The sequence below is a fragment of the Haliotis cracherodii genome, unplaced genomic scaffold (genome assembly GCF_022045235.1).
Source record: "Haliotis cracherodii isolate W230 unplaced genomic scaffold, xgHalCrac1.p SCAF_1, whole genome shotgun sequence".
Taxonomy (NCBI): Eukaryota; Metazoa; Mollusca; class Gastropoda; order Lepetellida; family Haliotidae; genus Haliotis; species Haliotis cracherodii.
In genome coordinates this window covers 30,570,022-30,714,200 of record NW_027266264.1, presented here as the reverse complement: position 1 = coordinate 30,714,200, position 144,179 = coordinate 30,570,022, and the positions used below count along the sequence as shown (strand labels likewise).

The 144,179-nt window shown below is 41.1% G+C and overlaps 7 protein-coding genes and 1 long non-coding RNA gene across 8 annotated transcripts in view; 1 reads left to right on the top strand and 7 right to left on the bottom strand.

Annotated features, from left to right (window-relative positions):
• Positions 1-28,651: 28,651 nt before the first annotated feature.
• Positions 28,652-32,231, bottom strand: LOC139463355 (uncharacterized). Its single transcript, XR_011653042.1, has 2 exons — positions 31,837-32,231; positions 28,652-29,493 (listed from the first exon to the last, which is right to left on the bottom strand). It is a non-coding gene; the product is annotated as an uncharacterized lncRNA (long non-coding RNA).
• Positions 32,232-41,763: 9,532 nt separating this feature from the next.
• Positions 41,764-62,870, top strand: LOC139463348 (cubilin-like). Its single transcript, XM_071244600.1, has 20 exons — positions 41,764-41,845; positions 45,436-45,517; positions 45,964-46,076; positions 46,533-46,679; positions 47,748-47,835; positions 48,193-48,311; positions 49,495-49,644; positions 50,476-50,566; positions 51,276-51,397; positions 53,793-53,939; positions 54,480-54,561; positions 54,908-55,026; positions 55,311-55,469; positions 55,989-56,070; positions 57,647-57,747; positions 58,576-58,725; positions 58,998-59,091; positions 59,699-59,823; positions 60,758-60,922; positions 62,521-62,870. Exons 1-20 carry the CDS (start codon positions 41,803-41,805, stop codon positions 62,865-62,867), a joined length of 2,526 nt encoding a protein of 841 aa, XP_071100701.1. The 5' UTR covers positions 41,764-41,802; the 3' UTR covers positions 62,868-62,870.
• Positions 62,871-69,508: 6,638 nt separating this feature from the next.
• LOC139463339 (cubilin-like) lies at positions 69,509-90,465 on the bottom strand. Its single transcript, XM_071244590.1, has 20 exons — positions 90,165-90,465; positions 88,190-88,265; positions 87,370-87,482; positions 86,787-86,933; positions 85,258-85,345; positions 84,572-84,690; positions 82,935-83,087; positions 81,899-81,989; positions 80,984-81,105; positions 80,113-80,268; positions 79,722-79,803; positions 78,951-79,069; positions 78,500-78,655; positions 78,139-78,220; positions 76,194-76,294; positions 75,064-75,213; positions 74,709-74,805; positions 74,156-74,274; positions 73,307-73,462; positions 69,509-70,466 (listed from the first exon to the last, which is right to left on the bottom strand). The coding sequence occupies exons 1-20, from the start codon at positions 90,205-90,207 to the stop codon at positions 70,054-70,056; spliced, it is 2,583 nt and encodes an 860-aa protein (XP_071100691.1). The 5' UTR covers positions 90,208-90,465; the 3' UTR covers positions 69,509-70,053.
• A 5,131-nt stretch (positions 90,466-95,596) lies between these two features.
• LOC139475754 (uncharacterized) lies at positions 95,597-114,044 on the bottom strand. The gene is made up of 8 exons (XM_071258961.1): positions 113,689-114,044; positions 104,208-104,290; positions 103,010-103,084; positions 101,270-102,411; positions 100,587-100,790; positions 99,825-100,030; positions 98,597-98,786; positions 95,597-97,588 (listed from the first exon to the last, which is right to left on the bottom strand). The coding sequence occupies exons 1-8, from the start codon at positions 113,751-113,753 to the stop codon at positions 97,064-97,066; spliced, it is 2,490 nt and encodes an 829-aa protein (XP_071115062.1). The 5' UTR covers positions 113,754-114,044; the 3' UTR covers positions 95,597-97,063.
• Positions 114,045-118,041: 3,997 nt separating this feature from the next.
• Positions 118,042-120,592, bottom strand: LOC139463328 (uncharacterized). Its single transcript, XM_071244581.1, has 4 exons — positions 120,341-120,592; positions 119,789-119,890; positions 118,991-119,027; positions 118,042-118,329 (listed from the first exon to the last, which is right to left on the bottom strand). Exons 1-4 carry the CDS (start codon positions 120,557-120,559, stop codon positions 118,136-118,138), a joined length of 552 nt encoding a protein of 183 aa, XP_071100682.1. The 5' UTR covers positions 120,560-120,592; the 3' UTR covers positions 118,042-118,135.
• Positions 120,593-123,522: 2,930 nt separating this feature from the next.
• On the bottom strand, positions 123,523-130,402 carry LOC139463315 (protein D2-like). The gene is made up of 5 exons (XM_071244574.1): positions 130,383-130,402; positions 126,698-126,945; positions 125,821-125,922; positions 125,379-125,415; positions 123,523-123,716 (listed from the first exon to the last, which is right to left on the bottom strand). Exons 2-5 carry the CDS (start codon positions 126,905-126,907, stop codon positions 123,523-123,525), a joined length of 543 nt encoding a protein of 180 aa, XP_071100675.1. The 5' UTR covers positions 126,908-126,945; positions 130,383-130,402.
• Positions 130,403-133,190: 2,788 nt separating this feature from the next.
• On the bottom strand, positions 133,191-138,732 carry LOC139463299 (protein D2-like). Its single transcript, XM_071244573.1, has 4 exons — positions 138,544-138,732; positions 136,316-136,430; positions 135,499-135,588; positions 133,191-133,472 (listed from the first exon to the last, which is right to left on the bottom strand). The coding sequence occupies exons 1-4, from the start codon at positions 138,645-138,647 to the stop codon at positions 133,257-133,259; spliced, it is 525 nt and encodes a 174-aa protein (XP_071100674.1). The 5' UTR covers positions 138,648-138,732; the 3' UTR covers positions 133,191-133,256.
• Positions 138,733-141,997: 3,265 nt separating this feature from the next.
• The window catches only part of LOC139455206 (uncharacterized), a 7,044-nt gene continuing 4,862 nt past the window's right edge, over positions 141,998-144,179 (bottom strand). Inside the window, exons 4-5 of the mRNA XM_071236755.1 lie at positions 143,253-143,393; positions 141,998-142,362 (exon numbers count right to left, since the gene is read on the bottom strand). Coding sequence (XP_071092856.1) covers positions 141,998-142,362; positions 143,253-143,393 — 506 coding nt within the window. The remainder of the gene's footprint in view (positions 142,363-143,252; positions 143,394-144,179) is intronic.

The following is a 144,179-nucleotide window of genomic DNA, read 5'->3' as shown; positions in this document are numbered from 1 at the left end:
CTATAATACTAATTCTGATATATTCACCTTGAGTCATATTTCTCTGCGGAAGTGAACTGTTTTCGTAGAGTGTTCGATAAGGCGTCGTATTCATGAGCGCTGGTGCAACCAAAGATGCCATTTCAGTTGACACTGGCGGTTCCACATCAACAGTGAAAGATCGTCTTAAAGAGGGGATCTTCATTTTCCTCACAAACTTGCGAGTTCTTGGAGAACTTTGTTTGGAGACAAACCTCTGTCATGTATAAAATATACGTATGTATGTACATAAGGTAAGGTAATATGGGATATCACATCCCTTTCAAGATTATTGCACTTATACCGCGACGCGTGTGTGTCCCTTAATGTCAAGCGTCAGAAAGGGTAACAAGTGCCATCTTTTAACGTCTATTGGTGTGACGAGGGCGGGGTCGAACCACCGACCTTCCACTTTCGGGGAGACACTCTATCCGCTAGAGCACGGAGTGGTCCTATGTTCACAAGCACGCAATGGAGCAGCAGCTTTAATGAAGGTGTTCTTGGCCCTACATATCTGACACGAAGACACACCAAGTGCATACACAGAGAAGTGAATGTTATATTAATGAAAGCTATAGCCATGAATTAAAAGTAAGGAGAGTGACGCCGTTAATCGATTGTATAACGAGGTCTGTATGATGCGAGTAGACAGTGTCTTTTCAATGTTTTCACTTTATAGTTTTCACAATTATATTTCAACTCTTCTGTTCATTTCTCTGTGCCACTCCAAAACTGGACCCGTGAAGATTCCGGGGTAGAATAGGTCTTCAGCAACCCATGCTTGCCGTAAAAGGTGACTATGCTTGTCGTAAAAGGCGACTAACGGGATCGGGTTGTCAGGCTCGCTGACTTAGTTGATACATGTCATCGATCCCAATTGCGTGGATCGATGCTCATGATGCCAATCACTGGATTGTCTGGTCCAGACTCGATTATTTACAGACCGCCGTCATATAGCTGGAATATTGCCGAAGGCGGCTTTAAACAACAAACAAACAAAAACAAAACTCCAAAACTGTGACGCTTATTAAGAAATAAATCAACAAATGAAGAATCCGTTCCATTTTTAAACAACGGTTACTTCCTTCTTGGCACGAACAAAACCAAGCCACATGTCTCCATAAAGGTTCAGCTTTCTGTGCATTGTGCTTTCAGAGTCTAGTGAAATAGCATGTACAAAGTACCATAAAACAAAGATTTGTCACCATGAAATAAGCCAATGACATCCTTTTATACTGATATATGTTACCGTCTTGACAACAGACGTTTGGATTTGCTATTAAATTAATGCACTAATACAAGCAATGCAGACAAAAAATAGTAATGAGTATATCTTCCTACCTCTGGCCACATGACCTTCTTGACATGAAAGACTGCAGACTGTTTGGTGCCTGAAACAGACTTATCCTCAACACTGTACATGGTGCACAATAACGTGGTAAACTGGACAGCATCACAACGCCGGGTTGAAATGCACAGATGAACACAATGCATTGCACTGAGAACGATGACAGGTTTGTGTACTGGTGCCAGGAGGCCATCATCGCGGTGCATGTTCCTCATCCTCCAATGACAGTTCTTGACGGCACTGGACAGTGGCATCAGGAACATAGTTAGTAATAGAAACGCATGCATTTTAAGATTGATGCTTCCTAATCTGTTTAAATATATCGGGGGGGTGTTTGAACACCACTTTTTCAATTTGTGAAGGGAATAACCACTTATTTGTACCAAACTCAAGAGGTATCTTGGTAGCTTTGGTTACACTGACGTCAATACATTACACATCTACTTGAGCACTATGCTATTTATAAATATAAGAGTCAAGGTTGCTGATTTCCAATTCATAAAGACCCATTGATATATCATTTGTGATTATAGTTTATTCTACATTGCGTTTTGGAATTTAAGAGCATTATATTTGTTAGTTCATTATTTATGGAAACTTCAAAACAAATTAACCACAATATGAAGTACAATATGAGCGTTCTCTCTATATACCAACTATGATTGACGTCATGGGAAACTATGTATCTGACGTGTGTGATCACCTTATTCCAATCCAACTTATCTTGCATTTGAATGTGTTTTTCACCCTTCTTGTGGGGATTTGTATGAAAACAAAACAGCGCTTATTCCTAGCGCTTATAGTGATTATAAGCCTGCTGTTACATATTACATCAGAGATCTAATGCCAAAGAAGTAGGACACCCAAGTTGGTATCAATAAGTTACATGAAATTAAACTCGTACCTGCGCTGTTAGTCCAGATTTGAAGAGGTCATTCTAAGACGATGTCGTATTGGCCATTCCTGATACACCCACGAGTATTTATTGAAAGGTGAGGATCCTCCGTTTTGTATCCCTTGTGATGAAAGAATCACGGTCAAGCATGTCCTGCTTGACAGTACTGATTTTGCCATCACAAGGGATCAATATTTCAACGTTTCATCACTCAAGGATCTTTGTAATATAAACTCTCATTTAATTCTTGGATTTTTAAAAGAAATTGAATCGATTGATACATTTTGATGTAGAAAGTTATATAGTGGAATGGGGTTTAATGTCGCGGTAAGGTGATGTAAAATGGGGTTTAATGTCGCGGTAAGGTGATGTGAAATGAGGTTTAAGGTCCCGGTAAGGCGATGTGAAACGGGGTTTAATATCGCGGTAAGGGGATGTGAAACGGGGTTTAAGGTCGCGGTAAGGTGATGAGAAATGGGGTTTAATGTCTCGGTAAGGTGATGTGAAATGGGGTTTAAGGTCGTGGTAAGGTGATGTAAAATGGGATGTTATGTCGCGGTAAGGTATTGTAAGATAAGCTTTAAGGTCGCGGTAAGGTGATGTGAAATGGGGTTTCATGTCGCGGTAAGGTGATGTGAAATCGGGTTTAAGGTCGCGGTAAGGTGATGTAAAATGAGGTTTAAGGTCGTGGAAAGGTGATGTGAAATGGGGTTTAATGTCGCGGTAAGGTGATGTGAAATGGGGTTTAATGTCGTGGTAAGGTGATGTGAAATGGGAGTTGAGGTCGTGGTTAGGTGATGTGAAATGGGGTTTAAGGTCGCGGTAAGGTGTTGTAAAATGAGGTTTACGGTCGCGGTAAGGGGATGTGAAATGGAGTTTAAGGTCGCAGTAAAGTGATGTGAAATGGGGTTTAATGTCGCCGTAAGGTGATGTGAAATGGGGTTTAAGGTCGCGGTAAGGTGATGTGAAATGGGGTTTAGGGTCGCGGTAAAGACTATAGCACTTACATGGTAACGTGCAAGTACGTATGTGTGTGTGTCCGCGCGCGCGTGTACGTGTGTGTTTGTTTGGCTGATGGTAAAATCCCCGATATATTGTCAGACCAAGCATCGATAAAGTAATTTACTCGAAGATGAATTTAATGCAATTATGTAATTATGATAACCAAGTCGTCGCTGTGCAAACATGCATCCCTCATGCGCTAGAGACAAAGGGACATGGATACTATTCGGCCTGACTGTTTCTTGGCTTATCAGCACCATACCCGTTAGCTGGTTTCACCAAAGTTGCAAACGTTTTAACAGCTTTCCCAATTTGAATATGGCTGTGGCGCGTCATAATGGCATTTCATTTGCATAATCTATGCATCAGCAAAGCGAGCACCGAAAGCTGTTAGGTATGCTGTATTTGTAACTGATAAATCACCGTGAGATTCCGGCTAAGTAAGCTTTCGCCACAACTCCTGTCAATCAAGCCGCATCACTGATCACTAAGTCCCAATTGATACAGGATATAAGAAGATGACTAATTTGTCCATATTTTGGGGGGATTTCGCTCCGGCGATAGGTTAGTTGGTCCTCAGCTTACAATTATACATTTGGTAAAACGTATAAATGACATAAAACTATATGGTGATATGGGGGAGGGGGTGGGGTGGGATGGGAGCTGGTTGAAACGTCTGTTAGGGGGGCTGGTTGAAACGTCTGTTAGACAGAACATTTTTTCGTCACGGCTTAAAAACACTAATTTTGTCCCTGTGAAAAGAGGAGCCACACAATGTAATTTAGGGAACAGTTTATTTTTTCCCAGTTCCTTCGGGAACACATTAATTTTTAGTTTAAAACATCCCTCCTTGCAAGTGTTGATCAACAAATGCATTGTACTGTAATTCCTCTTTACGCGCACAATTTTCTAATACAACAGTTTCAACACTAATTTCAACCACATCTACAGCCCGACAGATCTGAATAAGAAACAGAAAAAGAGAATTGAATGTTAAAACAAAACGTCCGATCGATATCTCAGTGAAAACATTCCGAAATACAACTATTAACAGTGCAAAGGCAGTGTGTGTTCTAAGACGTAAAAGTAGTATGTTTTAACCCCCAAGTTGCAATATGTCAGCCTTATGTTAGTTGGGTGGACACCAAAATAGGTATATATTAATATATTGTGCCCAAGTTTGTAAGTGAACCTGGTTCTTGGGTGTGACGAGCCAGCACTTTAACCAGCAGGCTACACCACCGTAAATGATTTTACTCATGGTGAAGTAACAAATTTCACATATATATTTGATAAGTTATATTGATCTTTGATCTTTGTTTTATTATCGAGAACAGGTTTAGATTAACACCGCTTTAAAGTGTATTTTATCTACATGTCTGTCACCACCTGTCGGCTTGATTCGAACAAGCGATCATAGGTTTCTAGCACTCACAGCGGCTTGCGCCTTTGACAACTGGACCAACCCTACCCTGTCTTAATGTGAGGTAAACCATACCTTCTTGAGGGTTCCTTTGAAGAAGTAGAGGTCCATCAGGGACCCCCCACCCCCACCCCCCCCACCCCCCCCCACACACACAGATGCCGCCACACAGGAGATCTATCTTTGCACCATCCGCCGATCTCACAACTAAAGGTGTTGTAGGCTCATACCCTGTCGTGTTCCACGTTTGCTGAATGATTCAATGTTTAATTCAGTTTATTCTAGAGCAAACGAACAGAATTTACAGGAGGACGGAGACAATGTTGACCCAGTTGTCTAATGCTCCGCAATTCGCTGTGCAGAGTTGCGCCCCTTATGCATGAAAGAAACCTATGGGTTCAAATCGAGGTTCAGATGCAGATTGTTGGAGACGTTTCCTGGGGTTACAGATTCAAGAAGACCGGTGGTACCTCTCAACGAGGGAAGCCTTTCTACGATCATACTTACAATTAATTTACTTTACCAGTACGGACATGATACATATCGGTAAACATCGAGTTATTGCCTGCTTCCAACACAATTTCCTGGATTCAAAACGACACACGAGTCTCATTCGAGACATTCGACTATGACAAATTCGAGACATTCGCGAGTGCACTCACTTACGTAATAGGGCCTAAATAAAAGAACACTCTACTTCTTAGGAAAGCTATGTAATGCAAAGCTGCTGCCAAATATTTGTATTGCTTGTTATTACAAACCTAGTCCGGTGTTTTTCAAATAATTTGTCGATTGTTCTTTGATCGGGTGTGGTTGTTTACTGGCAACACAACTGAGTTCTGTGTACCGATTTCTAAGTTAACATTCGCATTTCAATTTGGGACCTTTGACCTTTTGTGAATCTCACGATGGCAGGTACTGAAAGGACTACAGATCATATTAGGAGCGAATCTTGAATTCAGCGGATTACGACTCCTTACTTGACAAGGTTAGTATATATCAACGTATTCTCTGCGCAACGGATTGCGGCGTTTAACATCACAAGGTTAGTAAATATCAACGTATTCTCTGCGCAACGGATTGCGGCGTTTAACATCAAAAGGTTAGTATGTATCAACGTATTCTCTACGCAACAGATTGCGGCGTTTATCACCACAAGGTTAGTATATATCAAAGTATTCTCTACGCAACAGATTGCGGCGTTTAACATCACAAGGTAAGTATATATCAACGTATTCTCTGCACAACGGATTGCGGCGTTTAACATCACAAGGTTAGTAAATATCAACGTATTCTCTACGCAACAGATTGCGGCGTTTAACATCACAAGGGTAGTATATATGAGCGTATTCTCTGAAATATATATGTCATAACTTGTAACTAGTTCCAGCTACTGTGGTCAATGCGTAGTGAGTAACCTTCACGATTCGAGAATTGCTCCAATCGCCAGTGGTAAAACTTTGCAAGGGAACCATGCAGTCAGCAGAGTAAATATAAGTCGCGTTTATGGTGGCCTGACTAGTTTCTGTCTGTAGCCCGACTGAATTGTGTGTGGCTGTGTAGTAGTCTGACCTTTTTAATGTTCAAAAACTAGATTAAAAAGGTAAATCTGTGATGTATTTCTGACTTTTGCTCTGTCATTTGACTGGTTCTTATGGCATATAAAATAATGTATATTAACATGTTCACATCACAAGCTTACATTTTAACTCAATCATTCATGGGACCGCCTCCGTGGTCTAGTGGTAGAACGTCCGCCCGAAGAGTCGATCCCCGATCGCGTCAGACCAAAAGACGTTAAAAGATGGTACTTGTTGTTACCCTGTCTGGCGCTCGGCATTAAGGGTTAAAACAAGGACTGGTCGGCTGGGAGTCAGTATACTGTGTCTGAGTTGGGTATTCATGTTAAACTGCGGCATGGTATCTCAGTGAGCAAGCACTATAAAAAGGCATCAGTCCGGACTAGTACAAGCAGCCACACAAACACACACGCGTACTTGCACGTCGCTATATAAGTGCAACAATCTTTGACGCGAAGTTAAACCCCTTTTCACCTCACCAATCATTCATGGTTGAGGAATTGCTGAGTATCTGTCCCGAGTGAATTCATTGTTTAAATCAGGAGCTATGCAGTCTTGCTGCGAGCCGTTTGACAAACAGACAAAATATTACTAGCCCAATGGTCTTGAGACAAATTGTATGTACCTGCGGATTTACCAAGAGTCCAGTACCCTCAGTGTTAATGTGAAAAGTTACCTTCGACTTGCATTTATTGTCTCTGTGTGTGTAACAATCCCTGGCCTCACCAAAATTATATCGATGACCATATGATCCTGCCGTGAAGGTGATGTCAACTGTCAACACTTCCACTGTCTGATGATAGAAACAACGATATTGTTATCAGGCAATACTGATTCCAATATCGTTAATTGTTGCAAGATATTTTTAAGGCATTTTAAACATTTGGTCAACAACGTATAAACACATAAAACTATATCATTTGATTTTTGAATACAAATAACATACTACCAAAAGCAAGTTATTGGCGTTGCATTTTAAAATCTCCTTTCGGAAAATCTTATGAACCATTTTGAATGTTCAAATGAGTTGGTCATGTAACAGCTTTGGTTACATCGTATCACATGTTTTTTCTCTGTATTGACAAAACGACAGGCTGGTTCGCTGGCAGTAATAGTTGAGTTGTATCACGGTGGCCTGTAAACACGTAGCTGTGAAGAGTTGCTTCCCTTAGCAATGCCAGGAAACTTTAATCATTGAAGTGGCCCCTAACGACCATCATGGGTTGCTGGGGGCCACATTTAACCCGGACGAACAATGTTGTTAGTCGTGTGTTCCACTTACCGTGATATTTACTCTGATCTTTGAAAACATCGTGCGACCTGCTTTACTTTCATCTTGCAATCGAGTCGCTCTGGGGCAAAATAGATTGTACAGATTCGGATACTCTCCATTATTGATGTTAGGCAGGCTGACGTACTCGCTTGGATACCCTGTGTCCATATCATGACAATAGATTTTGATGGGGCAACCCAGGAATGTTGGGGGAGTGTGGGGGGGGGGGGGGGGGGGGGGGGGGGGAGTGGGGTGGGGGGTGGGGGGGGTGGGTATACACAGTATTCGCCGTCAGCTGATGCAGGGACCATATTCTTCCAGTCAGAGCAGCTATGTGGAGTAGGACGCTTTCCTTGAACAGATATGCAATTGTCATTGGAATGGAATTGTATAAAGGCAAACGCACAGATGTTGGAGGAAATTTATCTGTGTCAATTAATTAACATTTGTCTACAAGTTTAATGGTGACAATAAAATGCGATGAACATGGGTTGAGACCTGGAATATCTTTGAAAGAAATTATTTGTTTTAGGAAATATATGAAAATTCAAAACCAAAAACACAATTCATTATGCATGTTTTTTTCAGGGCATTATCATTTGCAGAAGCCCGAGGTCTTCCATTAACGGCCCGACGAAGGAGAGCAGTTGAAAAGACCGAGGGCTTCTGCAAATGATAATGCCCTGAAAAATAGCGTTACCGTTATTATAGCTAAAATGGACGGAATTTGTTATCAAATAAAACGAAATAACAATATCAGTTTTCAAACATTTACTGCACTCAACACGAATGCCACTGACACACTTTTACAAATATGGAAACGTCATAGAACAAACCAGATGACGTCACTATTGAACCTGATGTCACCTATCCCTATCCTATGACGTCACCTAACAACGGGCGTGATGGGCCCGTCGTCAAGCAATATGAGGGCATTATCAAGTTACAGTGGCCCGCTGATTTCTGATAACATGCGGGCGTTTTAATGATAATTCTATCCATGTTAGCTTTAATGTGTAATAATACGTGATTTGTTCGGCAGTAACTTCAACTAAGTGTTCCAGATATGTGATTGACAAACCTTTCCGCTGATAGTAGACATAATTTGTCTTTGTTGTAGTGAGCTTCGGTTCTTTCCACCTGCTACTCGTAGCACAGACTCTGCGCCTGGCGTCGTAGACGAACCACAGATGGTCATGCTGACTGCCGGTATAGTCGGCACAGCCTAGCAGTGAAGCTACTGTACGTACATGCATGTCCATCACTGTACCATCGTCTGTGGAATGAACGTGGCCTTGTCTAGTGAATTCTGTTTCATCAGCACGACACAGACAAATGACAGTACAGTTTATGGCCGCCTCACCATGAAATACTTAGCGCCTCATCATGAAGGACTTACAGCCTCACTACGAAAGACTTACCACCTCACCATGAAAAACTTACTGCCTCAACATGAAAGACTTACCGCCTCACCATGAAAGACTTACCGCCTCACCATGACAGACTTGACGCTTGAAGCCTACCCAGAAAGTTAATCTATTCCTTGAAAAAAAACCGAAAGATATTTTCTCTTCTTCGTTCCGGCAGCCTGCAATTAAGTATTGAAAAGAAACCTAGGTACAGTCGACTCAAGTACCCCTGAACGATAGGGTGTGCCCCTTCTGCCCAGATAAGATAGAAAATGAAATACGTTTCCTCATAAATTGTGATATGTACACTGACTTAGGACATGGCATGTTTACAGACATGAAGTCTTTAACAACTCTTCATCAGTCGAAACGTTCCTATGTCTCCTAAATAGGACATATATTATTTATAAGTTTTGTAATACCGTTTCAGTCTTGTATCAATGACGTCAAATGTTGTCTTGACCGTTTTACATGTACATGCTATAGCTCCTATTAGAATATGTACATGTATTGGAACTGATAATAGTATTATTTACCTCCTTCTCTCTCTCTCTCTCGCTCTCTCTCATTCTCTCTCTCTCTCTGTGTTTGTGAGTAAGCGTGTGGTCTGTAATTATGCATATATCTAACCTTCATCACATTCTAAATGGGATCATGCCCCCAATCCTAAATTATGGGACAAGTTACGCGCTCATGATGGTTGTGTTAAGGAACTAAACACATGTTTAGAGTTTACTTTTCGTTTTTAATGTGTTATTTCGTCCTAATCAGTGGAACATTATATATATATATGTTCCGGTACCGTGGAGAAACAAGTGGAGACTGAAAAATCGTTTGCCTACTAGGTCTATGTACACAGCAAAGACAAAATGGAAATGCGCATTCACCTCCCATCGTGGACATTTTTTACTTTTTACTTTACGTTTTTAATGTGTTATGTCGTCCTAAATGTATAGCAGTGCAGTTACGTCCCTTTGTCACGCTAGAAAACAGTGATTTGGGGATCGAATCCCGGTTCGCCCTGCTAATGTTTCTGGGTATGTCAGCACCGTACTCGTGCTCACGGGTTTCACTCAAGTGGTAAACTTTGGAGATCTGTGTGAGCCCATTTCTGCTTGAGATCTGTATGTCCCCCGCCTTGATCTTGCTGGAATACAACCAAAGGCGGCGTAAAACCATTCTCACTACCCACTCACTCGGAGATCTGCATTACTTCGGGCGTTCCACACTGCAAAAAATGTTTAAAGCAGCGTTAAATCAACTCACTCACTCACTGTAAAACCATGTTTCATATTTGTTATTATTGTTTATATCCCAAAAGTGCAACATATGAATGAAAGGCTCGAATTTGTCATTTGGATAATGACATGCATCATCAGTACTTGTATTTGCTGAATATGTTTCACCGTTAAGTCGGCAATAATACAGAATAACAGACCAAACGTCGCAGAATTCAAGTAAAGAATACACCTTACGTACCAACCTTTTACCCAAATAAATCATTTAGAGATATAAACTTTAAATGTCTGGAGAATATACATTAAGATTTCCCTGTACCGATGAAGTCAGCCATATTGTAAAAGACTAATAGCTTTTTTGACAAAGAATCAACATTTCAATACAAGTCTCATATTTATTTTATCCCCAACCAGTAGCAACCGTACGTCATATATATATACGCCCAAAGACACGCTTGTTGATAAAGACCTCGGGTGTTGAACTATTTGAATTATTTATATGGCTCTATAATCTTTATGAATTATGAAGTTTAAAAAAATATTACTCATAAAAAGATAGAACCATGTAGAAGTATTATTTGAGTGCCGACAAAGCTTTAAGCGCCAGTACAGTTCATGTTTTGGATATATTATCGCTAACTTAAGGTATGTCCAATTGAAAATGAAACATATGATTAAATCAACTGAGAAGTATCGTTTCTTTTGTTCCTCAGTTTAGAAAAACACATTAAATGGATTGCATTCCGCTTCGACCTCTGACCTTGACGTTCCCCCGGTTTTGTCGGCCAGAGTTACGGCATGGTCTCCATCACAGCAACTACAAGGCCAATGAAGCAAACCTTCACGAAAGAACAGTGTCCATAAAACGCCCTCATGTCCATATTGACACTGTCGCTATTACATATTAGGGGCGTGGTCGGGGGGCCTAGTGGTTAAAGCGTTCGCTCGTCACACCGAAGACCCGGGTTCGATTCCCGACATGGGCACAATGTGTGAAGCCCATTTCTGGTGTCCCCCGCCGTGATATTACTGGAATATTGCTACGAGCCTTTCTGCTTATGAGCCTGAAATCCTGTTTGCATAATCCCAGGAATGTTGTCACTAAACAGTCTGATTTTAAAAATGAATAATTTTCTAGTCCTATTTTCCCTATTTATACTTGAACCATATGTTGCCATGATTGTTCGGGTGTACACTTGACTTACCTTTGCATGTGTCGGTGTCCGGTTCATGAACAAGTCGGAATCGTGGAATGGATTTGGGTTTCTGGTGTGCCCAAGTGTTGCAGCTCTGCGCAGGGAATGGTGGTGCCTTAGAAGACCACCCGTGCCTCAACCTCTGACCAATGTCAAGCAAGGATGAATCCTTCGCCTTGCTTGACAACGGTATGAGGATCTATATCGCATTTACATTTAATAAAGAAGTTGTCATCCATACATTGTGTCTACTTTGTCAGTTATGCATGCATAGTCGTTTAATCTAGTTAACATTTAGTGGTTATGTCTGTTAAGTGGTGGGGGTGAGGTGAGGTGAAATTGGGTTTAACGTCGCGTCCAAGATTATTACACTTCTATAGCGACGTGCATGCACGTGTGTGTGTTTGTGTGGCTGCTTGTACAAGTCCGGACTCAGCAATATTCCAGTTATATGACGGCGGTCTGTAAATAATCGAGTCTGGACCAGACAATCCAGTGATTGATATCATGAGCATCGATCCACACAATTGGGATCGATGACATGCATCAACCAAGTCAGCGAGCCTGACCACCCGATCCCGTTAGTCGCCTTTTACGACAAGCATAGTCACCTTTTACGGCAAGCATTGGTTGCTGAAGACCTATTCTACCCTGGAATCTTCACGGGTCACAGCTTTGAAGGACCCACTCAGGCATTAATCATGTCAACTATTATTCACCTTTCGCCGTTAGGTAATCAGTTCAGAATTCTTTTCCGCAAAATGGGTTATGTCAGATCCCACTGCCAGGATTGAACCGCTTACAACTGAAGGAGGATGAAGTCAGGTCAGATTGTACCAGAATAGGGTGACAATGACACATCCAGAATGTGATCCCTGCAGCGCACACCAGTAATCGTGCCCCGCCGTAGGACATGGACATAGGTTCTTCCAGGTCTACTTATCCCACCTCAAATCAACAATGAGCCCCATCCATAGCGGTCATGTTCGGCTACTTGGGAATCCTGAAACACTCGGGCACGACGTTCTGTAAAGTCTAGACAGTATCTCGGTTCATCCGTGTAATGTACTGGAGCCCAATCCTGGTCTGTCCTAATGAATATGTATTATGTTTAACTATTGCTAGTCACGATATGGCTGAAATATTGCCAATGTGACTTAAAATTTTAACTCACTCACTCACTCACTCACTGTCCTAATGATGTGATCGTCAGCTCAATCAAAACGTGCCTGCCTGTGATGTCTGGTCAGGGACGGCAAATGACTGCCCTTTGTGATCAGAGATCAGGCTGGAGACGATTACGCACTGTCTGAGTAGAAACGTTAACGCCACTGGCGTTCCACGGGTCATTTCTGAGCGTGGTGGCAGTCCGAAGTGATGACATCTTTCTGCAATCAGGAGAAAGCTGTCTTCCCGCTGTGTGGTGAAATGGTGTCGACCGCGTGCATGGTGATTGGGAGCTAACCAACACTTGTATCGATTCTATTCCCTATGGATTACACTTTGGTTAACACCAAAGACATTTGCAACGTTACGTTGTGTTGATCCACTGTCAAGTATGGCTATGCATCTGTCTAATTCTTTGGTAGTCAAACAACGTATTTGGCGCTAAGGGGGCATAAGTGCATTCAGTTGTTGCAATCCTCCGTGGCAATGTTGTTGGGCTCTCTGATAATTATGTGCAACCATTCCGTCATAATATACTACTCAAAAGAAGTTAAGGATCACCCGATTCTTTCATTTTGGTAATGTTAATCTGTCATGGCATGAGAGATTAACTATTGTAATAGGGAAGAATCAGGTGATCCTTAACTTCTTTTGAGTAGTATACATCCAAATACAGGTATTCAAACACATTGTGCACATCGCACCCATGATTGCATGCCTCTTTCTGTTCACCGTGAAACCCAGGTTCTCTGGGGGTTAACCAGTCATGTGTACCAGGATCTTTCAATCTTTATTTGTTGAATGTCTTTTTGATGTCATCAAAACTTGAACGCCGAAGACCCGGGTTTAACCTGCTTAAACTCTAATCATTTTGTGGTCGACATTCAGCAATTTACTAAATATGCAACATAGCTTGACGTCCCATACGATACGACCATTACATGGATCTTTGCACATTCTTTATGCAAATTGTGGGAGGAGCGGGTGGTTCCATTAGAGCAGGATATGCTCACCCCTTTACCATGCTTTACTTTGGTGTCAGCACTGGCGATCCAAAAATATACTGTTCGTCATTTCTTTCTTGTAATACTTTCTTAAAAGATATCAACATGTGCATCGTTTCATTGACGGACAATTACGTTTCTGTTTTGTTAGATCAGTACCCTGAACAGGAAGCTTATTGTACTGACGTGCTGATTTAGCAAGTCGACAAATGTAAACTTCATTTATTTGACATTTCATACTATGACATTTTAGAATCCTGCATAGAAGATGATCCTCTAGCAGTATCGGAACTTCCCTGAAAGTGATGGTGTACGGATCACTGGGAAAGTATCCATTTCAGGACCAAGGCATTCGCTTCTCAACGGTAGCATTTCACATACATATTTTACTTTATATACGATGTGAAAACGTGCTGCGGTTTCCAGATCAAAATCATTAAAATGTAACAAATATATTGTGGACAGAAAACGTCTGGAGTAGGCATTGTTAAATTGATCAACATCAAGACAACGTCAAGTAAGTGTATGACGCTACTTTATTACATACCGCAACGTCAGATCATATTAGTTGTGTGTATTTATGAACTAAGCGTTGTGACGGTACCGTCATTTCCTCAAGGAGAGGGGCGGTCGGGTAGCGTATTCGTTAAAGCGTTAACTCGTCACGCCGAAGACCCGAGTTCGATTCCAGACATGGGTACAATGTGTGAAGCCCATTTCTGGTGAACCCGCCGTGATATTGCTGGAATATTGCTAAAAGCGGCGTAAAACCATACTCACTCACTCACTCCTCAAGGAGAAATACAGAACATATAATTAGCCAGTTCGGATTTTATGTACTGGAAATGCTTGTTACAATGGTTTCAGAAGACTTCCACACATCGTCATGGTTTGTGTTCGCTCTCCTCACCATGAGTTCCAGGAAGAGAAACAGTACTCCCATTGTAACACCGGTCCCAGCGGATAGATAGAACAGCAGAGTATATTGGCCTGTCCAATCTCGGATGGCCCCTGAAACAAAAGCGGTTGATGATTAAATAAAAAATAGTTAGATGAGATCATAAGTCACAAAGAACAACGAGGAACAAAGCGTGGTTTATTTCACGATAAAACGTTGCTCTATCATGACGTCATATATTGGAAGACGTTGTGTTTGAGAGGGTGATGTCCCGTGAGTCGTTCCCCATAGATAAAGCTGGACTACGCAGATATGACAATCGGTATTTGGAGAAAAGGTACAGATAATCGATGAAGGATTGTGAGAAAATGCTTGAAATACCAAACGTAACCCACCTGTTCGTAAAATGGACTTGTCCGACAGGGAGTCATCACTATTAAATTTGGGTAAATATTTTTTAAAGCTTGTTCACTTTATCAACATCCTTAAAGAGTCTGTACATAATATTGATATCTCACAGAAGAAACAAACTACCTGAGGTCGTTTATCGTACAATAAGGGGGCTGCGTCACCCTGCTTTATTTTCCCTGCAGTGTTTTATTGCACGATAAAGAGTTCGGGGATAAAAGAGGGCTTGACATTAACATTCAGTCGCGTGCCAGGATACTGTAAGAGGAAAAGCTGAAATACCTCAAGGCATAGATGCTGACTACTGTGATGAAGCAGTGAGCACGGAGAACGTGCGGGCGGGTCAAGGATCAATATATAATAGATCATGATATGCAAGCCGAGGCGGCTTGTTTGTAATGTTAATGGACCGTAGCTCATCTTTACAGGTCGTCAACAGTTTAAATGCGAACAAAGAAAGACACTTTTTGTTGTCGGTATCAACATTTAAATACTGAGGAATTAAACTAACAATATTTTCTAAGGATTTGATCAAGATATGGCATCGTGATAACTGTCAACGTACATGCTAAACTTCAGGTTCAAAAGATGTTTACTGATTGAAAATTTAATATTTTAAATTATTTAATATTTGAGAATTTAAAAGATTGCTGAAAACAATGTCAAACTTGAGTGGAGTATCACTATTAATAAACCATACACCACATTTCTCTTCAAATATTGTTAACAAAAGCTCCTAGGTGAGTGAGTGGATGAGTATGGTTTATTTTTAGCAATATTCCAGCAATATCATGGCGGGGAACACCAGAAATAGGCTTCACACATGTCGGGAATCGAACCCGGGTCTTCGGCGTGACGAGCGAACGCTTTAACCACTGGGCTACCTGACCGCCCTACGGTCAAAATGAACAAAATATAGCGTCATCGAGAGAATTGGCTCCAAGGATATATATATGTTTTAGTCTTGAATTTGCATTTAATTTCATGGAAACCAATGATACTGTACCTCCTACTGGTCCAGCAATGAGATCCGCCGTCCCTGTTGTACCGAACAGGTAGGACAAGGCCGCTGACGCTGCAGCTGTTCCGCAAATTTCTAGAGTAGCGATAGGGCCTGATACCACAAACAGTCCAAAACAAGCCCCAAAACATACGGCGACAACCATGATAAGTTCATACTGGTGGACAAAAACAAAAACAATGCTGACAGTACCGCCAACAATAGAGGCAATAGCTGTTAAGCGTAGTCCGGTGATATTGCACATTGAATTGAGCATTCCCCCCAGTAGACTTCCACCAACGTTTGCCAGTGATAATCCGGAGAGTAAGAAGGACGACATGCGCAATGATTGACCTTTGTATTGACCCAAATCCACAATAAAGAATAACTGACTAAGGAAGAAGGTAAACACGGGCAACTGACAGAGTAGGAAGAGGACGTAGGATATGTTTTTGAAGAGATGTAAATTCAAAGAAGCAGTCAAAGACTTGCGGTCAGGTTCTTTTTCACATGACCTGTTTTTAAAATGATTCTTAGTTAGACATCGAATGACTATGCCAGATAAACAAACGTGGAACGTCATCCCTCCGAGAATAAGGAAGGTTCCTCTCCATCCGTAGATATCCAATATAGATACATTTAACATGGGTGTGAGGACCCCGCCAATGCCGGATCCACAGGTGAGAATGGACACTCCAAGACCTTTTCGTTGAGGGAAGATAGCCACCATGGTGATGAAGCTAGCCAGGTGGGCAAAACAAAGTCCCAAACCTGAAATACCAAGGAGGGTGGGAAATAGGTTGGTTGTTGGTTGGTTTGTTGTTTGACGCCGCACTCAGCAATATTCAAGCTATATGACGGCGGTCTGTAAATAATCGAGTCTGGACCAGACAATCCAGTGATTAATATCATGAACGTCGATCCACGCAATTGGGATCGATGACATACATCAACCAAGTCAGCGAGCCTGTCCATCCGATCCCGTTAGTCGCCTTTTACGACAAGCATAGTCACCTTTTACGACAAGCATAGTCACCATTTACGACAAGCATAGTCACCTTTTACGACAAGCATAGTCGCCTTTTACGACAAGCATAGTCCCTTTTACGACAAGCATAGTCACCTTTTACGACAAGCATAGTCGCCTTTTACGACAAGCATAGTCGCCTTTTACGACAAGCATAGTCACCTTTTACGACAAGCATAGTCACCTTTTACGACAAGCATAGTCGCCTTTTACGACAAGCATAGTCGCCTTTTACGACAAGCATAGTCCCTTTTACGACAAGCATAGTCACCTTTTACGACAAGCATAGTCGCCTTTTACGACAAGCATAGTCCCTTTTACGACAAGCATAGTCACCTTTTACGACAAGCATAGTCACCTTTTACGACAAGCATAGTCGCCTTTTACGACAAGCATAGTCCCTTTTACGACAAGCATAGTCACCTTTTACGACAAGCATAGTCGCCTTTTACGACAAGCATAGTCACCTTTTACGACAAGCATAGTCACCTTTTACGACAAGCATAGTCGCATTTTACGACAAGCATAGTCGCCTTTTACGACAAGCATAGTCGCCTTTTACGACAAGCATAGTCGCCTTTTACGACAAGCATGAGTTGCTGAAGACCTATTCTACCCCGCAATCTTCACGGGTCGTGGAAAATAGGATAAACTAGTCACTGTAGTACTTATAAACCTCCCATGACGTCATCCTAATGTTCTCCAGTTGGGTTAAATGTCAAAAACAGAGGTTATAAATACAACTTCCGTTTATATTGTAAAATATAAATGTTTCTCGATGTAAATTTATTTTGCAATTGAACACAATGTAATGAAATGTAAAATCAAATGACAAATGTTTTCTTAATATTGCCGCAGATCGAACAACCTTCGTATCTGTAGACCAGTAATTGTACCACAAGGCTACATACGCGCTGATGAACAACGGTGTTTTTAAGAATGTGGACTTTTCAAGTACCCGATCGCCAGCAACAGATATTTTACGCCCGTTTCCTAGTGTTTACGGAAAGTATGTTTGAAACATAAAAATATTGATAATTGTTGTTTTAAGTTTATTTTTACTGTGCTGAAACTCTTACCCTCGGGCTTGTATGAGATTTAATTTCTCATAAAAACCCTCTGCCGTGTTATATCCTACACACGTATACATGGCTTTCAGTAATTAACACTGTATTAGAACACAAGAGGTAACCTGTGTATAAAGGATTGGCCGATAACGCGTTGATTTATTACTCATCAATATCTGCATATCTAGTTTATGGATACTAGTATTTTAAAGAACCGTCAACATCATGAATATAGTTGTCAGCTGACCAATGAGACGTGACAATTGTGTGAAATACCTGAAACAAACCTATATAATAAATCAGATACTATTCATCTGATCATTGCATCAACATTCTTTGAAAATATATATATTGCGTATTTCCAAACCGAATCACCTGTAGATTTGTAGAAATGCATACAGCTGATTGCTTGTTCCGGCATAGTTTACGAGCAAATTCACAGGGTAATCTATATTTTGCATATAACACAATGCAATGTATAGTTTATCATAATCTATTTTAGAATATTCATACCCTGATGAAACAGATTGACATAAAAAATTCGTCACTAGGTTCTTCAATATCGTCCAGTCTGCTACATAGGTTTCAAAATGAATAAGCTTGACGTTCTACACTACTGAACTGCCGAGAGGAATATACCTATGACAACTGATGATGATTACTTAGTATAAATCATATGAATATCTCAAAAGTAGAACATCAAATACGTACATCACTCAAACATTTACACATAAATTCACACTATTGCTTAAATGGTTAGCTTTTTATTTACATACTTGAACTCATTCACCACACTCAACGCCATGTTCATGTAACTGACTTAAAAACTTCAGTTATGAAATATGGCTTACCGGTTACGAAACCAATGCACAGGATGATGACTTCTACGTTAGGAGCAAGTGTTCCACCTACGCATCCAGCAATTGCAAGTAGACCTCCCAGAACCATTGAGTTGCCAGGAGTAAGCCAGGTGACAACTGGTCCAATGAACAGTGCTGAAATGGAGTAAATGCATTAACACGCATTCATGCTTTCAAGGTTTTCCCAAAATGTTTAAACGAATGTATGATGAAAGTTAAACTCATTTATTTAACGTAAACGACGTTAGAAAGGGGTAATGGATGTGGAAAGTCAAACAATATGACCGTAAATATATTTTGCATTTTTAGTTACCTGGAGATATGATGACAAAAAATATAAGAAGGAGTCCTACACCGAATCGCTTTGTATCGAAACAAATAATGCTTATAATGACCTACCTCCTGAGAAGACAACACCCATACAGAGAGACCCCATCAACGATGTTTGAGCATGACTGGACTGAAAGGCCTCTACGACAGGCACAAACAATACACCCAAGCCTGTAGCGAACCCGACGCAGATGAAGTTGGTCCAGAAACATACGATGGTCACCACAACTGTTGCTGGTGTTGTTCGTTCAGGTACTCGAGGGCTATAACTGAAACATTAACTTTTAGTAAACTTTGTGAAAAAGATATTAAACTGCTGCAACCGACCCTAATATATTAAACGGAGGAATGAGCAAACATAAAGGTCTGGGAGGGGTAATTATAATTAGAGCAATGTCCGACTTTTTTTTATAAAAAAAACAATTAAAGTTAGTTTCCGTTAGCTGCTGCTTACGATAAGCATGGGTTGCTGAAGAACAATTCTGACCCGGATCTTCACGGGGCGTAAGTAATAGCCCTGTACGCTACTTGTAGACCTTATATTTTGATGTGGTTTTACAGAGCGATACAAACATACACACTTCAAAACTCACAAAGTGGCGCTCGGAAAGCCGAATGCTCAATAGTCTGTCAGCTCACTGAACTGAGAACAAGATGCCGTTTTATTATACTATGCTTATTCACTGTTAATGTTAATTCATAAAAAGACAACGTGAATGCAAGAGAATAACCATCGATTTTCGAACGAAGCAGATTTCATCGGGCGTAACAGGTAATTTCGCGGTGAAAGTTATATGAATGGATCACTGAAAAGTGAGTGAGTGAGTGAGTATGGTTTTACACCGCTTTTAGCAATATTCCAGCAATATCACGGCGGGGGTCACCAGAAATGGCTTCACACATTGTACCCATGTCGGGAATCGAACCCGGGTCTTCGGCGTGACGCGCGAACGCTTTAACCACTAGGCTACCCGACCGCCCCGGATCACTGGAAAGCAGTGATGACACACAGATAACATCTGAAAAGATACAGGTCGAGCATTTGAGACATTAGGATTACTAAAACAAACAATCTCAGAAAGTCACCAACTTCACAGCAGGTGCTTCAATGGTATGAGGACCTGTAACTATCTGTGCAATATGTCAATATCACCAGGGACGGTCGATTAGCCTAGTGGTTAAAGCGTTCGCGCGTCACGCCGAAGACCCGGGGTCGATTCCCGACATGGGTACAATGTGTGAAGCCCATTTCTGGTGTCCCCCGCCGTGATATTGCTGGAATATTGCTAAAAGCGGCGTAAAACCATATTCACTCACTCAATATCACCAGAATGAGTATACTAATGTCCCATCATCACCATGGGCGTCCACATTATTCTGACAACCCGTCAGGAACGCCTCCGTGGTCCAGTGGTAGAGCGTCTGCACGGAGAGCGGAATGTCGGGGGTTCGATCCCCGAACTTGTCATACCGAAAGAGGTAAACAGATTTAACTTGTTGTTACCCTGCCTAGGTATTAAGCGGCTGAAACAACGACTGATCGGTTCAGTCATGGTTAACTGCTGAGCTGGCACTAAACAAATCGGCATTAGTCCGGACTAGTACAAGCAGCCCCCCCCCCCCCCCCCCCCTCACATGCACGTGCATGCATGACGCTATATAAGCGCAGTAACCTTGAACACGACGTTAAACACCACTTGCCATCACCTCACCTGACAACCCTTGATACAAGTGAAATACTATTCAAAGACGCGTTGAACCCATCTCATTCACACATATCCGTATGCCATATTTGTTGAATAGTGGAGATTATGCTGTGTCACATGAACAATTTTATAAGCGTAATTCATATCACTTTAAACATAAGAGAAACAGCTACATGAGAACATCAACTGACATTCGTCGTTAAAGAATCGAAGCAACACCCAGCAGAAATTAATTCCCCAAACCAAGACTTTTACTCGAGCACACACATGGCGTATAAATACGTCTGAATATCCCATGAATATTAAACATTTTGTATGATCGATAGACATCACAAGGTACCTGTTATTTGTTCTCGAGCCTTCGATGTCCGCCTGGGAATCTCCTCGCGACGAAACAGGATCACTGTTTTTCTCTGTAGGTTGTATCGGGAGACCCCCGTGAGGCATTTTGTTTAGAAATGGTATCTTTAGAGACAAACATAAAAAATAATCGAGTCAACGGCACGAGCGAGTGAGTGAGTGAGTTGGGTTTGACACCGCTTTTAAGAGTATTACAGTATGTTATATCGCGGCGTGTCAGCTTATTGTGAGAGGAAAGCCCGAAGTGATACAGGACTCAGACGCTTACCACTTTGGTGAAACCCACGAGTACGGGTATGGTGCTGACAAACCTAGAAACATAATCGGGGCGAACCAGGATTCGAACCCATAATCATAGGTTTCTGGTGTGCCCAAGGGACGCAACTCTGCACAGCGAATCGCGGCGCCTTAGACGACTGGGCCCCCCGTGCCCCCCGTAAGAGAGGAGGTTTATAAGAACAAGTCATAAGTGAAACACATTTTTCAATATTTGGATAATTACCATAATATGATGGGAGATATTTATTTCTTAAATGATCCAATTCACGGCATTCTGGTATAAAATGAAATTCATCAACTTTAATATTACAGAGGGAGCAAGCCCATCTTCCCTTTTGAGGTTATACTATGTACCAGTTTCAATAGGGAGTCTGTGGCTAGAGGTTCCGATTTTAGTCAGCCAAATGCATAAATTATGAGGCAAATACAATAATTAGTCTTCTGTTGAGATGATATTTTTATACAAATTATGATAGTGTCCTTTTGGAGAATTGACTTTACTTCTCCAACTTTGTAAAAATTGATCTAAAAGGACAATTTTGACGTTAGCCTTTATCAATTGTACTCTGAGAAATTCCCGAGACAGCCGGGGCGGTCGGGTAGCCTAGTGGTTAAAGCGTTCACTCTTCACGCCTAAGACCCGGGTTCGGCATTGGTACAATGTGTGAAGCCCATTTCAGGTGTCCGTGATATTGCTGGAATATTGCTAAAATCAAACTCACTCACTCACCCGAAACAGCCAAATGTGACACACAAATCATCGCCAGACCCGAGCACGAAACTCCAACGCCAACGCAGGGCCTGCAGGCCATTGCTACGCTACACCATCAAGGCTTCTCTAATGTACGTCAGAATAATGCAATGGCCTGTATGTATCTGCAATATCCACAATACCCACTCAACAAACCCACCTAATCCGAACTTACCTTCACCTCCGGGGCACAACATCCGTTGGTAAAATAACCTTTTGAAGAAACAGCAGTAGTACGATCGCATACATCTAAGCTCGACAATGTTATTAGTGAACTTGCATACATTAACACTCACCTTGTGAAAGTCGACTACAGAATGCAAGAAATGGAAAACGTTAAAGCAAGTGTTACAGAGCTAGAGACAATTGTGAGTTTCACAAACACAATTTGTTGAGAAGCACGGCGGTTTGTTCATGATAAGAGTGACGCGTCAAACAAGACTCAGTGACGGCTCTTGTCAATTGCATCTGTGCTGCACGTGCAGGTCAGGGCAACCCATCCACGACGGTCGATGACTAGTTCGGAAATCAGTGACACCGCCAGGTTGGCGTTTGGTGATAAATCCAGAGAATACAAAGAACATCTGCACACTAAAACTTAGTAAATGGATCAGAAAGCAGGACTTGTATATTTAGGAAAGCAAAATTAATTTAAGTGAAGACGATAGAATAAAACTGAAAACACTTAATCACACTTATTTATAAACAGATAAACACATTCAAGCTTACATTAAGATGACAAAATCGGAAATTGGATTTGTTGCCAAGAGTTACCCAAATGCTTTTTGAATATTTCGTTGGAATGTAGAGCATGATGATAATGAAGATGTGTTTGACATAATTAACTTTAACATTCAAATGATGAGCTGCATAAAGAAATCACGATAGGAGAAATACACCATGCTATAAATTACCTGAAAAAGTAAAGCTGCTGGTGTTGATAAGATTGAAAATGAACATATTATTGCAACAAAAGACACCTTTTCTGCATTTTATTATGAATTATTTAACTTGGTTATTGAAAGTGGACATATTCCAGCAGAGATTATTTAACCGATATATAATTAGAACAGCGACGCTGATAGACCGGAACACTATCGACCAATAACCCTACTATCCTGAGTCGGATAGTTATTCACCTCTGTGCTGCATCAAATATGAACAAATATGTCTTTCAGTGATACAGGCCGGTTTCAGAAAAGGATATTCGACAGTGGACCACATCTTTGTATTAAAGAGTCTATGGATATTTTTAGAATCAACAAAAACAAAACTATTATGTGTGTTCATAGATTTTCAAAAGGCTTTTGACAGCATATTGAGAGCTGGGTTATAGCAGAAACTGCTTTCCTGTGGAATACACGGAAAACTCTGCAGGATGATATTTAACCTGGCGATAATATTAAATCTTGTACGGAACGTAATGGTGACATTTCAGGATATTTACGCCGTGAAAAAGGAGTCCGACAAGGCGAAAACCTATCGCCTCTTCTATTTTCACTGTTTCTGAATGTTGAAGCCCATATGAATTATTCTAAATGTGAAGGTGTCAATCTGTTGGTTTTAGTAAACTATTACTATTGCTATATGCCGATGATGCCCTTATGTCAGACAACCCTGAAGACCTACAACATTTTACAAAATATATACTTTTCATGAATATTGAAAACAATGGAAGCTGACCATGAACGTTTCTAAAACGAAGGTAGTACTCTACCACCAGACCAAGGAGGCGGCCCAGTTCATGAATGACTTACTTTGCGCATTGAAACAATTGGTAATTAAATTTCAATTTGTACATTAAAAGATCAGGATATTTCTCTGATTGCGTTTCTCTTGTATGCTTTTCCTTTAACATACTATACCAATTATGACCACCATCATTCTCTTACTATTCTGTTCAGATCCCATCTACCCACGGGCGGTATCTTTTATATGATCACAAAACCAATACCAATTGTAGAAACATGTACCCATGTAAAACTTACATGCCTATGAATGACCGGGTTAGAATCAATCTCCAGCAACCCATGCATGTCACAAGAGGCGACTATGCTTGTCGTAAGAGGCAAATAACGTCATCGGACGGTCAGGCTCGCTGACTTGGTTAATGCATGAATATTGCTGAGAGCGGCGATAAACAACAAACAGACAAATAAGCGTACCGTGTACATACTTTACTGTTTCCTCCAGGCAATTGGATCTTCCAGTATGACCCTTGTGTTAGCTATATATGCTGACGTGCAAACATACCCTGGTTCGACCATCAAGATATCTGATACGGACCTATCCATCTTTCATATAATCATAAGAAGCCTAAGGAATAAGAGATAACATCGCGGAAAGTGATTCGGATGTAATACGTTTTACTGAGACCCACGAGGACTAGTCTATCAAAGGAAGTGATGTAATGTTAGAAAACGTGTGTGCTACTAAGTGCCTCTAGTGTGCTGGAAGGGAGAGGGGTTGCTCCGGGGGAGGTGTTGCGGCCACTTTTCTTTCTTACTGCTAAGCGGTAATGTGATCTATAGGCCTACAGCAACGAAACGATGTTCCTTGAACTGTTTCTACAATAATGATGCCGTTTATAGTGTTTATCATATCGCCAACCGAACAGTCCTGTCTCTTATTGGAACTATTCCGGGGTAGATAGGTCCTCAGAAACCCATGCTTGCCATAAAAGGTGACTATGCTTGTCGTAAAAGGCGACTAAGGGGATCGGGTGGTCAGGCTCGCTGACTTGGTTGATGCATGTCATCGATCCCAATTGCGTGGATCGATGCTCATGATATTAATCACTGGATTGTAACTGGATTTGTAACATCTCTGTTTTTGACATTTAACCTAACTGGAGAACAATATGATGACGTCACGGGAGGTGTATACGTATGTACAGTGACTAGTTTATCCTATTTTACACGACCCGTGAAGATTCCGGGGTAGAATAGGTCTTCAGCCACCAATGCTTGCCGTAAAAGGCCACTATGCTTGTCGTAAAAGGTGACTAACGGGATCGGGTGGTCAGACTCGCGGACTTGGTTGATGCATGTCATCGTATCCCAAATGCGTGGATCGATGCTCATGATATTAATCGCTGGATTGTCTGGTCCAGACTCGATTATTTACAGACCGCCGTCAAAAAGCTGGAATATTGTTGAGTGCGAGGTTAAACAACAAACCAACCAAATCATCACAGCTGTCGATCAGTTTCCTTGCTTCGAGTCCACCATTGAGTGAGTGAGTGAGTGAGTTTGGTTTTACGCCGCTTTTAGCAATATTCCAGCAATATCACGGCGGGGGACACCAGTGTCCACCCATGAACAAGAGTAATTTACAATTAGAAAGGTATGTCGCCGGGTTTTTTTTGTTCGTTATGAAGTCACTGTCAACCAGAGAAAATACAACTGTTCACATTGAGATTTGGTGTCATCCCTCATCAAGTGATTCTGGTATCCCCCGCCGTGATATTGCTGGAATATTGCTAAAAGCGGCGTAAAACCATACTCACTCACTCACTCATCAAGTGAAAATGAAATGTGTATTCATAGTGGATGTGATACTTAGAATATACTCACCAACAAAAGAAACGCGAATACCATACATGTTGATTAATGTATGAAAAAATACTGATATTGAAGAGATTTAAGATTGGTTCGACGCAGAAAGGAAATACTGTTATATTGTGTGACCCGCTCTCATGACCGCATCACATGTGACGTCACAGACCCAGGATTCGAGACTCACCATTTGTCTCGTGCAGGATTAGCTTGTAAAGCGATCGTTATATATACATTGTCAAGTTTTTTTTGTGCGAGCGCGTTCATACATATTCCATAGTTAATTGACAGAAGAATACGATGTTTTTTTCTCTTACCGTAAGTTATACCGCCGCGTCAGAGAGTAAGTTGAGTCTCAACTGCCGAGCCACATGTCGTCCACGTTTGGGTACTCCGTCAGATGCTGCTGGCCCCTGACATACCAGCATGATATAATAAAACCGGAATGGTGGTCAAGAGCGAAGGTCATCTAGCGGTCAACATAAGTGGCCAAATTCATCGATTCTATTAGTGACTATAGTGTCTCACAGTGACCCGCCCTAAGGCTTGATAACCACTACGATTTCATTTTAACAAGAGCCTAAAGCAAGTTTACTATAGCAATATTTCTTTAGTTTGATTTGAAGCCATACAATTCTATGAGAGTTAGTTTGATTGATCTCAACTACATTTATTTCAAATCATCAAAAAATATCCTATATATCCAGCTTCTGAGTTATATTAAACACACAAACCTTACACCTTGACAAAAATTAAACAATAATTATGTTTTTCTGTATATATCCAAATTCAAACTATCTCTTGGAAACTAATGTATTACATGCAGGATTGACAAAACACCGTGTACATATACCCTAAAAGGCAAAGCACCCATCAGTAGCCTTCAACAACAATAGTTGAGTGAGAGGCACGTGGTGCTTTTTTGTTTTTTTACATTTTTAGGATTATAATTTTTACGAAAAATATCAGCGACCTATGTTTGTTTGCACTCGACCCCAGCTGAAAGCTACAGGTTGACAGCCATATGGCTCCTAACTGGATGGTTGTGTGTGTGGGGGGGGGTGGGGGTGGGGGGGGGGGGGGGGTAGCTTGGGCAGGCTCTGTTTCATCTTCTTGTTTCTCGTCACTGTAGACAATCACCTATCTCTGACATATTCCAAAAGTCTGACAATGTTTTCGTCCAAAGTTTATTTTTCACTTTCTACTTGACAAACAAAAAAGTGTCACTCATCTTGTTAATTCATTGTTTGGATATTGCGAGTACCTTCACCTCGGCTTCGATTCCTTTGATCCGACTTTGAATGAAATCGAGCACTTAGTGATGATGCACAGGTAACATTCTGAGAGTTAAACATACGCAAAGCTAAAAGGATCAACTATGGTTCGGAATAGAATGAAGACGATATCGAAGGAACTTTATAAAATTAGAAGAGCAAAAAGGCATTTCAAAACTTCAAAAACTGAATTTAACAAATGTGCATATCGCCAAGAATCGAAGGCTCACAAAAATGTATCGATAAAAATATACATCAATTTAAAGAACATTCTAATAAGACATTTCGCTAACATCTTCACCACTCGCCCAAAGAATTTGGAACATCAGTGATTCTAAATTAGAAGATGGATGTGTAACTGAAACTCCTAATGACTGAAGAAGTTATAAAAATTAAAAAATAATTCAAAGAAATAAGGCCAGACTGAATTTTGTCGAGAATGATCAAATAATAGATAGAATTGAAGTATTTGCCCCACGATCGGAATATTTCAATCTCGTTCTTTTATCTGGTATAATCTCTGAAACGTGGTTGACAGGAACCTTGGTGAGCTTCATACACACATTGTGTTTAACCCTAACACAGGATATTTAGTATCCTATAACACCCAAGCGGTATAGCATCTTTATCATATAATGTCACACTTAAATTCTAATGTCACCAATGTTTCTTTAGCTTTGCAAGTTTTCCTTGAAAGTGTGATTCCACACATCAGACAGCCGTTTGGAGTTATTGCCCTTTATGAAAGGGAGGCTACTCCAGTCATTGAGGCACTAAGCTCATTCCAGAGGCCACACGTCCAGGTGTCTAATCGAGCTAACGTGGAAACCCAGTGAATGAGGCATTACCTTTGTTTCGAGCCTGGCAGGCCATTACATTGATATTTCGTTACGAAATATACTCCGATGTCACACACACCGACACAGTGATTCAATGCAAGGTGTGAATGCAGTTGACCGGACACCTTCCAACATTTTTTACTCATTTTGGTGAGGGATGTAACTTCCTCTGTAACGGTTTCTAAGTTTTTTCAAGCGCCCATTAAATAAAGTACATGTAAACTATCTCACATTCTGAAAAATACTCCAAATCGCAAAGGCCTCAAAGCATACCCGGACCGTACTTCGTAGAATGTCTTCCCAATTTGTATTTCCAAAGTTGCCCGTACAGTTGCAGAGGGTCACAACTACGCCCCTGACGTTTGATATCTTTGACTATTATTTTAACAATGCTGACGATTATCTGAGGTAAAATCTAGCGCATCGTATATAGTTATTTCATATATATGGGTATATAAAAATAATATTAATATAAACATATATATACATATATAAAAATATTTATTGCGATTACTTATATATTTTCTTATGTAATATGTTTAGTAGCGTTTGTGTGAGTGTGTGTGTGTGTGTGTGTGCGTGCGTGCGTGCGTGCGTGCGTGCGTGCGTGCGTGCGTGCATAATTACTTTCAATTTGGTAATGAAAGCAAGAACGTTTATTTACGACAGTATGGGCAACACATTATATCCTTGGTTTCTTTGATTAGCTTAAAACATCACAGAAAGAACAAAATGGTCAAAATATGTATGAATGTTCTTTATGAAGAAACAAAAGGTTGGCATATAATATGCATGCAGTGAAAACACAAATAAACACAGACGGAACCCATGTGGGTCCCATATGGACTATGCATGTATGCCTTATCAGAACCGAGTTGGAACCCTTTGACAAATCCGAACGAGGCCTCGAGAAGCTATCTAATTAGGACCCGTGTTTTCCAGCCCATATTATAATAAACCTCGATTAGGGCCTATGTGTACCTGTTAGCTGGGTCATGCCATGTATAAGTACAATGCATTTTAATGCGTAACGTTTTGGAACAATTAATGAGGTCAAATAACAATTCCAAAGTGAGAAGGAATATCAAAGAGACTCTAAAACGAAACGATTTCTTAATATTTACACGTCAGACAGGTGCTCCTTTGAAACATTGCTGACAGAAGTTAGATTGTCGAATACATTCACATTCATATTGGTGCTGCCGTCACTTCCGGTCCTACACCCCCATTTTGTCCCCAGGTGTTACTGTTCATCATATCCTCACTGACGGTCTCCGCATAGCTCGGTGGGGGACCCATGACAATGTCACCCTGTCCGTGGTACGGGGTATCTTCCTCCGAATACGGCGGGGGTGACTGAATATGCCGTGGCGTTGTCGTAGGGTTTGCAGGAGAACGCGACCTCCTTCGTCTGGATCGACAACCCCTCGCGCGTATGTATATGATCGTCGGTATTGAAGTACCATTGCGCCTTTTCGCACGCACGCAGAGAGCGATGCAGCCAACCATTACTAGTGCGATAATAATGCAGAGGCATATAAAGACTGCGTAGGAAGTGATCATGGTCGACCCAAGTTGTTGAAACTGAAAAAAACATAAAGAAACAAGTAATTAAATTGTACATCATCTACGTTTGAACAAACCAGGTTTCATATGATCTCTTAAAGCAATTTAATTTTTACTATAACACGGGTGGCCCAGCCGTCTCAGGCGCCGAATTCGCTGTGCAGAGTTGCGTCCCTTGTGCAAGCCAGAAACCTTTGACCCTGTTATTTAATCCGCCCTATTATGTTTCTAGGTTTGTCCATGTTCCTCGGTTTCACCAAAACCACCAGAGAATTGCATTACGTCCCTCCCACATTAAGTTGATCACATACCGTGATATAACTGCACTACTGTTCAAAGCGGTGTTAAACCACGCACGCCCCTGATGGATTAGTACGGCGGTACTCCTCATTTCACTCTTCCAGACCGAGCAAGATCTGTTTGTCGTGTGTTCAATCCCCATGTTAGCTCCGATCACAAACGTAGATACGCTTATTTTTTAATAAAAAATGGGAAAGGAGGGGAGGAACAGATTATTTGTTTACAGTGGTCGATATTATGAGCAACGATCCACGTCGGCGAACCTGACGACTAGATCCATATAGTTGCCTCTTACGACAAACATAGGTATCTGGGAACCTATATTTTCTCACCCGGAATGCCCACGGGGTGTACGGGCTACGCCCGTGGTCTGTCAGCATCGCACTTATCAGCTTATGTTTCAGCTGCATTGAGCTGTTTGTTTGTTTGTTTGTCTGTCTGTCTGTTTGGTTGTTGTTTAACACCACACGCAGCAATATTCCAGCTTCATGACGGCGGTCTGTAAATAATCGATTCTGGACCAGACAGTCCAGTGAATTACATAATGGGTGTCGATCCACGAAATTGGGATAAAATGACATGCATCAACGAAGTCAGCGAGCCTGACCACCTGATCCCGTTAGTCGCCACTTACAACAGTCATAGGTCACTGAAGGCCTATTCTAACATGGATGTTCACAGGTCGACATTGAGCTGACGAGTTTGATATATATACATATATGTATACCGTTGAAACCGTTCAACCCAACCCCCGTACAATAACATAACTTGATATGCATCACTGCACTTCGTTAGAATGATGTTACCTGTACAGCGTCATGGCGTTGTCGCCGACACTAAGACAAGAATAATATCAATTATATATTTTTTATGAAAACGTGACCAGAAAGGAAGAGTTCTCACCGTCTGTACAATGTACTTAGTTTTAGTTGGGATGTGAACATTACAAATATCTATATTTAGAAGACGTCATTGCGGTAAGGAAAATGTTTCTTGGTTTGTTGTATAACACCGCTCTCAGCAATATTCCAGCTATACGACAGTGTACAGTCAGTTATCGCGTGTAGACCAGAAAACACAGTGATTGATATCATAAGCATCAAGCTACACAACAGGAATACGATGACATGCATCAACCGAGAAAGCGAGCCTGAACACCCGATCACGTTAGTCGCCTCTTACGACAAGCATGATGTAAAGTCGTTATTAAATGATTGCGGCCATGGGTATGTTTGGCATAATCAATGTGTACCAAACAATCCAGATTCATTTTTAGTATCTTTACCCCAAAGACTTTAGGATATACCTACAAAAAATGGGCAACGCATGTTTTAAGTTCAGAAAAATGCAATTATTAGAAGCTTTTCAAGACAATAATTCCCCCAGAATACTATCTGTTTGACATCAACTTTAAAAGGTTTAGAATAGGTTGAGCACAATTTAGATGAAGCTCTCATAGACTTAGGATCGAAGTAGGCAGGCATAGAAACATAGCAAGAGAATCGAGAATATGTGAGCAATGTGGTTTAAATGTGATTGAAGGTGAGTTTCATTTTCTGTTAGTTTGTCCAAAATACGACCACCTTAGAAGAAAATATATTGATCTGCCTTGTTATGCACACCCCACTCTACAAAAATGTCAACAACTGATAAAGAGGCTTTAAAAATTCTATCAATGTTCATGTATCATGCTATGTTAATAAGTAAATGACCTGTTAAACGGATTCGTAACCACTCCCGAAAACAGAATTGGGCACTGATGCCTTTCAGTATGGAATGAAAAAAACTTATCCTGTATCCTAACCTATCCTATCCTTACAAGCATAGTTGTTGAAGACCAATTCTATCCCGGACCTTGCGTGTCGGAAAGGAAAGTACACTCACAGGTATCAAAAGGTAAACACCACTTCTAAATTCACATGAAATGCCCAGTGCTTAGAAACCTGGTCCGGTACACGCCCTGTAAATATACAGATAAAAATAACGGCTACTGTCACTATGTACGTAGAACGTATTAGTATCACAAATTAAGCTCGTACACAACCATATTTAAGTAAATACCTGCAACGAAGCGGGGTACTTATACCACAATCTTCAAACTACGTTGACTGTCCCTGTCCTATCCTGTTGACAGTACTGCGAACACATCGTTCGATCAACGGCCTCTCTGCTCAGGGGTGCGCTGTGGTTGTTCACTGGAGTGACGGGTCATGTGCATTGAATGTACCCATATTATTCCAGTTACGACAGTATGCCTAGTCTTTTGAAGTGTGTTCTATTTTCATTCAGGGCAAACTAGTGTAACCGGTGTAACATACCTGTTACCTTCACGATAAAGGACTATAGTATTTTTTAGCCGATTTGTGTGTATCGACATAAACAACCGAAAGCCTCATTGACCGTATTTCAGCTATGCGCAGCCATTTCCTTTCAGAGATTCAACAATATTATAAATATTACCAATACGTTTACGTGCCAGTGGCTTTCATGTATATGTTCACGGCCTCTGTCACCTCATATCAGTTAGGACCCTTGAAGATCCGGGATACAATAGGTTTTCAGCAACCCATGCTTCCTGGAAAAGGGGTCTATGCTTGTCGTAAGAGGTGACTAACGGAATCGGGTGTTAAGGCTAGTTGACTTGGTTGATGCAGGTCATCGTATCCCAATGGCGTGGATCGTTGCTTATAATATCAAGCACTGGATTGTCTGGTCCAGACTCGTCGACTATTTACTGACCGCCGTCATATAGCTGGAGTAGGACATGCTTGACAATGATTCTTTCATCGCCAGGGCTACAAAATGGAGGATCTTCACCTTTTAATAAATATTCATAAGTGTAACGTGAATGGCCATTACGACATCGTCACCGGTGTGACAAACCCAAATAGGTATTACCGATAGGTGGTCCATTGACGATGGATCAGTAATCAAGTTTTCAACGGATCAGGGACCTGTACAAGTGCAAGGTATTTGTCTGATCCTCTCCCCACTTAGAACTAGAAACTACTTTCAACAATTCGAGTGCCTCCAGACATTTATGTCTAAGTGATTAGATATGTGGTAAGCAAGTTAAACGGTTATCAAAGAAGATGCCCAAAAATTGGGCCTCCTTTACAACTTTCATAAATAATTCCGGGTCCTTATGTGGCTTATTTTGTCTGCAGAAATGTATACAATTTGTTTTTGACAACAATTTAAACCCGTTTTCAAGAGGCCATTTGTGAATGTTAGATTTAGATTTGTAACTGCCACTCTATTGTATGCATATTTTACCAAAACAAGAAATATTAAAATAATACACAAAGCGTGATCCACTATTGAATCACTTAAATCCCTGGAAATATTTCTTATTTTAATACTAAATAATGTGACAGACAAAATACTGCCTTGCTGGACACCATCCTCCTGGTTATAATGACCAAACAGGGTTGAACCACTCGGACTTGAAATTGCCTTTCTGTTAATTAAGAACTGTGATATATAATCATTTAAAATACCAGGTATTATCGTATGCTTTCTCATGTGCCCTATGTAGTTTGCAGATGTAGGATGTATAGAGTGTGCCTTATGTAGTCTGGAGGTGCATGTTGTATAGAGTGCCCTATGCAGTCTGCAGGTGTATGATGTATAGAGTGTGCCCTGTGTAGTTTGCAGGTGTAGGATGTATAGAGTGTACCCTATGTAGTTTGCAGGTGTAGGATGTATAGAGTGTACCCTATGTAGTTTGCAGGTGTAGGATGTATAGCGTTAGCCCTATGTAGTCTGCAGATGTAGGATGTATAGAATGTGCCTTATGTAGTCTGCAGGTGCATGTTGTATAGAGTGCCCTATGCAGTCTGCAGGTGTATGATGTATAGAGTGTGCCCTATGTAGTTTGCAGGTGTAGTATGTATAGAGTGTGTCCTATGTAGTCTGCAGGTGCATGTTGTATAGTGTGCCCTATGCAGTCTGCAGGTGTATGATGTATAGAGTGTGCCCTGTGTAGTTTGCAGGTGTAGGATGTATAGAGTGTACCCTATGTAGTTTGCAGGTGTAGGATGTATAGCGTTAGCCCTATGTAGTCTGCAGAAGTAGGATGTATAGAGTGTGTCCTATGTAGTCTGCAGATGTAGGATATATAGGGTGCCCTATGCAGTCTGCAGATGTAGGATGTATAGAGTGTGCCCTGTGTAGTTTGCAGGTGTAGGATGTATAGCGTTAGCCCTATGTAGTCTGCAGATGTAGGATGTATAGAGTGTGTCCTATGTAGTCTGCAGATGTAGGATATATAGGGTGCCCTATGCAGTCTGCAGATGTAGGATGTATAGAGTGTGTCCTATGTAGTCTGCAGATGTAGGATATATAGAGTGTGCCCTATGTAGTCTGCAGATGTAGGGTATATAGGGTGCCCTATGCAGTCTGCAGATGTAGGATGTATAGAGTGTGTCCTATGCAGTCTGCAGATGTAGGATGTATAGAGTGTGTCCTATGTAGTCTGCAGATGTAGGATATATAGGGTGCCCTATGCAGTCTGCAGATGTAGGATGTATAGAGTGTTTCCTATGTAGTCTGCAGATGTAGGATATATAGGGTGCCCTATGCAGTCTGCAGGTGTATGATGTATAGAGTGTACCCTATGTAGTTTGCAGGTGTATGATGTATAGAGTGTGCCCTGTGTAGTTTGCAGGTGTAGGATGTATAGAGTGTACCCTATGTAGTTTGCAGGTGTAGGATGTATAGCGTTAGCCCTATGTAGTCTGCAGATGTAGGATGTATAGAGTGTGTCCTATGTAGTCTGCAGATGTAGGATATATAGAGTGTGCCCTATGTAGTCTGCAGATGTAGGATGTATAGAGTGTGCCCTATGCAGTCTGCAGGTGTATGATGTATAGAGTGTGCCCTGTGTAGACTGCATGTGTAGGATGTATAGAGTGTGTCCTCTGTAGACTGCAGATGTAGGACGTATAGAGTGTGTCTTGTGTAGTCTGCAGGTGTATATGTTGCATAGAGTGCCCTATGCAGTCTGCAGGTGTATGATGTATAGCGTTAGCCCTATGTAGCCTGCAGATGTAGGATATATAGAGTGTACCCTATGTAGTTTGCAGGTGTAGGATGTATAGAGTGTGTCCTATGTAGACTGCAGATGTAGGATGTATAGAGAGTGCCTTTTGTAGTCTGCAGGTGTATATGTTGCATAGATTGCCCTATGTAGTCTGCAGGTGTATGATGTATAGAGTGTGCCCTGTGTAGTTTGCAGGTGTAGGATGTATAGAGTGTGTCCTGTGTAGTCTGCAGGTGTAGGATATATAGGGTGTCCTATGTTGTCTGCAGGTGTAGGATGTATAGAGTGTGCCCTATGTAGTCTGCAGATGTATGATATATAGAGTGTGTCCTCTGTAGTCTGCAGGTGTAGGATATATAGAGTATGTCCTATGTTGTCTGCAGGTGTAGGATGAAGAGAGTGCCCTATGTAGTCTGCAGGTGTAGGATATATAGAGTGTGTCCTATGTTGTCTTCAGGTGTAGGATGAAGAGAGTGTGTCCTCTGTAGTCTGCAGATGTAGGATATATAGGGTGTCCTATGTTGTCTTCAGGTGTAGGATGTATAGAGTGTGCCCTATGTAGTCTGCAGATGTAGGATATATAGAGTGTGTCCTATGTAGTCTGCAGATGTAGGATATATAGAGTGTGTCCTCTGTAGTCTGCAGGTGTAGGATATATAGAGTGTGTCCTCTGTAGTCTGCAGGTGTGGGATATATAGAGTGTGTCCTCCGTAGTCTGCAGATGTAGGATATATAGAGTGTGTCCTCCGTAGTCTTCAGATGTAGGATATATAGGGTGCCCTATGTTGTCTGCAGGTGTATGATGTATAGAGTGTGCCCACTGTTCACTACATGTGTAGGGTGTATAGAGTGTGTCCTCTGTAGACTACAGGTGAAGGATGCATAGAGTGTACTACAGGTGAAGGATGCATAGAGTGTGCCCTATGTAGTCTGCAGGTGTAGGATATATAGAGTGTGTCCTATGTTGTCTTCAGGTGAAGGATGCATAGAGTGTACTACAGGTGAAGGATGCATAGAGTGTGCCCTATGTAGTCTGCAGGTGTAGGATATATAGAGTGTGTCCTATGTTGTCTTCAGGTGTAGGATGAAGAGAGTGTGTCCTCTGTAGTCTGCAGATGTAGGATATATAGGGTGTCCTATGTTGTCTTCAGGTGTAGGATGTATAGAGTGTGTCCTATGTTGTCTGCAGGTGTAGGATGTATAGAGTGTGTCCTATGTTGTCTGCAGATGTAGGATATATAGAGTGTGTCCTCTGTAGTCTGCAGGTGTATGATGTATAGAGTGTGTCCTGTGTAGTCTGCAGGTGTAGGATGTATAGAGTGTGTCCTCTGTAGACTGCAGGTGTAGGATATATAGAGTGTGTCCTGTGTAGTCTGCAGGTGTATGATGTATAGAGTGTGTCCTGTGTAGTCTGCAGGTGTAGGATATATAGAGTGTGTCCTCTGTAGACTGCAGGTGTAGGATGTATAGAGTGTGCCATGTGTAGTCTGCAGGTGTAAGATGTATAGAGTGTGCCCTATGTAGTCTGCAGGTGTAGGATGTATAGAGTGGGCCCACTGTTCACTACATGTGTAGGATGTATAGAGTGTGCCCTGTGTAGTCTGCAGGTGTAGGATGTATAGAGTGGGCCCACTGTTCACTACATGTGTAGGATGTATAGAGTGTGCCCTGTGTAGTCTGCAGGTGTAGGATGTATAGAGTGGGCCCACTGTTCACTACATGTGTAGGATGTATAGAGTGGGCCCTATGTAGTCTGCAGGTGTAAGATGTATAGAGTGTGCCCACTGTTCACTACATGTGTAGGATGTATAGAGTGTGCCCTGTGTAGTCTGCAGGTGTAGGATGTATAGAGTGTGCCCACTGTTCACTACATGTGTAGGATGTATAGAGTGTGCCCTCTGTAGTATGCAGGTGTAAGATGTATAGAGTGTGCCCTGTGTAGTCTGCAGGTGTAGGATGTATAGAGTGTGCCCTGTGTAGTCTGCAGGTGTAGGATGTATAGAGTGTGCCCTCTGTAGTCTGCAGGTGTAGGATGTATAGAGTGTGCCCTGTGTAGTCTGCAGGTGTAGGATGTATAGAGTGGGCCCACTGTTCACTACATGTGTAGGATGTATAGAGTGTGCCCTATGTAGTCTGCAGGTGTAAGATGTATAGAGTGTGCCCACTGTTCACTACATGTGTAGGATGTATAGAGTGGGCCCACTGTTCACTACATGTGTAGGATGTATAGAGTGTGCCCTATGTAGTCTGCAGGATTAAGATGTATAGAGTGTGCCCACTGTTCACTACATGTGTAGGGTGTATAGAGTGTGCCCTCTGTAGATTTCTTCTTGGCAGATAATAGTAAATCACATTTCAAACCAGTGATCCAACTCTGAATGCAATGGGTGAATATAGCTAATTTTAAGAGATTTTCTACCATATTATTTATCACGTCCCCTCAACCAGAAGTGGGATAATGTCTTAAAAAATCTACATTTATTGAAATCGTAAGATTTTCTCATTGGCTGCTGATAGTAATAGACATTGCACACTTGTCAGCAGAATCTGAATGCAATGAGTGAATGTGTTTAATTTTTAAGAGATGTTTCACTATATAATTACTCAAATAAAATCTACAATTAATGGATACGTTACATATATTTTGGCTGATGATAATAAATTACATTTCAAAATTGTGGGCAGAGTCTAAAAGCAATGATTTTATATTGCTAGTTATAAGAGATTTCTACTATATTATTACTCAGTGGCATGAATGTAATGCTTTCAAGAATGAATGTAATCTTGAGAGTTCTTGTTTGCTGATGATTGTCATTCACATTTCAAACCTGTGAGAAACATGTACTTTGACAATTGATTAGCTTTGTATATTAAACTACATTGTTATAAAAAGCTTCGACCCCACTCCACCCCCCTCACAATTGTAATAATTGATCATCAGAGATCGCTTAAGCTTGCTGGACAGAAACCACAGAAAAATAGTAAAAACTATAGGAACAATCACTTACACTTACTTACTCTACCTTTACAGTATAATCTGTAAACAAAATGTCTTATCTTAGAAACTTTAGCCACTTGTCCTTCAGCTGTAAGGATCAGGAGACCACCTTGATCAAGTTGTGAAGGGAGGATAGCTCTTACTGTTGCTTTGATTTGTCTTCCAGTAAAGTCGTGTCCCACGTCCGCTGATGACACCACCAATATTTGCGTTGACAAAGGAGGGCATATCGAAGTTCTTGTGAATTTTAACTCTTTGAAAAGTTGAATGTTTACAACTTTACACATGCTAATACAATGCAAAAGATTCATAATAGAGGATACAAATATAACTTAGACTTTTGAATTTCAATGAGTTTATTATTTGTTTCGAACACTCACTGTTTACATGTTCTGCTGTGACAACGCCAAACCATTCAAAGACCTATTGTACGTCTGTGTTTATGTGCGAGATCAAAGTATTTATGTCGTCACGGTTTTTTCCTTTACGGTTATATTTAGATATGACCAGAAAACTCTCTCAATAAAATGAATACTGGCTGTCCTGTATTGCTGTTGCGTTAGACCACACTGAAGTGACAAGTTGACTCTCTATACACAGTAGTGCTATTATTAGTTGTAGTAGTAGTAGTAGTTCTAGACATTAACTAGTCGCTGTGTTTGTGGTAGTAGCTGTAGTGGTAGTGTTGTGGTTGTCATGGTTGTTGGTTATTAGATTGCTGTGTAGAAGATGGCGTTGTTGCTGTTATAATGAAAGTGTTTATGGGTGCTAATCATTATGTAGTGCCAGATGTAATGGTTCTGCGAATACCCCGCGTGGGGTACCTAGTGGTAGTGTTGTGGTTGTCATGGTTGTTGATTATTAGATTGCTGTGTAGAAGATGGCGTTGTTGCTGTTATAATGAAAGTGTTAATGGGTGCTAATTATTGTTGTAGTGACAGATGTAATGGTTCTGCGAATACCACACTTGGGGTACCAGTTCATCAAACGAAGTAAGTGTCATTTCCTTAAATGTCCAAGCGAAAAGGGCGATTAAAAGAGGAGGAAAGTTTGGATACAGCAGAGACCATATACCGATATATCGTCTCTGGATACGGCGATGTCAGCGTGGAGAAAAGAAATGGAAACCGACTGGACATGCGATTCTGTCATCCTTGCATTTTGAGGCAGTAATCCACAGTTAAAATATAATATACACTGCCACAAAACACCGATGAGTGCATGTAACTGGCATAGCATACACCAAACGTGGAATTGAAAAATGATTATCGTTATCGTTGCATTTATGTTCCCATTACTCATGTTTAATGTTACAGGATTAAAAGTGAAGAGTTTTATGTTTTTAAATGTGAATAAAGTTTATTGGATATTTGTTTATTATTGATAATCAATGATCTGAGGCGGATGTTCTTTTTCAAAAGAACTGTTTTTTATTTCTTGACTTGTCTCATCACACAAGTCAAAGGCGACATGATTTGAAGACTTTTATGAGAGCACATGAGTTCGGCTGTAAATATGTCATCAACACAGATAAACGAGTACTTCACTTTGTTCAAGTGACACTGGACATCGTAAATCAGTTGAACTTTCCATTTGTTGTGCAGGCACATACGAAAGTGATATGGTTTGAACGTGAAGAAGTGTACCCACTAGTAATTTATTTAGGTGTCTTTATGACGGGATAGTCTTGAATCTGGCTTATCTAGGATCATGTTATTTTCTTATGTGCGACATAGTAGTATTGACCTGTGTTTGTGGAGTCATACTTCACAGTTTGCCGTGACCTTGTTAAATGACTTTGACTCTGAAGTACCCTACTCCTTTGCATGGGACTGGACAAAGGTCAGCATTGAGCAGTCATCGTTTCCCCCCTACAGGCTCAAACACCAAATAAATGTTTTGAGTGGTTGAGTGGGGCTTACGAGAGGGCGAAAAGTTGGATAAAGGAGTTAGTCCCTTTTAGTTCGTTATAACCGCAGTTTACTGTAGATTGATCGAGTGGTCAGGTTCGTCGTCGTGGATAGTTGCTCACAATATCGATCACTATAAAAAGTCGACCCCCCTCCACCCCCATCTCTTCCGATCTAAAAAATAAACTAACGGTACCTACGCTTGTAACCGAAGCGAATTTGGTGATCGAACCCTCGACAAACAGATCTTGCTCGGTCTGGAAGAGTGAGTGAGTGTGAATGTTGGGTTTAACACCGCTTTAAACTATATTCCAGTTCACCATTGGTCTCAGACGTTTACTACTGTGGTGAAACCCACGGGCACGGGTATGGTTCTGACAAACCCAGAAATAAAACCGGGCTTCGATTCCAGGGTCATAGGTTTCTGGCGTGCCAAAGGCACACAACTCTGCACGGCGAGTTGCGGCGCCCTAAATGACGGCTGGGCCACCCGTAGCGCCCCTTGACAGCAGCAGCAATATGAATGTGAATCATATATTCTACAATCTAGCAATGTTTCTAAGGAGCATTGACGTGTACATATCAGGGTATCGTTGCATTTTAGAGTCTCTTATATTCCTTCTTCTTTTGGAATTGTTATGTGACCTCATTAATGGTTCCCAAACGTCACATACGGGACCACTTTGCCATCGTACACATGGATCCTACCAGGGGTTAACATGGACTGGGAAATAGGCTCTAAATGGGTAGATCTCTGGGGCCCTGGTTGGACTTGTCCAAGGATTCCAGCCGTGTTCTAAGTGGGTATACATGTCAGAGAAGGTGTGCATGTGTTTTTCCCTGCATGCGCTTCCAATACAACCCTTTCAGACATAACTACCACATGTATATACAATTTAGGTATATATTCCATTTCCATGTACCGTATTCAACGTAATAAGCGCCCCGCTCTAATAAGCGCCTACGGCGTTATTTGCTAATATAATGGCTAGTGAACAATCTCAGTTAGCACCCTTTCCGATTGATCAATGTACACAAGACTTATTTATTCGTGTATAATACGCACTCGTTTGTTTTATGTACCCTTAGTTATGGGCAATTTAATTCTCGAAAATATATCTATCGTGTATAATACGCACAGATTCTTCTTTCATATCATTTCAGGGTGTCAGCGTTAACCACAAAATTTATAATCTTTCAACATTGTTTTTAATCACACCAAAATTACATTCTAATAAAAGCCCCGTATATCTAATTTTGAGAGCGCCCTAGGCGCTTATTACGTCGAATACGGTATATACGAATTTTACAATTTGGATTGAACCCATTCTATAATTACTGCGCGGATGACTTTCTAGATCATTAATAATATGTATCCTTTTCACGAGCAAATGTTAGGATTCAAATTCAGCATTACAAAAGTAATGTGTTGTCTTGCATTATCAAGACGGCCTAATTTATATCATCTTTAGGATGAACAATATAGTTTTGCACAGGAAAAAAATGATTCACTTCGCCGTATTACATAAATAAGACAATTTATAATAAGAATTTGTCAATATATATTGGTCAAAATAATGTTTAATACCATCTCCTTCACTCTGATAACGTAAACATTCAGTGCAACAGTTTTCAATCAGCACAGAACAGACAACTGTTTTCGCTACAGCGGTATGTCTTCGGCGTACACTAATATTCACTCACTAAGTCGTGTACTTTGTAAACGCCATTCAGTCTATGCAAGTTGCTCAACGATGACCCTTTCTTCATGAGGGGAAAATTCCGCCCATACCTCATGTATTCAATGCACGTGTAACCGCCTTGAGTTCGTCCTTCATGAGAGACATCGGACAATAGGTGACATTTTGTGTAAAAAAATTATGTGCTCAGGTCAAGTTAGATATAATCAGCCGTTTTGTAAATGAGATAGGACGCAACAGGACGACGCGTGCGTCGCACCCCAACGTTGGCCTATGTACAGACAACAAAATAAAAAGTCCTACCAAATGGGTATTGCGAAACATGTCAGCCATTTACAATTTAACAGTTTGTCACTGGATTAAGCAGGCACTAATATGACGCTTTGGATTTCAATATTACTGTCCATCTTCATGACAGGTAACGTTCACCATTTACTCAATCAGGCCCGGAGGAACAGTGAGAAGGGTGGGGCGATTTTGTGTTAGTATTTCATTTGACCTATACTCTTTACGGATTTAGTTCCACCCTGTCATCATGTTCATTCCATATCCGAGCATTTCAACGGCTGTACTGATAATGACGTGTTGGAATTTTGACTTTGGGTTGGTTCTAAACCAAACCGGTGCTTTATGCAATAATAAACAGTACATTGTATACATGTAGGTTATCACCCGAGTGTGTTTTGAATGGTACATATCCTGTATTAGGAATAATCATTGTATTTAGCGAGCCTTGGCGAGCTATACATACAGTGTTTATTCCTAATGCAGGATATTTACCATCCACAAACACACCATCGTGATAACCTCTTTATCATGTCAATGTCATTTTTGAATTCTGTGCTCGAAAATCTCTTCCAATCTCTCACAAACATTACCTAAGCATTGCAAGTGTTCCTGGATTGGTTGGTTGGTTTGTTGTTTAACGCCGCACTGGGCAATATTCCAGCTATATGACGGCGGTCTGTAAATAATCGAGTCTGGACCAGACAATCCAGTGATTGATATCATGAGCATCGATCCACTCAATTGGGATTGATGACATGTGTCAACAAAGTCAGCGAGCCTGACCACACGATCCCGTTAGTCACCTTTTACAACAAGCATAGTCACCTTTTTTACAGCAAGCATGGGTTGCTGAAGACTATTCTACCCCGCATCTTCACGTCTCGCAATTGGCATCAATGACATCAACCAAGTAAGCGAGCCTGACCTCCCGATCCCGTTAGTCGCCTCTTACGACAAGCATAGTCGCCTTTTACGGCAAGCATGGGTTGCTGAAGACCAATTCTACCCCGGATCTTCTCGCCTCATAAAATATTGAGAGGACTGGGAATTATGTTTGATACATAATTTTGTTCAAGTCAGCGCTGTAATCAATACCATTTGTTATCTGAAAGAATGCGCCAAGTAATTCTTTTTGACCGGAAATATTTAGTTTACACAGAACATCCAGCATGGCGACTTGTTTAGTTTTTTTGTATCCAAAAACACCTTGTCCGTAAACATTCTGAAGACTTATTCTACACGGAATCTTCACGGGTCGTGTGTTTCTGGAACGTGCGCATGAATATGTATTACGTGAGAAAGTAAATGAGGTCAGTCGGGCACTGACAGTAGCCAAAATAGTTCAAATTGAAACCTGTTTCTTATACAGTGGCGTACCTATATATATATGCAAAACAACAATTGCATTACACAAATTGTTTCTCCTTGCTCTTCGCGGCAATCTATCGGTCTGTCCGCTGGAGTAACTTCCCTTTAAAAGGGAAGCTACTCTAACCCTAGTCTATGAGACGTCATGGCCACAGTCACAGGATGTTGACACTCGGTCTTTCCTGTCATGACGTTACGAAGCTGTCAGATGTACACAGAGCGACAAAACGAAACAAGGGAACAATTCGGACATATTTCGGCCAAATACAACTGTTTTAATTTGTGGAGAAGGTTTCAAGACGCAGAGGTCTTCAAGTACAGATATGGCTACTGATCCCGCTTGGCTAGGCCTCGCTAAATTGTATGAACACTGAAAGCAGTCCCTACTTGACCTTTGATATTTGCATCTCTATCCACGTTTTCATCCGTTGGCTTTCTCCTGCCGAGAGGCATACCCGTTATGTGATAAATCAATTTAAGTTACGCTGGACGCTGGGAACAATTACAAGGCTTCAGAATATGTACATAGTTGACCATGGCCATCCATTACAACAGTGCCACTGATCGTTCGGGTGTGACGGTGGGAGTGAATATGCTACACATAAATATTCAATATATCACATTGTGCATATTGTTGGTTGGTTTTATTTGTGTTTAACGTAATGTTTTGGTAGCGGACAAATCCACAAAGTAAATACATGTTACCGGACATAATATAATTTACATTTGATATTTCCTCAGTGTACGAATTCAGAGCACATGGCCTGATTGAAACTGTTCAATGATGTACTGTAAACAACTGTGTTGAGGATGTAAACACATTTGAAAACATGTTTAAATCTAAACATGATTAGGAATGTGTTTCAATCCTAATCGGAAAACACATTTGTTGTGCTCTATCTAAACGCTTTTAGGTCTAAACACATGAGGGGGTACGGGTGGCCCAGTCGTCTAAGGCGCCGCGATTCGCCAGAAACCCATGATTGTGGGTTCGAATCCCGGTTCGCCCCGATTATGTTTCTAGGTTTGTCAGCACCATGCCCGTGCTCGTGGGTTTCACCGAAGTGGTAAACGTCTGAGACCTGCATCACTTCGGGCTTCCCTCCCACATTAAGCTGACACGCCGCGATATAACTGGAATACTGTTAAAGGCGGCGTTACACCCAACTCACTCACTCACTCACTAAACACATGAAAGGAGTAATCGTCTCACAGCCTAAACACCACCCAAACACAACATCCCCATAGTCAAAAAATGTTCATCATCTGACATTTTAAAACATTGATCTGAACACGTTTCAACCTGTTTCAAGTTAAGACTTTAAAACATTGATCTGAACACGTTTCAACCTGTTTCAAGTTAAGACATGTTTAAACATTTTTCAATAAAGTGCTTATCATTTGGCAATAAGTCAAGATGTATAATATATATTGAAATTGGATGTGCAAATCAGATTCACAGGCACTTGCATGACCCATATACCACCAAGACTTTGTACAATATTTACATATATAATAATGTAGACTGTACACCTTTACCACACTCGGTTAATGGTGACTATGAAAGGAAACACTTGTGACGACAGCCGTCTCCGGGGCACAGTTGGCAGCGTGAAGAGCTACAGGTTGGTATCCCCACCGAGTCTTAAAATACATCTATGTGTTCATTTTCTCTCATTCAGGAAGCTGACCATGAAAGTATATCTGATCACTACGATACACCCTTAACTTGTTTTGGTAACCACCCACCCATCCCCAAAATAATCAATTTGTACTGCTAAAATAGCTTTTAGTGAGTGAGTGAGTATGGTTTTACGCAGCTTTTAGCAATATTCCGGCAATATCACGGCGGGGGACACCAGAAATGGAAAATAGCTTTTAATTATAACCCCGTTTACAACAAATACATTTCGTAAAGGTTTCTCTTTACTTATAAGCAGCAGAATCTCAACACTTGTATTCAGAATTAACATATCATGTTTATTTGTTTCAATGAAATCAGTAAATGCATTTCATTGGATTTTCTGGTCCATCGATCACTTGGATTGACTACCTGGTTTGTCGCATGAAAATTGTGTGAATTGCGGGTGTTATCGTTATAGCAGGATTTGCTTTATCTTTTCCCGAACATCTGCTGTCATCACAGATATACAATTTTCGCAGCTATTTTTCCCTTCAGGCCAAATGGAATCTGTTTCGATGGAAAATCAAGACTGGTTATTCTCTTGCATTGACATCGCTCTGGTGTTGTTGAATATTGTCCACTACTGAGTGAAAACACTTCCATGCACTCATAACTGCAACAAAAAGTTAGATTAAGATGGAAAATGTAAGAAAACTCTCTTGTTTCAGTTCATGGAGATACTATCCACCTGACGGCAACAACAACGAAACAGTCATACATGTTGAATGCGAATGTTACTCCCTCTGACACGTAAGAAATTCTAACCTGTACTGTTAAGCTGTAACAAAAATGACAAAACCATGGTGGGTATTGTAATGAAGGCTTTTCCTTTTTCATTATTTTCAATACATAATATTTTATTTATATTTATTAATACCGGTGGTCAGTGTTAAAAATAGAAAATATTAATAAACTCGGGACCTTTAATTATGTGTTAGTTTTGCAAACATGTTTTTAAAACAATACCGCACAGTGGTTGGAGGGCTGGTGAAGCTATAAACAGTACTTGTGCGAACATTGACGTAAGTGAGAACTAATTACTTGCTAGGGTCACAATTGTATTTATGAGGCACGGTGTTCATTGAAATAAAGCTGTGAACTTGAATTCAGGTTTTCCCCATTCCTGGTTTGAATTGTGGACAGACCCGTAAACCAGTGTATTTCAGCATTAAAATTTTGTATTTTTATATTTTCAGCATCAATATCACAGCCGCAAGGACATCGCACCTTGTGAGATTGGGAATACAATCTACGTATAACCTAAGTGACGAGGATTGTACAGCCAGTGCCGTTAATGTTACATCAGGAGGTAAGCTGTTGAAAGATTGACAGATTGAAATAATATATGCATGCATTAGGGAATGGACAGGGGAACGAATGAATGCTTAAAATGAAAGTGATCTTCTTTAATAATGTATGTAAGTTTGAGGTATTAATGATAGAACCCATGTCACGGTATGTTGCTAATATAAAACGTTTGAAACATAAAAACTGACACATCAGAAGAGCAAACAAAAGATGAAAGACTTCTCACGGCTCATGTTTGATAGATTGAAACCCCCATTCTATCGCCTCCGTTATCATTTGTGACCAACACCCGTCATTCTAGGCTATGTGGAATGGTGCTAAATTATAGGTTGAGGAAAGATGTAGTGACGAATGTTCTGTTGTTTGAAACGAAATGATTTGATTGGTCGGTAATTTGTGTTAAGTAACGACCTGCATGCTATGGATAACTCGATGTTGGACCGTTTCTTTGTCTCAGAGGCCGGCCTGTATGTGGGTTCCTACTGTGGCAAACAGACCCCAGACTGGTTTTACGCTTCACACAACACTGCGACCATCGTGTTCAGATCATCAAAGGATGCTGCAGGTCTCGGGGGAATCAACGTCACTTACGACATACAGAGCGGTACGTTAACGCTATGTCTCATCTTTCCTTTGAAAAGACCTAACTACAGAATTTGAGAAGAGTGAGTATGGTTTAACGCCTCTTTTAGCAATATTCCAGCAATATCACGGCTGGGTGGACATTAGAAGTGGGATTCACACAGTGTACCCTTATGGGGAATCGAACCCGGGCGTTCGGCGTGACGAGCTAACGCTTTAACCACTAGGCTACCCCACCACCCCAGAACTTCAGAGCATACCGTTCCTTGCACATTTTAGGACATCGGTTATAGTTAAAACCAGGGTAAAGAATTAATGGATGGTTTAGATTTTGTAAATACATACACACTAGACTATGACTCCAGATTAGACATACATACCTATTGTTTATTTTGTATTCATTCAAATTAGAATAACCATATATAGATTGAAGATACGGTACCGTTTTCACCAAGTCAATGTGCGTTTTCGCCGACCTGGTGCTGTTTGGTATCGTTTCGTGTTACCTATAGATTGTGGGCGTTATGTGGTAGGTAAGCCTAAAGTGGCCCAGGTTGTGAGTGAGTGAGTGAAAGAGTGGGTTTAGTGGGTGAGTGAGTGAGTGAGTGAGTGATTTAGTGAGTGAGCGTGTTTTTTGGTTTGATTTGCCGTTGTGATGGGACGTAAATCCGAAGTGATGCCGGTAAAACTTTGGTGAAATCAAGGAACACCGGTATGATGCTGACAAACCTTGAACCGTAATCAGGGTGAATATGGGATTCGATCCCACCATCATAGGTTTCTGGCACGCCTAAGGGAGGCAGCTCTGCACAGAGAATTGCGGCGCGTTAGGCGACTGGACCACCCCGGACCCAGGTTATAGACAATTTTGTACATTACCTAGTACTGTTGTAAATCAAACGAGCGTGGTGGTAGAGCTTACATACACGGCTAATGTACGTACATGTACCTCTGACATCGAACTGCGGCGACCTTGGGTGTGGGGCCTACCGCACCCCGTTATTTTGCCGACGGCGGAGGATGTTATTAGATCAATAGTACAAAGACTGTATAAGACACATAAGAAGAAGGATATTGAATTATGTTTCAGCGTATAAATGTGGCGGAGGGATGTCTGCATCTCAGCGTCCCCGGTACATCAGGTCCCCTCAGTACCCACTAGGAGGAACACCAGACACGTAAGCATGCAGATGTTTGACAGAAATAAACCTTGAATTTCACATATATTGGTGACATAGCAATTGATCGATATATAGACTTAAAGTGTAAATTCGATGGTGGCATGTGGTCTTGTGAACAGCGCTCTGGTCGTAAGTTTGGTTGTATACTCCCCAGGGAGTTAAAAAGGAATTTTCAAATTTAAGTGCAGCCTGATCCATTGACTAAGCTTTGAGCACGATCCAAAGGATTGATTTGGCTCATTTGACTACATGTGACTTATCTTTTGAAACTATAGGAGGGATATGTCATCCAGTGATTAGAAATGGCAGATTATCTCGTTTCGTAATGATACATCCCACGCTATGATTCACCAGGATTCAGAGATGTTTATGGCTGATAAGTGCATCGGACAGTAAGCGGATGCGCATCACTGTGAAATCGGCAACTGTTTCAACAATCAGCTGCACTACCTCCAAAGTCACCATATACGATGGTAGGTATTAGAATTATGTCCACAGACAATACGTTAAGTTAACATTAAGTGAGTGTGAGTGAGTTGAGTGCGGCTTATCAGCTTAATGTGGGAGGAAAGTCCGAAGTGATGCAGGTCTCCGACGTTTACCGCTTCAGTGAAACCCACGAGCACGGGTATGGTGCCGACAAACCTAGAAATATAATCGGGGCGAACCCACAATCACAGGTTTCTGGCGTGCCCAAGAGACGCAACTCTGCTCAGCGAAACCCGGCTCCTTAGACGACTGGGCCACCCATTCCCCCGTTGATCATTAAGACGGTATACTCGGAATTCCAAACAGACTAACGCATTATACTACCAGCCGCAGGACCCTCCACACGCAATACCAAACTCTACCCGAGTCCGATCATGTTACATGAGTGAGTGAGTGAGTATGGTTTAACACCGCTTGTATCATTACCGGGTGATGGCTCGAGCCAGGGCAATGACGAGCGAAAGCTTTAACCACTAAGCTTCCCACACCCTTATTTAAACGAAAAATATATTTGAATTGCATGACATTCCCAACAAAACAAGTGTTCAACAGAGGTGGAATAGACACACATGATAGAGGGGCGGTCGGGTAGCCTAGTTGAACAAGCGTTCGCTCGTCAGGCCGAGACTGCCTTAGTTGTCTTGCGGTAGAGCGTCTTCCCTGAAAGCGGAAGGTCGGGGTTCGATCCAACTGAAAGACGTTTAACATGTATTTTTTGGTTCCCCTGCCTGGCGCTCGGCATTAAGGGGCTAAAACAAGGACTGGTCAGTTCAGAGTCAGTATGATATGTCTGAGTGGGGTATTTATGTCAATTCAACGACAAGGAATCTCAGTGGGCTAGCACAAGCCCCCTTCCACCCCCACCACCACCCTCACCCCCCTCACCCCCCTACACACACACACACACACACTCACACACACACACACACACACACACACACACACACACACACACACACACACACACACACACACACACACATATCCGCCCTGATATTCCTGGAATTTTGCAGAACGCGGCGTAAAACCATAGTCACTCACTAACATGATTCAGAGATAACTCTCTGCGCCTCAGCATCTCCGCCCACATCCATCCCTTCCCGAGAGATAAGCCAATGTACACCACGAACTCTCGTAATAATATTCTCCCATGTTTTGCACGTTAAGGTGAAAGTGCGTCTGACACACGCACGTTAGGAACATGGTGTGGGGGTGCTGGCAAAACATTCTTCAGCTACTGGAGGTTCCTTTACATACTCGCCGCCGAGCAACGACACCTGACTGCAGGCTTCGAGATTGAATACACAGCAATACCCGGTAAAGTATTAAAATGATAGTTAGATGGTTTGATGAGTGAGTGTTGTTTTATACCGTCAACTATATGTCATCTATCACTGTGTCTGATTTGGGTCAGACAAATGAATATGGTCGATAGCATGAGCAAATATAACACCCATCCAAATATTAGTCGATATCATTTGAAATCAAGAGTAACTGACAACTATTTGACCCGAAACAGCATGGAGGGATTAGTAAAGATATTTATATGTCATGTTGTCATCACCTGCCGAAATGTTCGTGACAAATCCATTCACCTCACATCCCTGGTATTGAAACACTCAATATTGTCAGTGGGTAAACTAATGCATTCTACGTCAGGGTTCAGGATAGAGAAGTTATTAATACTGTATTAAGACAGTTCTAACAATATTACATTCGTATCACGTCGAGAAGGCGCCAAGATTGGACTTCACACATACCCATGTGGGACTTGCACACTGTTCATAACAATAAGTCCATACAACAAGCTGCTCTTACACACATTGCTATTTGTTGGTTCCTAAAACATTCTTGATGTGTAAGTTTCAACACAGGAATATTATTTCGGTTATATCAAGGCGTGTCAGTTTAATGTTGGAGGAAAGCCTAATGTGACGCACAGATGACGCGGGTCATAGACGATTTCATATAGGATGATCCCAAAAGCCAATATTTGCTGGAGAAATCCATTTGAACTTGAAAATGAAGTGACAGTTCCGCAAATAGTCTATTATACTGTAAATCTGGCTAATAAATATTTTGAGGGTTTCTGAAATGGTGAAATGGAATACGCAAACACGAGATTTCTAATTTTCATTTGTGTTTCAGATCCCCAAAGACCAATTGTCAACATCTCATTGGAACAAAAGGCAACACCGAAAGTCATCATGTCTCCAGGGCCCCTGAAGATCTATTCTGAGTACGTAAACTTTAGTGTCGGTAAAACTCTCTTGGGTAGCTAAATGACCAATTGTTGTGCTATTAATGTGTCATTTAAATCAACATGTCGTGCAAGAGACGCCAAGTAATTAAGCTACTAAAGTAAAACAGGTTTCACACTAACCCAGCCAGTCTGATGGATGAACGCATTGTCCTTTTTCGCGTTACGTGAACATATATATTTACAGCTCTTGTTTCCCATATTGTGCTATATTTGGTACCCTATCTTTCCTATTGCATACATGTGATTGTTTCTCATGTTTCCTATTGCACGCCCATACTTGTACCGTATCTTTTGCATTAAGTACTTATATTTGCACCACATCTTTGTCATGACGCATATTTGTGCCGCATGTTTTCTATTCAATGCGTATATTTGTACCGCGTCGTTCCATATGCGTGCATATATGTACCGTATCTTTCTCATTGCATACACATATTTGAGTAGAAGTGAGTGAGTAGAAGTTTAACGTCGCATCAGTATTGTTCCAGTCATTTAGCGACGAGAACATGAAATAGAATCCAAAACACTGTTGTCAATACAGCCAAGTTGTATCTAAAAGGAATCGGTCAAGTATAATTTAGGATAGCAGTATAACTGAATGAGTGAGTGAGAGAGTGAGTATAGTTAAGTTCAGTTTAGATAATATTGCATCAATATCAAGATTGGAATTGTATCTCTTTTACAGGTTTGAGGAACTTCGATGGCTCGGCCATTCTCAGCAGCGGGTGGTGGTTAATATTACTGTTCTGAATGCAAGTATGGAACATACCCAGGACTGCGATACTGACAGCATACGGATATATCTAGGTGAATGTCGCGTATAGGCGAATCTCCATGTCAAAGTCCTTGAAACATCTTACATCCATCGAATAGATCAGGGGGTTATTTAATACCATTGTGTCGATAGGAATCCCGCTGAAACTATAAATAACATCTTTTCAAAAGGATCATGAAAATAATTGAGCTCGGGGTAACGGTTGCTCTACAATGCATGTCAATTCTAAAGGCACCCGAAGCCAAGGGTCTCATTAATTTCGAGGCAAATGTTCAACATGCACGTGCACGGCGTATACTTACAACGACTACGGACGTGTTATATTTCGACGATATGTTGACAGGGCATGCATAGCCAAGACTGTCATGATAGTATATTTTCTTCACGTATCTTCAGTCATTACACTGATATCAAGTCTGCTACAGAACCAGAGAAGTATATAAGCATGTAAGATGATAAATCGCTTGTTAGGGCATGATGTAAATGTGTCATTATACAATTTCAATGTAAATTTAAGACATAGATGTGAAAAACGGGAAGTTAAAATGGGTATCTCTAAAAACTGCCAGTTAGGTGAGATTTAGGATGATTTTCATGTTTTATTAGTATGTTAGAAGTATGAACATCTTAGAGAAACATATATTCCGATGTTTTACAATAGGCATAAAAACAAGATATTAATGATCAGTCTTACAAAATCCTACAACTCTGTTGTTATGCGTTCATCAGCCATAGTGTTGAAACATATACTCTTCAAAAAAGGAAACGCAAAGCAAGATTTGTTTGAAGTAGGAAAATACATTTATACGAGGATTCGTACAAGGTATTGAGTCAAAATGTTGTGGAGAGAACACTTGGTGATTGTAGTCATCTCATATATCGGTACATAGGAAGAGTCCAAGGTGAAGGTCAGCTACCATCAATAACGCATATGTCTCCCGTTGGAATCGATAGCGGCCTGATATCTCCTGTCCATGGAAGGGACGAGTTTCCTGGGCAATGGTAGCCCACTCGGCCTGCAACGCAAAGGCCAACTGCTGCAACGTCTGGGGTTGTGGTTGACGTCGGCGTAGCCGTCTATCCAATTCATCCCACGGGTGCTCTATCGGTTTAGAATCCTGGGATTTGTGTGGGCCAACGGTGAACATTAACGTTGTTGTGTAGATAGGCTCTTGTGATCGGCGCTGTATGTTGTCGAGCGTTGTCCTACTGGAATACACCGTTGCCGTTGACTGCAATTGGGAGGACGTGTGGTAGGAATATTTCGTTGATGTGATCGTTGAGCCGTTAGGTTGCCCTGGATGTGGACAAAACCTGTCCTGCCATGATGAGAGATAGCCACCCACATCATAACGCTTACCCTACCAAACCTGTCCGCAGTTTCCGGTGTAACGTTCCCCCTGACGTCTGTAGACCCGTGCTCTTCAATCCCCTAGACGGAGGAGAAATCTTGATTCGTCGCTGAACCAGACATCTCTCCATCGCAGTTGAGGCCATACCCTGTGTTGACGACACCAATATAGTCGTTGTTGACGATGCTGTCGACTCAATATGACGCGTCGAACAAGACGTCTTGCTCGTAGACCTCCGGCTCTTAAACGGTTTCGTACGTTCAGGTAGGAGAGTCTGCCCAGTCCGGGTATTTGGGAGGCGGCTGAGGTGGCTGTGGTCGTCCTTTCACGTCGGTGGCGCAGTCGGATGTAGCGATCTTGGGCGGGGGTGGTTACTCTTGGTCGTCCCGGCCGATCACGTGTTGACCCATGCTGTTGAAACCTATCCCATAGCCTTGTGACGTTGCAGGGCGCTACATTGAAAACCCTGCTTACAGCTGATCGGGATTCCCCTGCCTATGACGGTGTTTCTTTGGCATGTTGTTATACTGTCACTGTTCGATTGACGCAGATACCAGGCAATCCAGAACCCTGCATTTTAAATACCGTTCATAGTGCTGCTGCGCGAGCACTGAGTGCAGTTCCATGAGCTTTTTGTTAATGCACTGGGTGAGTGTTTCCGAACCGTACGTGTTTCTCGACCAATGATTTGCATGTCCATGTGATCATTCTGATCCGGGACATTTGTCACTGACACTATAACACATTAAACCTCTTGACTTTGCACCTCTTGGTCCGCTAAGTTTGCTTTTATGGCCAAAAATATCTGTTTTGTGTTTCTTTTTTTTAGGAGTATATATTCTCTGTCAGATAGTTTTTTTATATACCATGAATATCACGTGCCCAAACAAATGAAACTGAAAATGTGAACTGTACAATGTGGCCTTAAATACCGAATACAATATCTATCTAATATGCTGACATTCATTTTTCAATTTGTAGCTTATAGAGTGTAATTGTTTTAATATATGTACACATTGACTTACATGTGATTTAATTGTGGCTGATCAATGTTTTTGATAAATTTATTTTGTAGAGTCTGTGCAAGCTCAGATTGGGGTTTGGTGTGGAGGCGAGCTACCAAGCTATGAGGTCTTCACGTCTCGACTGATGGTTGCATTCAGAGCCTATCCGAGCACCGAAACACACAAAGGGTTCTCTCTTCAATACAACATCCTCGATAGTGAGTAACGGTTGCAGCTCAGACCGTAACTCGTTTTCGCCTTTCCTTTATCACACTGCCCTCAGCCTGGTGGTTAAAGCGTTCGCTCGTCACGCCGAAGGCCCGGTTCGATTTCCCATATGGGTACAATGTGTGAGGCGCATTTCTTATCCCCCGTCGTGATATTGCTAAAAGCGGCGTATAAGAAAGTAAAATAAACTGCCGGTCAAAAGAAAGTATACACTCATTCTTGATAGTAGCTAAAAATAAACAAACAAGAAATGGTTATTCGATATTGATGTATTTGATACAAGAAACATAGTTCACTTGTCCTTTGGACCTGAAGTTTGCATTTTTTTGGCGACTGTTATCAGCCAAGTAAATAATAATGGTCAAATAAAAGTTTTCAAGTATATGTACTCTCTCTCTCTCTCTCTCTCTCTCTCTTACTCTCTCTCTCTCTCTCTCTCTCTCTCTCTCTCTCTCTCATTGCTTAACTAGAGTATTACATGTCAAGGAAGGCATGGTTCCATATCTTACAAGCCACATATGTTGTTGCAGCGCCTACTTGTGGAGGTAATCTCACGGCAACGGAAAGTGTTCAAAATTTGACGACTCCGAATTATCCCGGACCATACCAGGGGTAAGGTATTTTTAAGATACAAAACAAAGTGCAATTCTTATTTCTTTATCACCAGGTTGGCTGTTTCACTAAGATTAAAATCTGAACAACGTTGATTCCAATGCATCATTGTGTTTACTGTTGGATTGGCATTCTAGATGTTGGGGAGTAAAGAATAAAATATCCAACTTTTTAGCTGCCAACTCCAGGTTTATTGCATTTAGCGATGCTAAGATGTAGATTCCTGCACCGTTATCAAGTTGGAGTAACTAAAAATCTACCTGCAAGAGGCGATGAATGCAATAGACCAGAAGTTGTTGGACAAATGTTGCACGTTTTCTTACTTCATTGAGTTGTGTGTTACAAGGCATCAGAAGTGCCAGTGGCTGATTCGCACCACAGATCCTATGAAGGTGGTGAAGCTCACCTTCACAGCTATTGGTCTCGTTGCAAACTGCGTCAGGGAGATTGTCCGAATGTATGATGGTAAGTTTCCTTTCACTAGGTAAAAAGAGATGTTTTGATCAACTTGAGTACTACTGTAAACCTAACACCGGAATCAATGTCTTCCAAACAGATACCCCTTTTATTCCTTCACCATTAAAATAGGCAAATGCATCAGAAAAGTAGCAAAAGCATCTCACAATAAATATATAACCACTTGTTATTATAAAATATTGGCGGGGGTTTGGGAAACTTTATCGTCAAAGTCATACACTACGCTAACACAATATGGTTTTGTTCAGCAGAATATTATTATTTGTTTTCAGGAACCAATGAACAAGCGCGTAAAATTGGATATCGATGCGGTTACGGGTTATGGGTGACTGATACTACCTACAGGACCGAATCACGCTTTATGTTGATTGTGTTCACGTCAATAATTGACAACGAACACAGGTCGGGTTTCAAGGCAAGCTATGTCGAAGGTATGTCTACGTGTATGTAGTGTTTCCGACGACTGTATTGTAATTAAACATTCTCATTAAAGAAGCCCACGACACATATCTGCGTGAAGTGATGGCAAATCCTCCATATATAGTTGGTTGTCTACAGTTAAAAACGTCTATGCCCTCTTACCCCATGTATCAAGTTGACATGCTTTGATGGAATTGTGATGGAGTTTTAACGCCGCACTCAGCAATATTCCAGCTATATGACGGCGGTCTGTAAATAATCGAGTCTGGACCAGACAATCCAGTGATTAATATCATGAGCATCGATCCACGCAATTGGGATCGATGACATGCATCAACCAAGTCAGCGAGCCTGACCACCCGATCCCGTTAGTCGCCTTTTACGGCAAGCATGGGTTGCTGAAGACCTTTTCTACCCCGGAATCTTCACGGGTATGATGGAGTGGCGTTACTCGGAATGGCGTTACTCGGACTTGCTCAGTCTGTATTGCTCTCTTTGTGTTGCTGCCAAGTCTTGCTGATACATTTCAGAATCATGTGGATATGCCCTAGATGCGGATTTTCGCAAACGCCTTGAGTTGAATTCTCCAGGGTATCCCGGCAACTACCCAAGGTGAGTTACTGCGAACATTTATTTAAATATTCTTTCATTCAAGTTTGGTCCAGACTGGAAAACATCAGTTGTCATCAGGTTTTTAAAAATATAACATTATCTTGACGTGCTGGAAGTTTGATTAAAGACATGACATTGTTTGACTTCTCCTTTCACAAGCAAATATTGTCAGTTCTTGTCACTGAGGCGTTCAATGTGTCCTCCAAATGTCTACCTTAAACGTTGCGAAAGCTTCACTGCTGCCTTGAATGTTGTAACCTCGATCATCAGCTTCTGATCAAGATTCGTATGACGCTCTTTGAAATCTTGGTAGAATGAGCATATACCTAAGAAGTTGTGAAATGTCGACACCAAGGGCTAAAGCTGCAGGAATATTGCTCGCCATAAAGGGAAAGTTGACTATTGGAAAGTTTAAGTCATCTCTCTTGTCATAAGTCTTGTGGAAAGTATTTTGTCACTCTGAATCTTTATGCCAAGATCTAAATATGAAACCATGATATGAAACATCGATCTCACAGGTATCAAGTATCAGATCATCGATATACCTGAAGCTTAGGTCAAACGTCTTGGCTCAATTACCTTGTTTTGACTTTGTCAATACAAGCAGAAATTCCGATTCATATACATTGAGGAACAGATAAGTAGGAAGGTGAGTACAGTTAATGTAAATGCCTACTTCTTGCCCCCCCCCCCCCAAAAAAAAAACAAACAAAAAACAACAAAAAACAAAACAACAACAAACAAAAAAACAAACAAAAACAAAAACAAAAACCAACAAAAACAAAACCTGCTTTCGTTTTTGATAAATTGACGTGAACCTCTGAAGATAACAAAAGGCCCATGGATCAAGGAATTAAGCTTTATCTTAATATTTTCATGTGGGGTAGTGTTGAACATAGTTGCAAAATCAAATGTTTTGACAGAATTGAACTTGGTTCTCTTTCGGAGCTTGTAAAATGTCAAGCAAATCCTTTTAGTTTTTGAGATTCAACAAGCTTAGGTATTATTTCTGCTTGTCGTTGAATATTCACTTTCTGTGAATAAAAAGAAAGTCCTTCGTTGATTGTATTAAGGATTATGATGAATCTTTGAAACAGGAATTCCGTGGTACATTTGATTGACCAAGCAATATATCTCTCTGTGTAGGCTTTTTATGGAGCTTTTGAATCCAGTCACAAAAGAGGAATCGGCATGTCGTCAGGGTCTGGAGTCAAGTCAAAGAGTTGATTGTTCTGATTCATGGTTTTGTCAAATTTCTTCATCAGTTAACATTCTGGCCTTATACGTTCCATTATTTGATATGTCACTTATACCAAGATCTTTGATCAAGTAATTAAAACAACGATGTTTATGTATCATGGTTATGTTAGATGAGGCCTTGTCAGTGAGAGGTCTACAAACCTTTCATGTAAGGCAGCCAAGCTTTGGATGACAACTGGCTGGGACAGAATGTGCCATTCCATTCCTGTGTCCTCTTTTCACTTTGTGCATTCCATCAATGACAACATCACGCTATATAAATCCCAAGCGCCACGTTAATCCCATTTCACCCCTTTCTAAAACAACTCTGTTTCAGTGGTCTGAATTGTACATGGACGTTTCCTCGCACAGACGTGGCATTTCGGTTTATAGACATGAACATACCATGTTCAGGAGATTCCATTACGTTCTCTGACAGTAAGATATGTTTTATTGAATTTTTGTATCCACTTTACATACTAGACAACGAATACTTTACATCCCATATGTGTTTATTGAAGTGAAATAATCTAGGGAAATGTGCATGTGTTTGTGACTCGTCCAACGATTATTAGGATACGTTCGCCTTTTCAGGGAACCTCGTATTTCATTGTGAATCATAAACACATGCTTATGTTATAGCCGGTATCGTACAATTAACAGATATATTATTTTCTGATTTTTGAAGGGGTTTTGTCGCTTGTATTTGATGCATTTAAGTGGCCTTTCATTGCCGAACAACGCATTCGTGGGCTACGAAAAAGGGGGTTCCTAATATCAGTACTTCGCTCCTCCTTTTTGCACCGCACTCGTCTGAATCCGAGTACCTGTTGTAAATCAGGAGGGTTCTCAAGCTCTTGCCATGTAATAATATCCTTTTTTGGAAATGTTGGTCTCACGTGACCTATATGTGGAAAGCATTTTATAGACACGATACCGGCTTGGAGTTTTTATGGTTGATAGAAATTAGGACTACAGCCAAATTGTTTAGTGTTATGTCATTATCACGTGGTGTAAGTTTGTTAATAAAGATCCGTGGAAGTTCGGTATGTGTGAAAACATAGAAGAATTGGTGTCTAACGATTTTCCAGGTGTACATGCATGTATGGCGGTCTGTGCTGACATTGCGCTGCGTCTAATGACAATGATAGGTACAGGGGTCATTTTTCATATAAATTGTTTTTATGTGTATATCAAAACATGACAATCATGGAATAACGCCGATGTAAGCTATGATAAGGAATCAGACTTCTCTCTCTGATTCAGGGGATTCTACGGGTGTAAAAAGAATGTGGGAGATTTGTGGAAACAAGACACACAACTACATCACAACAGGAAACTCCATGTCTATCAACTTTGTAACGACGACAAGCAGCGGAACGGGATTTAAACTCACCTACGAAAAACTTGGTACAGGTAAGTTATGACAACACTGCTACACCGTCATGACTATTAAGGGAGGGATGGACGTTGATATTCGCTGTGCAGTGTTGCCTTCCTTAGGTATGTGAGAAACCTATGTCTGTGGTTCGAATCCAATATTCGCTCGGATAATGTTGTTCGGTTTGTCAGGATCATACCCGAACTCGTGTGTTACATCACTAAAGTTGTGATCAATAAGACTGGATCATGATCTCAGTTACTTTCGTTTTTTGAATATAAATGAAAACGTTAACATTGTGTTCCAGGTACAGCATATGGATGTGCAGGCTACGTCAGACAACGAACGGTGACATACAACAGAACCATAGAAACTGCTGGATATCCAACTGGCTATTTCGAGTGAGTGTTGTTCCCTGTTTTCCCTGAGTAAGTGAATGCTGTGTTACGCCATGAGTAGTCATGTTAAGACAATCGGGGCCTATGCGTATCAACAATCAGATCAGATTGACCAATGTTTGAAAGCAAGAGCAACGATCCACACCCTCGGAATATGGTCACACAGATCAGTCACGGGAATCTAAATTGTGAAAAGCGTGTGTTGATTAGCACCAGCAACCGCTGGAGGTGGGTTTACAAATTCCTTGAATTGCTCCTGATAATGTTCCTTGGCTTCTATGTTCCTTGGCTTCTGAGTGCTGGATTAGTGCCTGTCGTCTTCACGAAAATGGTAAGGGAGACTTTGGGTTTTCATGTCACACTAAGCTTCTACACCATGTGACTGCAACAGCCACACTTCTTATGTACAAGGGGCGAATTTGGTTGATTCGGGAACTCAGGTGTTTGTGTACTACATCTTCTGGTCACTACAAGAGGTTTTTAAATGTGAAAGAGTTTTATATAGACTGTGCATGGGATTGAAATCAGAGTGAGTGATGGTCATGAAAGAGGTGTATTAATTGTATTCTCTGTTTCTTTCTAACACTGCAAAACGCCCTTTTTCTTTCAGTGATCTTCACTGTAGGTGGCTTTTCAGGACAAGAGATGACGATCACAGAATTAGATTTGGTCTCATCACTGCTGACACAAATACAAACGGTTCAACCTGTACGGATGCATTACGGGTCTACGATGGTATGAACTGCAGTTGTGTTAACCCTGCTGCTACGAAGGGACCTAAAGGAGCGACCATTTAATAGTTTACGCGCGTGCGTGTTTGTGTGTTAGTGGGGGCAGTGTTGTGGGTGTCGGCTTGGGTGGGATTTTATGTACTTGATGAACTGTTCCCGGATGTGCTGGATCAGAGTGTTTACGGACAAAGTGTTTTTAGATACAAAAAAACAAAACAAGTGGCCATGCTGGATGTTCTTGTGTAAACTAAATATTTCCGGTCAGAAAGAATTTCTTGGCTCATTCTTTCAGATAACAAATGGTATTGATTGCAGCGCTGACTTGAACAAAATTATGTATCAAACCTAATTCCCAGTCCTCTCAATATTTTATGAGGCGTGACGATCCGGGGTAGAATAGGTCTTCAGTAACCCATGCTTGCCGTAAAAGGCGACTATGCTGGTCGTAAGTGGCGAATAACGGGATCGGGTGGTCAGGCTCACGCACACGTGCATGCACGTCGCTATATAAGTGCAATAATCTTGGACGCGACGTTAAACCCCATTTTACCTTACCTCACCTCACCTTGTAAGAGGCCACTAACGGGTTGAGATGGTCAGTCTCGCTGACTTGGTTGATGCATGTCATCGATCCCAATTGCGTGGTTCGATGCTCATGATATTAATCACTGGATTTCCTGGTCCAGACTCGATTATTTACAGATCGCCGTCATATAGCTGGAACATTGCTGAGTGCGGCGTTAAACAACAAACCAACCAACCTTTCATGAACACCCGGTGTTATAGATGGCTTTCAGTGAGCCATTCATATTCGTTTCACTGCCATTTTGCCTTTTCGCCCAATGGAGTCTGTTTCGGCGGATAATCGAGACTGGTTATTCTCTGGCGTTGACGTTTTATATTCTTTCCTTGTACCAGTAAGATTATTTCGATTGCAGGTTCCAATACTAGTGTACTTCTGTTCGAGACGTGCAGTCAAGAAAAGAAAATCCTGAATAGTACGGGCCAGTCTCTCTATGTGGAGTTCGTCACAGACAGTATCAATGTTGGATCTGGATTCACCTTCTATGTCTCAATGTTTAACGACCCAAAGTATCCACCAAGTAGGTATATCGAAAACACAAGCAGCATGCACCTGAAGACGCGAACTGTTATAACGTGTTCTATTCTTCTACACTGATTTATTCTTCTACACCAGGATCCGCTGATTGTCTGTTCGCATTCAATGATTATGATTACTTTGTTAGCCCCATTCTCATGATGCGTCACTTTAGAATGAGTGAGGTTTTACGCCGCTTTTAGCAGTATTCCAGCAATATCACGGCGGGGGACACCACAGATGGGCTTCACAAATTGTACCCATGTCGGGAATCGAACCCGGGTCCTCTGCGTGACAGGCGAACGCTTTAACCACGAGGCTACCCGACCGCCCCGCGTCACTTTAGATTGAGTGAGTGAGTTTTTACGCCGCTTTTAGCAATATTCCAGCAATATCACGGCGGGAGACACCACAAATAGGCTTCACACATTGTACCCATGTCGGGAATCGAACCCGGGTCTTCGGCGTGACAGGCGAACGCTTTAACCACCAGACTACCACCAGACTACCCGACCGCCCCGCGTCACTTTAGACTTTAAGATTACCGGTCTAACGGACACAGTCTCTCAAACAACAAAGCACGTGTAGGAGTCAGTTTATATAAAAAAACGTATGTTTCGTGTACATATAGTAATCCATGAGGCATAAACGCTATCACAAATACAAATGGGGATGTTATTACGCTATGTCAGAATTGGACCGCTGTCTCACTTTCTTTTGGAAACCACGCTGTGCTTGGATCTCTTAGGGATATCACTTTAGGAGTATTTGTTTCACAGTCCCAATGAATTGGTTTTTTTCAAACATTTATCAGTCATGTCAAGCTTTAAGGTCATACGCAAGTAAACAATCTGCAATTTTGACCGCCGTCAAAATATATCCCGCCGCCGCTGGGATATAGCTGAGTGCGGCGTTAAACAACAAACAAACAAAACAAACAATCATTAAACTAACAAAGTCGCTGGATGTTTTCCCTGGGGTTCGTATATCACTTCCATTTAGATTTGAAATTAAACTAAATGTGTTGTTAAAACGAACTGAATGCAATGCAATAAGATAGGTAAATTAAACTATTTCCAACACAAAGGGGTTGGTTGTTGGTTGGTTGGTTTGTTGTTTAACGCCGCACACAGCAATATTCCAGCTATATGACGGCGGTCTGTAAATAATCGAGTCTGGACCAGACAATCCAGTGATTAACATCATGAGCATCGATCCACGTAATTGGGGTTGTCATGCATCAACCAAGTCAGCGAGCCTGACCACCCGATACCCTTAGTCGCCTTTTACGACAAGCATAGTCACCTTTTACGGCAAGCTTTGGTTGCTGAAGACCTATTCTACCCTGGAATCTTCACGGGTCCAAAGGGGTTGGTGAATCAAAATAAATGTTGATACGAATGATCAATCAAACCAAACGAACGGATTGGTAAATTAAACTAATGTCAATACCAAAGGAAATACCCCGTGAAGCACAAAGTGTCGTGCAAGTTTCAGTACGTCGAGTCTAATTATGGAACTGACATGGCAGAAAAATACCTCAGTAATTGTTACCTTCACGACGCCATGTACGTACATGATGGATAATGTTTTTTAATGCAGATCCCCCCTCATCAAACAGGACAAAAGAAGGTCTTATGATTGGGGGCATCCTCCTTTCCGTCGTCATCTTCTCTATCGGCCTCACTGTTGTTATCACAACGCCATGCAAGAGACCATGTCCACGAGAAACAGGTCCACAGTTCCCCTTCCCCGCCAGCTATGCGGACGTTGGACCTGTAGTCGTGGACGCTTCATTCCTTCCACCACCTATAGCTATCTACAGTGAAGTCATGAATCAGGGTGCAACGAGTGTTCACGGATATGAACAAAACACTGTGTCAGCAGGAGTGGGCAGTAACGGAGAACCTATGAACACAATGACGGAAGTAGTTGGTGAAGAATACTAGATTACTCATTGAATTTCCCTGTCCACTCGACGCTAACATTTTAGTTGACTAAATATTTGCTAATTTCACGATGGCCTATCGTAAGTTAATACAATTTACTGATGAGTTATTATAGATAACTTTCCAACTTTCAAAGGTTTATGTTTATGTTGTGAATTTTAAAATTTTAATAAGTGATATTCTGATCATAATTTAATGACTGCAATATTTACCTAGATTGGTTTAAGTTTTACTACACCTTAACAAAGGTTTATACTTTGATCATTTGGGGATCCCTGTTGACAGCTTGTAAATACAATTTCCCACAAACAAGTACATATTATATCCAGTAGAGGTGAAAGATGTTAACAAAGAACAATTTTCAGTGGCATATTAAGTTTATTTACACAATACTACTAAAGAGTAACTGGCAGGTAAATAAAAGAAACAAATATTGCTTTACACTGGCAAACTAAACATACCTCCCTTCTACAAGGTATAAAGATCTACATCTTGTTAGTCATGACAACATGACATTCACAACGTTACAAGCCCAGTATATACCTGACACTCTGACTCATAATCATCCCCTACTCAAAACACATTGAAAACATTGTCATTTGTGGAAAATATTTGTAAAAAATAAACCAGAAATCTTTGTTGCCTGTATGTATCCATAATAAGCCACCCTTCCGTGATGCAGTGCTCGTGGGTTTCACCGAAGTGGTAAACGTCAGCGAGCCTGACCACCTGATCCCTTTAGTCGCCTCTTACGAATCCGGGTTCACCCCGAATATGTTTCTAGGTTTGTCAGCACCATACTCGTGCTCGTGGGTTTCACCGAAGTGGTAAACGTCTGAGACCTGCATCACTTTGGGCTTTCCTCCCACATTAAGCTGACACGCCATGATATAACTGGAATACTGTTAAAAGCGGTGTTAAACAGTACTCACTCACTCACTTGAGTGATTCGTGACGAATACGTTCTCTGCCGCTGTTGCACATTCGCCAACTTCCATTGATATTTACTATGCATGGTACCCGGCTCTTCATAATATCGTTGGGTTCTAAACTAGTATTTTATCCATCGCTTGCACGTTGTAAATACATGTTGACGGGGATCATATGAAATATAATGACCTGAACAAGGATATATATGTTTACTTAATTACCTTAAATATATATTAATTTTGTTAGATATAACCTCCTGTAGCACAACATTATAATTTTTTAAACATATGTTTTGAACATTTAAGAATTAAACCGGGGGCCTCGACTACAGTATTTTAAAGGAATGGAGAGTTACACGGACATTCCTAACCACATAAGATACCTCTTCCCTCCATCGCCCGCCGGGATATTGCTGGAATATTGCGAAAAGCGACGTAAACCATACTCAATTATTATAATTCACTCCTGATCAATGTATGATTGCTAATGTTTTATTTATTGTATATCTATAGTGTTTATGTTAGTAAAAGTGTATAAAAGGACTATTTGTAACATAAAAGCCATCTTCTAGTTATTTGTTCACTTTTTGGTAACTCCTTTAGAATTCAAGAGTTAGGACTTCCATACCCACATCAATAATTACCTAAATCCAATCAAGGATAGTAAACCCGCATGATCTAATTACTTTTGCCTATCCTTTACCAATTATTAGGTAAAGTGGGTGGGCACCCCGCAATGAGTCATGTGATTAATGTTATCTGATGAGCAACTGATGGGTCCCCTCTGTCGAGTTGAGCAGAGCATGCTGAGAAGCAGTGATCCTGCTGTGGCTCTAAACATTTTAAAATAATTAGCAAACTTTGATATGCAAACAGCACATATTGGTTCATGTCATCTCTCTATATCAACTTGAATCCTACTTATTTTGTATCTACAATATAAATAATTCAAAAGTTTCTTTTGGGACAGCAAGAATATTAAAAAATACCTAGCAAGTCTTTGCCTATAATTCCCTTTATCATATAATGGGTAGGTTTCTCGGCAGGATAAAGCCAACGGATAAACGATATCCGTTGGGGTCATATGCGGATAGAGATGCAAATATCAAAGGTCAAGTAGGGACTTCTTTCACTGTTTATAAACAAATATGGTGTCGCCCTCGTCATTCGGCGATCGAGTCAGAATTAACCATCGGCAATCTGGATAAACTACAGGGATAATTGCTATTATTATCAAAAGAACAGTCTAAAAAACTGAAAATCAGTGTCTAACTGTGACGTAGCTAAGGCATTTTATAAGTTTTGGCAACTTTGGAGATATAAATTTCGAAACAAATTTTGTGAGGGCACGAGGCCTAGCCAAGCGGGATCAGTAGCCATATCTGTGCTTGTAGACCTCTGCGGCTTGAAACCTTTTCCACAAATTAAAATAGTTGGATTTGGACGAAATATGTTTGAATTGTTAGCTTGTTTCGTTTTGTCGCTGTGTGTACATCTGACTACACTTCTTAACGTTATGACATGACAGACCGACTGTCAACAACGTCTGACCGTGGCCATGACGTCTCATAGACTAGGGTTAGAGTAGCTTCCCTTTGACAAAAGGCAATTAAAAACAATTGTTGTTTTTGCGTATATGTTGCTTCGCCACTGTATAAGAGAAAGATTTCAGTTGGAACTATATTGGCTACTGTCACTGTCCGACTGACACATCACTTACCATTTGACGTAATGAATATTAATGCGCGCATTCCAGGAAATCTCGCAATGTTTCGGTGATGTTTGTGAGAGAGGGAAAGCGATTTTGAAGCACAGAATTAAAGAATGACATTATTAGGAATAAACACCATGTATTTAACTCGCCAAGGCTCGCTAAATACAATGTTTATTCCTAATGCAGGATATTTACCATCCCCAAACACACTCGCGTGATAACCTCTATTTATTCAACCAAGCGGCTGGTCCTACGTTCAATGTGCTTCATGAAAAATGTAAATCATGAAATCAATAAAATGCAATAATGACTAACCAAATTAATGCGAGAGTCGAGCCCTGGTTTAATATGCGCCATGAAATTCATGCATGCGAGCCCTGACAATAACACACCCACGACTTAGAATTCCATAATATAGCATTGCTTGGCTGTTACACGTTCGTTTGAATAATATCACTTCAACTTACTTAACTTCAACTGTTGATGTAACTTCTACGAATGTATGTTAGAAAGTTGACATGTTCACAGGTTCCGTCATTGAACGTGTAATGAAGAGGATCCGAACTACTTCAGTTTAGGATTAGTCATATGATTGTGACTATGATACTATTGTCATTCTTATACCCTCTGATAATTACAAATAAAAGTTGATTATTATTGTTTCATATTAATCATAGACGGAGGTATTTATAACATTGACATTGTTAATACAATTCTTAATTCTCCAGGACATTACAATAAACACAAATTAAAATTCAGTTTTATTTGTATTTTTTAATTATTTTACAATTGCTTGAGACTTGATTAATTTATAATACATTGTATAGTCCCTATGCTTATAAATGCCTTTGTTTTTTTTCAATGCATTAGAGAATCGTGTGTCCTCTGCTAGCCCAGCTTGAATCTGGTAACAATTAATCACTAGCTGTCAATCACCGACTGGCCTGTTCCGGGAGTGGAATGCCCTACAGCAGAAGTCAAAGAAAACCAGCTTTCTCAATTTTACGCGAAATGTATACTCTGTTCCATGTAGTATTCCAGTATGCTTGACATGAATATTTGGTCTTCGGCCAGGAAATGCTTGTCGTAAGAGACGACTAACGGGATCGGGTGGTCAGGCTCGCTGACTTGGTTGATGCATGTCATCGTATCCCTTTTGCCTGGATCGATGCTCATGATGTCAATCACTGGACTGTCTGGTCCAGACTCGATTATTTATATAGTCTCATATAGCTGGAATATTGCCGAGTGCGGCGTTAAACAACAAATAAAAGACAAAAGACATGGATATTTACGACTGTTGACAGATAGTACAGTTAAAACGAGTACTATAAATACTTTTTACGATAAAGGCTTCTACAGTAGCTTGTGTGAGATCAAACAATTTAACCCACGTGGTACGATGTAAAGAGGTAACAAAACAAATTGTTACGAAACACGTTTGTCAAATTAATAGCAACGTGGAATTCGATTGGCCTATACGCGAATCACGGCCTTTCTTGTAGGCTTTTTAATTCATTCACTTATTTAAATGTTTGTTGACAAAAGTAAACAAGAATGGATACCTCATAATGTGGGTTTATTCAATAAAACCAAATTGCGTATAGGTAATGAAAGGCAATGATGTTTTGACACAAGTTTGCTATTTGCTTGGATTTCCCAAACAATTCAGTTGTCTCTAGATTTAGTTCCCAGGGATAGTTTTGTATCTTAAACAGAAGTGATACACCTTTGGTGTGTACATTTTTTGACATTTTATATTTATACGCATTTTACTCTAATTTTGTAATGGTGTAATTTAGTTGATTAAACATTATTACAAATCATCGTTGGTGACAAATAGGATACAAAACTCGTATCCATTTTCTTTTTGAAAGGACTTCACTCAGGACATAAAATGAAATGGGAAATATGCTATAAAAACACCCGAGGTGATATTACTGTTCAATTTCCCTGGTCACCTCATTGGTCGATCGGCATAAGCAATAGCTGAATGTTAAAAGATAAGATTATAAAAGATTATTTTGTAGATTAACCTTTCCTCAATTGATTCCTTCTCAGCAACTCATGCTTGCCGTAAAAAGCGACTATGCTTGTAGTAAGAGGCGACTAACGGGATCGGGTGGTCAGGCTCGCTGACTTGGTTAATGCATGTCATCAATTGCGTTGATCGATGCTCTTGATGTCAATCACTGGATTGTCTGGTCCAGACTCGTTTATTTTACAGACCGCCGTCATATAGCTGGAATATTGCTGAGTGCGGCGTTAAACAACAAACAAACAAAATTCCTTCAGTTCCAAGAAACAACAATCAAATATCAAACTCTTGGGTCAGTGAGGACGTGATGGAATACAAGGCCAAAATGTTCCACAACTTTCACGTCATAGCATAGTAAGGTTACAGCGCGAACGTCCCAATTCTTTGGACCGACGGATATTTCTCATTTAACGAACGAAGCCATTTCGTGCAACTGAATAAATACATATAAAATAATCTTTAGGTAGTCAATTCTCACATATATTTTACAGCTACAGAAAATATCAGCTGCATGAAGGCGCATTTTAATATTTATTTAATATTTTACTTTTGCGATTGTCTCAAATGTCAGCGGGGTAAACAAATCAATACATTTTTTGTGGTCAATTCTTGAAAGAGATACCGGATAATAAATCAAAACCCTCGTGTGTTTTGATATGAAATATAAATATCGTTGATTGAAATCTCTTCGGCAAGCCTCGGAGCTTGAATAACTTATTTGACTCAACAGTACAGAAAGGGGGTAAACGTAGCGAAAGGAAAGCTAAATTGATATCGGCAGTGATCGCTAATCACCTTGGTGAAACCAACGAGCATGCTGGTCACATGAAGACGGAGTTGCCTTATGGATTTCAAGTTGTTTTATTCGTTCAATGCCATCAAATAGAAATAGCTGTGTGAACTCTGTTTTCATTGTTACTACAGCTTCTACAACGGCATTTGAAATATGCTAATGCTGCTCAAAGACTATAGGGAGTTTGTGTTGTGTTTGTGTTTGTTTACCTGTACAAGGCCGGACTAATGCCGCCTTTTATAGTGCTAGGTCACTTAATACCTCACTCACATACAGTATACTAACACCGAGTCGTCGTCCAGAGTCTTATTTTATCACCCTATTGCTGGGCGACATAAATTTGGGGAGACCTGACAAGACTTGCACTATCTAAGACAACATCCACAGACACGTGTGAAACGCTGTACATCCACAGACACTCCTGATACGCTGTACACCCACAGGCACTCGTGATACGCTGTACATCCACAGGCACTCCTGATACGCTGTACATCCACAGACACTCCTGATACGCTGTACATCCACAGGCACTCGTGATACGCTGTACATCCACAGACACTCCTGATACGCTGTACATCCACAGACACGTCTGATACGCCGTACATCCACAGGCACGTCTGATACACTGTACATCCACAGGCACTCGTGATACGCTGTACATCCACAGACACGTCTGATACGCTGTACATCCACAGGCACTCCTGATACGCTGTACATCCAAAGACACGTCTGATACACTGTCATCCACAGACATCCCTGATACGCTGTCATCCACAGACACGTCTGATACGATGTTAACATCACTGGCGTAATACCATGGCTATATGCATTGCTGTATCTTTGCCCTATGCCAACATGGCTATAAAATGTCCAACTAACCTTACTTAGGCATAAGCTACAAACATCATTGCTTGAAATTATAAGCTATTTATAACCAACAATCTACATGTGTAGAAACAGAAATATAATTTTATTTACAAGTAGAAACATATCTCACAATATAACCGGTACGCTTGCACAAAATCTCGGGCAAGCATGACGCAAAAACGGAGCAGTCAGAAACATATTGCAAAGGCGTTTTGTCTATCTGCGGATACAAGTAGTTAATACCTAAACTGAGTATTTTTGATTGAACATTAGATACCTTTAGTTTTGTAAAGATGACTCCAGATGTATGAAATCAGATGGACAATTACTTTTATCATGACTATCTTATCCTATGATTAAATAATCTGGTGGTTTTTATATTGACCTGATTCAGTGACAGCTATACACACATGAAACATGATTCTTCAAGCACAATACTTTGCAAGTATAAAAAAACATGATAGAAAAATATATATAAAATATAGACGCGAGTTTAAAACCGCGTGAACTGTCATATATAGAGAGTCTGTGACCCGCAGAGACTCTCAGAGCATGGAAGTCCATGTATCTATGTTGGAATGCCTAGTTATGAATAGCTTGTTTGAAGCACATCGTATTGACAAGTATATGTCCACGAGAGCAACAACGTCTCTGGACACTTTAGAAGACACGAGTGCCGGACGTTCCGTGAACTGAGTGTTATTTTCTGCTACACCTGAGATAAAAGTAGGATTTTCGGTAGTTTAGGGAACATATACATATTAATAAAGCCCACCCCATCTCCGAAATAGCCCCCACTTCCTGCCCAGAATATAAATTGGTCATTCGCTAAGAGTCTTGATTAATTACATGTGCATAGATTCTCCCGTACCGCCCAATCCAGCTGGTGAAGTATTTTGTTCATTTCCGTGAACATTTGTTGCACCTTGATTCATGACCTCACTGTAACTAGGTGGTGGATCAAATGCGTTCATGCCGTCAAGCTTGGGTCCAATTTCCGAATAGCTGGGGGGTGAGGGGTTCGAATAGCTGGGAGGAAAGGGGTACACCTGTAAATCTACAGGAGTACTGGCTGTTCCTGTTGCTGCTGATGGTGCTGGCGTGTGCATTCTTTGTGATTGTATAACAGTTCTTCTTGAATTACCGCGACGTCTTTTGGATGAACGGACGACAAAGCAGGTAATGACGACGATGATGACGGCACCGATGAGGCCTCCCAGGGCAATAAATGTTGTCTTGTAATTTGTTTGTGAGGTTTCTGCATAAAAAAAACATTATCAGTCATGAATTAGAAACTATTAACTGCAGTACAAACGTGGACGTACATAGACGACGTGAAGGTGACAATTAGGAAATCAGTGAATTTCATATCCCTTAAGCTTCTCAGTTACTTAATTTTGTCTACATTATGGACCGCCTGTCGATTTGATACCTTTGTGCAAGATGCATATGTCGATACACCCAATAATCATTCAGCTTTTATTTTACTGAATCTTATCAAGATATTTTGTGTTTCACGGCGCTTTTCCCTTTGTATTACATAAGTTTGATTCCCAATCTTTTTGTATTTACATGTAGTTTGATTTACCAATTCTTCTGTGTTAATATTTAGCTAAATGTGCTTTATACGCAGACCCAGAAGATCCCATTTTGAAGCATACTAAACTCCAATACATTCTGGAATTTTAAAGTCCGAATCAGCATGCGCGCTTTAGATTTATGTACCTCAATTGTACCAATTTTTATTTTCTGCGTGACAAACGAACGCATTAGCTATAGCCACAAGGCTAACACACAGCCCTGAAGGTTTTCTTAAGGTCATATTTTTATAGACTTTTCTTATGACAATCAAACACAAACTAGAAACTGAAACTAAGCATATCTATCATATCATTACAATTTGTGAGTCGAACGTCAAAGGACAGTAGCTACAGTCCAGGCTGTTCAATAATGGTCGCATTGTAGGACCCAGCTACTGTTGTCATTGCAGCATGAAGGGTTGATTTTCAAACTTGAAAACTGTCTTCAAGTACTTGCATGCATAGAAGCAGATACTTCACCATCATATCCATAATGCTTCCGAATCAGAAATCAATTCTACCATCATGAATGCCCAGCCTGATGCCATTACCTTCGGTTTGTAGAAATATATATCTGCTTCACCCTTAAAGGAATTGTCTCATAGCGTATTGGTCCAATGACAAAACGTGTGGTCCGAAAAATCAAATGAATTAAAACACGAGAGTCCCACTGATTTTGAATTCGCTACTTAAAATTCACTCTCATGAAATGATTTTCCGAATAATGACATCATTTCAACTCTATATGCATAGCCAACTTTAATCAGAAACCCCCTAGCTATCTTAATAAGAAGTTATTTGAAGTTCCTAACTGTGTGTGCACTTCAGATTCTCGGCATTATGTACAGTTTGGTTCACTGTATATCCAATTAAGTGCGACTTTCCAACAGAGGCGTCTCGCTATCCCGATAAGATAGTTACAACACCTTCCTTTATGACCTAACTTTCAGTTTAAGAAAACACATGTCTAATGAAAGTTAACTTTAAAACAGGAAGTCGCATGATTTAGCTACTTTGACATAAATAAGCAATGTGCACTTCCTGTTTAGTGTCAATTCTAATATATGCCTGATGCAAAACGACTTAAAGGAAGATAGTTGCATGGCTCTGGCTACCTTGATAAGACAGTTGTATCCAGATTTGGTTCATTATACTTCGATTAGTTTAACAGAAAGTCCAATGCCTCTTGCTACGCTAATATCGACCTTGGCCCTCAAATTCAACAACCAAACGCTTGATATATCAAGATGAAACCATGAGTGCCAGCTCTTAATTAAAAACAGGTCATACCAAGAAAGGGGTTCAGTACACAGCGGAACAGTACCAACCTGACAAATTACAAATCGAGTCCTTCAATGAAGGTCACTCAAACCCTTGTTTTTCCCCCCACCCAATGCAAAAAAACAATGTGTATATACTAGGTTTCCATGTTACCATGATCTGAATGTACGTCTGACTGGATGACCTCGAAAGTGATATCGACCGTCAATATCAGTTGCGATAATGTTAAGACCATTCCCCACTTCTATACAGCTAATAAGCAAATATGATGTCCCTAGACTGAGTTCAATGGAACAATTAATAAACAATATATCATGCTTCTCATTATGTCACCATGGCCTACTGCAGTAAGTAATTCATATATTAAGTTTCAAAACATATACCCACTACATGCAAAGGACACGCAGATCTCTGCAGGAAAAGGCACTTCAGTGAAAATGGCAAAACATCACTGTAACGATTGTCTTCTCAGATACGTACTACTCACATGGGAGTTTCACTTCGCGGTTCCTCTCGAAGACATCCTGTATATGCTTGAGGGAGAAATACAATGTCAGACTATTTCCATGCAGGTGACCTCAACGCTCGACATGAACGGTCAATATTTAAAAAAGATATCCATTGGCTCTGTGAAAAAGATACACCTAATATCCCTTAGATATCCCAGCACATTGTGGTTTAAAAAATAAAGTGCGACGGCGGTTCATCTCTGACAAAACGTAATACCATCCCTATTCACATGTTTTCTTCATTACGTTAATACCACATCTATTCCTTACGAAACGTATACGACTCATATGTTTTAATAAACTGACCGCCTGCACGTGCTTTGAAAAACATTGTTAGAGTGAATTGTGTTTAGCTCCGTTTAATTTCAGTTATACTACGGCGTCACATGTGCGAAGAAGGTGTAAAGTGACCTTATCCTCTTTGGTGGAACAAATGGGCATGAGAATGGTGCTAACAAAGTAATCACAATCATGGCGAATCATAATCATGGCGAATATTGGATGCGATCCTACCATAAGCGTTTCCTGGCACAGTGTAGAAGAATAACACAAATGGGCATGAGAATGGTGCTAACAAGTAATCACAATCATGGCGAATCATAATTATGGCGAATACTGGATGCGAGTTCAACATCAGCGTTTCCTGGCACAGTGTAGAAGAATAGAACACGTTACAGAAGTTCGCATCTTCATCAGGTGGATGCTGCTTGTATTCTCGATATACTTACTTTGGACGTTAAAACTGGAGCACTGCATAAAGAATCCAGACCCAACGTTGACACTGTCTGTGACGAACTCCACATAGAGAGACCGGCCCGTACTCTTCAAGGAAAAGCTTCCTGGACTGCACCTCTCCATTAGAAGACGTGCAGTGGAACTGGAGCCTACAATTGAAATAATTGTACTGGTATAAGGAAAGATTTAGAATATAAACTGTCAACGCAGAGAATAACCAGTCTCAATTATCCGCTGAAACAGTTTCCGTTGGGTGTAAATGGCAAAAAGGCGGTGAAATTTATATCAATGGATCCCGAAGATCAGTGATAACACCAGGTGATCATGAAAGGGGAAGCATGTCCTGTCCTACCGGTAGCGCCCGTCAGTCAGATAATTTTTCTAAAACAGTAAGTGTTTGTCGCCTGAAACAGCGCAGAACTACTCCTACCACTTACGACAATCTCAACATTGTTGTCAGGTTCGGTTGACTGTTTTCACAAAATATTGAGATGGCTGGGAATTAAGATTGATACATAATACTGTTCAAGTCAGTGCCGCAATCAATATCAATGAGTCAAGCAATTCTTTCTGACCAAAATATTTAGGTTACAGCGAACATTCTGCATGGCGACTTATTTTGTCCTTTTGTATCGGTATTTTGTTTGTCCGTAAACATTCTGATCCAGCATATTCGGGAACAGTTCATCAAGTACACGAAATCCCACCTAACCAACCCACTACACTACCCTCACTACCACACAAACACGCACGCACGTAAAATATTTAATGGTCGCTCCATTAGGTCCCTTCGTAGCGGCAGGTTAAAGAACCTTTTGTCTAAACACAACTGCAGTTCATACCATCGTAGACCCGTATTGCATCCGTACAGGTTGAACCGTCTGTATTGATGTCAGCAATGGTGAAACTAATTTTAATTCCGCCATATCTTGTCTTGAAAAGCCACCTGCAGTGAAGATCACTGGAAGAAAAAGAGCGATTTGCAGTGTTAGAAATAACAGAGAATACAATTAACACACATCTTGTATGACAATCACAATGATTTCAATCCCATGCGCAGTCAATAGAATACCCTTGCACATTTAAAAACCTCTTGTAGTGACCAGAAGATGTAGTACACTCACAAGCCAAGGATCATAATCATGAGCATTTCAAGGAATCCCTATAGCCACATCCAGCGGTTCCTGGCACTAATTAACAGACGCCTTTTATAATTTAGATTCTGAATTCAGATTGAGACTTCTCTGTGTAACCATACCCCGAGTGTAGTGCTCATGCCTTCAACCATATGTTTGCCGATTTGATTGTTTATACACACAAGACTAGAGCGCGACTGACTATTGGTGCCGTAAAACAACATTTGCTCACTCAGGGAAAACAGGGAAATGTACTCACTCGAAATAGCCAGTTGGATATCCGACACTTCGTATGGTGCGTTTGTATGAAGTCACTGCTACTTGTCTGACGTCGCCAGAACATCCATACAGTGCACCTGTAACACAATGTTAACGTTTTCATTTATATTCAAAGACAAAAGTAATTCAGATCATGGTACAGTCTTATTCATCACAACACACGAGATCTGGTATGATGCTGACAAATCAGAGCGAATCTTTTATTCATACAACAATCTTAGGTTTCTGGCATGACTTAATAAAGCAATTCTGCACAGCGAATATCGACGTCTTAGACGACGGGTCCACCACCCCCCTAGTAGTGATGTTGGTGAGGCAGTGTTGTCAAAACTTACTTGATGTAAGCATTTCGTAGGTGAGTTTAAATCCCGCTCCTCCCTCTGTCGTCGTTACAAAGTTGATAGATATGGAGTTTCCTATTGTGATGTAGTTGTGTGCCTTGTTTCCACAAATCTCCCACTTTCTTTTTAATTCCGTAGAATTCCCTAAAACAGAGACATTAGTATGAATCCTCATCATCGCTTACATCAGTGTTGTTCTCCTAATATCATGTTTTGAGACACATATAAAACTATTTTGCATGGTAATGAAAAATGACCTGTGTACCTATCGTGGTCATAGACGCAGCGCAGTGTCAGCACAGATCACCATACATGCATGCACACCTGGAAAATCGTTAGACACCAATTCACCTATGTTATCACACATACAAAACTACTACATATCTTTATCACATATCTGCAAATGACGTTTACCTCATTTTGGCAAATGTCTAAGATATCACCTGCTGTTTATTTTGTATGAAGACACCGTATGACCCTAGGAGTTGGCCGTATCGTTTGATACAAAGAAGTAAAGGAAGAAATAGCCACAAGAATGTTTCTGTATTTTAATACGGGTAAACAAAATCAAACATCTTTCATCAGGCTATAGATAGAGGACCCCCCCTAGGTCACATTGGGAGGAATCCATATTAGAACAATAGTTTCATTAGTTCACCTGACCATCAAATTACACAACATTATGTGTCTGTTTCCCAGCACCCGACCCCACCTCAGTACCATAGGACTCATTGAGAGGAATCCTTATTGAAATATAATATATTTCACCAGTTCACCTGACCATCACATTCCATGTCTGTCTGTTTCCCTAACGCCCGACCCACCTCAGTACCATAGGTCATATTGGGAGATTCCTTATGTAACATAAATTTCACCAGTTCACCTGACTATCACAATCCATGTCTGTCTGTTTCCCTAACGCCCGGCCTACCTCAGTACCATAGGTCATATTGGGAGGATTCCTTATTGAAATAAGGTGAGTGTATCCTGGCATTTGTTGGACCTGCCACAAACACATGTAAACTTCTCTAGTGCATTTCACTTCAATAAAAACGTATGGGATGTAAACTATTCATATTCTAGTACGTAAATTGGATACAAAAATTCAATAAAACATATCTTACTGTCAGAGAACGTAATGGAATCTCCTGAACATGGTATGTTCATGTCAATAAACCGAAATGCCACGGCTTTGCCAGCAATCGTCCATGTACAATTTCCACCACTGAAACAGAATTGTTTTAGACATGGGGTGAAATGGGATTAACGTGTCGTTCTGGATTAGTACATTTTTTTAGCGACGTACGTGATGTTGTCACTGATAGAATGCACAACCTGAAACAGTGGATACTTAAATTGAACAAACCCATTCTGTCCCAGCCAGTTGTCATCCAAAGCTTGGCTGCCTTACATGAAAAGTTTGGAGACTTCTCACTGACAAGGCCACAAATGACATAACCATGATATGTAAACATCGTTACATTAATTGTTTGATCAAAGATCTTGTTATACGTGACATATCAATCAATGGTACATATAAGGTCAGTATGGTAACTGAGGAAGAAATCTACCAAAACCATGCATTAGAACAATCAACTTTTTTACTTGACTCTAGGACCTGGGGACATGCCAATTCCTCTTTTGAACTGAATTCCAAAGCTCCATACCAAACCGTACAAAGAGAGATATATTCCTGGGTCAAGCAAATGTAACGCCATATACCTGGCTCAAAGATTAACCATAATCATACAATACAAAACACATAATACAATCAAGAAAGGACTTTCCTCATATTCAAAGAAAGTGAATATTTAAAGTCAAGCGGATATAATACCATGTGGAGTCTCAAAAGCTAAAAGGATTTGCTTGACTTTTGACAAGCTCAGAAAAATGACCAGGTTCAATTCTGTCAAAACATTTGATTTTTTAACTTTGTACAACACTATCCCACATGAAAAGCTTAAGAAAAAACTTAATTCCTTGATCCATGGGCCGTTTCGTTTCATATGTTTGAGCGTGGGGGGGTGTTCTGTTGTCCTTGTAACCAGACATGCAACGTGAGTGCATAACTGTAAAGTTATGTGACACCCATGGGTCTGAAGTAACGGGGGATTTGAGGACGGACAACTTCATCACGGTACCAAACACTTGTCATATTTCCATCTGTAAACGCTAGCGGGGTCCGGTGATGTGCAGCGATGTCTCCCCACACAATTGGTTCCACCATTTCTGCCACAACATTTTGTCAGGGACATTAAGTATTTTTGTGGAAGGGGAGTGGGGTTTGGGGTGTGCTGGGATTTCTGTTTGTGACGGGATGTCTTGTCGGCCCCTGCTTCATTACTGACACTATTTCTCTGAGAAAGGAGAAGTCAAACAATGTCCATCTTCCCGAGGCAAGTGAGTTAACTGACTATAAAAGTCCAGTTTACACCCTTGTCGAACTAGGCTGATATTATGGAGTTACATTTTGGCTGGGCTAACGAGTCTATGCATAGTCCAATCAAAATCGCGCACTGAAATCGAAATCCGGTTCGTAAAGTGTCATGCAGATTTCGGTCGACTGCAGGATTTGCAAAGCATGTGCACCGCTAACTCGTTGTCAACAGATATTTTCTATATCTTTTCATGTTTTTAATCAAGGCGCTCTCGTGATTTGATGCACTTGGCGATGTAAGACTCGTTTGATCACAATATAGATCTTGATTATCGATCAGATCGTCTTGACTGGGCGCCACCGTTTTGTTTGAAACAAATGCAAGTGATACGAGAGATTGAATCTGATTGGTCAATAGGAGAGGCATAGAAAGGACATTACTCGTAATATCCAGTGGTGGCGCTACGATCGAGCCCAGGAATTCCAGCCTAGTTCGGCAAGGGTGGAAACTGGACTTTTAAAGTCAGTTAACTCTCTTGCCACGGGAAGATGAACAATGTCATGTTTTTGATCAAACTTCCAGTATGTCCAGATAATGAGCTATCTATAAAGACCTGATCACAACTGATGTTTACCAGTCTGGACCAAATGTGATAAAATACGTATTTTAATAAACGTTCGCAGCAACTTACCTTGAGTAGTTGCCGGGATACCCTGGAGAATTCAACACATTGCGTCTGCCACGAACCGCATCTAGGGCATATCCACACGATTCTGAAATGTATCAGCAAGACTTGTCAACAAAACAAAGAGAGCAACAGAGACTGAGCGAGTCCAAGTATCTCCACTCTGTATTCACAATCCCATCAAAGCATGTCAACTCGACACAGGAGGTAAGAGGACATCGACGTTTGCAAGCGTAGGCGACCAACTGTGGAGGGTTTGCCATAACTTCACGCAGATATGTTTCGTGGGAGAGTAAGCAATCTATCTTCAATGAAAATGATTCATTGCAATGCAGTCGTCGGAAACACTACATACACGTAGACATACCTTCGACATAGCTTGCCTTGAAACCCGACCTGTCTTTGTTGTCAATGATTGATGTGAACACAATCAACATAAAGCGTGATTCGCTTCTGTAGGTATTATCATTCTGCCTGTTGTAACGGCATTGATAGCCAATTTCACGCGCTTGTTCATTGGTTCCTGAAAATATACCAATAATATTCTGTTCAACAAAGCTATATTTTGTTAGTGTAGTGTATATCTTAGAAACGACAAGACGATAAAGTTTACCAAACCCCCGCCAATATTTTATGATTTCAATATAACCTTCAGTACTTTCGATAATTGTCTGATGCATTTGCCTACGTTAATAGAGAAATAATGAAAGGTGTATGTGCCAGACATTGATTCCGGTGTTAGGTTTACAATTGTACTCAAGTCGATCATTCATACCAGCCTGTCACAAATTCTAAATGACTATCATAAGGAAACTTACCATCATACATTACGACACTCTCCGAGTTGCAGTTTGAAATGAGATCAGTAGTTGTGAAGGTGAGCTTCACTACCTTGAAAAGATCTGTGGTGCGAATCAGCCACTGGCACTTCTGATGTCTTGAAACACACAACGCAATGAAGTAAGTAAACGTGCAACATTTGTGGGTAACAAATTCTGGTGTATTGCATTTATCGTGTAGTTTTAGATTTAGTAGATTTTTATCTACTCCAAATCGATGACGGTGCAATCTACATCTAAGCATCACTAAATACAATAGACCAAGAGCTGTTAGCCATGGTGTTGCATGTGTTCGTGTTTACTTCCCAAGCCAATCCAACAGTAAACACAATGAAACATTGGATGTCATGGTCGAGTACACGCAATCGCCTACAAAAACGGTTTCATCTGCATCCGATATACAAAATACTGAAAAGACAATGCATCAGTTCGTAATAAACGATTGCAATTAAACATGAAGTTGGCTTTCAGACAAAACGAAGAAACAGTGGGCCAATTGTGCTTTTATATTAATTATATCAACGCTGGTCAGCTTTTAAACTTTGGTAAAACAACCAAGCTTTGGTAAGGGTCAGATAGTCTGAGGATCATATTCAGGTCGTGTTGGATGCGTATTCGAATCAGAGGTTTCTAGCATTGCAATGAATGGAATTACGGTATCTTAGACCACTGTGCCACTTGTGTCTCATGATCGTGGCCGATATAAAGGATGAGTATTGCACTTTGTTTTGTATCTTAAAAAAAACTTACCCCTGGTGTGGCCCGGGATAATTCGGAGTCATCAAATGTTGAACACTTTCCGTTGCCGTGAGATTACCTCCACAAGTAGGCGCTGCAACAACATATGTGGCATATAAACTATGAAACCATGCCTTTATTGATATATTAAACTCTATTTAAGGAACTTTCTGAGAAATAAATGGAGTAATTGTTCTCACACGATTTCAAAAGCAAACGGCATAAGATCTAGGTCAACAAGGTTGTCCCCATGTATGGAATCGAACCCGGGCCTTCGGCGTGAAGAGCGAACGCTTTAACCACTAGGCTACCCCACCGGCCCTCAACATGGGCGGAAGTAGAGGGCAGAGCGATAGGAGATAGGCGAGAACGAGTTATGGTCTGAACTGCAACAGACACTCACTATCGAGGATGCTGTATTGAAGGGAGAATCCTTTGTGTGTTTCAGTGCTGGGATAGGCTCTGAATACAACCATCAGTCGAGACGTGAAGACCTCATAGCTTGGTAGGTCTCCTCCACACCACCCCGACCCAATCGCAGCTTGCACAGGATTAGAATCTACAAATATAAAAAAATCAAAACATTTATCAACCACAATCAAATCAAATGTAAGTCAATATGTTTTTATTAAAAAAGATCAATCTCTAAAAGTTACAAATTGAAAAATGAATTTTAACATATTGTTAAAATATATGACTTCAGTAGTCCACTGTAAGTATGCGCCGTGCACGTTCATGTTGAACATTTATCTCGACATTAATGTGACCATTGGCTTCGTGTGCCTTTAGAATTGACATGCATTGTACAGTCAATAACCCCAAACTCAACTCAATTAAGGCGATAAATTATGTAAGATGTTACTTATAGTTATAGCAAAATCCCGATCGCCACAAGGGGGTACGGGTGCCCCAGTCGTCTAAGGCGCTGCGATTCGCTGCGCAGGGTTGCGTCCCTTGGGCACGCCAGAAACCTATGATTGTGGGTTCAAATCCCGGTTCGCCCCGATTATGTTTCTAGGATTGTCAGCACCATACCCGGGCTCGTGGGTTTCACCGAAGTGGTAAACGTCAGAGGCCTCCATCACTTGGGGCTTTCCTCCCACATTAAGCTGACACACCGCGATGTAACTGGAATACTGTTAAAAGCGGCGTTAAACTCAACTCACTCACTCACCGATCGCCACATTGATATTAAACAACCCCCTGATCTATTCGATGGATGTAAGATGTTTCAAGGACTTTGACTTGGAGATTCGCCTATACGCGACATTCACCTAGATATATCCGTATGCTGTCAGTATCGCAGTCCTGGGTATGTTCCATGCTTGCATTCAGAACAGTAATATTAACCACCACCCGCTGCTGAGAATGGCCTAACCATCGAAGTTCCTCAAACCTGTAAAAGAGATATAATTCCAATCTTGATATTGATGCAATATCATCTAAACTGAACTTAACTATACTCACTCACTCATTCATTTGACAGATTGCTTTGAGATATAACTTGGCTGTATTGACAACAGTGTTTTGAATTCTATTTCATGTTCTCGTCGCTAAATGACTGGAACAATACTGATGCGACGTTAAACTTCTACTCACTCACTTCTACTCAAATACGTGCATGCAATGGGAAAGATACGGTGCAAATATACGCATTGAATAGAAAACATGCGGCACAAATATGCGTCATGACAAAGATGTGGTGCAAATATGCGTCATGACAAAGATGTGGTGCAAATATGCGTCATGACAAAGATGTGGTGCAAATATGCGTCATGACAAAGATGTGGTGCATATATGCGTCATGACAAAGATGTGATGCAAATATGCGTCATGACAAAGATCTGGTGCAAATATATGTACACAATGCAAAAGATACGGTACAAATACGGGCGTGCAATAGGAAACATGAGAAACAATTACATGTATGCAATGGGAAAGATAGGGTACCAAATATAGCACAATATGGGAAACAAGAGCTATAAATATATATGTTCACGTAACGCGAAAAAGGACAATGCGTTCGTCCATCAGACTGGCCGGGTTAGTGTGAAACCTGTTTTACTTTAATAGCTTAATTACCTGGCGTCTCTTGCACGACATGTTGATTGAAATGCCACATTAATAGCACCACATTTGGTCATTTAGCTACCCAACAGAGAGTTTTACCGACACTACAGTTTACGTACTCAGAATAGATCTTCAGGGGCCCTGGAGACATGATGACTTCCGGTGTTGCCTTTTGTTCCAATGAGATGTTGACAATTGGTCTTTGGGGATCTGAAACACAAATGGAAATTAGAAACCCCGTATTCCATTTCACCATTACAGAAACCCTCAAAAAGTTTATCAGCCAGTTTATTTTACAGTATAAGAGACTATTTGCGGAACTGTCACTACATTTTCAACTTCAAAAGTTTATCCAGCAAAACATTGTTGCGCCTTTAAGACGGACCAGGATCCCGTTAGATTCGTTCCTGTTATTCACCAGTATATACCATGATCTGCTTGTTGGATTGCCAAATTTGGAAACGTCTATGACCTGCGCATGCGTCACATTGGGCTTTCCTCCAACATTAAACTGACACGCCTTGATATAACCGAAGTACTATTCCAGCGTTGAAACGAAATCACTCACTCACACATCAAGAATGTGATACGTCAAGTGTTGATAATGACTTGACTCATTTGTGTTTTGTTTTAGGAACCAACAAATAGCAATGTGCGTAAGAGTAGCTTGTTGTATGGGCTGACTGCTCCGAACGGGTGCAAGTCCCACAAAGGTATGTGTGAAGTCCAATCTTGGCGCCTTCTCGAAGTGATACGAATGTAATATTATTAGAACTGCCTTAATACAATATTAACCACTTCGCTATTCTGAACCCTGCCGTTGACTAAATTAGTTTACCAGCTGACTATATTGAGTGTTTCAATACCAGAGATGTAAGGTAAATGGAATTATCACGAACACAACGGAAGGTAATGACAACATGACATATAAATATCTTTACTAATCCCTCCATGCGGTTTCGGGTCAAATAGTTGTCAGTTACTCTTGATTGGAAATGATATCGACTAATATTTGGATGGGTGTTATATTTGCTCATGCTATCGACCACATTCATTTGCCTGACCCAAATCAGACACAGTGATAGATGACATATAGTTGACGGTGTAAAACATACTCACTCACACATCCATCTAACTATCATTTTAATACTTTACCGGGTATTGCTGTGTATTCAATCTCGAAGCCTGCAGGCAGGTGTCGTTGCCCGGCGGCGAGTATGTAAAGTAGCCTCCAGTAGCTGAAGAATGTTTTGCCAGCACCCCCACACCATGTTCCTAACGTGCGTGTGTCAGAAGTACCTTCCTCAACTTAACGTACAAAACATGAGAGAATATTATTACGAGAGTTCGTGGTGTACATTGGCTTATCTCTCGGGATGGGATGGATGTGAGCAGAGATGCTGAGGCGCAGAGAGTTATCTCTGAATTATGTTAGTGAGTGATTATGGTTATACGCCGCGTTCTACAACATTCCAGCTGTATACGTTCAGTAATCTTGAACGCGACGTTAAACCCTATTCACCTCACCCCAACTCGTCACGCCGAAGGCCCGGGTTCGATTCTTCACATTGGTACACTGTTTAAAGCCGATATCTGGTGTCCTGGGTGCCGTTGTACAAAACAACCTTTACAAAGGTTGAACTTAGTGACTAAGGTTAAAACTTAAGGATATAAGGTAACCTTAGCGCTAAGGTTGTTTTGTACAACGGCACCCAGGACACCAGATATCGGCTTCAAACAGTGTACCAATGTGAAGAATCGAACCCGGGCCTTCGGCGTGACGAGTTGGGGTGAGGTGAATAGGGTTTAACGTCGCGTTCAAGATTACTGAACGTATACAGCGACGTGCATGCGCGCGCGTGCAAGCGTCTGTGTGTGTGACTAGTCCAGACTAATGCCAGTTTTATAGTGTTAGTCCACTGAGATACTATGTCACAGTTTGAATACCCCTCTCAGACACAGTATACTGACTCCGAGCCACCAGTCCTTGTTTTAGCCTCTTAATGTTGAGCGCTAGGCATGGGAACAACAAGTACCATCTTTAAACGTCATCACAAACACATGCTAATAAGGTTGGTATCGTACAATCGACTCTGCTTTCTGCAAAAAATTATATTGGAAATGGAATGGGGTTCGTCGCTTTATTATTAGTAGTGTGCGGCCGTTGATTGAATCCCCGACCTTCCGCTCTTCGGTTAGACGCTCTACCACTAGACCACGGTGGCGGTCTTGGCGTGACGAGCGAACCCTTTAACCACTAGGCTACCCGACCGCCCGTCTATCATGTGTGTCTATTCCACCTATGATGAACACTTGTTCTTGTGAGAATGGCTTTTAATTCAGAATACAAACTTTGTTTTAATAGGGTCTGTGGGTAGCTGAGTGGTTAAAGCGTTCGCTGGTCACACCATTGCCCTGGTTCGAGTCTTCATGTGGATACCCTGCAGTGATATATACTCACACACTAATGTATTAATTATCGGAATGGGGTAGAGTTTGGCAGTGCATACGAAGGGACTCTGATTGAGGTAGAGCAATGCGTTAGCCTGTTTGGAATTCCCAGGACGCTGTCTCACTGATTAACCTTATAAAACATACACATGTATATCCACAGTTTCTTGTGCAGTGTACGGTCTTATAGTCGTACCAGGATCCGGTTAGCGTGAGTTCGAATCCCAGATTTTCCCCTTTGTGATCCTTGTTTTGTCGACACCATATATATACACTGCTGGGTGAAGCATGCTCAATGTGAGTGTTAACGTATTGTCTGTGGACATGATTCTAATACCTACCATCGAATATGGTGACGTTGAAGGTACTGCAGTCGATTGTTGAAAAAGTTGCCGATTTCACAGTGATGCTCACACGTTCATTGTTCAATCCTGCTATCACCCATATACACCTCTGAACCCTGTTGAATCATAGAATGGAATGAATGTAACATTATCTTGATATTCTGCCATCTCTAATCACTAGATGACATATCTCTCCTATTGCTTCTAAAAGGCGTAGGAGAGGTTGGGTAGCCTAGTGGTTAAAGCGTTCGCTCGTCACGCCAAGACCGCCACCGTGGTCTAGTGGTAGAGCGTCTAACCGAAGAGCGGAAGGTCGGGGATACAATGTGTGAAGCCCATTTCTGGTGTCCCCTGTCGTGATATTGCTGGAATATTGCAAAAAACGTTGCCAAAAGGCGTCAAATAAGTGACAGGTAGACATATACGCCAAATCAATTCTTTAGAGCGTGCTCAAAGCTCTACATTTTTGCCCGGTCAATGGATCGTGCCGGTCGTGCACTTAAATTTGAATTATTTTTCTCATCTCCCTGGGGAGTATACAACCAAAATTACGACCAGTGCACACGGGACCACATACCACCATCAATTTTTTGTTTAAGTCTATATATGGATGAATAGCTATGTCAACAATATATGTGAAATCTAAGTTTAATATTGTCTGGTTCAAACAACTATACACTCACCAGAATGGTGTTCCTCTTAGTGGGTACTGGGGGGACCTGATAAACCGGGGACGATGATATGCAGACATCCCTCCGCCACATATATACGCTGAAACATAATTCAATATCCTTCTTCTGTGTCTTAAACAGTCTTTGTACTATTGATCTAATAACGTCCTCCGCCGTCGGCAAAATAACGGGGTGCGGTAGGCCCCACACCCAAGGTCGCCGCAGTTCGATGTCAGAGGTACGTACATTAGCCGTGTATGTAAGCTCTACCACCACGCTCGTTTGTTTTACAACAGTACTAGGTAATGTACAAAAGTGTCTATAACCTGGGTCCGGGGTGGTCCAGTCGTTAATGCGCCGTAATTCTCTGTGCAGAGTTGCCTCCCTTAGGCGTGCCAGAAACCTATGATGGTGGGATCGAATCCCATATTCACCCTGATTACGGTTCAAGGTTTGTCAGAACCATACCTATGTTCCTTGATTTCACCAAAGTTTTACCGGCATCACTTCGGATTTACGTCCCATCACAACGGCAAATCAAACCAAAACACACGCTCAGTCACTCACACCTGGGCCACATTAGGCTTACCTACCACATAAAGCCAACATGTTATAATTATAGATGAAACGGCACCACTTCAAAACGAAACCAAACTTAAACAGCACCAGGTTGAAGAAAACGCACCCAGAATTGGCGCAAACGGTACCGTATCTTCGTGCTATTGTTGTTCTATTTGAATGACTACAAAGTAAGCAATAAGTATGTTTGTCTCATCTAGAGTCATAGTCTAGTGTGCATTTCTAAATTACCTTAATTTTTTTTCTATTATATATAATTAAGTATCTGTACCGGACACCTAAATTGAATATCAACTAATTCAGGTGTCAGGCTGTATTTTCGACAACACAGTCAACGACATCTAGTGCCGGTGTCCCGGTATAAACTCTCCCCCGTACAAATTCTCCCCCCGGAGAGTTTATACCGGTACAGATTCTCCCCCGGAGAGGGGCGGAACTGTACCGGTATAAATTCGCCGGGGGGAGATTTTATTCGGGGGGCGAATATATTTCGTGACACCGGCTCAGCCAATTTGTGTTGTTTTCGCCATGATAATACAGGTACCCTTCAGACAAGTCTCCGTTTTAGCCCGGTACACGTTGACACGCAGTGATAAAACTGTCTAACACTCACTCCCTCTTTCAGGAAGTATACTAAGACACATACATTCTTAAATCTAAACCATCCATTAAATCTTTACCCTGGTTTAAACTATAACCGATGTCCTAAAATGTGCAAGGAACGGTATGCTCTGAAGTTCTGGGGTGGTGGGGTAGCCTAGTGGTTAAAGCGTTAGCTCGTCACGCCGAACGCTCGGGTTCGATTCCCCACATGGGTACACTGTGTGAATCCCATTTCTTATGTCCACCCAGCCGTGATATTGCTGGAATATTGCTAAAAGAGGCGTTAAACCATACTCACTCTTCTCAAATTCTGTAGTTAGGTCTTTTCAAAGGAAAGATGAGACATAGCATTAACGTACCACTCTGTATGTTGTAAGTGACGTTGATTCTCCCGAGACCTGCAGCAACCCTTGATGATCTGAACACGATGGTCGCAGTGTTGTGTGAAGCGTAAAACCAGTCTGGGGTCTGTTTGCCACAGTAGGAACCCACATACAGGCCGGCCTCTGAGACAAAGAAACGGTCCAACATCGAGATATCCATAGCATAGCAGGTCGTTACTTAACACAAATTACCAACCAATCAAATCATTTCGTTTCAAACAACAGAACATTCATCACTATATCTTTCCTCAACTTCTAATATATAGAGCTGTCTGCGTCATTCCACATGGCCCAGAATTGAGACGATAGAATAGGACTTTCGTCCCAAGAAACATAAACCGTGAGAATATTTTTTTTTTTCATCTTTTGTTTGCTCTTATGATGTGTCAATGTTTATGGTTCAAACGTTATAACATAGCGTGACATGGATTCCACCAATAATGCCTAAAACCTATATACATCATTAAAGAAGATCCCTTTCATTTTAAGCATGTATTCGTTCATCTGTCCATTCCTTTATGTATTCATATTTTAATCTGTCAATCTTTCAACAGCTTACCTCCTGATGTAACATTAACGGCACTGGCTGCACAATCCTCGTCACTAAGGTTATACGTAGATTTAATTCCCAATCTGACAAGGTGCTCTGTCATTGCGGCTGTGATGATGATCCTGTCAATATAAAAATATAAATGCTGAAACATACAACAACATACCAGTCCTATAGCTAATAGGCATGAATTCCACCCAGTCACCTGTTCTCCAAGGTGACACCAATTGAAGGCGAAACCCTCGAGCACGGCCCGACCATATGTAGTGGCGTTAAACCTACAAGTTTATCATTGATACAACTCACATATTACATATTAGGACACAGAATATACCAGTTTACGGATCCGCCCATAAATAAAAACCAGAAATTGGTAAAACACGAATTCCAGTTGAAAGCCTTTTTTAATAAACACCGTTCCTCATTAACACATTTGTGACCCTGGCGAGTTGTTCATTCTCAGTGACGTCAATGTTCGCACAAATACTTTTGAACAGTTAAAAGCTTCACCAGTCCTCCAACCAGTGTGCGGTATTGTTCCGAATTCCGAGCGTCTCCACATGTTTGTAAAACAAACAAATGATTAAAGGTCCCCATTGTATTTATATTTTCATTTTTAACACTTATCACCGCTATTGAAAATATCCGCAAAAACTAATACAAAAGGAACTGCCATGATTTCAATCTGCCCCAATACCCACCATGACTCCGTGCGGATAGGGCTCCCCCCGCCCATGTTTGCATTTATGTTACGTAGAAAATATTCTGTTCGAAAATGTTGTCATTTTACGTTTACGTTACAGCTTAACAACAAGTTCAAACTTCTTACCTGTCAGTGGGATCCGCATAAACAATGTATGACTGTTTCGTTGATGTTGCTGTCAGGCTGATAGTATCTCCATGAACTGAAACAAGAGTGTTTTCTTACAATTACCATCTTAATCCAACACTTTGTTGCAGTTATGAGTGCATGGAAGTGGTTTCGCTCAGTAGTGGACAATATTCAACAACATCTTTAAACAACGAACTTTAAAACATGATAAATATATAACGTTAAAGAAGAAAAAACAGTCTTGATTTTCACCCGAAACAGATTCAATTTGGCCAAAAGGGCAAATAGCTGCGAAAATTGTATAAATGGACCACTGAAAATCAGTGATGATACAAGGTGTTCGGGAACAGGTAAAGCATGTTCTACCATATCGATTACACCCGTCGTTCACACAATTTGCATAAAAAAAGTACAAACATAAGTATTTATTGCCTGACGTCACACAGCTGAACTCCTCCCATGCAACAGCGACCTGCAGACAAACTAGGGGGTCAATGCAAATGATCGATGGACTAGAAAATCCAATGATAGTGCATTTACTGGTTTCGTTAAAAGTGCTACTGCTTGACGTATATCGGCAGTAAAAATCCAAGATGGTTGATACTGACCTTATACGAGACCGTATACCGTTAGTGACAGCCATCTTGGATTTTCCAACACCCACCTCACATATTTCACATGGAAATGCTGGTACCGAAATTCGTTTTTTGACACTGTTTTGTGTTTAACTACCATTATTTGTGCAAGGACATCAATCTGTTCTTTCTAGATCACGTTCGTGACTTTATTGATAAAGATCATAGGTAAAATTTTCAACAAGGTTTGGCCTCTAAGATTTGAAGAGTGGTCTCCCCTTGACACCAGCAATGGCTGTCAAACGTTTCGCTGGTAACACCGATGAGGAAATCTCTGATAAAAGGCAAAATATGCGATATGGATGTCAGAGAGTGTAAACTAATACGTAGACTGCTGTCGTCACAAGTGTTTTAATTCCTTGTCACCGTTAACCGAGTCTACATTATTATGTAATTATTATACCAATCCTGGTGGTATATGGGTTATGCAAGAGCCTGTGAATCTGATTTGCATATCTAATTTCAATATATATATATGAATATACATCTTGTCTATATTTGACATATTGCCTAATGATATGCACTTTATTGAAACTTGTTTAAATTCGAAGCCTGTTGAAACATGTTAAAAATCTAAATATGTTTTAAAATGTTGAAATTATAAACATCTTTAGAGCATGGGGATGTTTAGGCTGTGAGACAATAGCTCATGTAATGTGTTTAGACCTAAATGCGTTTAGATAGAGCAAACCAAATGTGTTTTCCGTTGAGGAGTAAAAACATATTCTCCTAATCATGTTTAGATCTAAACATGTCTTAACTGTGTTTACATCCCCAACCCAATTTCTAAAGTGCATCATTGAACAGTTTCAATCAGGCTATGTGCTCTGTATTCCTACACTTATGAAATATTTATTGTAAATTATATTATGTCCGGTAACATGTATTTACTTTGTGGATTTTCCCGCTGCCATAACATTACGTTAAACACAAATAAACACAAAATAACACCAATCCCAACAATATGCACAATGTTATGTATGGTATATTTTACGGGTAGCATATTCACTGCACACCGTCACACCTGAACGATCAGTGGCGGTGTTGTGATGGATAGCCATGGACAATTATGTACATATGTACACGTGAAGCCTTGTAATTATTCCCAGCGTCCAGGGTAGATATAGTGATGTATACAACATACAGTCTATTATTTGTGAGGGTGAGGGTGAGGTGGAGATGAAGGCGACGGCCAATCTGTCCCAAACCGCCACAAGAATCGCATTTATACGTTCATTGAAAGGCAGAGTATAGCTCATATGAAATACTAACACAAAAGACAAAAGCCCCTGTCCCACTGCTCCTACGGGCCTGATTGAGTAATTCGTGAAGGTTACCTGTCAAGAAGATGGACAGAAATATTGAAATCCGAAGCGCCATATTCGTGTCTGCTTACTCCACTGTCAAACTGTAAATATACACAGGGCTCACATGTTTCGCAAGATCCGTTTGGTAAGTATACCTGTGTCTACATGTAGGTCACACGTTAGGGAGCGACGCGCGCATCGTCCTATTGCGTCTCATCTCATTTAGGGACTGCTAATTATTTTACAAATGTTTAGAGCACATCATTTTCCACAACAATGTCTTCCATGGTACTGCGATTTATCTCATGAGCAAGGACTGACTCAAGGCTATCGAGTTAGTGATGAACACTGCGGGTTAAATCGTGTCACAGGGCTGCGTTGTTTCTAAAAATAGCAATGAATTAATACCTGGCACAGACAGTTCCGCCTCGATGCCCGCATTGAATTCATGCGTGTATACGGACTTCTCACCTTATGAACTGTGGGTCACAGCTGAGCAAATTGGGTAGACTGAATGACGTTTACCATGTGGTGAGTGGGTGAATGTTATTGTACGCCGTAGTCATACCGCGGTGGCCCAAATATTTGTCTGTTCCCTGTGCTGACTGAAAACTATTGCCATGAATGTTTGTGTTATTTGAGTGAAGAACGGGGTATTCAACATTATTTTGGGCAATATATATTGACTAATTCTTAAAAAAATTATCTCTTTGTAATACGGCGAAATGTATAAATTTTGTTCCTGTGCACAACTATATTGTTCACCTTAAAGATGGTATAAATTAGATCGTTTTGATGGGGAAGATAGCATATTACTCAGTTTTGTAATGTTGAATTTAAATAATAACATTTGCTCGAGAAATGATCAGGTGGGGCCCATGTGTAGTGCTGGCGGAGATTGGGTCATGTTTAATGGCAATGTGGTCCCGTGCGTGACGTTTTGGAACTATCAATGATATATAACAATTCTAAAGGAGTGGGGGCGGTCGGGTAGCCTAGTGGTTAAAGCGTTCGCTCGTCACGCTGAAGACCCGGGTTCGATTCCCGACATGGGTAAAATGTGTGAAGCCAATTTCTGGTGTCCTCCGCCGTGATATTGCTGGAATATTGCGAAAAGCGGAGTGAGTGAGTGAGTACGGTTTTACGCCGCTTTTAGCAATATTCCAGCAATATCACGGCGGGGGACACCAGAAATTGGCTTCACACATTTTACCCATGTCGGGAATCGAACCCGAAGTCTTCGGCGTGACGAGCAAACGCTTCAACCACTAGGCTACCCGACCGCCCCTGTACAGCATAATGTCGTTGTGACACACACTAAATCAACAAGTATAATATCAACGCATTTAATAATTTTTATGAAAACATGAGCAGAAAGGGAAAGAGTTCTCCTCACCGTTTGTACAATGTATTTAGATGTAGTTTGAGTGTGAACATTACACATATCTGTATTTAGAAGATGTCATTGGGGTAAAAATAATAATTTTTATTTGTTGTTTAGCAGACAACTCAGCAATAGTCCAGCTATACGACAGCGTGCTGTAAATAATCAAGTGTAAACCAGATAATATAATCCAGTTATTGACACCATGAGCAACAGGGATGCGATGACATGCATAAACGAAGTCAGCAATCCTATGTTTTGGCCTCTTACGACAAGCATAGATGGCTGAGGGCCAAGCCCAACCCGGATGTTGACGGGTCGGTAAGGAAAAGTACAGGCATAGGTACAAAAGGTAATCGCCACTCCTACATGTAATTTCACATGAAAAGCCTAGTCGGAAAGAAACCTAATCTTACATATGGGAATATATACTCTCTCGTCATAAAACTGCTCTCTTTAGGTTTTTCTATTTATTATTGTTGTTGTTGTTGTTGTTGTTATTATTATTATTATTATTATCATCAAACCATTACGATGATATCACGATATCGTTCTTCCCGTTGATTCTGAGCCAGGAATCCACTGGCAATTCTGAACATACAACAAATGACGATCAATGTGCAGAGATAAATTTTTCATCAACCATATAACTTGTCTCAAGACAGAGAAATCACTCGAATCTGTTCATTCCGAAAGAAGATTCAACATATTTTTATGATTCGCCACTATAATAGTGAGTGAGTGAGTATGGTTTTACGCCGCTTTTAGCAATATTCCAGCATTAACACGGCGGGGACACCAGAAATGGGCTTCACATATTTTACCCATGTCGGGAATCGAACCCGGGTCTTCGGCGTGACGAGCGAACGCTTTAACCACTAGGCTACCCGACCGCCCTACTATAATACAAGACAGGTTATCAAAGTGAGTGAGTGAGTGATCAAGTCGGGTATAACATATGGTTATATCTGATCGCCATTAAAAAGAGCGTTACATTCATTCACTAACTCATTCATTGATTTCCAATAAGCAATGTTGTATTATTCATGAATCATGTGTCATTTTGTTTGTTCTTGCGAATAACTGCGATCTGTCTTGGTGACCTGACCACATGGGCCTTCTGTCTGGATGAACTGATCATATGGGCCACATGCCCTAGTAAACTCACACATGGGCTAGTGACCTGATCACAAAGTCTATCTGCCCTAGTGAGTTGATCACAAAGGCCATCTGCCCTAGTAAACTGATCACATGGGCCATCTGTCTTAGTGAGCTGACAACATGAGCTGTCTGGTTTCATGAGCTGACCACAGAGCTATCTGTACTGGCGAGCTGAACACATGGTGTGCCTGTTCCAGTAAGATGATCACATGGGCTATTTGTCTTGGTGAGCTGACCACATGGACTATCTGCCCCAGTAAGCTGACCACATGGTCCATCTGCCCCAGTAAGCTGACCACATAGTCCATCTGCACCAGTAAGCTGACCACATGGTCTTTCTGCCCAAGTAAGCTGACCACATGGTCTATCTGTCCCAGTAATCTGACCACATGGGTTATCTGTCTTGGTGAGCTGACCACATAAGCTATCTGTCTTGGTGAGCTGATCATATGACCCATATGCTTTTGTAGGCTGATCACATAGGTCATATGTCTAGGTGCACTGGTCACATAGGCTGCATGTCTTAGTATGCTGATCACATGGACAATCTGCCCTTGAGAGTCGACACTGACTAGAACTGGGTGAAATGGGTGTCGCCTTTCGATATCAAAATCCCCTTCACAAGGAATCATGAAGTACTATCCGGTGCTTATAGGAACATTTGTATAAGGTAATTGTATACGAGCATGTATTTGACATACCTTTACACAGATAGTGTGATTACTGTCGTACGTGTAGTTTGATAGCATACATTAGCTAAGACACTGTTGTAGTTCCGACAAACTACACAAAATAGCAATAAATAACAAACTGTTAATGAGATCATAGAAAAATTGATTTATTGATATCAGCTTTTAAATGAGACATTCCACGTACCTTTAAAACTTCAGTACATTAGTATGAGACAATATATATTACCGTGCACCGTACTTGTGTTCCTATGTACAACATAATAACAATCAATAATGATAATATCATTTTGAAATATGTGACACCTGCAAGAGCAGTTGCTTTTTTACAAATAAAAGTCATGTAGAAGTCAACATCTTCTAAGCACCTTTGATGGCCAAACAATCCCTCATATCCAACATAACAATGATGTTAAACAATAAGGTTCGAGTGAGAAATGATGACAGACCACCTGGCAAGAACTCTAGCTCTACAAGCTATACACTAAAACGTCGCGATTATAATCTCAGAAGGTTTGACGCCTGTGCCACTTTGGGTACGAGTGCCAGATTAATCTGATACGGACAACTGTAAATGAAATACTGTTCAAAACGGTGTATTAAACCCACACCCAGATATGCCAATACTAACAGGAATCGGTTCAAGTTAACTCTGGATTTCTAGTGCTATTTCTAGTGTAACGGGAAACGCGTTGCTATCCTCCCACAGTCTCTGACTACAGTTCCCACAGGTACAGTTGTCACGGAATCGATTCAGCAAAATTGTCACTCACCCATTTACTCAATCTCTGCAATCTCTCATTCAATGCAGTAAATGATCTGCAAGACGATGTTTGACAAACATGAAACAAAGTTTATCTTCTTGGCGATCATAGCACCTCGTGCGTGTGTTTAAGACCTGGCACGTATGGTTACAATATATCGAGTGAACAATGTACCCATCTGGAGTGAAAAGCCAAATCTTGACATCAGCTATCAATATACCCGAAACACACCTGTATCTCGAAGGTCAAAATACACGAGTTCACCAATACTCGATACACACTTGATTTGATGAATGAAACACAATGACATTTCCATTATCGAAGGTCACATAACGATGGTCGATATACACATGTTTCTCAAAGGTGGAAATGTAGATTTACATCTCGATATACACATGTTTCTTATTTTAAAGGTTGAATTGTAGATAAACATTTCGATATACATGTTTCTCAAAGGTCGAAATGTAGATTTACATCTCGATATACACGTGTTACACAAAGGTTGAAATGTAGATTTACATCTCGATATACATGTTTCTCAAAGGTTGAAATGTAAATTTACATCTCGATATACATGTTTCTCAAAGGTTGAAATGTAGATTTACATCTCGATATACATGTTTCTCAAAGATTGAAATGTAGATTTACATCTCGATATACACGTGTTTCACAAAGGTTGAAATGTAGATTTACATCTCGATATACATGTTTCACAAAGGTTGAAATGTAAATTTACATCTCGATACACATGTTTCTCAAAGGTTGAAATGTAGATTTACATCTCGATATACACGTGTTTCACAAAGGTTGAAATGTAGATTTACATCTCGATATACACGTGTTTCACAAAGGTTGAAATGTAGATTTACATCTCGATATACACGTGTTTCACAAAGGTTGAAATGTAGATTTACATCTCGATATACACGTGTTTCACAAAGGTTGAAATGTAGATTTACATCTCGATATACATGTTTCACAAAGGTTGAAATGTAGATTTACATCTCGATATACACGTGTTTCACAAAGGTTGAAATGTAAATTTACATCTCGATATACACGTGTTTCACAAAGGTTGAAATGTAGATTTACATCTCGATATACATGTTTCACAAAGGTTGAAATGTAAATTTACATCTCGATACACATGTTTCTCAAAGGTTGAAATGTAGATTTACATCTCGATATACACGTGTTTCACAAAGGTTGAAATGTAGATTTACATCTCGATATACACGTGTTTCACAAAGGTTGAAATGTAGATTTACATCTCGATATACACGTGTTTCACAAAGGTTGAAATGTAGATTTACATCTCGATATACACGTGTTTCACAAAGGTTGAAATGTAGATTTACATCTCGATATACATGTTTCACAAAGGTTGAAATGTAGATTTACATCTCGATATACACGTGTTTCACAAAGGTTGAAATGTAAATTTACATCTCGATATACACGTGTTTCACAAAGGTTGAAATGTAGATTTACATCTCGATATACACGTGTTTCACAAAGGTTGAAATGTAAATTTACATCTCGATATACATGTTTCACAAAGGTTGAAATGTAGATTTACATCTCGATATACATGTTTCACAAAGGTTGAAATGTAGATTTACATCTCGATATACACGTGTTTCACAAAGGTTGAAATGTAAATTTACATCTCGATATACATGTTTCTCAAAGGTTGAAATGTAGATTTACATCTCGATATACACGTGTTTCACAAAGGTTGAAATGTAGATTTACATCTCGATATGCATGTGTTTCTCAAAGGTTGAAATGTAGATTTACATCTCGATATACGTGTAGAACGATATTCCATACACACGCGTATCTCAATGGTCGAAGAAAGCAAATACTGAAAAAGGACGAAAAGCATAGAAAAATGGTCGAAAGGCATCTATAAAGTTGAAATAGGATATGAACTTGTATCCTATGGAAATTATTGACACTAATCTCGATAGCTGTTATACATACAAAACTTGATGGTCAATATGCACACAAAATCTTCAATTACCCATTGTATTATATCCCCATTCTATTACCCATGCTTGGCCACAGAGAAGATCTGGGTTAAGACTGGTCTGCAGCAACCCATGCTTGTCGTAAGAGGCGACCAACGGGATCGGGTGGTCAGGCTGACGTATTTGATCCATGTCATCGTATTCCAAATGCTTGGATGATGCTCATGATGTCAATCACTGGTTCCGACTCGTGTATTTACCGACCGCCGACATATAGATGGAATATTCCGGTGTGTGGCGTTAAATAAAGAGAGTTGGGGATTCATCGTATCCAACTTACGTAGATCGATGTTCGCGATTTCAGCCACGTGATTGTCTGGTCCAGTTTCGAATGATTTTTAAATATCTGGAATATTGGAGTGCGGCGTTAAACAACAACCAATGTATGCCTGTTCTGATAGATACCCAGGACCCATTCGCCCCGAAAGGGTTGTTTCAGAATTGAAGTGAAATCACTATCTTCTTCATCTCGCAACTAAGCTACGCATTTCTCTCGCTCATGGAGACAATATGACTGTATAGCTATTTAGCGCCCTTTAGCGTCATTCAAACCCAAGCAACGGTAATGCCAGGGTCGAAGGTATCTAATATAATGGAATGCAAATACAATACATTTGATAGTTGAGGGTGGATTGTCGATATCCGCGTACATTTTATGATCATGACGTCCCTTCACTGTTCCCTCAACACGAAAAACCATTACGTCACGAAGGCCTCACTGATGACGTCAAGACGACCTTACTGATGACGTAATCAACGACCTCACTGATGACGTCATCGACGACCTCACTGATGACGTCATCGACGACCTCCCTGATGAAGCTCAGAACCCCAAAATATCAAGAAAGCAACCGAATTAATAAAAACTATGAGATAGCTGAAGCACCTCAAGCTTGACCTATGAGGCAGCTCCGATTCCACCACTGCCAGCTTGGCTCATCAACTTGGCCGCATACCTGTGTATCTGTCTCACATCTGCGTTAATATTATTGTCCATGTGATAGCGCAGCGCCCGTTCATAAAAATTGGCGTACGTGTACGGTTCCAACCAGCCATTGTTCTCTAAAACATAACGGCCTTGGTCATCAAATAACTTTGGCGCTGGACATCCATAATGGTCAAACTGGCCGGACCACCGAGTGACCGGTTGACCAGTTTGAACCTGGATTTTCATATCGTGAAGCTTGTTGCATAAAAAACATTGGAAGCCATGAAAATAAGAACTGATAGGTTTGCCATTCCCCCAGTCTCGTTTCCTCAGCTCCTCTTTCAATACTGGGTTGGTGACACCGGTCTGTTTGAAGTCCAAGAACTTCATGTACTCCACATCATTGCTGTCAAGGGAAGTAATCAGAGCTGCTACTTCTCGAACTGACTGATAGTCCCGGATATCGATGATTGCGTGGTCCGTAGGTGCCATGTCCTGGATACAAAATAGCATATCTTATAAAATTCAGAAACTACATTTCGTTAATATTATGACCATTACTGAAAAACGCCCGCCATTTTAAAAATATTATCAAAGTAAATCCGTATATCGCTATCAATAATCTTGAATGTGACGTTTAACCCCATTTCACCTCACCTCGACTCGCTTTGGTGAAACCTATGCGCACAGGTATGGTGCTAACACGCATTGAAACATTACCTGGATGCGAACTCACGGTTTAAAGGTTTCATGCACGCCTAAGCCAAGGGGCGTAACTCAGCTGACTGCGGCGCCTTAATTTTGGACGACTGGGCTGAGAACGCATGAAGTAAGTAACACACAAAAGACATAAAGGCAATGTTCTTCACCAGAATACTGTTTAGTACGGGAAGTGTATCTTTTAAAAAATGAGAGGAAAGTATAAACACAGTGAGGTCTATATCATTTTCTATAAATTTACAACCAACATTATGGTAACATAGCATTTGGTTAAGCACATGACGGTTATTCTGTTTACGAAATACACTCAACAATAGTTAAAACCAGATGATAGTGCCAGAAGAAACCATTTCTTTTTTATGATCTGCACGCATATCTGTCATAAGTTTTTTCCACGACAAAAGCCCCGTTCCTTTTTAAATGACACGATAAAGCCTAAACCCCATATTTATGTCACTACCAATTCAAGAATATAAACATTCAAATATCTATTGTTTTCAGTTTCTTGTCATGGGAAAGGTCACATAATGATGATATGCATCTTCAAAAAGTGTTTAATGACTGGTTTCACAGAAGCAGTCTTTTCGCAAACAGTTTTTTTAAAATACTGAAATTTATTAACTCCGTGAGACGGATCTCAGTCCTATCTCGTTTTGAACACAGCCTCCTAAAGTTTCATTAGCTGGTTCGGACAAGGGGTCGAATGTTAACTGCCGGACATCGGGCATTTCGCCGTGCCATTAGCTCTTTTGGGGTTATGGTGAGCTGAAAATATTATTTCACCTTAATTTTAGATGATCCAAAAGCAATGGGAACAACCCCGAGTCGTAGTGGTCTCCAGAACTTTTCTGTGATGTAATCGTCACAGACGGCGTTTTCAAAGGCGAAGGCAAACTTGTACTGCGCTATAAGTTTGAAGAAACCATCTGACATCATAGGTCCCATGCCCTTCAATGTTTTGAAAGTCAGGTTACTGCAACATACAATTACGACAGTATACGTCAGATTACTTAAACATACAGTTACGACAGTAAATATCAGATTAATTAAACATACAGTTACAACAGTAACAGTCAGATTACTTAAACATACAGTTACAACAGTAACAGTCAGATTACTTAAACATACAGTTACAACAGTAACAGTCAGATTACTTAAACATTTTTGACTGAAAGGGCGTTGCACACTATGACTAAATGGGCGTTGCACACTATAACTGAATGGACGTTGAACACTATGACTGAATGGACGTTGAACACTATGACTGAATTCACGTTGAACACTATGACTGAATTCACGTTGAACACTATGCCTGAATGGACATTGAACACTATGACTGAATTCACGTTGAACACTATGACTGAATGGACATTGAACACTATGACTGAATTCACATTGAACACTATGCCTGAATGGACGTTGAACACTATGCCTGAATGGACGTTGGACACTATGACTGAATGGGCGTTGAACACTATGCCTGAATGGACGTTGGACACTATGACTGAATGGGCGTTGAACACCATGACTGAATGGACGTTGGACACTATGACTGAATGGGCGTTGCGCACTATGACTAAATGGACGTTGCACACTATGGCTGAATGGACGTTGAACACTATGACTGAATTGACGTTGAACACCATGACTGAATTGACGTTGAACACTATGACTGAATGGACGTTGGACACTATGACTGAATGGGCGTTGAACACCATGACTGAATGGACGTTGGACACTATGACTGAATGGGCGTTGCGCACTATGACTAAATGGACGTTGCACACTATGGCTGAATGGACGTTGCACAATATGACTGAATTGACGTTGAACACTATGACTGAATTGACGTTGAACACTATGACTGAATGGACGTTAAACACTATGACTACAAGGACCTTAAACACTATGACCACAAGGACGTTAAACACTATGACTGAATGGACGTTGAACACTATGACAGGATGGAGTGCAAAATCTGAGTGCAAATTAGTTGACGTTGAATACCTACTTTGAAGGGAAATCCTTGTTATGCTCACAGTCACTGTAGGAGTCTATTTTTATGTACTGATTCAGCAGTCTCATGTAGTGGCTGCGGTCGGAGGCTGTGTGGCAGTCCATGTGGACAAACACCACAGGAGCCAGACCTTCCCTTCTCAGGCGGTTCTTCTCTGCGATGGACACCATGTACTGGGTGTCGGTCAAAGCCCGCTCATCCTGCAAGTTAAGATGATTATTGAACATGAAAAGGGATTTATTGTTGGTCATAACGTTTCCAGGATGCTTCCTATCCTCATTTAAGACTATCCTATAATTCCGAAAATACCCAATATGTTAGGCCAGACAAACCAGTGCTTTATAGCAAATACAATGATCTACGCCGTTGTCCTTGATTTTTGTTATCACGAACAAGACTTCAGTGAGTATACTTTTAATAAAGTGTATCGTGGTTATTTTCGAATTGCATATTATGTTGTTTTTTTCTGATTGCCTTCTTATTCACTAGGGGCGGTGGGATAGCCTAGTGGTTAAAGCGTTCGCTCGTCACGCCGAAGACCCGGGTTCGATTCCCGAATTGGGTACAATGTGTGAAGCCTATTTCTCGTGTCCCCCGCCGAGATATTGCTGGAATATTGCTAAAAGCTGCGTATTCTAAACCGCTTGTGTTTGAAGGGAATGTTGATGCCAGATTTGCTATTCGGCAACAAAAATGAATAATTGTTCTCGTGTCAATATTTTATCCAGAAACAGTTTGGTTCTCTTGTATACTTACGGGGAGCCACATGGTAGGGAAGGAGTAATGTGACTGTCGCTTGAAGGTTGCCGTCAGATTAAAAATAGACATGGCGGATTTAGCGGAAAACAACCAGTCATTATTCTTTGGGGATTCTTCGTGCAGGACAGACCATAGATGCCCCGGCTTTCGGGGTATGGGTAGACCTTCGGAGCCAAAGTCAGTTCCATAAAAAAGGATGCCCTGGGAAAAGGAGATTCATGATGTGACCTTATAAAAATCTCAATCGTGTTATTTCACCTAATCCCGACCCTAACAATCGTCTTGAAATTCCATTTCAGGCTAATTTATTTTCCCTTTCTATTCAGGCGAGTTCTATTTCGAAGATGTGTTATTTATGTGGAACCTGATTTTCAACTTTCGAATGCCTTAAAGAATATAATAATACTTATATAGATAGCACTACTTTAATTGTTAAGATGCCGACCGCCTCCATGGTCTAGTTGATAGAACGCGTCATAGCAAAAGACGTTAAACGTTGATATTTGTTGTTACCCTGCCTGCACTCGTCATGTAGAGGATAAAACAAGGACCTGCCGGCTGCGAGTCAGTATAATGTTTCTGAGTGGGTAATCGTATTAACCTGTGGCATGGTATCTGAGTGGGCTAGTACTACTATCAGAGAATAATAGTCTTGTTATATGAATTACAAATGAAATTACCATATAGTCGTGTTTTTTCCACTCTTCGTGATCGTTTACCATCAAACATTTGCGAAGCCCGCATGTAATATTGACATCTTTGACTCCTCCTAGAAAATGCCACGAAAGTATCACTGGCACCTCATCGACAAAAGACGGCACACCTTGCTTCACCAGAGGTTGGGCAGGCTGAGGTTCACCTTGATGAAGACCAGTATTAGATTCCTCAAGCCGCGGTATTATTTGGTTCATGATCACTTGTGGCAAAACGGGCTGTTTTTCCTCGTTTACTTGGCCAAGACCGGGAACTGCTTTAGGCTGAATAGGATTAAGATTCTGCCCATGTTGTTCAACTTGGTTCATTTGAGGCAGAGCGTTCAGTTGGCCTTTGTCTAGCACGGCATTAGGTTGACCAGGATTAACATTCTGTAGCAGGGCAGGATGATGTGCCGCGTTCAGCTGGCCTATATTAGCAGCTGCATTAGGTTGACCAGGATTAACATTCTGTAGCAGGGCAGGTTGGTGTGCCGCGTTCAGTTGGCCTATATTAGCAGCTGCATTAGGTTGACCAGGATTAACATTCTGTAGCAGGGCAGGTTGGTGTGCCGCGTTCAGCTGGCCTATATTAGTAGCTGCATTAGGTTGACCAGGATTAACATTCTGTAGCAGGGCAGGTTGGTGTGCCGCGTTCAGCTGGCCTATATTAGCAGCTGCATTAGGTTGACCAGGATTAACATTCTGTACCAGGGCAGGTTCTGGTGCCGCGTTCAGCTGGCCTATATTAGCAGCTGCATTAGGTTGACCAGGATTAACATTCTGAGGCAGGGCAGGTTGAGGTGCCGCGTTCAGCTGGCCTATATTAGCAGCTGCATTAGGTTGACCAGGATTAACATTCTGCTCCTGTGCCAGAGCAGGCTGAGGAGTCCCGTTTATCTGATCTTGTTTGGGTCCTGTCTTTGGTTCCAATTGGTTCATTTGAGGCAAGGCAGGTTCAGGTGCCCAATTTCGCTGGCCTTGATCGGCAATGGCTTGAGGTTGACCAGGATTAAAATTCTGCCCCTGTTGTTCAAAGTGATTCATCTGAGGCCGGACAGGTTGGAGTGCCTCGTCCCTATGGTCTTGGTCAGGGCGTTTATGCTTCCTAGGTAATCTCCAAGATGAATCTAGAAAGACAGTTGGACTGGTGACTGTAAAGATAGTTCATGCTTTGCCATTTTGACATTAGTGTCATCTGTTGTCAGTTGTCGCATAGAATTGATAGATTGTTGTGCATCTTCTTCGAAGCATCAACGAACAATCTGTTCAAAGTGTTCATGACATCGCCTAAACGGACATCCAAGTAAGCCTGTGAACTGCTATGACAGTTTATGAGAAGAGTGAGTGAGTTGGTCTTAACGCCGCTTCGGACAGTAATCCAGTTATATCACGGCGTGTCAGCTTAATTTGGGTGGAAAGCCCGAAGTGATGCAGGTCTCAAACGGGTACCACTTTGGTGAAACTCACGAGCACGGGTATGGTGCTGACAAACCTTGAAACATAATCAGGGCAAGCCGGGATTCGACCCAACGGCGTTCCCAAGGGACGTAACACCAAAAAGCGTTGCGGCGCCTTAGACGACTGAGCTAACCGGTACCCCGTTTATGAAAAGATGCGCCAATACATGTACGTAGGGACAGTCACTCGTCGTACTGGCTGCACTTACTCCCACTAGGAATAACAATATTACACATGGACTTTTTAGAGTACCATATCTACACGTACCTTGTTTCCAGCTCAGGAACTTGTATTTTAGCTGGCCGCTTTGTCTTTCCCCATGCTGTTTTAGAGATAACAGAGCTGAAACATAAACCCATTATATTTAAGTTAATTAATGTTGTTTGGTTTGGTACCGGGATTCGAACCCATGATCATAATGTTTCGGCACGCCTTAAAAAACGCGACTCTGCGAAACTAATTATTGCGCCTCATGCGACTGGTCACCGAACGTTTTGTTTGTTTGTTTGTTTGTTTGTTTGTTTGTTGAATTAATGTTGTTTGACGCCGCAGCTCATATGCCCCCCTTCCGCACGACGGCATATATATAGTCGGGATTCGAACCCATGATCATAATGTACTACTTCGATAAAACCCACAAGCACAGGTATGGTGCTGACAAACCTAGAAACATAATCAGGGCGAACCGGGATTCGAACACATGATGTAAATGGTTCGGCACGCCTTTAGAAGGCAACTCTACACAGCGAATTATGGCGCCTAATGCGACTGGTCACCGTACGTTTTGTCTGTTTGTTATGTAACACCCCGCTAGTTCAACTAAGTGACGTCGGCCTGTGACTAATCGAGTCTGGAACAGACAATCCATTGACTGACATCATGAGCATAGATCCCCGCAATGGTGATACGATGACACCCATCAACCAAGTCAGCGAGCCTGACCACCCGATCCCGTTTTGTCTTACGACGAGCATGGGTTGCTGAAGACCAATTCTGTCCCGGTTCATCACAAGGGCGGCTCTCGCCCCAATCATGGGTTACCTCGGAACCACCTCTTTGAGGGATCCACATTTGGATCGCCATTAGAATTGGTCATGATTCCATGTGCAAAGCTGGGATCTGTCTTGTCTTTGAACAGTCAGTGCTTCAAAACATACACTCTTTTTCCCTGGAAGATGAGCTAAACAATATGTTCCGACCCATAAAACAATATTATGGAACTGCGAGCATGTCCAGTGAACGAGTTACTGTTTTGTGAAAAGCCTGAATATATTTTTCAAGCATGTTCGGGGTTAGACTTTTTCCGTTTTTAAAATACCAGCCCCTGACCCCCTGGTATAAAATTATCGTCCTTCAGGGGGTAGCCTAGATATACATAGCTTTAAAAACATAGAAAATATAACACGAATAATTTTGTCTTGGCCATAAATGACACACTTCATGATGCACCCATTGCAATTCTCACCCGAATGAAAAGTCCTGTTATCCTCTCTGAAGCTCCATACAGTGACGCACACGATAGCGAGCCCTACAAGGCAGAGGAACAACCTGAAAAAGAGGCCAAAGAAGATGACCTGTCGTTGAGTTGTGACGTACAAATACTTTTCTAATACTTATAACATATTGCCCGTTAGCATTTAAATCACCATATACTACCCTTAATACCTTATTGCGGCCTGTGCACTAATATTATTAGTTAATGTCCAAATATTTCGCTGAATATTGAATATTGACACTTGACGTTAATACACAACATGATTTATTACCATATATAGATTTTGGACTCTGTATACATAATAACGTCATACTAATGCGTTTCAAAGTTTTAATGAGTTTGGTCCCGATCCCAGAATTTTGCTTAAGTTATAACCTCAAATCAAAATTCACCGATTGAAACAGACAGAAGGATATATAACAAATATCATTTTTTGAAAAAATGACCACTCTGAAAAAAAAGGTGACAAAGCAGGAGATGTTTGTTTGTTTGTTTGTTTGTCTGTTCAATGAATAAGAAATAGGACAACTGCTTAATAAATATTACTACATTAAATTACTAATTGAGAGCATATTTAAAATGAATTTGATTTTTAATAGCTCAACATTTGGAACATTACGAAATGTTCTGTAAATAATAATCATGATAAAGAATATTTCTAAATATTTCTAACAAATATGTTCAAATTTCTAAAATTGCAGGTCTCAGACGTTTACCACTTCGGTGAAACCCACGAGCAAGGGTATGGTGCTGACAAACCTAGAAACAAAATTGGGACGAAACGGGATTCGAACCCACAATCATAGGTTTCTGGCGTGCCCAAAGGACGCAACTCTGCACAGCGAATCGCGGCGCCTTAGACGACTGGGCCACCCGTGCCCCCTTCAACGACTGAGAAAGTCCTATTGTATAATAATAAACTTCACGGTGATGCGGCCGTTTCATTCAAAGTAGACTATTGTGAGTAATTTCCAAATTCATGACAGAATAGTTTTTGACATATTTTTATTTTATTTTGTTATTGATGGGTGTGTTATGGTGTTGAGGAGGAGTGAGTGAGTATGGTTTACACCGCTCTTACCAATATTCGAGCAATATCACACGGGGGACACCAAAGTGAGTGAGTGAGTTTGGTTTAACGCCACTTTTAGCAATATTCACGGCGGGGGACACCAGCAATGGGCTTCACACATTGTACCAATGTCGGGAATCGAACCCGGGTCTTCGGTGTGACGAGCGAACGCTTTAACCACTAGGCTACCCGACCGCCCCGTGTTGGGGAGTAGATATGGATGGGTGGTGGAAAGAGAGAGAGAGAGAGAGAGAGAGAGAGAGAGAGAGAGAGAGAGAGAGAGAGAGAGAGAGAGAGAGAGAGAGATCCGGATATTCAATTCCACAAGAGCGTATCAATGTCAAGTTGACAACCTTCTATAAGCAATACCAATTCAGGCCCGATAAGGCGCCGGCCCAACATGTCATCAACTGTGTGTACGGATAGACAGGCTGTTGTTTGGGTCTGCTATCACCTATAGACGCCAGAGCAACAACAACAAAAAAACAACAACAAAAAACAAAAAAACAACAACAAAAAACAATCCGTGACATGCTCTGGTAGATAGGTATGGAAACAGTAGGAAATTTAGGCCAAGCCAAGTCAAGTAACGCAATGTTAATAAAGGCTCGTGTGACTCTCCTGTCTGTATGTGACACTTTCAGCTTCAGCGGTCACACAAATGACTTGTCATAAAATACACCACACTGCTGTGCTTTTGTGATTTAAAAGCCTATGTCATGTTGCGCATGACTGACCATAGCGGCTCTTTAAAGACACAGATGTTCAAATGCAGCTTAATCACCTACAGCTGGTTGTGCAACGTCTCCTGATATACCAACACTAACGGTAAAGGTTGCACTAAAGAGAGGACCCGGGGGTATTCCGGGCTAGAATAAAGGTCCCCAGCAGACCTAAGCTTGTCGTAAGAGGCGACCATAATAGCCCGGGTGGTCGCGCTCTGTGCCGCGCAGGTTGATAGCGATATCATACAATGTATATGCGTCTCATTTGTGTAGATCGATGTTCATGATGTCAGTCATTGTATTATCTTGTTCAGATTCGATTATTTACAGACCGCCGCCTGTCGAGGTGTATTTTCACTCACGGCACTGAAAAAGGTGGGGAGAATGATTTTGGATGATAATTTGAATGCCACCCTCGTGTCTTTTGATTCATTAACACTGGTCCATACAGCCTCGGAGTTTATTAACTTAAATGTTCCTATATCACAGTGTCTCATTATAAAATAGGACAATCAGCGTGAATAAAATATTGCGTACATTTTTTTAGAAATAATTTGAATATCTACCCCACACCGAAGAGCGATGTAAAACTCACCGCCTCTGTAACCATCGATTCGTAATTATAAATTATCTCAAGCCATACACGCGTGAAGTGACATATACCTCTGAATATATTGTCATTGAACGACAATATTTTTGTTTGTTTTCCTTCAATGTCGAATTTTTAATACGGATACAGAAACCGTTTGATGAGTGTTTATGCAGCTGAAAAAAAACAGGGTTAAGACGACTAGAACTAATCTTTTCATGTAAAATTGTTGAATATGTTATTACATCACAAGCGATAACGTATGTGTATCAACTATGAATACAACTACATCATGCTTGACTCATGCGCCTTCGCCGCACTTTCAGACATCGTGGGAACTATATGCATGTGAGTTTGCTTTCTATGTGGAGCGGGCACATGCCTGACAACCCCCCCCCCCCCCCCCCCCCCCCCACCCCTACCCCACCGCTTCATTTCCATCGCTTCAAGATCCCCCTACCAGTGTATATGTTTACGACTGCATTTGATGGCATGGCAAAGGTATTTATTATATACAGTGTGAAAGACTGAGAAAGTTGAGCAAAGTGATATTTTCATTGCAGTGAGTGAGTTGGGTTTAACCCAGCTTTTAACAGTATTACAGTTATATCACGGCGTGTCAGCTTAAGGTGGGAGGAAAGCCCCAAGTGATGCAGGTCTCAGGCGTTTACTACTTCGACGAAGCCCACGAGCATGGTATGGTGCTGACAAACCTAGAAACATAATCGGGGTGAACCGGGATTCGAATCCACAATCATAGGTTTCTGGTGTGCCCAAGGGACGCAACTCTGCACAGCGAATTGCGGTGCCTTAGACGACTGGGCCACCCGTGTCCCCTTCATTGCAGTGAACATAACAAGTCTCTGAAAGGCATTTAGAAGTGATAGACATAAGGAAAAGTATATGCTAACTCTATCAGATGAATTAAGATGAAGGAGTTCCCATATTCTCTGAAACGTTGTGTTTCTGATGACAAAGAAGGTGACATCCATAAATTCTTTTCCTTATGTGAACATAACACTTGATATTTCACTGCAGTAAACATAACACTGTGACGGAACTATTGTTCACTCCGAGATATTTTTACTCGGCGACCCCTATTTCCCCAATTAGTATCATGGGATTCCTCATAGAGTCGGGGCCGGGCAAACCAGACACGATGACACGCAAACAGTCGTGTGACGGGGTCAGTATCACCCGATCCAATTTAAAACAAGTCTCTAAAAAGCAACAGGGTGCTGGGGACCTCATAGTCTGTCTTACAGACCCTGATACAAATATATCAAATACAGTCCACGCAAGTCTATAATGTATGGCAAGTCTAGATTACTGCAGTATCTGAAAATGAAGAGAGTCTCTGGGCTACTTTTTATCATATTTTTATTAAGATAATTTAACAACTTTTATTCCTGTACGATATGTTCATTTTAGAGACAAGATGTTAGTCTAGGGACCTCTCCACAAAGTATTGACCGACTCCAGTGAAGCCAACCCTGCAAGGGACGCTTGCTAACCAGTCAACCGGTGAATGTTGGTGACTCCAACTGGATTGCATTCCCGGCCACAGCTGTCATCTCTCACTCGTCTTACACATTCGTGACCAACTCGTGTTATTCCGGGACAAGCCGAATAGCGACTCGTGCCCCGCTCATATCCATTTTTGCGACCGGGTTCCGTCTTAGCGCAAACGGGAATACCTAAAACAATTGTCAACTCGTTGCGTAATGGTTCACATATATTTCCCCATATTATATATTTCAGATGCAATTTAAAGCACATCTGGACATGCGGAATTATACAGTATGATTGAACACATTTAACTGTGTCTTGGGTTTATTTTAGATGCAAGACATATGTAAAATTAAAAAATATTTCTGAGGGATTCTTTGATGAACAACTTGAAATCAAACGCGCATTCTGATTGGTTTGTCGTATTTTCGCGCATAACCTTCATCGATAGGGGACGAGTCTTCTTGCAGGTTACGGAAAGGGGCGAGTGGTGACGAATGTCGTCTTACAGTGAAGTCAGTGCTATGCTGTTTATTCTCAGCACATACCAGCGTAGGACGATTGAGCAGACTTCTGATGAGTCTGACTTGTCCGGTCGGTACTGGTCCCGACCTTACTTTAAAGGACACTTAGTTCCACGTGGACGATGTCATTGTGAACTCCAGATAGCTGCGTTTTATGGTGAAGAATATGCATGCAACGGTTGAACGAGGCGGGTGAATGATGCTTTTAAAATCTACTCAGCCATGAGGGGCGGAATTCTGACGCTGATAATAAACTCGAGATACAAGTTCACACACAGGGCGATCTGGTTTTATAAAACGTTACCATTGAAATCCCAAGGAAAAGGAATTTTGAAGTCTAGGGACCGACATTCACATGTGGGCGTGGGGTGGCGGTGGGGTGGCGGAGTTGTTTTGTTATAATTAGAGACATGATATTTCTATGAAGACAATTTTTAGACCGTCTAATGAAGGCACGGGTTTAATTCTTCACATGGCTACACTGTGTAAAGACCCTGTCTGGTATTCCTCGACGTTATATTGCAGTCATATTACTAAAAGCGGCGTAAAATTATATTCACTCCCTCTGCCATTTCATCTAATCAATTTAACAGTGAGTGGGTTAGTTAGCATGGTTTGACGCGGCATTTAGCAATATTACAACATTATCACAGCTGGGGACGCCAGAAATAGGCTGCACACAATGTACCCATGTGGGGAATCAAACCCGGGTCTTTGGTGTGACGAGCGAACGCCTCAACCACGAAGCTACCCCACCACCCGATTTCAAGAGAAACACCATACTCCAGATCAACAACCGTACTTCATACTAGTAATTAGATAACTCCAAGCGGAATACATATCAAATAGTGCCATTAACCGCATATTAAGGTCAGATAGTATAAGCTAACACGTCAAACCAATTGAAAGTTTATCAGAAACTGTTGCCGAAATCCTTTGTTCGCGTCACGTTCGTAGCAAACTTGTATTTACTTTATGTCGGTGAATGTGCCGCACTCTGACGATCATGTTCTACAGGGAAAGGCACTTGAATTGGATGTTCACAATGTTCAAGCCAGTTTGTTGTGACACCAGATTTTGTTGTCGATGTAAGCATGAATGGAATGATTACAATAATGTCAGTTACGGAATTGGATGTAGCTTCAAGTTTTGATATAAATAAACGGATTGCTTTGTTGCTGCATGGACCAGCCAAACAACTAATGGGAGGGTGCTGTTTTTACAACGCCGATATATATGTGTCTATGCAGCATGAGCATCGAAGCATGGGTGAGTGAGTGAGTATGGTTTAACGCCGCTTTTAACAGTAATTCAGTTATATCGCGGCGTGTCAGCTTAATGTGGGAGGAAAGCCCCAAGTGATGCAGGTCTCAGACGTTTACCACTTCGGTGAAACCCACGAGCACGGGTATGGTGCTGACAACCTAGAAACATAATCGGGGCGAAACGGGATTCGAACCCACAATCATAGGTTTCTGGCGTGCCCAAGGGACGCAACTCTTCGCGGCAAATTGCGGCGCCTTAGACGACTGGGCCACCCGTGCCCCCGCATCGGAGAATCGAACTGGTTTGGGGCATGATGAGCCAACGTTTTAATCACTGGGCTACCTCGATCTTGAACAACGTTAAGCGATTACGTTTATAAGAACATAAGATTTTATTTATTTTATTTATTTATATATATCGAAATCCGAAGGTCTTCGGCTTGACGAGCTAAGACTTTAATCAGGATATGATACTAAAAATAATATAGATACCCAATTTAACGCCAGTTTTGTCTTTTAGTTTTCCTTTAGCTTACATGTCAGGCGACAAACACTTTTTTAATGCAAATTGTGAGTCGGGGTGCTACCGGTAGGGCATGCCATACTTGCTCTTTTCGCGAACACTTGGTGTCTTCATTGATTTTCAGGTATCCATTCATATAAGTTTCACCTCTGTTTTGCCTTTTGTGCCGAATGGAGTCTACTTCGGTGGGTAATCGAGACTGGTTATTCTCAAGCGTTGGCTATTTATATTTAATTCTACATATTACTGTCTTAAGTTATAGGGATACTTCGAATAACCACTGGGCCAAATGGGTTTACAATAAATTGACTAGGGCAGCACCGAATAAGTATACATATTCAACAACGTTGACACATATTCAGCAAATTGACGTATATTTTTTTATGTCATGTAACGAGTATAATACAATCATTTGTTTATACCGATGTTCGGTTATTGTTTCTCAATAAGCAGTTTTGAAAAATATTCCATCTCCGCCGCTTTTGAGAGGTGCCCATTGTGGCGTGTATCACATTGCTCTATACAAGGGCAATCCTAGTAATACAATCATTCGGGGCCGACCAGAGTAATGTAAACATACCCCACACCCCTTTCTGAACACCAAGCGACGGGCAGGCGCAATTCACAGATTTGAAACGACACGCTCAGTAGTTTGAAACGAAGACTCGACTTACTGCTATGACACTGCAATGACATTTAATGAATAATGTTATTATCCAGGGTGTTTACGCAGAAGGTGTAGATTAACAACATTCCTAGATATATCGCTGCTGTGTATGTATGAATGAGAAATATGTGACTGGACGTGTATTTGTGCGCTTATTGCTACAAAATACGAGGACGCTGATTTCATTTAGGTTTAGGATTCGTAAATAACACTTCATAACGATAAACAAAAATAAAGCTCGGTAAAAGCCTTTTTTGGCATTTAAATATATATCCAAATGTACTCTTGATGTAACTCCTGTTTATTTATACTTAATACCCAAAATGTAATTCAATGTGTATGCAAACTATTCTAATCTTACAGACAGATATGTCATTGTTTTGGAATATAATGAATTCTCGTACATATTTTCTATGGTCAAATAAAATCCTTTAACAATTACGTGTTGAAGTTTATGCAGTAAATGTATATATTTATATTTACTCGGTGACGGTCGGTAATAGGGAATGTAAATTTATGTTTGTCTGGAATATCTTGAAATTACGTTATTATAAGTCCGGATTGCCTCCGTCAAGTTTGAGATTACAAAAAATCGATTATTAAATGTTATTACAGTAAATCATTCCCATATCGATGTAGAACACGTGATCTCTAGTGATCTTGATATATATTCCAGTTATATCACAGCATGTCATCTTAATGTGGAGGTAAGAACGAAGTGATGCAGGTCTCAGACATTACCTGATATTGAAACACCTTTAGTAAATAGTGTGTAAATTCTGTCTGTAATTTAATTACTGGTTAAAATGAAGCTAGGAAGATTGACTCTGTTTTGAAAGCTTGCAGTGATTTTAACCAAATGAATATAGCTGAGTTGTGGGTGCTTCATATCTACAAACCTATATATCGGCGAATATCACCACACAATATATGTAAATATAAGTATTGATGATATTATATCTATTATGGCAGCAGCGAATAAGGAAACAACCCTTATATCAAGGGCTTGCGATGGTTCCGAGTTCAGGCTTCAAATAACATACACGGTCAGAGCTACAGATAAGCTGAGTATTTGCGTAAAATACCCCCAGAACATATTAAAAATCCAAATTCTTTCAATCAACTTGCGTACAGAAACGCATGCATTGAATGCTAAACTCAAATGTATAAAAGACACCTTGCGTGAATTCCCAATGAAGCTTTTTCAGCATGCGTACAAAGGAGCTAATTTCCGAAACACAATTACGAGGTTATTTACTTTCCGGGTCAAGCCTATATATTTAGAACAGTTATATACATCTACAACATTATTTCATTTTTTTTAAATCTTAAAATGTTCACTAATTTTAGGAAAATCACAATAGATTGATGAATAGATGAGTGAAAAAATATTGGTTACCCAATGAAAAATGTAATAACCCAAGTAAAATAGAAACCCTAGGAGGTAAAAACTCAATTGCTCAAAATGTTATCTGGAGCTCTGTACACATCCTACGCTAATTTGTCTCTTTAAGCGACGGGAATTCCATACGAATGCCGAGACGGCTCTTTTATGGAGTGAGCACGTATAATACCGACCAACGTACGTATTAACTTCTTTTAGCCTGTTTTGTGCACACAACAGGTTTTTCCACTTCCGTGTAACTACATCCCAATCTAATCAACTGTATACCATTGCCTCATATATAAGCCTGTCAACAATATCCTGTATATCACTTGCTTGATAATGGTGTTAACACCTACGCCGAAACAACGTCGTTGTTGTTCAAAGTTGTTCATCCATATATCTTATCCTTACTTACGACGTGCGCATTGTCAAATATGTAATGCAAACTTGGCAATGATATACACGCTCCAAACATTATCACGACGTAGAATACTTCATGCATGAGGCACGTATAGATAGTCTTATGGTTAGGGTGCTCGGTTCGAGTGTCTTCTGTCTGCATGGACACTAATTATATATACACACACACACACACTCTTTTCTGATTTTGTATTATCATTCAGCATAGCACTGGGCTACCTTAGGCGGCTCCTGTTCACAGCGAGGCGAAAATTTCAGTCTTAAAAAATAGATTCTTGTACACAGATAATTATCTAAATTTGGGACGCAACGCAGCAAGCTCGTTATGGGCGTGGCAAGCATACAAGGAAGCTGTGAGAGGGGGTGTATGGGATGGAGCGAGAGGGGAGGGGATGGTGAAGTGGTTGGACCACATTACATAAAAGATACAGGACTGTACTTTTTCTCAAAGATAAAAATCCAATCCATTTTTAGATCCGCGTTAGATACTTTGTCCTTAATTCTGTCATATCGTTTGCGTTTGAATATGAGCGATATTTCAATTAGAATCACCTTGTGGTTTAAAGGTTTTGTGTTTGCATAATCAAATATTGATTGATGATAAGGAAGCTGCTTAGCATCAGACTACTGTGTTATCGATTGTAGAGATGACACCCCAACAAAGGACTCCTCCACAAATACACGTCTTATGTAATAACGACAGGATCCGTGTCGCGTTACTAAGGCGTTCCATGACGAGTTGTACAGATCAAATTCATAGAATGACTTACCTGCTCTTGATGAAGCGAGAGTATCTCGCCATACACCTGTAGGCCATCCTCTGGCATCCCGCCATGCCCTTATGTTCGGCTAAAACTAAACGTGTTTTCCCAGGTCGCTGCCTTGCCTACCTTCCCTCCTCGGTATACCGCGCCTACCAAGACATGTCAACGCAACCTGTCGCGTTACGACGAATGAGTGTACCTTGTCGCATTTTTCAATAGCCTTACTGGACAGAAGGCATACTGTCGGGTGACTTTTATGTATCTCTTCTTTTATATCGTATGAATGCGTAGACGGGAAGAAAAACGTTCGGCGTTTGATAAAATGAGAACTATTGACGATTTTGAATAGATGGTAGGGCGTCCACATAAAGCGCATGCTCCCGCACACCGATATAAAACGAGACACAGACCAACGAGGTTGATGATTACCCTGGCTTCGTAAAGTAAAATGGGGGTAGGAACTTTACTTTCATAGAAATAAACTATTGACTTCGAACGGCTCCTAAATTTACATGAAAACGTGTTCACACTGGGTGAGAATGTGGGACCGTGTGGCAAGACATTGTTCATTCATCTGTGGCGAAGTCCACATAATATAATTCGTGTTTCTCATCACCGACCAACCTTGAACAACGCCCCCAACCTGAAGTTTTACATATGTTCTGGGTGCTCAAGTCGGTTCCGGTTACAAATTCGTCGTTATTTTCCTTTCCGAAGTTGCACTTTTGATGAAACCCGCCCTGACCACTAACACCAACGAAGGCCTCTCTTCTTCATTACTGTCAATTAATACAATTGTCAAGTGTGGTAGTGTACTACGCACCAGACCTACCTACCCATGTACTTTAAGTGTTGAGAAACGAGTAGGTGACCTTAACATGGGCTGCTCTTATTAAGGTTATTTGTTTGTTGTTTAATGCCGCACACAGCAATATTCCAGCTATATGAGGGCGGTCTGTAAATAATCGAGTCTGGACCAGACAATCCAGTGATCCACGGGACACGATGACATGAATCAACCAAGTCAGCGAGCCTGACCACCCAAACCCGTTAGTCGCCTCTTACGACAAGCATAGTCGCCTTTTACAGCAAGCGTGAGTTGCTAAACACCTATTCAACGCTGGAATTTATTTAAGATGGCCTAGATTGTATGGCATTATTTCCCACGGGGTATGGATAGTCTCTTCCGTTTCAAATGGTTATCCCATTGAATCGAGATATAGAAAATGATTTTGATTTGTCGTACAGCCCGAAGCTGTCGTTCGGAATACCCCGTGTTAAACTTGTCGAGGTCGCATGATAAGAAAAACACATTCCGACTGTTACTTTCTTGGGGCCCGTTCCACAAAGCGATGTTAGCGCTAAGATGATCGTAACTCCCGTACTTTAACACAGGCTTACGACAGTCGTAGCACTAAGATCGCTTTGTGGAACAGGCCCCTGGTAATCGGCGCTGATTGGTTGGATGAAAGGTCGTTCTGACCAGAACCGTAAGGGGATGTCCTCAGATCCTTGATTAGCGGTAGCGAGAACTAAGATCTGATCATAATGAGACTGGGTGCAATGGGGTTCATTCAATGTTGCGCTCAAGATTATTGCACTGATAAAGCGACGTGCATGCACATGTGTGCATGTGGCCGATTGTACTTGTAAGGACCAACGTCGGTTTCAATAGGGCCAGCTCAGTGCATGAGATGTAAACGTCTGACACGCCGTGATATAACTGGAATACTGTTAAAAGCGGCATTAAACCCAACTCACTCACTCAGTGCATGAGATACCATGACACAGTTGACCATGGACACCCCACTTCGACATAGTCCTTGTCCCAACCCCTTAATTCTCCAGTGCCGGCAGGGTAACACGTATTATTTTCAACGACTTTTGGTTTGAAGCAAACCACCGACCTTCATTCTCCGGGCCACTCTAAACCCACAAGACCAGGGAGGCGGTCTCGCTGCAAGCCAGACCCAGGTCGAATTATGGTTGGCAAGCACGGTCTACATTTATCACAGCATTGGTTCCAATGGGAGTTATTGATCTGTGGATGTTCGTATATGTTATCATAGTTGCACAAGAAGGAAAATATAAACAGCTCCTAACCTTACAACCTTAAACGAAAAATACAAACTATTCATGCATTGTTTAAACAAATATACCGAAACGTTATTAATAATCTCTACGCCTAGTTGTAGCCTATAGCTTAACATGTCAATAACGTATGTAACAACTGTCAGATATTTTAGATTTGTGTGACAGGATCCATAAGCGAGGATTTATTTCAGACATAAAGAATTGATCATCACCATATCTAAAACTCACTGAGGACTTGTTTTGTTAAGAATTCGAATATTGTATAACATTTATGTATCTAACAGCCCACTGCTTGTTCTATGTAACTGAAACACAAAATATCTTAGTTCTGCCTAATCAATTGGTATAATAGTGAGTTTGCGAGTTGGGTTTAACGCCTGCTTTTAACAGTATTCCAGTTATATCGCGGCGTATCAGCTTAATGTGGGAGGAAAGCCCGACATGATGTGGTTGTTAGTCGTTTACCACTTCAGTAGTACCCACAAGCACGGGTATGGTGCTGACAAACCTAGAAACATAATCGGTGCGAACCGGGATTCGAACCCACAATCATAGGTTTCTGGCGTGCCCAAGGGACGCAACTCTGCACAGCGAATCGCGGCGCCTTAGACAACTGGGCAACCGTGCCCACAATTGGTATAGTAGCCATTTCTCATCGACCGTCCGTTGGACCCGTGAAGCCCCGGGTTAGAATTGGTCTTCATGCAACCCATGCTTGTCGAAAGAGGTGACTTACAGGATCGGGTATTCAGACTGACGCCGTTGATGCATGTCAGCGTATTCCAAATGCGTGGATGATGTTCATGATGGCAATCACTGGCTCATACACGAGTATTTACAGACCGCCGACATATAGATGGATTATTCCAGAGTGTTGCGGTAAAAAAAGAGAGGGGGGATAACCCTGAGAGGTATTTACGTTTGTCAAATCCAGCAAACAGGATTGGTTGGTTTGTTGTTTAACGCCGCACTCAGCAATATTCCAGCTATATGACGGGCGGTCTGTAAAAAATCTGGACCAGACAATCCAGTGATTTATATCATGAGCATCCATCCACAAACTTGGGATCGATGACATGCATCAACCAAGTCAGCGAGCCTGACCACCCGATCCCTTTTTACGACAAGCATAGTCACCTTTTACGGCAAGCAAGTGTTGCAGAAGACCTATTCTATCCCGAATATTCACGGGTCCCACGCAATTGGGAACGATGACATGTATCAGCCAAGTCAGCGAGCCTGACCATCCTATCCCGTTAGTCGCCTTTTACGACAAGCATAGTCGCCTTTTACCCAAGTATGGGTTGCTGAAGACCTATTCTACCCCGGAATCTTCACGGGTCGAGCAAACAGGAATGTCCCCAAGCTGTATCAAGTAGTATTTACATAAACAATACTATCATGTCTGTTCATAAGAGCCCACAGCTCCACGGAGCCCACAGCAATTGAGTTTTTACTCTAGGGTTTCTATTTTAATTGGGTTATTACATTTTTCATTTGGTAACCAATATTTGTTCACTCATCTATTCATCAATCTATTGTTTTTTCCCAAAATTAGTGAACATTATAAGATTTGAAAAAAACGAAATAATGTTTTAGATATATATAACTGGTCTAAATAGATAGGCTTGACCCGGAAAGTAAATAAGCTCGTAATTGTGTTTCGGAAATTAGCTCCTTTGTATGTATGCTGAAAAAGCTTCAATGGTAATTTACGCGACGTGTTTTTATTATTTGAGATTTGCATTGAATGCATCATTCGTGAAGAACTCGTGTTATTCCGGGTCAAGCCGAATAGCGACTCGTGCCCCTCTCGTGGCCATTTTTGCGACCGGGTTCCGTCTTAACGCAAACGGGCATACCTAAAACAATTGTCAACTCGTTGAGTAATGTTCACATATATTTCCCCATTAATTATATATATTTCAGATGCAATTTAAAGCACATCGGGACATGCGGAATTATACAGTATGATTGACCACATTTAACTGTGTCTTGGGTATATTTTTAGATGCAAGACATATGTTAAATCAAAAATTGTTTCTGAGGGATTCTTTGACGAAGAACTTGAAATCATACGCGCATTCTGATTGGTTTGTCGTATTTTCGCACATAACATTCATCGATAGGGGGACGAGTCTTCTTTCAGGTTACGGAAAGGGGCGAGTGGTGACGAATGTGAATGCATGCGTTTCTGTACGCAAGTTAATTGAAAACAATTGGGTTTTGAATATGTTCTGGGGGTATTTTACGCAAATACGCAGCTTATCTGTAGCTCTGAAGAGCTCCTTTTATTTAACAAATTTGTTATTTCCAAAATCAATACAACATGGTATCATTCTCATATCTCAAAAAGAGATTAAGTATGCGGGACCTTCAGCTGAAACACTGCAACCGGTTCATTCAAATGGTTGTCCGTCTTGAACCGGGTTAGTTGGAAGTGGCCTCTCGACCGGTCAGAGTTGTGGAGCACCGGTCTCTGATTGGATGTCCAGCGAAAGACATAAAACTGGTACCGGTGCGTGCCTCTTGGTGGATGTGGGCCACGGTAATCTGGATGTGCAACAAAAATATTTATGTACATCAATCAGGCTATTATACTTTAACATTATGTTTTGTGTGAACATTACCTTGTATAAACATCAATTAATCAGATGTATACAGATAATCTTCCTACTTCACATTTCTGTTCGACCCGTGAATATCCGGGATAGAACAGTCCTTCAGCAACCCATGCATGCCGTAAGAGGCGACTATGCTTGTCTTAAGAGGAGACTAATCTTGTCGTAAGAGGCGACTAACGGGATCGGTTGGTCAGGCTCGCTGACTTGGTTGATGCATGTCATCGTATTCCAATTGCGTGAATCGATGCTCATGATATCAATCACTTGGATGTCTGGTCCAGACTCGATTATTTACCGTCTATATTGGAATATTGTCGAGTGCAGTGTTAAACAAACGAACTATGCCTCTGTTCATGATGATATTTATGGTAACGTGACTATTAACATTCTAGCGCCTCATACGGCAGGTTTGGTTGTATATTCTCAAGGAGGCTGAGGATTAAGTTAGAACGCGCGGTGATCCATAGACCCGTGCGATAATGTAGAGTTTTGTGCACGTTTTAAAGGGCGGATTTGGCATTAAAAACAATCATTATTATTATCACTGTTATTATTACAGCGATACGTATATAGGTTTCATAAATACTTACGAACAAGTTCTTGCGACGGCTTCAAAACGCCATTCGTCTGCGAAACACAATAAGTGAAATGTAGATTAATTTTACAACTTCTGGTTACCAGATACTGGACCCGTGAAGATCCGGGGGAGAATAGATCTTCAGCAACCCATGCTTGCTGTAAAAGGCGACTATGCTTGTCGTAAGAAGCGACTAACGGGATCGGGTGGTCAGGCTCGCTGACTTGGTTGATGCATGTCATCGTATCCCGATTGCGTGGATCGATGCTCGTGATGTCATCACTGGATTGTCGATTATTTACAGACCGCCGTCATATAGCTGGAATATTGCTTAATGCGGCGTTAAACAATAAATAAACAAACAAATCAGATACTGCTGGGCTGCATTCAAAGTCTTTGTAAATATTACACAGACGCATTTTCACATCCAGATACTACAGGCATAGATGTCCATGGAGGAGATAATATACGAGAAACACTGTGCATGGTCAAGAACGAACGTGTATAAAATCGCCTAACTTAAATTCTTCAATTTTGTAGTAAAGTTTGTAACCAAAGCAAATAGGAGCCATATTCATCTGTCGGAGTGAGGTTTATCTATTTGATTTCAGTAAAGATATTACGGACTACGAATTCATAAACCTTATATTATTGCGTAACTGACATGAAATGCGTAAAACAAACTTCAACTTAGTAACTTACACCGAAACGTTGCTCTTAATTGTAATAAAGAAGATGTTCATCCATAAATCTTATCCTTACTTAGTATTCCAACTTCTAAATGCCTATCAAAGAAGAAACTTCCACTCACCTGTTTAACGACAGCGGCGTAGTGGAGGTAGTTGCTGCCGTCGGAGCTGGCGCACGGATAGGGAGCATCTGGGTCCGCGAACACAAGGACGTAACTTTCACCCTGACATAAAGCACATAAATACATAAATGTGTGTGTGTGGGGGGGGGGGGGGGGCGAATAAATGTGGTTTGGTTCCGATAAGGTGCTGACCAACCCCGTGGGGATCCCGGGTGACAATATAGGTCCCCAGCAACCTATGCTTGTCTGGCCTTGAAGATCCCGGTTAGAATAGAACTTCATCAACCCATGCTTATCGTAAGAGCCGACTGAGCCGACTGAATGTGTGGAATGCGGTATGGTTAGGATCACATCAAGTATGAGGTGTTTAATACCACAAAATAATGTTCACAAAGAAATATTAATTGCCAAGTCAAATCACTACACGTGCACCGTTTTAATCGTTCTTTCATGTGTCAGATACCCTTTAATCTGGGAGCCATAATGAAATACAACCGACAGCATACAAATCCAACATTGATTCACATGGTAGATCAAAAGGTCAATACTCACTTCCCTCCCTTGTTTGAATTCTATACGTGGCACACTGGTAACGTCTCCGATACGCAGAAGAGTGTTACATGCGATCTGCTGCCCGGAGTAGTAAACATCCAACTTGGGGGGTGAGGGGTTGGTGCAGAGGATATTGTCAACGTTACAGTCCGCGATGAGACCTTCCGACCTGCCAAGCAGCTGCAGGAAGCAGACGACAAGAAGTCCTGTCGCGTACATATTTGAAGTCCAGGACAATGTTCCCACGTTGACTTTATCTGTTGAGGTAGATTTCTTATCAGTATCAGGAAAAGGAGCGACTTCGGACGTATTCATAAATATAACTTATATTAAGTAATTATTCACGTCAGCTGTCGTTTTCACCAATTTGTATTAGCTTCAAATTCGGATAATTTTCTTATTTACTGATGTATTGTACGAACATTCGTTAAACAATCACCGATTTTTCATACAATCACTATGCTTCAACGGATCCGTGAAGATCCGGGTGACAATACTCTTTCAGCAAGCCATGCTTGCCGTAAATGGCGACTACGCTTGTCGTAAGAGACGAGTAATGAGATTGGGTGCTCCGTCTCGCTGACTAAGCACTTGCATGCTATCGTATCCCAGTAGTGGGGATCGATGCTCATGATATCAATCACTGGATTGTCTGGGCCAGACATCCGTCGAGTAGCCGAGTACCGCGTTAAACAACACAAACAAACTATGCTTCAACGAGTGGGGTGCGTGCACCCCTTTCTGGATCAGCGCATGTTTCTATATGCCTGAGGTAATGAGGACACACATATGAATAACAAATATACAATATTCCTATTTAATGTCAGAACATTTTCGGATTTTTTTCACAATTATCAAATGTGACAACTTGCCTCAATTTGTCGTTCTCAAGATCAAACTGCCAGGGTCTTCACCGGGTATTGGCGAAGTTATGACGTAATAGGTCCACGTGCTGCACGTGATGATTGTGCACGACGTGTTAAAAAGATTGCGGTTTCTTTCACCTGAGGCATTTTCCGTAATACATCATTAAGTTTAACTTGGTAACTAAACTCCTCCTTATAATAGGTCATCACCAATCCATGTTATCCGTTAGAAGCGGCTAACGGGATCGGGTGGTCAGGCTCGCTGACAAGGTTGATGCATGTCATCGTATCCCATTTGCCTGGATCGATGCTCATGATACCAGTCACTGGAATTTCTGGTCCAGACTCGATTATTTACAGACCGCCGTCTACATTGGAATATTGCTGAGTGCGGCGTTAAACAACAAACAAACAAACAAACAAACAAAACTTGGGGTTCATGGGGTTAAAAATACTTCCTTTCCTCCCTTGCTTGAACTTTATACGTGGCACATCTCCGATACGGAGACGAGTGTTGCGTTGATCTTGTGCCCGGAGTAGTGAATGCCCAACTTGGGAGGGGATCGGTTGGTGCAGAGGGTATTGTCCATTTTACAAACCTGTACTTCTTTTATCACCTCAATGCCGAGAGCCAGGCAGGGTAACGTCCTTTTGTATGACGCGGAATCGAACCACCGACCTTCCGCCCTCCCAACTAAACCGACCCGTGAATATCCGGGGTAGAATAGGTCTTCAGCAACCCATTCTTGCGGTAAAGTGCAACTGTGCTTGTCGTAAAAGGCGACTAACGGGATCGGCTGGTCAGGGTCGCTGACTTGGTTGAAGCATATCATCGATCACAATTGCATGGATCGATGCTCATGATATCAACCACTAGATTGAATGGTCCAGGCTAGATTATTAACAGACCGCCGTCATAAAGCTGGAATATTGCTGAGTGCGGCGTAAAACAACAAACCAAACCAAACCAAACAAAAACCGAACTAAACCAGGGAGGTCTCGCTGTAAATGAGCCGCAGGTCAAATGATAGTTTGTTTTTCGTAGGACTTGGGCCAGTTCTATATAGTTGTTGATATGTGGTTTGTTTGTTTGTTTGTTGTTTAACGCCGCACTCAACAATAGTCCAACTGTATGACGGCGGTCTGTAAATCATATGCATCGATATGATGACATGAATCAACCAAATAAGCGCACCTGACCACCCGATCCCGTTAGTCGACTCTTACGGCAAGCATGGGTGGCTGGAGACCTATTCTAACCTTATCCTCACGGATCTTGATCTGTGGTTATTCGAATATGTTGACATAGTTTCACAACAACAACAACAAAAACTAAATGTTTCATCTGTTTATTCATGTATTGCTATAACACATAGACCGATATTTAAGATTTGTGTGAAAGGATACATAAGACAGGATTAATTGTGCACAGATCCCAAGCTTTATTAAGAATTACGATTACATAACCTTGAAGTTTACAATAGCCAACTGTGCAGAGTTGCGCCCCCTGTGCATGCCAGAAACCTATGATCGCCCTGATTATGTTTCTAGGTTTGTCGGCACCATACCCGTGCTCGTGGGTTTCACCGAAGTGGTAAACGTCTGAGACCTGCATCACTTGGGGCTTTCCTCCCACATTAAGCTGACACGCCGTGAAATGACTGGAATACTGTTAAAAGCTGCGTTAAACTCAACTCACCCACTACAATAGCCAACTGCTTGTGCTACTTATTTTAGTACAATACATCTTAATTCGTCCAAATCAGTTGGTATAGCAGCATTAGCTGACTGAGAATTGTTTTAAGGGTTTAAAGTTGAAGTTGAAGTTGATAATAGTCCACTAGTACTGCTTGACTGCTGCAATACTACTGCTATATTCTTTCCAGTCAATGGGTATATGGTACGTATTTCTTATCCACCGTTAGCCATTTGATTATCCTGAAGCTCCGGGTTAGAAATAGTCTTCATCAACCAATGCTTGGCGGCTAACGGGTAGGTGGTCAGGCTGACTTGGTTGACGCATGTCATCGTACCGAAATTAAGTAGATCGATGCTCATGATGTTAATCACTGGACTGTCTGGTCCATACTTGATTATTTACAGATCGCCTTCACATAGCTAAAATATTGTTGTGTGGGGCGTTAAACAACAAAGAGAGGTGATCACCCTCAGCGCTATGTACATTTGCCTAACCCAGCAAACAGAAATGTCCCCAAACAGTATCTACAAAAACAATAATAGTATGTATGTTCGTAAGGGAGCTTTTTATTTGTGCTTTCCATAATCAATACAACATGGAAATAGCCCAACATGGTATTAAGTGTGCGGGACATTCAGCTGAAACACCGCAACCGGTTTTTTCAAATGATTGTCCGTCTTGAACCGGTTCAAATTGAAGTCGCCTCTCGACTTGTCCGAATTGTGGAGCACTGGTTTCTTGGAGGATTTCCAGGGAAATACGTAAAACTGGTACCGGTGTGTGCCTTTTGGTGGATGTGGGCCACTGTAATCTAGATGTGCAACACAAATATTGTATTTCAGTTACAAGCATATCAACCATCTTCCCGAGGCAAGGGCTTTAACTGACTATACAAGTCCACCCTTGCCGAACTAGGCTGGAGTTCCGGAGTTACACTTTGACTTGACTATGTATAGCCCAATCAAAATCGCGTAAAGAACTATACATCCTGTTCGTAAACAAGATAGATTTCCGCCGATTGAAGGATTTGCAAAACATGTGAACCGCCAACTGGGTGTCGACAGATATTTTGCAAATCAAGGTGCTCAAGTTATCTGATGCACTTCGCGAGGTAAGACCCGTTTTATTTCTAGATAGATCTTGACTCTAGATCTGATGGTCTTGACAGGGCGCTGCCTTTTTGTTTGAAGCAATTTGGAATCTGATTGGTCAATAGGATCGACATGGAAGGGACATCACTCGTAAGAGCCACTGGCAGTGCTACGATCGAGCCAGGAAATTCCAGCCTAGTTCGGAAAGGGTGGAAACTGGTCTTTTATAGACAGTTAACGCCCTTGCCTCGGGAAGATAATAACAACACGTCTTTATAACATTTGACAACAAGTGCGCGATACACACGCTTATGTTCATTATTATATATACCAGTCAAAAGAAGTTAAGGTCACCCGATTATTTCATATTACTGTGATTAATACGTCATGAAAATATCGGGTGGTCCTTCACTTCTTTTTAGTAAGAAAAAATGCAATTATCACTGTTGATAGAAAAATGCGCAACTTTGCACGAAATATACCTCTGTTCATGCTGAAATGACTGTTAACCATCTAGCGCCTCATAAGGCAGGTTTGGTGTTGAGCGAGTGAGTTCGATTTAACGCCGCTTTTAACAGTAATCCGGTCCCGTCATGTCACAGGGCTACTGTTTGGTTTGGTTTGGTTTGTTTGTTGTTTAACGCCGCACTCAGCAATATTCCAGCTATATGACGGCGGCCTGTAAATAATCGAGTCTGGACCAGACAATCCAGTGATTGACATCACGAGGATCGATCCACGCATTTGGTTGGTTGGTTGGTTGGTTTGTTGTTTAACGCCGCACTGAGCAAAATTCCAGCTATATGAAGGCGGTCTGTAAATGATCGAGTCTGGACCAGACAATCCAGTGATTGACATCTCGAGCATCGATCCACGCATTTGGGATCGACGACATGCATCAACCAAGTCAGCGACCCTGACCACCCGAACCCGTTAGTCTCCTTTTATGGCAAGCATAGTCGCATTTTACGGCAAGCATGGGTTGCTGAAGATCTATTCTACCCCGGAATCTTCACGGGTCTTCACGGGTCTTCACGGGTCCACAAAGCTACTTGCTTAATGTAGGAAGAAAGCCCTAAGTGATGCAGGTCTCAGACATTTACCACGCTACCGAAACCCGCGAGCACAGGTACGGTGCCGACTTACCTAGAAACATAATCGGGGCGAATCGGGAACAAACCATTTCAGGTTTCCGGCGTGCCCAAGCGACGCAACTCTGCACAGCGAATTGCGGTGCCTCTGAAGACAGGGCCGCCCGTGCCCCCATTGGTTGTATTTTCCCCATGAGGCTGAGAATTAAATACGAGCGCACGCTGATCGGATCCATTCATGGGCGATATTAAAGCAATATGTATACCAGTATATATCTCATTAATACTTACGAACTAGTACTTTCGAAGGCTTCAATTCGCCATTCATCTGAAAACAATTAAGTGAAGCGTGGATAAAATCTCAACTACTAGTCTGTTACTCAACTAACTACTAGTCTGTTAGTCTGCATTCAGGGTCATACATAACATTACACAGACGTAGTATGACACTCAGATGCTGCAGCAACAGATCTAGATTGCCATGGAGGAGAGAAGAGAATCAGAAGTAAAAGCACACCCTTTATTAGAAATTGTACTTAACATACACCATGGAACCAATGGCAGCTATGAGTCATAGTCACCTGTCACAATGGAGTTTCTTCACAAATTGATTTTTATCAACACGGTTACCTGGTTCAATAACGAAAGAACGGTATACGGGTCCTTGAATTCAATTTGTTTATTTCACTATGCCAAATTTTAACGAGATGTCTAAAAACAAAATTCTACTTACATTTTTAACGACAGCAGCGTAGTGGAGGTAGTTGCTACCGTAGGAATTGGCGCACGGGTAGGGAGCATCTGGGTCAACGAAGACAAGGACGTAACTTTCACCCTGACAACAAACATATTCATGAAAGTGTCAATTCTCTCATGTGGTGCGTTTAGTTAGAATACAAGACAATATAAACACAGTTCACCAACACCATTACTTACACTACCGCTGCCATGAGTGTGTGACGTTCACGTATTGTAACCAAACTATTTGACCAACATGTTGCTAATGGATTTACGTTTTCAGGATTTTTAGTTGTCGACGTGCCTCGAGGGGTATTAGGTGTGACGTCATGGCTGTGCGCGAGTCTATGTTCCCCTACCCGCTACATGATCACCCGAGTTCAGTGTTCACTCTTTAAATTCATTCAAATTATGACCCCTAGGTATGTTAAGCACAGGGACATGATCTTATCCAAGAGGAAAATAACTTTGTCATGTATAGGAAAACGGAGTGAGTAGGGTTTTACATCGTCGTTTGGAACCGACAATGGCCATTTGATATTCTCTACAGCTACAAAATCAGATATTTTTTATGCGATTTTTGTGGTAGGCAATTTCCTTTTTGTAAATGTCTGAAGCATTGATTTTTAATTATTTTTAAAGAAATTTGCGGGGTTGACCAACCAACCAACAAACACAGACTAAATGATAATGGGAATATCTCAGTGTCAAGTCTAGACTGGGTCTAGAAGGAGATTTTATGACGCTTCATGTGGTTTGGTTAGGATCAAATCTTGAATGAGGCTTTATATATATATATATAAACAAAATTCATTCACCTTCACGTATCCATGGCATATTTTTGTATGGTAGTTCATTAGATAAATACTCACTTTCTTTCCCTGCTTGAACTTTATACATGGCACCTTGGAAACGTCTCCGATAGTTAGACGAGTGTTACAAGCAATCTTGTGCCCGGAGTAGTAAATGTCCAACTTGGGAGGGGATCGTTTGGTGCAGAGGGTATTGTCAACTTTACAATGGGCGTCCGACCCGCCAAGTAGCTGCAGGAAGCAGACGACAAGAAGTCCTGTTGCGTACATCTCAGAAGTCCGGGCCAGTGATCTCACGTGGACTTGATCTGTTGACGAAAATGTCATCAGTACCAGTATATGATTTATATATAGTTACTGTAATTATTCACGTGAGCTGTCGCTTTCACCAATTTGTTTAATCTATGTCTATTAGCTTCAAGATAACTTTTATTTACTGATATAGAGTATTCCCGTGTTATGGGCTTTCGTGTTTCGGGCTTTAAAGAATTAGCTGTTTTACAGAAACTGTGAGTGAATAAAATACTGCCTCATATCTGAATGCCATAAATATATATCAAATGGATTCATATGCTAATGTATAACGTAAACATTCAATGTCAAAAGCCGACAGACAGGTCACACGCGTACAAAGACAAGGGGACATAACTCCGCTATACTTTGCGCCAGTTTATTGTAACCCAGGTCACTTGGTAAGAATTTGCCGTGGATAAGGACAATATATTTTCGTGGTGATTTGTTCACGAGTAAGCAAACTATTCCAACACAAATATCTATATTGAAACTGCAAACGTTTAGGTATAAATAAACCCATCAGAAATGATGAAACCGTACTTAATAAAAGAGGAAGTAAAAGCGAAATGGATGGCCCTATCTAACCCTCAACCCTAACCCTATTTCCAACATTCTCCTGATTGTGCAAGTGTTATTTGACTAATGTTGCACCATTATTAATGGAGCACTAGCCTTTTCATCAATTGTAATGAATTACTAAAAGAATTACACCATTCTATTTGACGTTATGGCATTGACAACGTCGGAGAAGGATGACACTGGTATTTTGATTAATAATCTCCCCTACTTTTCGTTCATGGTATGGAAAATCTCGATGTATAAAACGGATTTGACGCTTTTTCGACACCATAAAATGACAGTGTAAAATAATTCTTGAATATATAAACAATTAGACAGCTTACCGTGTACCTTAATTGGACAAGACACGCACCTGTTTTGTATCAATTTTTTCGCAATCAAATACCAAACAGAATATTTAAAAACAACCAAAATTATATTCAATGCTGGAAATGTTCATGATTATGTGATGAGAATCACACAATAAAAGATGCGAAGACTGTTCCTTTGGTATAGTATTATCAGGAGCATCGTATGTGGCTCGACCAACGGGGTAATTAGACACGGTTTATATTTTTTAAAAATTCAAAATTCTTGGAGAAATGAAGTAAACAGTTCAAAATCCGTGGATCACAATATTTGAATAAAAGGTTCACCCACTGATTATGTAATACCAAACGAGAGGAATAATTCGAAAATTGTTTGTGACTATAACGCGCACCTGGGCTGGCGTACGTGTCGTTATAAGTATCACCTTTCTCTATTTGAATAATGCAATAAAAAACAATTCCAAGACCAAGACAATTCTTCAAACATTGTGGACATATTTTAACAAAATATATTATCCATTTTAATAAAGTAATATATTCAGTTACAGTTTTGAAATAAAATGAAACGGCTGTTCATGAACCTGTTTTGTTCTTTTTATGAAATTACAATATTGACATTTACACTCCAAAAGAATACGTACATGCTGAAGTTACATTTACATTTCAACTTCTAACAATCGTCTAAAGGAAACAGTATCGTATACGACACTATAAACTTATCAATTTCTTATGTAAACAATGTTCAAACAAACAGGAGATTATCAGAGGTTCATACATTTTGTGGTCATAATCTACGAATGATATCACATTGAACATTGATAAATATCCATAGTGAAATTAATGGTTTGAAAAAGTGGTTAAAAAGATATGCAAAATCAACATCATGACTGAAACTGTAACAGCAGGATACAATGATCGTGTCTACTTTCATTCAAGGACCTTTACCTCAAAGGTACAAATATGTACAACAATGTTGACGCATGACATCACTACCGACTTTTACAAAATGGCGTGTTCACTGACAACAGTACACGGGAATTTGCAAGGGGACTTTCGTTGATTCAGGGATCTTATTTACATAAATGTGATATGTAAGTAATAAAAAACATTCCGACAATCTGTGTACTGTTATTTGTTGTCATTTTGTTCATGGAAACCAAGAGAAATAGTCAGAAATTCCGATAAATACCGTTGTCATGGCGTCACGCAGTACGGAAACTTTGTCCATTTTTGTATCAAGTCATTGCAATGTTTCTATTTTTTAATGCCTTAATTCTTCCTACGATTCTCTGCTTATGCATATTCTGAAAATGTTGAGCCAATGTATGCAACAAATAGACAAACGGATAGATCTAGCTCAAAATGGGAAAAAATGCTACACTGTGTAAAATCTGAATTTTGCATCGTTTACATTTCAAACAAGTGCAGTTACCGAGGACAGCGTTCGTTTTCACACCTAATAAATTTTGCTTGATTTCATCTAAACACTTTGTATTGGTGACAAAGACCATTTGTCATTTGATTCTAAAACGTATGAGGAATTCACGGATGTATGTATCGCAGCTTAGTTTGATATATATATATATCTACGTGATGTTACATAACCGGTGTGCGGAAACGTGATTTTGTAAACACTATCCAATATAGCGGAAAGTTCACTTCGGCGTTCCTGTTTGCATATTTTCCAAAACATTCTAAACGATTCTAGGGTTATCGGCTACGTTTTGGAATGATCATTGGTGATTTCATAAAAGAGAGATACCCGTTATCACTAATATGCTATTTTTGAAAATCATTTCTCCGAGTAAATATCCGAAATTTAGATTTCAAAACATGCCGTAAATAACGCCGTGATTGGTGATTCAGTAATGTGTAAAAATGGCGACATTTACGATGTACCTAATTTTCAGAGGTCATTTTCATATATTGCTTGGCCTAAAATGCCAGTCGACAATATCACAGAACAGGGAATTTCCAACATTATTAAAAACTGTGATGTGTATCTGTGTACGTGATGTATTTCGAATGTTATTAGACTTCAAAGTGAGGGTTGAAGAGGAGGGCATCAAGGTGGTAAACAATCACCAGTATTTCACACAAGCAGTATGCTTCAACGAGAGGGGTGGGGTGGGAGTTGGATTCCTTGCGCGTACGAGGCCATATCTACGAGGCTTTTGCGAGTTTGTTTATTATTATGAATAGTTACATGGTCATGTGGTTCACATTATTTTATTATTCCTTTTCATCATGACACGGGCACCAAATCTGAACAATTCTGAATGACGACGGATTGTTTTGATAGGTACTTCAATACTTCACAGGAACCCATTTTTGACAGCTCGGATGTATGCACGATCATATCCCACCCGTCTCTATAACGCGACAAACAACGATCATTTTGGATGCTCGAAAACGTAGATACTTGACGACATGTCATAACATTTCACTTGTACGTGTTTCTGTACGTGTTACTTTATATCCCATACAATGAATGTATTAAACACGAACCGGCGGCGGACGGACAATTACTGCAATACGAACAATGATAATATGTACAAACCTACCCGTCAGGTAATATGGCGCACTGTACATACAGTGAAACCAGAGTGATCTCCCTTATTTCGGAGACTCTAAAATGCGACGGAATATTTAGCGAAATAAAGTTGGGCTTTTCTTAATAATAATAATCAACCTATACTTGCCGTAAAAGGCGACTTTGCTTGTCTATGAGTTTCGAACGTGACCACCCCAGTAGCGAGATCTGATGTGTTTCTAACCATGGGGAAAACACGAATAGCAAACTAACTACTATATCTATACTATCTATCCAAATAAGGCCCTGAACATAAGCTGTCCAACAACTTGACTGCGTCACGAACAAAATAAGGACCTGGTGACACAAAACTACATCCTTCAGTAGTGAAAGGCTTTCTATCTTGAAATTATTGTATGAAATGAATACAATCATATATTTTTTCGCATTGAGTAGTGGTCCCACCCGGAATGGGACTCAAAAACTGAACTTGAGAATCCTCCAGATTCACACCTGGAAGAACCTCTTCCATCGTACCTTTTATCATCATGTTCCCTATATCCTTGTCCAGTAGAGCCCGGTTCACTGGAGAAAAAGTCAACGGTGGAGATGGTTGTCTCTTGGTAGGAATCCTATATGAAAGCCCTGAACGGCCTGAAGATTTCAGTGGTCTAGAGTAATCTTTGCCCAGTTGCCGTAGAAATGTGCTATCCTGCAAAAATCAATATGGCATCCCTGCATCTGACTATGTCAAGATTTCCCCATACATGGGACACGGGATCCATGACATTCAAAGTTCTCTTTTGAATAAACTGCAATAAGATCGAATGTACTGTCCCGTATCTAAATATCTAGTCGGGGAGTTCATCAGGTATGGGATGATCATCACGAATGTTTTCATTCAGAACAGTATCATTTTTCAAGGTGAGGTGAGGTGAAATTGAAATTGGGTTTATCGTCGCGTCCAAGATTATAGCGACCTGCATGCACGTGTGTGTGTGGCTGCTTGTACTTGTCCGGACTGATGCATATTTATAGTGCTAGCCCACTGAGATACCATGCCGCAGTTTAACATGAATACCCCTCTCAGACACAGTATACCGACTCCCAGCCGACCAGTCCTTGTTTTATCCCCTTAATGCCGAGCGCCAGACAGGGTACAACAAGTACCATCTTTTGGGGATCGAACCCCGGACCTTCCGCTCTCCGGGCGGACGCTCTACCACTTAGGCGGTCTCATTTTTCAAGGTAGAAAGAGATGATTAGACAGATGACTTGGCAAGGACCAAGAATCTTAATCTGCCTGTTTGATTGAAAATGGGACATACTCATCTACTGATTCTCCTCATTCACTCTACTCAAGAGTTCCACGTGGCCATCATAGTATCTCTGACACAGGCCTGCCCCATGTCATGATTCGTCACATCTTACACAGTCCATTCAAGATATTTCATGTTATTCATGTGTTTTGGTTTCGACACATATTGAGTAAATATCCTAAAACGTGAAACATATTTCCATTTGCGTAGTTAACCTTTGTTTACATTGGTTGTACAGCTCCACGTGCCGTCATCGAAGACCTGTGTGTGGTAGGATGGGTACAGTGTTTGGGTCCCGCGGAAGTTTTTTGATGAAAGCAAGACATTGTTATTTTTTATTTTCAACAGACGTCCTTGACTACCACGGAGAGCGAGCGATACGGTCACTTTGATGTATAAAATCTCACTGCACCTCACGGTCGCTGCTGTAGTAGCATATCTATGTAATTATGCAAAATAATATGTAAAGCGCCCCAAAAGGCTTGCATTAGGCCAATCTGTTCTGATGAATGAATGAGCGCGTTTGTTTTCAAAACAGAAAATTCCGCAAAGTAGCAGTGGTGTTATGCAAAGTCACCATTGCGCCTGAGTGTGCCTTCCATTGGGTCACTGCATTACAACGCAAATCGAATGTAAAATTTGGATCCTTTTAAACTTCAAAATACCAATTTATAAGAAATGAATTTCATATTACGTTGGTTTACTGGACTATGAACTCTGGCGTTTACACGATTTAAACGTGCGCTGTTCAAAGCCTTAATACTCCAGTGAACCAACACAATCTGAAAATCATGTCTAAACGACCCGCACCCGTAAAGATCCGGGGTAGAATAGATCTTCAGCAACCCATGCTTGCCGAAAAAAAGCGACTATGCTTGTCGTAAGAGGCGCGCTGACTTGGTTGATGCATGTCATCGTATCTCAATTGCCTGGATCGATGCTCAAGATGTCAATCACTGGACTGTCTGGTACGTACTCGATTATTTACAGACTGTCGCCATATAGCTGGAATATTGCTGAGTGCGGGGTTAAACAACAAATGAAAAATGACAAATCAACACGATCTGAATAATTTATTCTAACACCCCGCCGGGATATGGTTTGAACATTGCTGACGGTGACTTTAACATACCAAACAACACAAACAAAGGTCAACAACTTGCGTGATATTTGGATTTCCTCCAACACACCTCGATATAAGCGTGATACTGTTAAAAACCGCGTAAAGAACAGCTGGCTTATTCAAACAGTCACTCATTTTATTGTGATAGAATTTCCACCCGTGAAGATCCGGGTTAGAGTCGGTCTTCAGCAATCCGTAAGAGGCGATTATAACGGGATCTGGTGAGGCTCGCTGACCATGATGATGCATATCATCATATATATCTTCGTGGATCGATGCTCATGATATCAGTCACTGGATTGCCTTGTCCAGACTTGATAATTTACATATTGCCGTCATATAGCTGGAATATTGCTGAGTGTGGCGTTAAACAACAAACAAACAAACATTATGATAATTCAGCACGATCTGAATAATTTATTCAAATGATGAAACATTGAAAAGGGAATTGTCTCGAATTGTTTCAGTTACTGGAAACACGGAACTGGAACAGGGCTACCGGTTCGCTGAGGTTGTTGTCTTCCTCTAATTTAGAAACGTCGAAGGGTCGGCGTTCGTACACGACGCTGTCGTCAACACTCGGCCACGTGTACAAGTACATCTGGTATCGGTGTGTGCCGCTTGGTGGCGATGGCTTTATATAATCCACCAGGCGTTTCTGGAACGCCAGTTGACCATTCTGCAAGAATTCCATAATATTACCCGGATATAACGCATGCCATGCAGGCCCATTCATTGAACATTTAACAAGACTTATATTGCCATGGGAAAATTGTTTACGCACTTTTTTTCATACTTATAAACTGTAGCATTTCAAATCTTAAATGGTGTTTATTTCGAAGAGAACGTTTTCCATGATGCCACTTTTAAACGCGGATTTAAATCCTGAAAAGCTCAACATTTATCTAACTTAACTTGAAGTTTAGTGGCTGCGTGTTTATAATGTGTATACGTTCCAGACATAATTATTGACACCTAAATCTCGTGAATATCTGGGTTAGAATTAGTCTTCATGGTCAGCAAACCATACATGTGTTGAGAGGCGACTATGCTTGACGTAAAAGGCGACTAACAGCATCGGGTGGTCAGCTGCAGGCTCGCTGACTTGGTTGATGCATGTGTTATCGTATCGCAGATGCGCAGATTTATATTACCCATATGTACAGATGTGGATATTTGCTAACCGCCGTCATGTAGCTGGAATATTCTGAGTGCGGTGTTAAAGGGCAAGTTCACACGGAAATGAACCATTTTTTCTTGTACTTTTTCCACATTAAAAGTGTTAACATAGAAGTGTCATAGACAAAAATATAAAAACATCATATTTAATTAACATATTTTTGGCACTAAAACGATTCATATTTTTCACATTTACCAAGTGTTCTATTTCCATAACAAAAACACAATGGCTTATGCCCCTTGCAATATGACGTCATTGGTGCCAATTGATAAACATTATGACGTCATCATGCTTTGTTAGAGCCGCTTCACGTGGGGTAGGTACAGTTTTGTGATTCTAGCATCTCAGATGCCAGCCAGAATTGTGTTATGCTGAGACACCACTGCGCCGGAGTGTGTCGTAGACCATGTTGTTTTACCGCAAACTGGTCCTTGATATCTTTTGCGTTGAGAATAGACAGGGACCCAGTTGAATTGGCACCAATTACGTCATAATCTAAGGGGGATAACTCAGGCCTATTTCGCTCGTAAAACGAAGGCCTCATAACGGCATATCACTTTCACACTATTGTGAGCTTCCTACTTTCACTGTGAAAAAAAATGAGTGTATATTTTCAAACACAGATACTAACTAATTCTAAAATTGCGTTTTGTTTAGAAAAAGAAAGAAAGTGATTTTTGCGTGTACACTTCCCCTTTAAGGCCAGGTTCACAGAGTGCAGATTATGGCTCCCGTTTGAGATCAGACAGCGCTACGACACGAAATTTGAAAAAGTCGGATTACTATCCTCAATGGTCTGGAATGTCCTATCATTGTCTGAACGTAGTCGTATACTAGTACGTTCGTTACAGAGTCCTGCAGATCGGGAGAGGTCCAGAGAGTTCGGCTAAGCACTCCCGACAGTATGGTGCGTCCCGTAACATTCGGGAAACTCAGCCGATTTTGTCTAGTCGGATTACAACCGTGACTATGTCGTGGCAGATTCTGCTGTATCGGATCAAAATCGTAACAATGTCCTGTGTTGTCTGGACGGTGTCGGGACGCTGTCGTGATGAACGGGCATGAATTGGTTCATTACCGTTTCTTGTCGATTGAGTCCAGATTACGTCCATATCTTGCCGTTGCATTCGGGAGAATCGGAAAGCTGTCGGGACAGATTCGGTCGTTTTTTTACCATGCGGAAGATAGCAATCGGATCAGATTCGGATTGAGAACGGGAGAATCGGGACGAATTCGCCTGGAAACAGCTCAGTCGGGACGGTTCCTGAACAATATGTGATTGTTTGTGAATTACCCGCCACGAATCACTTTTGATAAATTTTATTCGTGAACGGTGTGACAAGGACGACTGTAAAAATCCTGAATGTGTGACTGAGTCCTTTTTAGGGCGAGGGTCTCTCTCTCTCTCTCTCTCTCTCTCTCTCTCTCTCTCTCTCTCTCTCTCTCTCTCTCTCTCTCTCTCTCTCTCTCTCTCTCTCTTTTGACCCCTTAACCACATGGCCACCTTAGTGCCCCCTAAATTTACCTGGAAGTCGACAATCGCAATGGCGTGGAGGTATGAGCAGCCAGAAGTAGGCACATCCGGATCCAGCATTACAAATAGATACTTCTGTCCCTGTAAGATGAATATATACTTAGGGACAGACCAGTTGATATTCGGGAGCGGGGGATTTCGGCTCCCTCTTTTAAAGCTAGGCGAAGAAGCTCTTGTTATTTAATGTGTACTGCTGTTTAATATGCTTTCCATGAGCTTTCTTAAAATTTTACACGCAAGTAATTGCAAACAATTCGAAATGCAACATTTCATCATGTTTTCATTGATATTGATCTAATCGAAATGTGGATTTTAAGATCGTGATCAAACATTAACCTGTACCGTGGTTGAGTGAGTGAGTGAGTTGGGTTTAACGCCGCTTTTAACAGTATTCCAGTTATATCGCGGCGTGTCAGCTTAATGTGGGAGGAAAGCAGGTCTCAGACGTTTACCACTTTGGTGAAACCCACGAGCACGGGTATGGTGCTGACAAACCTCGAAACATAACTGGGGCGAACCGGGATTCGAACCCACAATCATAGGTTTCTGGCGTGCCCACGGGACGCAACTCTGCACAACGAATCGCGGCACCTAAGACGACTGGGCCACCCGTGCTCCCATACCGTGGTTGAAGTGTAACATAATATGTTGTCAACATGTATCATTACGTGTCAATCAAATTCATTGTACATATATAATTTAAACAATTACAACTTCATATGCCTCAAGCAAATCCACTTACACCAGCTGTTCGGGACACACTTACCAAATAAGACAACACCCTCGGTTATTCTACCCGTCAACTTACACTTTCTGCCTCTGCAAACTCCACAGTTGGCATGGCCTCTGTCTGGTGACGGACCAGTAATTCGTTACATCGCACGGTTGAACTCGAAGGAAATGAGATGGTCAATAGGGAGTTTCTGTAAGAAAAAGCTTTATATATAAGATAGTACAGTATTATACTCCTCTTTATGCGACCCGTGAAGATCCGGGGTAGAACAGTTCTTCAGCGACCCATGCTTGCCGTAAAAGGCGACTATGCTTGTCGCAAGAGGCGACTAACGGGATCTGGTAGTTAAGCTCGCTGACTTGCCTGATGCATGTCATCGATCCCAATTGCGTGGACCGATGCTCATGATATTAATCACTGGATTGTCTGGTCCATACTCGATTATTTACATAGCTGGGATATTGCTGAGTGCGGCGTTAAACAACAAACCAACCTCTTTATGCCTCTCTTTTTATAAGATGGTCTACTGACAGTGACTACTTATTTTCAAAGCCTTCGGTCGGTTGTCGAAATGATAATAAAAATAAAATCCGTGAAACTTAAAGTTGTTAAAACGTATGGTCAGTAGGATGAGACGAACAATCTTCACCATAGACCTGGCAACTGGAGCCATCTGTTCCGGAACTTGAAAGCCTATTTTTAATGGTACCCGGTTTGCATATGATGCAAGTATGAAGGCCTCGCAGGAGGGTGGTTCATGCATCAGCCAGGAGAGGTCTGTTTGGCTGTAGTTTGATGCATGGGACAAATGCATATACATGATATTTGCCTGACATCATATTAAGTACCTTGTTCTGGGTCGTAGATATATCTATCAGACTCGTGTTTATAAAGAAAACGCTTTATACTGGAAGTATAATACTATATTTTCCCACATACCTTGTTTATGGTCGATTGGTCTGTAAGCCGTCTTATACCATATATAACGACTTAGGGTATGGAAGACCAGTGTCACCATCAGATGGACTTGACACGCGGAAGTTCTCCTGACATTATGTTGCCACAGAAAAGGCGGCGAATCTCGTGCAATGGATAATTAATTCTAGATGTTGTTAACTGATACTATTCTGTGCTGAACACATACTTTAACACGATTGAATATTTTTTCATTTCCATTGAACTTGGGGCAGTTGAGTATCCTGGTTAATAAGAGCGTGTGTTGGTTACGCTGACGCCCCGGGTTCGATCCCCTCAGGGTAAAATGTGTTGGGCACATTCCTGCCGTATTGTTGCTGGAACATGGGAATATTGCTCAAAGCGGCCTTAAACTCTATTCACCCACTCCGCTGATACTGACTGACATTTAGTAAGGTCAGCTTGATTACTATAATGTTCGACTAGCTGCATATATAACTGTTGCAGCATACATCATGCAGATTGTATGTGCACTGATCAGAATAATAATATATATGCAGGGAGTCAGATGTGGGGACTCAACTCAAAACTAAAGGATACCTTTAAACATTTTTATATTGACCATCGCTACCAATTTCAAATTCCATCTCTATAACCGATCAAGTCAACAAAAATTCAGTTTTCAATTCATTAGCTTGACTGTACTTTTTTTCAGGCAGTAGAAACATTAAAATTGCACTGAGTACAGTGTGCTGCTTTCGCAGGACAGTTATGCATAAATGTCAAAGACATTTCTGAGGCTGCCAACCCCCTTTTCGTAGGCGGGATTCGGGGGTCTATTTGGAGGGTATTTGAGACTCGCCATTGTTGTACGCGGGACGCAAATATAATGGTATTTGGTACGCAGATTCAACATTTAAATAATACGGTGTAAGTATTTGTTTCATTTTTTAAAAAAATTCGATATCTGTTTCAGTAATTTAACTTCAAATCCCACCCTTTTCTCAATGTTTTTGAGTTTTATTTTAAGTAGTATTTGGGATTCAGGGGTGAGCAATCAAAGAGTGAAATATTACCTGGTATTCGGGATTCTGGGGAACAGGGGGTTGGCACTCTAATTTATTTACGCACAACGTGATAATTGTATCGTTAACCGCAGATCCACCCTTAAAACATCCCTTATAATCATAACTCATGCTCTGGTGGTAGAACCAGGAACTCGTGTCGGGTGTTATCCCTTAAAGAAGATGAGGGGACGATAGTAAGCGCATGCAATCTCAAGCGCACCCTCTCTCCTATGTTCGAACGCACATACACTGCTTTCATAACACACACACTGATCAACCTATTATGAATTCATATAGGTATTGCAGCTGAACATGGCCTACCTCTGGCAGATATCTCCGTCTACTCTGCATGGCAGTGTCACGTGGATCACTGACGCCACTAACGTCAGGAGGACGAACATGCACCATGCCGTACTGTGATGCATGTTCGATGACGTAGTTGAACAGATGAACCTCGGTTTTAGGAGTAAACACGGTGGCTTAGTTATTTCTTCAAATGACACCACGTCGACCAATTCACAGCCTGAATAAGTGCAAGTCGGTAAGATAGACTTTGTCCAAATTTCTATGGAAAGGTAGATAACTGCCGTATATGTTTTTTTATGGAAAGTCGATTCAACGTGTTGCCCGCATGAAAGAGAAGCGGCTGGCTCATGTTTAACACATATGACCCAATTGATCCGAATCTCCAATATCAGACTGCAATCATAGTAATTAAGAAAGTAATATGTTTTAGTTTCAAATATGAAATGTGTCCATACTCGGTGCCGGAGGGGGAGGGAAGGGGGAGAGGGTGGGGTGGGGGTGGGGGGGGGGGGGGGGGGTGTGTGTGTGTGTGGGGGGGGGGGGGGGGGTAGTGAGGCTTGGGAACGTTATAGAGGTGGATGCCACCATGCAACGTTTCAGATCTTTGTGCACCTCAACTATCAAGTATATATGGGCCGGTAGAGTAGCCCAGTGGTCAAAGCATTAGGTTTTATTCCCCATATGGGTACAATGTGTGAAACGAAGATCGGGTGTTCTACGCCAGAATACTTGTGGTATTGTTCTAAAAGCGGCTCATAGCAATACTGCTTATATATATTGATGCTAATATTTCTTATATTATTTATAATATATACAGTCTGGTTTATACCCATACAGTCTTGATAATTACTTCCAAACAATCATGCAGTCAGGAGCTAACTGAAATCATTACAATATATTAAACTATATTATTATATTCGTGGTCCTTTGGCACAGATGGTTTTTTTTAGAAAGTATCATTTGTTGTGATCTGTGCAATACTATCTACTTTATAAGGAGATTATTCCAATAGGACAATGCACATGTTCACAAGTCTGTTTTTGCCATGGCTGCAATGCACGAATGTGCCTTTAAACTAATTGATCATTCTTCGTATTCACCAGACTTGTCACCGTCAAATGTCCACTTCTTCCCAAACTCATTTTCCCTAGGCAAGGGAGTTAGTTACCTGTCTGTAAAAGTCCAGTTTCCACCCTTGCCGAACTAGTTCTGAGTTTCTGGGTTTGATCGTAGCGCCACCCGTGGCTATTGCGAGTTATGTCCCTCCCATTGACCAATCAGATTCCACCTCTGATATCACTTGCATTTGCTTCAAACAAAATGGTGGCGCCAGTGAAGAAGATCTGATCGTTAATCAATATTTATATTGCAATAAAACGGGTCTTACTTCATGAAGTGCATCAAATTACGAGAGCACCTTGATTTAAAACATGAAAAGATATGTAAAGTATCTTTTCGTGCTAAGTTGACGGTATACATGTTTTGCAAATCCTGCTGTTTACTTACCGGATGTCGAGTTCGTTACGCGATTTTGATAGGGCTATGCATAGACACGTTAGTCCAGCCATTATATAACGCCATAATTCCAACCAAGTTCAGCAAGGGTAGAAACTTGACTTCTATAGTCAGTTAACTTCCTTGCCTCGGGAAGATGTCCCGAACTTGAGGAAAGAGGTGTCTGGCAAGCATTATGCAAATGATGGTGAAGTCATTTCTGCTGTTGGAGACTTTTTACACCACCAAGAGGAAGCCAATCACACCAGCATCGTTGGCAGAAGTGTGTGGAAATTATGTTGACAAATAGTTAGGCTCAGTCTTCTGACAGATGCGAACGTAGGAAATAATGGCAATTAGATAACCATTCTTCATTCAACCGACCGCCTCCGTGGTCTAGTGGTAGAGCGTCCACCCGGAGAGCGGAAGGTCCGGGGTCCGATCCCCGGCCGCGTCATACCAAAAGACGTTAAAAGATGATACTTGTTGTTACCCTGTCTGGCGCTCGGCATTAAGGGGCTAAAACAAGGACTGGTCGCCTCGGAGTCAGTATACTGTGTCCGAGTGGGGTAAACTGCGGCATGGTATCCCAGTGTGCTAGCACTATAAATCGGCATGAGTCCGGACTAGTTCAAGCAGCCATACACACACGTGCATGCACGTCTCTATATAAGTGCAACACTTGACGCGACGTTAAACCCCATTTCACCTCACCTCTTCATTCAAACATCTATCTCCATGTATTCCTGTGAAGGAATGCCCAAGTTATACGTTTATTTGGTTCATAGTGAGTCAGGTTGTTTAACGCTGCTTTGGAGAGTATTTCAGTTACACCAGAGCTTGATATGGATACAAAGACTGAAGTGGTGGTGATCTTATACATGTACCACTTTGGTGAAACCCGCGAGAACTGGCGTGGTGATGACAAGTTGGTGCACGACGTGATATGTCCAGTTATTTTAAACAGTGTGTTGCGATATGCAAGAAACATAATTTTACACTTGGCGGTGGTCTAGGATCATACATGGCCTTATTTTCAAACATGGGCTCTTGTGAATGTGAAGTCAATACTGCTTTCCGACAGTCAGTAATATTACCAGCCTATAACCAGTCTAGCAATGTCGATATTTATATACTAAACATTTGCTATAATATATGTGAATGTTGTTTTACACCACGGTCAGCATATTTCCATGTCCCAGCTATATCATGACTGCATATGTCTGTCTGTTGAACCAAGGATTTAGGTCTGTTTCAAAAAGCGGGTATCATAAGTCTATTTAGAAATAGGAGCACTGACAGACACATTGGAGCAATGTGTAAGCCGACGATCGCTTTGTGAAACGATCGAAATGTCATGGGCATGAAACCCGTGAAGATCCGGGGTAGAATAGGTCTTCAGCAACCCATGCTTGTCGTAAAAGGCGGCTATGCTTGTCGTAAGAGGTAACCAACGGGATAGGGTTGATGCATGTCATCGTATCCCCATTGCGTGGATCGATGCTCATGATGTCAATCACTGGATTTGTCTGGTACAGACTCGAATATTTACAGACCGCCGTCATATAGCTGGAATATAACTGAGTGCGGCGAATTGGAATACGATGACATGCATCAACCAAGTCAGCGAGTCTGACCACCCGATCCCGTTAGTCGCCTCTTACTTGAGCAACGCTCACAGACAAAGTCACCACCCTGGCCACACGACGCTTTACGCTGCTTCTCACGACCAGCTAGGGTCGCCGGGGACCAGTTCTAACCAGGAATTCTCACGGGGAAGAATGAATACGATGATCTCAAGTGACATCAACTAATTATGCACTTTATTTATTTAAAATAAATTCTAAAAATACATTTTGGCAAATACACACTTGTGGCCAGTTTAAAACGTCACAACTGGTATGTACTATTGCAAAATGCAAATGGTTTACCAAATGTCATCAATTTCTGGAATGGGTAAACTTTGTTAAACTTTTCAAGTTATTGGACTCGCCCGTACTTCAATCTCTGAGTATGGGGGCGGTGGAGACGTTGGATAGAGTGAGCCATAACCCGGTAGAGCTTCAGACGGGTTGTTATAAAATATGGAATTGCCAGCAGACGTTTGACCTCGTGGTGCGTTGTAAGGGAAGTGCATAGGGTGATGCCTCCCCCTCGTGGTATTGTCCCTGGAAACATGAGTCGCAGGCCGCACTTGTCTGTTCATTCCGTGTTTCTTGGAGCAACAGTGGTACCAAATGAGTACGAAGCCGAAGACGACTACAGCCCCAACTACGACTCCGGCGGTTATAAGAATCGGAAGAGAACTGAATGGACTCGGAGAAGTCAGTTTGACACTGCCTGATAAAGAGAACAAACAGTTATCTTTAGTAGCTATTCACGATCACCATGATCGTGTAGTCTTAGCATGGTTTTAACAAAGCTTACTCTAATTACGCTTGCGAAAAAACAAGAAACATTCAAATTATTCGAAAACTGATCTGCAGTCGCTTAATGACACCATAGATGTAAATTTGTTAAGCATTGGTTTCAGTTGAATCTTAAGAAAGCTTGCGTGTAACGATTACTGGAACAACCCATGTGTTTCAACTGTAAATAAAGCCGCTGTCATGTGGCTGGAATATTGCACAGTGCAGCGTTAAACACAAAAACACGACCATTATATCTGGATGGCAATTGCCTGATAATAAGCTGCATATCGATAGTTAACATCAACAGTAATTAAATAAGTAAATGATTAGAATTACTTACATTGCCTGTTAATAAGCTGTATATCGATAGTTAACATCAACAGTAATTAAATAAGTAAATGATTAGAATTGCTTACATTACTGTTTGTTTTATATAGACATATACCTTGATTAAAAAAGTCACGTGGATATGTATTAAAATTCATTCAAAACGTTATTTCGGACAAGTGAGGTGAGCGAGTTGGATTTTTACACTTTTCGGTTTACCATCTTAGTCTGTGAGAAAGACCCAGGATCCATGGCGAACGTAATGTTGGAAGTAATTGATGTTCTTCAAACACGAATTGGGAATTTCATAAAGTAAGTAAATGGTTCTAGAAAAGTATCTGCTCCTCGTTTATGAGAAACAAATGGTATCTTTTGAAAATATTCTGTCAAAAGACCCAGAAACTCCACCCCTACCCCCTAGAATATTCACAGGCCGGTCCCTAGCTAATCTTGTTATCACTAATTCGATTCTAAATGACCTTGACCACGCACTCCAGTATCTGATGTTGAATCCACGTCTGTTCACGGTGCCGTCAGTGTTGAATTTGACGTGCACGTGCTGGGAACTACTGGTAACCGTGGGCTCGCTGGTGCCGCAAAACCTCTTGAGTACTGGACTTAGAGAGCTGGGACCTGCAGAAAACAAACAAACAGTAGAATAATAATTGCCATCATTATAATATACAGCCATGAATGACTTTTCTTCTTTCAGTGCGACGTTCCAGCACCTACACTAGGATGTCGCTTGATAAATGTACACGTTTCTGAAAAGATGCCTCTTTGAAAGAATGAAAGACAGCGCTTAAGTGCGACTTAAACTGAGTTTTCATGTACATGTCTTGCAATGAAATGGAGCTTGGTTATTACAAATCAAGATGATTCATATTCACATGTTAATTTGGCAACCAAATTAACAATTAACAGACCCGATGCATTTCAGATAATCGCAAAAACCATGCGTCGTAACATCTTCGTTGTGCGGAGACAGACACTGTTGGAATTAACAGTCCAGATTTATTTACAAAGTAATGTATACTAGAAGTAACTAGTACAATCAGTTGTTAGGGGATTATATTATATTTATCATATTATATTAAATTATGCTGGGTCCTACAAAAATATGTTGTGAAATGTGATTTCCCCTTTCACAAAATATGCGTCTTCCATGCCCATCCACCCGAATATCACATTGTGCGTCTCATTGAGGCGACATTTACTAACTTTCACTCGCTGATGGCTGTATTGTGCATTAAACACAATTGAGGTTTGGTTTGGTTTGTTTCTTGTTTAACGCCGCACTAATCGAGTCTGGACCAGACAATCCAGTGATCAATATCATGAGCATCGGTCCACGCAATTGGGATCGATGACATGCATCAAGCAAGTCAGCGAGCCTGACCAGCCGATTCCGTTAGTTGC

Excerpts from the sequence above, each read along its gene's own strand:
- LOC139463348 (XM_071244600.1), top strand. The coding sequence starts at position 41,803 with ATGACGCTTTGGATTTCAATATTACTGTCCATCTTCATGACAG. Across the intron at positions 51,398-53,792 it reads CAGCATACGGATATATCTAG|AGTCTGTGCAAGCTCAGATT; the intron begins GTGAATGTCGCG and ends TTTATTTTGTAG. Across the intron at positions 53,940-54,479 it reads TCAATACAACATCCTCGATA|CGCCTACTTGTGGAGGTAAT; the intron begins GTGAGTAACGGT and ends ATGTTGTTGCAG.
- LOC139463339 (XM_071244590.1), bottom strand. The coding sequence starts at position 90,207 with ATGGCGCTTCGGATTTCAATATTTCTGTCCATCTTCTTGACAG. Across the intron at positions 79,804-80,112 it reads TCAATACAGCATCCTCGATA|CGCCTACTTGTGGAGGTAAT; the intron begins GTGAGTGTCTGT and ends ATGTTGTTGCAG. Across the intron at positions 70,467-73,306 it reads CTCCAGTTTTAACGTCCAAA|AAACCTCACAAACAAATTAC; the intron begins GTAAGTATATCG and ends TTTTTTATGCAG.
- LOC139475754 (XM_071258961.1), bottom strand. The coding sequence starts at position 113,753 with ATGGCGGGATGCCAGAGGATGGCCTACAGGTGTATGGCGAGATACTCT. Across the intron at positions 102,412-103,009 it reads GTTCCTGAGCTGGAAACAAG|ATTCATCTTGGAGATTACCT; the intron begins GTACGTGTAGAT and ends CTGTCTTTCTAG. Across the intron at positions 97,589-98,596 it reads TTGGATCATCTAAAATTAAG|GACATGGCACCTACGGACCA; the intron begins GTGAAATAATAT and ends TTTTGTATCCAG.
- LOC139463328 (XM_071244581.1), bottom strand. The coding sequence starts at position 120,559 with ATGTACGCGACAGGACTTCTTGTCGTCTGCTTCCTGCAGCTGCTTGGC. Across the intron at positions 119,891-120,340 it reads AATTCAAACAAGGGAGGGAA|GGTGAAAGTTACGTCCTTGT; the intron begins GTGAGTATTGAC and ends GCTTTATGTCAG. Across the intron at positions 118,330-118,990 it reads GCCGTCGCAAGAACTTGTTC|ATTACCGTGGCCCACATCCA; the intron begins GTAAGTATTTAT and ends TTGCACATCCAG.
- LOC139463315 (XM_071244574.1), bottom strand. The coding sequence starts at position 126,907 with ATGTACGCAACAGGACTTCTTGTCGTCTGCTTCCTGCAGCTACTTGGC. Across the intron at positions 125,923-126,697 it reads AGTTCAAGCAGGGAAAGAAA|GGTGAAAGTTACGTCCTTGT; the intron begins GTGAGTATTTAT and ends GTTTGTTGTCAG. Across the intron at positions 123,717-125,378 it reads GCCTTCGAAAGTACTAGTTC|ATTACAGTGGCCCACATCCA; the intron begins GTAAGTATTAAT and ends TTGCACATCTAG.
- LOC139463299 (XM_071244573.1), bottom strand. The coding sequence starts at position 138,647 with ATGCATCACAGTACGGCATGGTGCATGTTCGTCCTCCTGACGTTAGTG. Across the intron at positions 135,589-136,315 it reads AGTTTGCAGAGGCAGAAAGT|GGACAGAAGTATCTATTTGT; the intron begins GTAAGTTGACGG and ends TTCATCTTACAG. Across the intron at positions 133,473-135,498 it reads TTGCGATTGTCGACTTCCAG|AATGGTCAACTGGCGTTCCA; the intron begins GTAAATTTAGGG and ends GAATTCTTGCAG.